General features: G+C 52.6%; 7 protein-coding genes and 1 pseudogene across 12 annotated transcripts; 3 read left to right on the forward strand and 5 right to left on the reverse strand.

Annotated features, from left to right (window-relative positions):
* The first annotated feature begins 4002 nt into the window (after positions 1-4002).
* NR1D1 (nuclear receptor subfamily 1 group D member 1) lies at positions 4003-12280 on the forward strand. The gene is made up of 8 exons (XM_081219129.1): positions 4003-4664; positions 7392-7730; positions 8029-8117; positions 8215-8359; positions 8706-9349; positions 9641-9826; positions 10556-10766; positions 11419-12280. The coding sequence occupies exons 1-8, from the start codon at positions 4634-4636 to the stop codon at positions 11616-11618; spliced, it is 1845 nt and encodes a 614-aa protein (XP_081075255.1). The 5' UTR covers positions 4003-4633; the 3' UTR covers positions 11619-12280.
* Positions 12281-15028: 2748 nt separating this feature from the next.
* On the reverse strand, positions 15029-35735 carry THRA (thyroid hormone receptor alpha). 2 transcript variants are annotated; one of them, XM_081219130.1, is made up of 9 exons: positions 35506-35735; positions 24753-25100; positions 21874-21941; positions 21225-21325; positions 18930-19077; positions 18112-18344; positions 16953-17099; positions 16135-16393; positions 15029-15513 (listed from the first exon to the last, which is right to left on the reverse strand). In XM_081219130.1, exons 2-9 carry the CDS (start codon positions 24803-24805, stop codon positions 15263-15265), a joined length of 1260 nt encoding a protein of 419 aa, XP_081075256.1. In that variant the 5' UTR covers positions 24806-25100; positions 35506-35735; the 3' UTR covers positions 15029-15262. The 2 variants fall into 2 exon arrangements, with proteins under 2 accessions (XP_081075256.1, XP_081075257.1); XM_081219131.1 differs by having other exon boundaries at positions 18112-18317; positions 35506-35733.
* Positions 35736-42535: 6800 nt separating this feature from the next.
* On the forward strand, positions 42536-66966 carry MED24 (mediator complex subunit 24). Of its 4 annotated transcripts, none has more exons than XM_081219126.1 (26): positions 42536-43271; positions 43669-43875; positions 43964-44046; positions 52500-52538; positions 52888-52961; positions 53326-53558; positions 55206-55317; positions 55469-55619; positions 55893-56006; positions 56514-56561; positions 56972-57054; positions 57340-57426; positions 57868-57979; positions 58439-58581; positions 59412-59449; positions 59860-59972; positions 60318-60496; positions 60615-60714; positions 61028-61203; positions 63494-63758; positions 64060-64241; positions 64419-64509; positions 64820-64919; positions 65783-65863; positions 66121-66237; positions 66430-66966. In XM_081219126.1, the coding sequence occupies exons 2-26, from the start codon at positions 43746-43748 to the stop codon at positions 66558-66560; spliced, it is 2982 nt and encodes a 993-aa protein (XP_081075252.1). In that variant the 5' UTR covers positions 42536-43271; positions 43669-43745; the 3' UTR covers positions 66561-66966. The 4 variants fall into 4 exon arrangements, with proteins under 4 accessions (XP_081075252.1, XP_081075251.1, XP_081075253.1 ...); XM_081219125.1 differs by having other exon boundaries at positions 42540-43271; positions 66121-66269; XM_081219127.1 differs by having other exon boundaries at positions 42542-43271; positions 59890-59972; positions 66121-66269.
* Positions 66967-68288: 1322 nt separating this feature from the next.
* On the reverse strand, positions 68289-72379 carry CSF3 (colony stimulating factor 3; the record flags this gene model as incomplete). Its single annotated transcript, XM_081218667.1, has 6 exons — positions 68289-69266; positions 69607-69753; positions 69900-70007; positions 70417-70571; positions 70684-70753; positions 72371-72379. The coding sequence occupies 6 exons, from the start codon at positions 72377-72379 to the stop codon at positions 69102-69104; spliced, it is 654 nt and encodes a 217-aa protein (XP_081074793.1). The 3' UTR covers positions 68289-69101.
* A 4805-nt stretch (positions 72380-77184) lies between these two features.
* On the reverse strand, positions 77185-91449 carry PSMD3 (proteasome 26S subunit, non-ATPase 3). The gene is made up of 12 exons (XM_081218358.1): positions 91060-91449; positions 88276-88466; positions 86279-86416; positions 84912-85048; positions 83778-83968; positions 83500-83603; positions 79809-79923; positions 79585-79704; positions 79339-79442; positions 78903-79058; positions 77832-77882; positions 77185-77646 (listed from the first exon to the last, which is right to left on the reverse strand). The coding sequence occupies exons 1-12, from the start codon at positions 91277-91279 to the stop codon at positions 77569-77571; spliced, it is 1605 nt and encodes a 534-aa protein (XP_081074484.1). The 5' UTR covers positions 91280-91449; the 3' UTR covers positions 77185-77568.
* Positions 91450-94782: 3333 nt separating this feature from the next.
* GSDMA (gasdermin A) lies at positions 94783-113036 on the reverse strand (the record flags this gene model as incomplete). The annotated part of the gene is made up of 10 exons (XM_081218668.1): positions 94783-95025; positions 95543-95616; positions 96565-96679; positions 97152-97300; positions 98176-98208; positions 98720-98746; positions 99136-99183; positions 99698-99794; positions 100606-100759; positions 112828-113036. The coding sequence occupies 10 exons, from the start codon at positions 113034-113036 to the stop codon at positions 94783-94785; spliced, it is 1149 nt and encodes a 382-aa protein (XP_081074794.1).
* An 11495-nt stretch (positions 113037-124531) lies between these two features.
* LRRC3C (leucine rich repeat containing 3C) lies at positions 124532-125338 on the reverse strand (the record flags this gene model as incomplete). Its single annotated transcript, XM_081217971.1, has 1 exon — positions 124532-125338. The coding sequence occupies exon 1, from the start codon at positions 125294-125296 to the stop codon at positions 124532-124534; it is 765 nt and encodes a 254-aa protein (XP_081074097.1). The 5' UTR covers positions 125297-125338.
* A 1856-nt stretch (positions 125339-127194) lies between these two features.
* Positions 127195-129990, forward strand: LOC308607079 (ribose-5-phosphate isomerase-like; annotated as a pseudogene). Its single transcript has 3 exons — positions 127195-127245; positions 128315-128892; positions 129802-129990. The product of its transcript is annotated as a ribose-5-phosphate isomerase-like (transcript).
* Positions 129991-137217: the final 7227 nt, after the last annotated feature.

Genomic DNA, 137217 nt, shown 5'->3' on the forward strand with positions numbered 1-137217 from the left:
AATGTAGGAGTGGGAGAGGGAGGAGTTTAAGGGAAGAAGAAATGAGGGTGGAGTTAGAGGTTCCGGGAAACTAAGGTACTTGTGGAGACAGGAGCAAGGGGTACTTCAGGCTTCCCCTTCGTGGTGACACACCTCATTTCCAGCACCATCGTTGCTTAGGAAACACCAGGATGAGCTTGCAGCTGAGACATTCCACCCAGAGTAATCATTCTCTCAAGCAATTAGAGAAAACCCGCGTGCAGCAACAAAGACCCAACGCAGCCAAAACTAAATAAATTTTAAAAATAAATAAACTAAGAATGAGACTTACAGCATAGGGCTGTCGTGGACATTCAATGAAATAATGTGTGTAACACACTTAGCCCAGTACCTGGCATACAGTTGGTACTTAATACATATTTATTACTTCCTTTCCTTGGAAAAAGGAGTAGTGAGGTAAAGATAGAATCTGAGACAAAACACATCCGTGGAACCCAGGCTTGGATCATACCTCACCCTCCCTTTTTCTATCACCTCCAGAGAAAAAATTAATTCGGACTTTAACCCTCCTACTTAATTCTCCTGAAATTCTCCCCAAGACATCAAAGCTTTTGGTGGGTTAGGGAAAGCTGGCTGGTCTTTCAGAGAACAGAAAAAGGATCTAGGAGGGCTGGGAATGAGTCTCTCCCAGGCACAGGGCTTGCTGCCTGGGTCTGGGGCATTCCCAGCGTTTCTGTCCTGGGTCTGCATCACCTGGGCAGGCAGGTTATTTTCCTGGGGCAGTGGTTCGTTCTGTGAGAAAGGAGCAGGGAAGGAAGGCACCTACTGAAGGCTGACCTGGTTTCCAGCAAGGACCCACCCCAGTCAGTCCGTCAGTCAAGCAGTCAGCCCAAGATTTAGGCCACCCAGGATTTGCACAGGGTGTTGCCTTGTTACCCAGAGCACCCTACTGATGAGGAAAATAGGTCTTGGATCAAACACACACATCCACACACATTCTTGCCATTCACACTTACACACTCACACATGCAGTCTCTCGTTCATAATCCTATGGTCACACTCTGGCCAGAGCTTGGAGCTCTCACTCTCTTCTCTTCCTCTACCCTATCTCTGCTGTCCTCCCCAGACCAAAGAAATTCAAGAGAATTTAAGACATAGTTGGAAACATATACACACACACAGGATTCCATCCGGCCCCTAAATGGTGAGGTCAGTCTAGAATCCCAGACTCTGAGGAATCTCAGCAGACGTGTGGGCAACATGGAGCCAGGTGTGCTTTGCTGTGCTGGGTCTTGGATATGCATCCGTTCCCCATGGTTCTATCTGGGCACTGTTTATTAAGGGTCCAAGTTGTTCTTGGGCTGAATTTCGCTGTGGGAGATATGGTGCGTGAGCATGCACAGGTGTGTGTGTGTATGTGTGTGTGTGTGTGTGTGTGTGTGTGTGTGTAGAGAAGTGAACTGGAATGTCCAGCTGGCAGGAGGGGTGGGAGGCCGTGCTGAGATACACCTGTTGTCTTAGGTCAAGATTGAGGTCATAGAGAGGCCAAAGCTAGATTCTATTCCAGGTCCCCAAAGGCCAGACAACCCAGCCTTTTCTCCCTCCATTTGGTGGCTCTGAGTCCCATAGTCTCTGTCCTTCTCCCAGCAGCTGTTGACAGAGAGGAGCAGGATGGATAGACAGAAGCTTCTGGAGCCAAGGGAGAGTCCTGCCTCGTCATTATTCTGTATCCTTCTCTCCAGTTGTAGAAGGAAGATCCCAAAGTTACTTCTTTGTCAGGGAGCAAAGGAGGGGCCCTATAAGAAGTGCAGAGGAAGGAGGGCCCAGAAGTAACCCCCCTCCTTTGCCTCCTCCCTCCCAGCCTCCGCCTTCGTACCTCACACAGACTGCAAAACAACCCAGCTTCTTGCCAAGAGTCAGGCTGACTGCATTTCAGCTCTGGCTGCCTCTGCTTCCTCCTCCCTCTCACTGGCTGTTAACTCAGGGAGGGAGTCTTGACCCCTGCCCTCCCCGAATTGGGATAAACACCAGTAAGTAGAACAAGGGGTGGGCAGGGTGACCACAGCAGCAAGCAGAACTGTAGTTGCCAAACAGGGCAACTAAAGGGAGTGTGCTGACGGGGGTGCTGGGCTGGTGGGGAGCTAGAGGTCACACCAAGGTCCTTGATTTTGAGTCGAGCCCTGGCAGGTCCCTGGGCTTGGGCTCTGGCCCTGGCCCTGGCTCTGATGGAGACTCAGGAAGGGCGCAGAGAGCATGCAGCACCGGACATGGCAGCTCACCTCCCAGTTTTCCCTCTAGAGCCCAGCAGGAGGAGGGAGAGGGGGTGGAGGCTGAGTTCAGAACCAAGTTTTCCTGAAAAGCCTCTTTCCTTGTTTGCCCTAGCCCCTCCCAGGTCCTCCCACGCTCTGCTGCAGCTTCCCAGCTCTGGGCCAAGGGGCCAGGGCAGGCCAGGGAAGAGCCCACTACCCTCTCTCTCCCACTGTCCTTGGGGGCAAGGGAACAAAACTAAAGCCCAGGCCATTCTAGGGAGCCCATGTGTCTTCCCCTGGGAGTCAGAGGGTCAGCGAGTGGTGAGGCCAGATGCCCAGCCGCCTCCCCTTCAGTCATCTTCACAGTCCTCTCTGCTTACTTCCTCACCACCCAGCTTACTCCTTCCTTGGTGTCCACACGCCTCCTTTTCTTTACTTTTTCGGTAGCTGTTTCCAGGCATCCATCAGTGCTGTCCCAGGAGCTATCTGTGAACAAGTGGAGAAGGGCTTCCTGTGTAGAAAAAAAAAAAAAGACAACACAAAAACCCTCCCTAGGAGCAGTGGGACTGAGGAGGGACTAGCAGGAAGCAGCAGGTGGCCCAGGTTCACTTGGCTGCTTCGAGAGGCTCGCAGCTCTCCCCGCAACCCGAGTCCTCAAACGGAATAGACCTCGGGGAATACCTGGCAGCCCAGTGGTTAGGACTCCCAGCTCTCACTGCTGAAGGCCCGCGTTCAATCCCTGTTTGGGGAATCCCACAAGCCACACAGCGAGGCCAACCCCCCCCCCCAAAACAGGATAGACCTTGACTGGAGACCCTTTTTCGCCAAGGGAGCAGAGTTGCTCCTCTGAAGGGAGATGCTGGCTGTTTCTAACCCCTGTTCAGCGTTCCACTTCCATGGCTGCCCACCTCCTTGATGGTGGTCAAATGAAACTAGCAATGGATGCCTGACCTTGGGCCAATCACTTCTTCTAAGACTCATTTTCCTCGTCAGTAAAGGAGGGAGGGTTAAGATGGCCTTTGTGTTCCCTTCTACCTGAAGCACTGAGGGTGGGGATGGGGGTGTCACTCTGCCCCCAAGCCCCGCCTCACCTCTGGCCCCTTTAGGACTTCAAAGCACTTTCACCACAAGGTTCTCCTCCCTTGTCCTTTTTATTTCCTAGACAAAGGGAAATGACTCACCCCAAAGTCACCTTCAGTGGGTGGGGTGGTGTCATACACGCAAACAGGGAGTCCCCAGGGACATCCTCACCACGCCCCCCCCATGGCAACTCCTTTCCCTAGGGGAGTAGAATGGAACAGGGGCCACATTTCCTTTCCATCTCAGGACTTGGCTCTGCAGCAGAAGTTCAGCTTAAGCTCCTGACCGAGGGGATATTCCTACTTGTCATCTCTCTCGTGTCACCAGTAACCTCAAGGCGAAGTCAGTCCTGCAATCACGTGAAGCCCTCACGTTTGCAAGGTTTGCAGAAAGGGGCTGTTAGCTTTGATCTCCCAGGGAGCGGCCAAGCTTGCCAGCCCCTCCCCAGGAATTCACATGCCTCTGCCATACAGGCTTTCCAAACACGCCACCCTGACACTCAGCGCACTCCACCCCACAAGGCTCTCAGCTCCTCCCCGGTTCCAGCAAGAGCTTTTGCGAGGCAGAAACGGGGAAATATACGCAGTCCGCCCACTTTGCCAATGGACTACATATCCCGACCGCCTTGGCTTTACGCAGGCGCACGGAACTCAACGTGCCTGCTGCTGGAAAAGTGTGTCACTGGGGCACGAGGCGCTCCCTGGGATCACATGGTACCTGCTCCAGTGCCGCGTGCGGCCCGGGAACCCTGGGTTGCTGGCGCCTGCGCAGAGCCCTCTGTCCCAGAGAAAAAGGCTGGGGCAAAAGGCCGCTGAGATTGGCAGAGTGAAATACTGCTGCCGAGGGAACGTAGCAGGGCACACGTCTCGCTTCTTTGCGCCTCGGTGCCCCGTTTCTCCCATCACGTACTTACTTCCTGACTGCAACCTCTCTCCCTCTGGGACTTTTGCACCGGGAGCTCCAGATTCCCTACCCTGCAGCGCTGCGGAGCCTTCAGGCAGTGGCACCCCGGGCACTGCAGAGACCCGACCCTCCTTGCTACCTTCTAGCCAGAACTACTGCAGGCTGATTCCCTCCGCCCCCTTCCCCCACACTCTCTTGCTTTTCCCATGCAAAGCAGACCTCCGTTGCCTCAGCGTCCTACCCTTCTGCAGGGCTGCAGTCGGCCACCCCAAGACCTTGCTGCAGGGTGCCTAGGATCCTTATCGTGAGCTGCGGGGTCCACTCCCCGTCCTCGGTCAGTTCCCAGGGGGCGACAGCGGCAATTGTAATCTCCAGTTTGTGTCAAGGTCCAGTTTGAATGACCGCTGTCAGCTGGTGAAGACATGACGACCCTGGACTCCAACAACAACACAGGTACTAAGATTCCTTTGCTACCATCCTTCTTTCTCTGTCACTGTCTCCTCTCCTCCATCTACGCCTTTGTAAGGAACTTTGTAAGGGACTGGAGACTCCCTCGGCCTGGGGATTTGCTAGCGTGATGGGGGCCATAGGCTGGGATTTCCAGAGCGGGTTGTTCGGCCTGGGAATGCGCCCGGAGGCGCCCCACCATCACCCCTCAGAGCCCCTCTCTTTAGCCTGAAGGACTCGGATCGCGGGGAAGGAGGAAATGGAGAGCGGGTACGTGTGGTGAGATGAACAGTTTACAGGAACTGGGAGTTTTGGAGCAGTGCCCCGAAACGCCCCCATCTGTCCACCCCCTGCAGCTGTGGCATGCCTGGACTTCTCGGAAGGAGGACCCCCTCCTTCCAATCTTCCTCTTCCCTTAGTTCCTGCAGGCTCGAGGGAACTCGAGAAGCAGTGGGGCGATCTGAGTTCCAGGCAGGAGGGGCTGGGGGAATGGGTCGGATCTCACTGGTGAATCCTCAGTAGGGAGCGGCACTTGAGGAGCCCCACGAGTGGTGCCCTGCCCCAGGAAGGACACCCAGAGCGCCCCGGCAGCCCGGAGCGCTCACATGGCTGCGGAGCCGGGCCCACGTGCTGCGTTTGTTTTCATTCTGCAGAAGCCGTGGCCGCCACTCCATTGGTGGTTGCCTCCCGGCCCCGTTACATAATGAGCTCCGCCCCCCGTTGCCCCGGCAACGCGTGTACCCTTCTCTCCTCCCCTTAGTAGTCCTGACCCAGCTGGCGTGAGGGGCCCAGCCCTAGACTGGGACCCCGGACGCCGAGGAGGGGTGGGACGGGGGGCGGGGCTGCTGCTCCCGATTGACGGGAAGCGGAGAGGGCGGAACTTCGGGTTCTGGGGTTCCTCGTTGGGGAGCCACGTGCAAGAGGCACACGTGGAGCCGGGACGTGAGGCCGGCTGAGGGCCCGGCTCCCGCCCCGCCCCGCCGAGATCTGGGTGAAGCTGGGCTGACTCACCGCCCCGCCTGCCTCCTTTTCCTGTCCGCCTGCCCGGCCCCCTCCTCCTTCCCCATAACCAGATGCAGAGTAAGACAGAGCCATCCCTGACCTCTCGTGGCCTCATGTTTACACTCCTCAAGGGGACCTCACATCTAGCCACCCTTCTCCTCACTCTTTTCCTCTTTATTCTCCTTGCACCTACGTCACCGTACTGCCTTTAGACTCAGCTTCTCCACATGACAAATTCTTTCTGTTCCCCAAGCATCTCGTTTCTTAGTCCTGCAAACACTGTCTTACGCCTACTCCCACCAAACAAGAAGCAGTTTGTCTCCTAAGGGCTTCCCGCAAAACAACTACATCCCACAAACATAGCTGAAAGGATATTAAGTCTCTTTCATCTTTTTTTTTTTTTTTTTTTTCCACAGAAAGGGAAACTGGGACCCAGAGAGGGGGTTGATTTCCTCTGGGTCACAAATCAAGTTGGTGGTGATAGATCCAGATCTAAAACTAGATTCTTTTGAGTGTGCCCCACACTTCCAGGTGGAAGTCTCTTCGGATGAGTCTTACTTCTCTTTGGGGGATGGCTGAACTGGGTCAGGTTCATTTACCACCAAATAAATATCCCATTCCCCCACCTCAGCCCTGAAACTGTAGGAGCTGATCTATTGTGCAATTATTTTACAGGGAACTCGGTTCACCCTGACCAACCTTGAGCTATTTTAGGGTTGCTCTGCCCAGCTTAGTGTGTGTCAGTGGGTGAGCAACACATGTGCCTCTGTAGACACAGTGGCATGCCCTGTGTCGGCTCACACGTGTCCTGGGATCCTCCCTCCTCCCACCCCATCCATGGTAGGCCATGCGAGGTACTTGGCAAAGGTGTGGCAGGCAGGTCACCTTCTCCTCCTGCTAATGCAATGGGAACACAGCCACCTGGTTGGCAATATAACTAGAGGGCCAAAGTCCCTGAATGGCCAGAGAGCCAAGGTCATTGTCACCAGGCAGAGAGATCTAGAAGGGGGAATTCCAAAGCCTTAGGCTGGACAGTTTGTCCTTCACTTCCAACTCCTGCAACTCATACTGTTAAGCCCTTCCTGGATGCAGGAATAGAGTCCACTCTGACTCTTGATCTTGGAGGCCAAGGGAACAGTACCTTTGGAGAATACGTCTTCCAGTTTTGAGGGACTGTGATTGTTTTGCCCTTGTAAGACCCGCACTCTCCTCACTGTTGGCTAGCTGCCCCTCAATGGTCTCATCTCTGGAATGGTCTTGGTATTAAAATCAGCAGCTGGTTTTTTTTTTTTTTTCTTTTTTGAAGCCTGGGCATTATGAATGGTTTTCAGCTGCTCATCCCATCCCGAGGTCAGCTGCTGACAATTAAGTCATTAGCTGCGGTTGATATTCTAAAGGAAGGCATCCAGGGTGGGGGGTGGGGGGTTGGTACATATGTGAGATACTCACAGAGCATCACAGAGGTCATGCCTCTAGAGAGGTACCTCACACGCCAGGCAGAAGCTGAATGTACCTGCCAAGAGTTGCGGTGGCTGGTTGGCCATGTCTGGTATGTGTTGGGGAGTTGCTTATTGTGGCTCTTCTGGGGACGCCAAGATTAGGTGTTTCACATGGTTAACTTCTGAGTATCCAACAGTGTTTTGGGAGGCAGGTGAGGGATGGGCAGAGTGGTGACCTAGGACCAAAGATATATGGCGGTTGACACGCCTTTCCCTTGGGTTCTCCTGCCAGGTGGCGTCATCACCTACATCGGCTCCAGCGGCTCCTCCCCAAACCGCACCAGCCCCGAGTCCCTCTACAGTGACAGCTCGAATGGCAGCTTCCAGTCCCTGACCCAAGGCTGTCCCACCTACTTCCCACCATCACCCACTGGCTCCCTCACCCAGGACCCAGCTCGCTCCTTTGGGAGCACTCCACCCAGCTTGGGTGACGATGGTTCCCCTTCTTCTTCATCTTCCTCGTTGTCGTCATCCTCCTCCTTCTATAACGGGAGCCCCCCCAGGGGTCTACAAGTGGCCCTGGAAGACAGCAACCGAGTGTCCCCCAGCAAGAGCACCAGCAACATCACCAGTGAGTAAATTTCCAGCCGATTTGGGGGGAAGGGAAGGTGTCCAGGCTGAGGTGGGGAGTTGACATTCACGTGACACCGTTATTCCCAGGACCTACGCTGGCCTCAGGGATTTCTCCTAGAGTTGCATCAGCTGCTGTCAGCCCTGTCTGCTCATTCGAGTGCCCCCTAGATACTGAAGCTCCTCCTCAGTTTCCCCCCCGCCCCGTCCCCCCGCCCAATCTCCAGCTCAGAAAACCTCCAGCTCTCTGGCCACTCAGAAACCTGCCCTGTTCACCCACTGCCCCTCTCTTCCCGCAGAGCTGAATGGCATGGTGCTACTGTGTAAGGTGTGTGGAGACGTGGCCTCGGGCTTCCACTATGGCGTGCATGCCTGTGAGGGCTGCAAGGTGAGGCAGGGTGGGGGTAGGGGCAGGTGACCCTCTCCCACAGGACACATAGGCCTGGCCTAGACGGAGATGCTCACTAGCTGCCCCTGCTCCACAGGGCTTTTTCCGTCGGAGCATCCAGCAGAACATCCAGTACAAGAGGTGTCTGAAAAATGAGAACTGCTCCATCGTCCGCATCAATCGTAACCGCTGCCAGCAGTGTCGCTTCAAGAAGTGTCTCTCCGTGGGCATGTCTCGAGATGGTGAGGCTGCACCGTGCCCACGAGCTTCCCCTCACCCTCCCCCTTTCTTCCACTCGGAAGCTTCTGAATTAATCCCTCCCTTCAAAAGGCCCAACACTAGGCATCTCATTTGCATAGAGGATGCCCACATTTCATTGGGTCTCAGGTAAACACACACATCTTTCCCATTAGTCCCTCTGGTCACCTCTTACCGTAATTTCTACTTGGAAAACCCCCTCGATGGGTGTGGCCTTGTGGGTTTTATGTGGAACCCCAAGCCCTAAGGGGCTTTCCCTTTCAGGAGGAAGGAAGAGAAGCATGTGAGTGTGTATTAGAACTTCCTGACACTGCTCTCATCCTGTCACAGCTGTGCGTTTTGGGCGCATCCCCAAACGAGAGAAGCAGCGGATGCTGGCTGAGATGCAGAGTGCCATGAACCTGGCCAACAACCAGCTAAGCAGCCAGTGCCCGCTGGAGACCCCGCCCACCCAGCACCCCACCCCAAGCCCCATGGGCCCCTCACCACCCCCAGCCCCTGCCCCCTCACCCTTGGTGGGCTTCTCCCAGTTCCCACAACAGCTGACGCCTCCCCGATCCCCAAGTCCTGAGCCCACAGTGGAGGATGTAATATCCCAGGTAGCCCGGGCCCACCGAGAGATCTTCACCTACGCCCATGACAAGCTGGGCACCTCACCTGGCAACTTAAATGCCAACCATGTCTCGGGCAACCCTCCAGCCACCACCCCACATCACTGGGAAAGTCAGGGCTGCCCGCCTGCCCCCAATGACAACAACATCATGGCCGCCCAGCGTCATAATGAGGCCCTGAACAGTTTACGCCAGGCTCCCTCCTCTTACCCTCCCACCTGGCCCCCTGGCCCTGCCCATCACAGCTGCCACCAGCCAAACAGCAATGGGCACCATCTGTGCCCCACCCACGTGTACCCAGCCCCAGAAGGCGAAGCACCTGCCAACAGTCTGCGGCAGGGCAACTCCAAGAACGTTCTGCTGGTGAGGGCACTGTGGGTGAAGTGGGCAGGGGACTGGGGAGACTGGATTTAGCACAGGGCCGCTGGGTGTGCCTGAAGGCTAGGTGCAGGGAGGATGCTCAGCCCTGCAGGAAGGGCTCTGCCTGGGAATCCCTGAGCTCCACCTGGCACCTGATTGCTACTTTACCTGAAAGACCCATCCTCCAAGGCCACAACTCTAACCCAAGCAGAATCTGGGGCCCAGCACTGCTGGGGAAGCCTACCTGAGGCAGCCTCAGTGATACTCCCCTCCCCAAATTCTTTCCTCTTCCAGGCATGTCCCATGAACATGTACCCGCACGGACGCAGTGGGCGAACTGTGCAGGAGATCTGGGAGGATTTCTCCATGAGCTTCACGCCCGCTGTGAGGGAGGTGGTAGAGTTTGCCAAGCACATCCCTGGCTTCCGTGACCTTTCTCAGCACGACCAGGTCACCCTGCTTAAGGCTGGCACCTTTGAGGTGAGTGACCCTTTGTGCTCCCTGCTCTTGACCTTGGGAAGGATCCAGCAGAAAGGGTGTCTGGGGTGGGCAGGGGCTCTGAAACCTTACTCCTGACATATGAAAGAAAGGGCAGAATCCCTCCCAGTCCTGCCTCCGGACGGCTGGGACTTCTATCGTCTCAGCTGGGGTCTAGTTACATCCCATTTACCCTAAAATAACACTTTAGGGTACAGCGCTATTTCCGTTCTAGGCATGAGCAAATTCACTTTGGTGAAGCGCCTTGCCCAAGGTCACAGGGAGTGACAAGGTTGAGACCCAGATTCAGGCTGGATTCCAAAGCCAGTGGGATGTTCCCCATCCTAACACCTGGCACCCCCCCACCACCATTGCTCACTCAGAAACTAGCCCCAGTCTTGACTGAGAAATCTAAGGCAGCACCAGTAACCCTTTCACAAAACTTTAGGGGAGGGCTTCCCTGGTGGTGCAGTGGTTGAGAGTCCGCCTGCCGATGCACGGGACGCGGGTTCGTGCCCCGGTCCGGGAAGATCCCACATGCCGCGGAGCGGCTGGGCCCGTGAGCCATGGCCGCTGAGCCTGCGCATCCGGAGCCTGTGCTCCGCAACGGGAGAGGCACGCGTACCGCAAAAAAAAAAAGTACCGCAAAAAAAAAAAAAAACCCAAAAAACTTTAGGGGCAACTTGGCAATTGCTCCTCCCATTCCACCCAGGATGACTGTCCCCACTTTAGGTGCTGATGGTACGCTTTGCGTCGCTGTTCAACGTGAAGGACCAGACAGTGATGTTTCTGAGCCGCACCACCTACAGCCTGCAGGAGCTCGGCGCTATGGGCATGGGAGACCTGCTCAACGCCATGTTCGATTTCAGCGAGAAGCTCAGCTCCCTGGCGCTTACCGAGGAGGAGCTGGGCCTCTTCACCGCGGTGGTGCTCGTCTCAGCAGGTAGGTCGGGCTCTCGCCTGAGCCTGACCCCGGGAGGAGGCGGACGCAGTTCGGTTCAACACACCTTTTATGGAGTACCTACTCTAGGCCAGGCCCTGCACCCGGGCACTGGAGATACAGACATGATTCAGACACAGTCTAGCTCAGGAGACAGACTCATGCCCGACTAATTATAAAACAGTGAGATAAGTGTCACAGTAGAAGCATGAACCAAGGGCTTTGGAAGCACACACAACTATTTCTGCCTGGGGAGCTGGGGAAGGAGGTGACACTTGAGTGGGGCCTCAAAGGACAAGTAAAGAGACTGCCAGGCAGAGAGGGGGAAGGGCATCCCAGGCAGAGGGAACTACAGAACAAAACGCAAGGGAGCCTGGGCGTGTTTGGCCTGTTCGGGGGAAGTAGAGCGGCCTGGTGGGGTGGGAGGGGGGCCAGCCCTGCTGAGCCTGGGCTCCCAGGTCGCAGGCACCTCCTGCTCTTGGGTCGGAGGCCTAGGAGAGGGAGTCATGTTCCCCCTCCTCCTCCTTCCCCATCGGCCCTCTGAGGGGCTTCGGGGAGAGGCTGCATGGCCGCCGCCGCGTCCTCGCAGGCCTCCGGGTCCTCCTCGTCCGAGGAGCTCAGGGAGCCTGCCTCACTGCCGTCGTCTTCCCCACAGACCGCTCGGGCATGGAGAATTCCGCTTCGGTGGAGCAGCTCCAGGAGACGCTGCTGCGGGCTCTTCGGGCTCTGGTGCTGAAGAACCGGCCCTCGGAGACTTCCCGCTTCACCAAGCTGCTGCTCAAGCTGCCGGACCTGCGGACCCTGAACAACATGCATTCCGAGAAGCTGCTGTCCTTCCGGGTGGACGCCCAGTGACCCGCCCGGCCGGCCTTCCGCCGCTGCCCCCTTGTACAGAATCGAACTCTGCACTTCTCTCTCCTTTACGAGACGAAAAGGAAAAGCAAACCAGAATCTTATTTATATTGTTATAAAATATTCCAAGATGAGCCTCTGGCCCCCCGAGCCTTCTTGTAAATACCTGCCTCCCTCCCCCATCACTGAACTCCCCTGCCTCCCCCTATTTAAACCACTCTCTCCCCCCTCTGACTCTCTAGCCCCCCGATTTGTTCTATTCCTGTCTCAAATCCAGTAGTTCACAGCTGAGCTGGCTTCTGTGGTGTGTGCTCGTTCTGGGGGGCGGGGCGGAAACGTGGCCAAGGCTGGGGGCACACCTCTCCACCTGGTCAGTTTGTGGGGTGGGTCCTCTGGCCAGCAGATGGGAGGATACAGGGAAACAGCACACAAGTCTAAGGGGGGGGGTGCCCAAGGGGATTATTTTCATCATATATTTATTACATAAATATATAGTAAAATAGACGAGCAACAATTACCATAAAAATATCTTTCTTTAAAATCCTGACCCAGAACACAACGGGGTGAAAAATCGCACATAACAGACATACTGATTGTCAACGTGGGGCAGGAGTAGGAGCCCCCCAAGTCACCCCTACTGGCCCCACCCCTCCCTGGGGAAGGGACCTACCTCCTTCCCTGTTTCTGGCCACAGCCCCCCTCCCCCCACCCCAGCACCAGCTTCTCATACATTCAGTAGCGCCTGCAAGGAAGTGTCCCCCTCCTCCCACCCAGGAGTTCCCAGGGCAGGAATTACTGTCCCCCTTATGGACGGTGTCTGTGTCACACGCCCTGCCCTCTCCCAGCCCTGTAGACCCGCCACCAGGGGAAGGGGTAGGGGCTCCTCCACCCCCACCCTCCCCAAGTCTGAGCAGGGAGGAGGCTGGATGAGGTATGTGTGTTATGAGTGATGGGAGGGGGAATACTGAGATGGAGAGGCGGGTGGTGGGGGCGGGGTAGTGGTCATGGCTCTGGCACCCCCTTGTCCTGGCCTGGCACCCTCCTCCCACCAACACTGCACCTGCTGCCCCACTGTGCCTGCCCTAGTGCCCCGGGCCAATACTGGGGGAGGCATGCTAAGCACCCACATCAAGGCCATCCCCCTCATTAGCACCAATGGCCCCCAGGAGAGGGCCCTGTCCCTCACTTCCAAAGCAGGGACTGGGACAGCTGCCTCTCTAGAGCAGGTGCGTGGCGCTCCTGAGTCCCCCCGGCTCCTCCCCCACCACGTGTACTTGCTCACACATTCACACAGAGAAACGCACACATACACCCCACGTCACTGAGAGTGGGGGGAGGGGGAGGGGTTACGGGGAGGAGTGGGGGATCACAGCTCATATGATTGGGGACGGGGAGGGGGGATTCCCAAGGGCCTGTAAGAGGCCAAGCCTCTTGAAGGCCTTTTCTCCACCATGGGCATGGCTGAGAACAGGAACGGAGGGGTGGACGTGGGGATGGAGGGATGGAGAGACGGCAGACAGGTCAGGAATTCCACTGGGCCCCCAGGGGGTGGGAGGAGGGTACAAGAGGGCTTATCCATGGGACTGGAGTAATACAGGAATCAGTACCCCAGGAGAGAGAGAGGGTAGAGACGGACAAGGACAGCACGGGCAGCCCACGAGCCCAAGGGGGGCTGGGCAGGCACATGCACAGGTGATAGCAGATGCTCTTCTAGGCCCTCCAGCCCTGTCGGAACACCTGAACAGTGGGGGAAGGACATGCCCTGATGGGCAGCATAGCATTGCCTTCCCGTGTGTGTGTGTGTGTGTGTGTGTGTGTGTCTGTGTGTGTCTGTGTGTGTGCGTGTGTGTGAGAAGGGGGCTGTGGCAGGCTGAGGGTCAGGGTGGGGTGGCAGGTTCCCCACTGCTTAAGACATTTTTGCCCCAATAGTGCAAAGCGCAGGAAGCCCTGGCACCCCTCCCCCCGCCCCCTGCCCCATTCCCCATGGCTTCCGGGGGCATCTGTGTCCACCCATCCATCCCTGCCGACATGCAGCCCTGAGCCCAGGGCCCTCTGGTCTGCTCCGTCCCTCCCCCCCTCCCCTCCCCCCACCCTCAGAGGGCTACCTCCTCCCTCCCTCTCTCCCCTGCGGAGTGGGCGATAGCCAAAGGGAGGAGGAGGAGGGCAGCTCACCCAAGTGCAGACCAACAGAGCACTCCTCACCAGGAGGGTGGGAGGTGGCTCAAGCCAAAGTCCCTGAATTAGAGAAAAGAAGAGGGGAAAGGGGTTCCAGGGGCACAGGGGCGGCTGGCCTAAAGAGCTTCAAAGAAAAAAGGAGGAGCACCAACCACCCCCTCCCCCGGGGCTTCGACTAAGTGCCATTTTTCTAAGCACCCCCATTCCGGTGCCTGCCTGCCCAGAGTCTGGGATAGTGCATCGAGTGGAAAGGAGGAGGGCAGGGGTTCGAGAGAGCCCAGCAGACAGATGGCAACAGGAGCCTAAGGGGGTGGAGGCTCTGGGAGAAGCTCACGCACACCCCCCCACCCCAGGGCAGCAGCATCTGGATCGTAGCTAATACTGCAGGATGTGAGGAGGGCGGGACCTTGAGCCACAGTTTTTCCTGTGTGGGTGCCACGATGCGGAAGGAGCTGGTGGGGGGCACAGGGAGAGGCCCCTGGGGCTGGGCACTTGAAAGGGGAGCTGTGCGGGCAGCAGGGCAGGCTGGTGAGGGGCCAGTTGGCATCCAGCATGAGAGGTAGATGGAACTCAGCGGGCACGAGTGGCAGAGAGCAGAGGGAGTACTGGCGCGGGGGTGCCAAAGGGGCACGGGGGGGGCAAGGCAAGGGGGGGTGGCCAGGACCCTGTTGTATTAACTCACAGCTCTGATCGGCAGCCCTACCCCTGGGGACCTGGTGCGGGGGGCAGTTCTCTCTGATTTGGGGGGAGGAGGGGCAGCTCTCAAAGTGCTCGGGGGTTGGGGGGGGTCCTCCCCTCTGGCCAGCCTCAGTTAATAACTTAATATCATCTCTCTATCAATCGCTCGCTCTCTCTTTTTTTCTCTTTTTTTCCTCTGTCTAGTACTTCATTTATCTTCTCTCCGTGCCTGGTTTCCAAAGTGCAGTTAGAATGACTGTAATTTTTAACCTCCAGGGGAGGGGCCAAGCCAAGCCTTTCTTTGCACCCAGGCATCTGGGGAAGCAGAGAGGCCCTTAGCCTGGAGGGGGAACCTAGGCCAAGAGACTGGGCGGGGGGCTCTCTCTTGCGTGTGTGTAGGGGGTGAGTTGAGGGCATCTTCCCCCATCCCACATTCCTCCATCCCCTACGGTCAAGATGGCTTGTCCCCTCTTAGCTCTCCCTCCCTTCTCCTACCTTCTCGGAGGACGGGGTCCTGGGAACTGCAGGACACGGTCCCCCCCGGCCCCGGACCCCCCCGCCTCCCACACTGTCCTTTTCATAGCAAGTTCATTTGTTTGCCCTGCCCCAGGGCTGGAGGTTCTGAGGAGGGACGGGGCAATGCGGGGGGTGTGTGTGCGTGGGGGGAGCTGAATCTATCCAAGGACGAGAGGGAGGAGAGAAGAGGTGTGGGGGTCTCCCTCAGCCCCCAGCTCTGCCCGTTCTCTCCAGGCTCCTCCCCACCAGCTCCGCACACCCTCTGGCCGCCTGAGGCTTTAGACTTCCTGATCCTCAAAGACCTCGAGGAAGAGTGGGGGGAAGAGTTCGGTGGGGCACTCGACTTTCATGTGGAGGAAGCGGCTGGCGTGGCAGGCCCCGATCATGCGGAGGTCAGTCACCTTCATCAGCAGCTTGGGCCAGAAGTGCGGAATGTTGTGTTTGCGGTGGTTGACGTAGTGCTCGAACGCCAGCAGGTACGCCTCCTGACTCTTCTCGATCTTGTCCACACACAGCAGGCCCGAGCGGTCTGCGGGGAAGGAGGGGCAGGCGGGTGAGTGGGCGGAGGGGGGCAGAGGCGGAGAGGCTGGGGGAGAGGGAAGAAAAACACGCTCTGGGCAAGTGGAGGGGCAACCGCAGGGCAGAGGGAGGGGGCCAGGGGGTGGAGGGGCAGGTAAAGGGGACAGAGGGCAAGAGGTGGGCCTGGAAAGAGAGGAGACCTGGAGGCAGGGCAGGACTCGCGGGCAGAGAGATGGGGTGGGGAGAGCGATCCAGAGGGAGTTGGGGGCAAGAAAGGGGGACTGAGAACAGAGGAGGGATGGGGGAGAGGAGGTGGATGGGCACAGAGTAGGGGATGGGGAACCAAGGGGTCTGGGGGAGACAGAGAGCAGCTGGGGGCCGAGAGAACAAATGAAGCCAGGATACGAGTAGAGGAGGGACCGGGAGGTAAGAGATGGGCCTGGATATCAGAATGGAGGGCGGACGGGTGACAGGGCAGGGGACCGGGGACCAAGGGTGGGCCTGGGGACAGAGAGGTAGCTTTGTGGAGCAGAGAGACCATGGGGTTAAAGAAGGAGCGTGACAGGCCCAGGGCCCAGCCAAACTCTGGGCCCCTGGAAGCTCCCGAGCCCTCCCAGCCAGGCCTCGGTACCTGTTGACATTAGCAGCACAGCCTGCAGCAGAGCCACTTCCGTGTCATCCAAGTTAAAGGCAGAGAGTGACTTGCCCAGTTCAAAGATGGCATCGGAGACGACACCCAGGCCGCCATTCTTGAGCTGCTCCCGCTTGACAGCCATCTCCCCGCTCAGTGTCAGGGTGTCGCTCTCGGGGTCATAGCGGACAGCCGCCCGCAGGGACATGATCTCCATGCAGCACCCCTTCAGGAGGATGATCTGGTCTTCGCAAGGCAGCTGCAGAACCACAGGGATGCTCAGCAGGCCCCTCCCCAAAAGCACGCCCTCCCGCGGGTGCCCCCTGGGAGCCGCAAGGCCACCACCGGCCAGGAACGTGTGCTCTGAACAGCTCGCTTGCAATGTGCGATGGATCTGCCCTGTTTCATTAAGCCTCCCAACTATGCCTCTGAGTTAGGTCCCGTCAGTACCTCCACGCCCACCGCAGACGAGCAAAGGGAGGTACAGGGAGTCAGGCCACGTAGGGCAGCCTGTTCCCAGAGTTAGTGCTCTTTAAAGTAAGGAGAACTTCCAGAGTCAGGATGGCTGCGTAGACTTCGGGGTAGACAGGAAGGGACGGGCTGGGGAGGCTGGGCCCGTGGAGCCTGTTGGTTCTTTAGGGATCAGCTCACCCTGTGCGTGTGTGTGCGTGTGTGTGTGTTGGGTGTGTTGACCTACAGGAATTGCTCCCCATCCAGAGAGCTTCAGATGAGCACAAGCTGGGACTGGGTGACCTGGGGAGCAGCCCGAGGTCTCCCTCCAGCGTGGTAACGTGTCTCCCCTCCCATCTGCCACTCACCTCAGAGAACATGGGCAGTTTTTTGGCAAAGTCCACCACGCGGGTGATGGCCGGGGTGATGATCTTGGTAAACTCGCTGAAGGCCTCAAGGTCCACCTTGTCTCCGTCCGGCATGGAGACGATGGGTGACTGGCCAATGTCATCCGGCTAGAGGGAGAGATGGGGGTCAGCTGGGGCTGCAGACCCCTTTCAACCTCTCACCGAGGCTCCCTGCCCACCAGGGGGAGCTCCAAGGCAGCTTGGGGAGGCGGGGCCCCTAGCACCCGGGGACAGCTGTGTCCCAACCCAGGCCTAAAGCTTCTCCCATCTTGGGGCAGAGAATACACCAGCGCCAGAGCTCCAAGTTGGCTAATAATCACAAGGATCATAATAGCAGTAGAGGTAATGTCATAACAATAGAAGCTAGATTTACTGAATATTTAACATGTAACTAGGCATTAAGCCATGTGTTTTACACATACTATCTCATTTAATCCTTCCTCACCACGACTTATCACCATTAGTTGATGTTATACTTATCATCATTCCACAGATGAGGAAACTGAGACAGACTGCAGCTAAGTAATAAGCCCAAGGTCATGTGGCTAGTAAGTGGTAGAACCAGGATTTGAACCCGGGCAGTCTGATCCCCGACAAGTTACACACACACGTGCTTGGTCTCAGAGCCGGTGCTCCTAAGAGCGTACTGTTCCACACGCTGACACACTCCACCAGGAGTTTTCTGCCTTCCCCACCATACACAACCAACTATCCATCTCCTCCCAAGCTGACCATTTACTTGGCACTCAGTTTTGCCAGGGCCTAAAACAATGCCCAGCAACCAAGAGGTACCCCCAAATACTGTTCCATGACTGTGTCCTCACCCTTCCTCCCAGTCACTGTGGGCAGGAAAAAGAGGAGAGCTCACCTCCGTTCACTGGAAATTCGATGAGGAGGGCAAGGCCCTGCCCTCATGGAGCTCCCAGTCAGATGGAAAAGGCAGGACCCTGATAGCAGCGACACATACACAGGTGTATGAATCAGCACTGTCAAGTTGCGGAGACTATCAGCCTTGGGTCAGACTAAACTAAGGTGGCTTTCTAGAGGAGGCAAGACTCTGAGTTCACTCTCCTCTCCTGGCTACCTGGCTGCCGCTCCCCCGCGCTCCCTCTCTCCTTACCAGGAATTTCCGCCTCTGTTTCCAATGGCTGCCCTGGGCATTTGTGCTGCGATGGGCCTCCGTGGCAACGTGGATCAGGTCCCACTCTTCGGGAGTGGGCTCTGGTCGCTGCTGCAGTGATCGGATCATCTCCTCCTTCCGTCGCCGCTCCCGGTTCTGCTCAATCAGCTTGCGTTTGGCCACCCGCTTCGAATCATCTAGAACCACTGTCAACAACAGACAGATGCGATGCCCTTTGCATGGCACACTCCGTAACCCACTCAGAAACTACTCTTCCCAGTAGGCCAAGAGAGGCTAGGTGACTTCCCAAATCACCTAGCAGTCGGATGGCACAACCTGGATCCTGAATGATCACTGGGACCACATCAATGCCAATTTGGGCTGACCCAGAGGAATTCCAGGTTCTGATCTAAAGGGTTTTGGTGAGAGTAGTTACTAGAAGACTGTGCCATCCAATCCCTAGCTAATGAAAAGTGCCCTCTCTCACCCAGAAGTGGGGTGCCTTCTCTAGTAGTCAGAGACACCGTGCTCTGGGGCGGGTACTCAGGACTTATTTCTACCCAGCAACTCTAAGGCCCTGGAGTGGTGAAAGGCAGGTAGGCACTGGGGCCCATGCCCAGAGCCCAGAGAGGGATCCTGTTTCCTTTTCTTCGGGGATGAGGGCAGCAGGGACCAAGATTCTGAACATTCATTCTGCCACCAGCCTGACCCAGACTGTCCCTCTGCCCTGTGGGTACCTGGAAGGGAGCTGCCATGGCTGAACGCACCTCCCCCCCCCTCACAGCTGCCTGGCCCGCTTCCCCAACCCATCCCCTTACAGTCCATGGCCATGCCCACAGCGATGCACTTCTTGAAGCGGCACAGCTGGCACTGATTGCGGGTGATCTTGTCAATGACACAACAGCTGTCATATTTGCACGAGTAGGTGGGGTGGAGGTTCTTCTGGATTGTGCGGCGAAAGAAGCCCTGGAGGTGGGGGAGGGCAGGGAGACGGAGCATGTTGTGATCACAATCCTCCCTTCATGAATCAACCGTGCAGTTCTCTGGGGTGGGGGTGGGGGGCGGGCTGGGGAACTAGTGAGGGAACCTGGCATCCTCTCGACACAGCAAGCCCAGCATCACCGGGCTCTGCCAGGACTTAGAAATACACATCCTCAGCCCCCCAGCTGCCTAGGGACCGGGGTACATGGGTAGTGGTGGTGGCAGAGTTAAGGATGGTGACCACAGTTAGGAGATTTGAGCCTGGGATGGTGTGAGGTGCTAAGAGGCCTGAAGGAATAGCCGCTTTGGACACCAATTAATACCTGATTTTCCATCTTGTTAAACGACTCTAAAAACAACACTGGCCCCAAAACCATTCTCATACATGCTGCCTGTTGCCCATGCAGGTGGAATTCATGAAATGGGGGGCGGGAGGTCAAAAGGTCAAGAAAAGGCATTGGGTATGAACCCTACTAGCATGAAGAGAATATTTTCAATTTTATATAGAGAATTTAGTCTTTGCTTTAAAGGAAAAACCTCAAGACTCAAGATGGCAGTAATAATATGAAGAGCTGATGTCTGTTGCATACTTACTATGTGTCGGGCACTTATAAGCCTTTTATTTCCTGTATCATCACATTTAACACTCATGTCAACCCCATGAGGTAGGAAATGTTATTATCTCCATTTTGCCGACTAAGAAACTGCAGCTTGGAGAGATTAAGTACTTTGCTCAAAGTCATATGGCTAAATGGGCAGCAGAGACTCAGAACTGGACCTGAGGTATAAGACACAAGGTCTGAGCTCTCAGATTTTAGGGTGCAATTAAAATCACCTTGGGTAGCCATCAAAAATACAGACTCTCGGGCTTCCCTGGTGGCACAGTTGTTGTGAGTCCGCCTGCCGATGCAGGGGACACGGGTTCGTGCCCCGGTCCGGGAGGATCCCATGTGCCGCGGAGCAGCTGGGCCCGTGAGCCATGGCCGCTGAGCCTGCACGTCCGGAGCCTGTGCTCCGCAGCGGGAGAGGCCGCGGTGGTGAGAGGCCCGCGTGCCGAAGAAAAAAAAAAAAGAAACAGACTCTTGGGCCTCACGCTAGACCTACAACATCAGGCTCTCTAGGAGTGGGAAGGCATCCCTGTCCTTTCGGGATGCCCTGCTGGGACTCAGATGTCCTTGAGGGTGAGGTTCCTTGTTCTATATTACACTGCTGGCATTGCTTGCAGGAACACTGCTAGGGGACTCTATATCCCTGGTGGTCTTGGTCTGATTGACACCAGGAAAGAGAGGAACCTGAAGCCCTGACATAATTCTTAAAGCTTTCTGTTTCTTGAAAGGTCTTACGTTGTCAGGAAGTGATGATCCTGGGAAAACCATGTAGGCTGAAATGTCCAAAGTGAGATCTAATTAAGCCTCCCCAAGTCATAGACCCCCTCTGCCCAGGGAGACTCTACCATCCTCTTCTCTGGGCTCTGCCATGCCCCCCAGCACTGGTTCTCACCCTTTCAGGTGCAGTGGAAGCAATCCAAGGCAGATTCCACCACAAAACATTCTGATTGAGTAGGACTGGGATGAGGCCTTGGGCTCTGCACTTAACAAGTACTGCAGGTGGTCCAGGAACTACATTTTGAGAAACACTGATGTTGTTTAACTGATGTCAGTCTTTCTCTGGTAGGCTGTGAGCAACTTGAGGGAAGGGCACATACTGCACATCTCACACTTAATACACTGAATGGATGGATGAAAGCAGACATTGACTGAGCGCTTCTTTTGTACTTGGCACTGTTTTAGGTACTCTATGTGCATTATCTCATTTTATTCTTCTAGCAACTCTATGAAGTAGGTAGTATGTTTGTCCCCATTTTATAGATGAAGAAACTGAGGCTCAGAGAGATTAGGCATCCTACCTATGAGTGGCAGAGCAGGGATTATGAATGAACAAATGAATGAACGAATGAATGAATGAATAAGAGAAGAGAAATGAGGATATAACAGGTGGGCTTTAGCTTACATGTTTATAGAGCTGTCTGTTGTGCCAGGTGCTGAGGGACTTAAAGGGAATGTGATGGCGGCGGGGCGGGGGGGAGCGGCGCTCAGGTGGTGGGGGAGGGGCAGGAGCTGGCTGGTCCATACCTTGCAGCCCTCACAAGTGATGCAGCGGTAGTGATAACCGGTTGCCTTGTCCCCACACACGACACACTGCTCGTCTTTGTCCAGGTAACTAGGGATATACCCTGGGAGGGAGGAAGGGAGGCAGGCAGGCAGGCATGGCTTGGGTCCCCAGCAGAGAGGCTCCTACACTTTCTCCATCCCCCAGCTTTTCCGTCCTGGCCCATCCCCTAGCCCAACCTCCCTGAAGGGTTCTCTGTCTCCAGGTATAATCCTGGAGACACATCAGAGGTCACCTTGTCCATCCCCTTCCCTAAGAATACGGAGACTCCAGTTCTTCTGACTGCCCCATTCAGGGCTTTTCTCTTGCTGCATGCCAGGGCAGGGGATACGGGAGAAGGAGAAGCAAATGTCAGAGCAGCTCATCTTGGGGACCTCGGGCAAGGGGGTTATGGGGGAAGGGAAGAGGCCCTTCCTGACCTAATCCATCCTCAAAGGCTGGAGCGTGCCCCACATGACCCCTCTCACCCCAGACAAGTCCATCCCACACTCTCCAGGAGGTTCTCCCCATGGGACACAGGAACTGCTGGTATAGGCGCAGGCCCTGGAAGTGTCCGGGCCTGGCTCTGTCGGGTTGAGGGTGGGAAGGAAGGGAACACGCAGCCAGGCTCACCTGACATGCTGGGTTTCAGGGAACATTGGCCGTTCTTTCTTTTTCGCTTTCCATCTGGTGACCTGGCACTGGATGGGGGCAAAGTGGGCCGAATCAGAGAGCAGTCCTTGGGCAGCCCCCCTTCTCATCCAATAGGCTGAAGTCATCCCCCAGGCCTGACTCCCTCCTTCTTGTGTCCTCATCCTACCTCCCACCCCCAGGTCAACTGACAAAACTGAGAAGGGTCCAGCTATCTGGAAGCTTTGGGGAGAGAGATAAAGGGCTTGGCTGGGGCACAAGCATGTTCTAGGGCCCCAACATACACACACACACACACACACGAGCACGCCCATAATCTATAAGATAGCCACATATTTAAGCCTTCAGTACATGACACATACGCAGAAAGAATCTTTAGGACGTGCTTAAAGCTATATAACCTTTAGAATACACACAAATATGTGCAACATAAGACCAGCACGCACGAACAACTATGCTGCCTTCAGTATAAACCCAAGCACGGTAAATAAGCAGCAGGCTCTACTATCTATATCTATGCAACTTTCAAGGCTTTCTCAAATGTGTTATATGACCTCTAGGATATGCCCACATGTTACACAACCCTCTAGACGGGCACCTAATAATACCATGCCCCTCCCCCCAGTGAACATGTGACTTGATTTCCAGGTCATACACACACGCTAAATAACCACAGTGGGACTTCCCTGGTGGTGCAGTGGTTAGAAGTCCGCCTGCCAACGCAGGGGACACGGGTTCGAGCTCTGGTCCGGGAAGATCTCACATGCCGTGGAGCAACTAAGCCCGTGCACCACAACTACTGAGCCTGCGCTCTAGAGCCCGCGAGCCACAACTACGGAAGCCCGCGTGCCTGCCACAGCTACTGAGCCCACATGCTGCAACTACTGAGCCCGCGTGCTACAACTACTGAAGCCCGCACGCCTAGAGCCCGTGCTCTGCAACAAGAGAAGCCACCGCAATGAGAAGTCCACGCACCGCGACGAAGAGTAGCCCCCGCTCGCCACAACTAGAGAAAGCCCACGTGCAGCAACGAAGACCCAACACCAGCCAAAAATTAAAAAATAAAAATAAAAATAAAATAAATAACCACAGTGGACCACTAGAACCTAGACCCAAGAATATGAAAAAAGGATGGGACTCCCAGAGCCGCCCAGTCCATGGCCTCCCTTTAACAGAGCAGCAAACCTAGGCCCCCCTTATGCCTGGTGACACTGTGGCTGGAGTCAGAGCCAGGACAAGGACGCTGGGCCCCTCCAAGCAAGGTATTATAACCCTCAGCCACTGCACACATATGTTGCCAGCCTCTCCACATACATGTTACATAACCTCGGCACACACAGGTTACATAAGCTTTCTACATGCATGCACGGATTGTATAACCTCCCACACCCACCCTGTGTGTGGCATGTTGCAGGGTCCTCCCCCCACCCCACACCCGCCTGGGGCCTGATGCGGCTCCCAACACACTGACACAGTGACCTTGGCCAGGGTCACAGCCACAGACAACTCTGTGTTCCACACGCCCTGGGGATTACCCCTGTCTGATGTCTACAACAGTTCGAGGGTCGGATCTCCCTCCTGCCTCTGGAGGGGTGGGTGTGGGGGGAACTCCCAGGCCACCTAGGCCCCAGTTGAGCTGGCCGTCTTCAGCAATTAACTAGACTCACAGCCTCTGGGTGCAGTCCCAGGAACAGCCACAAGGTGGCGCAGGGACATGGGGGAGGGGAGGCAGACAGGGGAGGGGCTGCAGTCCTAGGGGACCAGGAACTGGCATTCCCGCCTTTCTCAGAGTTAGCAGCAGACTTTCCCAGATCCACAGAAGTCTGGGCAGGGAGGTACAGAGGCTGTAAGTGAGAGCTACGCAATGACAGGCTAAATCTTTTCCAGAGCCCCCTGGGGTGGGGATTGGCGTGGGGGGGGAATACCCCCACTGCCCTACCCAGCTGCCAGCCCCATCCACTTCCTCTACCCCTCCAGGGACCCAGTCTTGGGCCCCAGGGCTTTGCCGGGCCAGGCCTCCGGCCTCCTGGCTCAGGATCTGGTCTCCTAGGCAACGGCCACACTACTCCCCAGAGCACCCCCTCCCCCACCCTCTCTCTGGCCATAGGCACAGGCTGTACCCAGCTCCCAGGGCACCACGCCAACTGAGACTGAGCTCTGTGCCACTTGGAGCCGACGGGAGAAGCAGAGACCCTCTGGGCTCCTGAAGCACAATGCAGATCATAGGTAACTCATCCCCAGTTGTGTGTGCAGGGCTGATGCCTCCTCCACGTGGGAGCAAAACCTTCATAGCTGGCATTCACTTTCACTTCCTGGGAGGAGCCCCATGGCAATGCCCGCCCTTGCCCATGAACAAGGAAGAGCTTGTGAGGCTCCCAATAGGTTCCAAATATAAGCGTGAGCTGTGACCAACAGCTACTGGTGCACGTGCCCTGAAATGTCATGTCACATGCACCATGGCTTCTGGACCACACGCTGGTGGTCAGAAGTGAACAAGCTGGTAGGGAGAGGAGGGAAATGGCAAGGCTTGGATTCCACATGCTCAGGTGAGGGTGGCTGAGGGGACACTGGGGGGCATTTGAGACCCCCAGCACTGTCAAGGGAGGGGCCACGTGCCTGCTGCCTGTAATTACTCTGCTCTGCATCACCTCCCCTTTCAAAATGGGCATCTTTCCATTGGGGTGCCTAATTCCTTGCCGCATGGGAACATGACCTCATCTCCTGGGCAAAGGTAGGCAGCAGGCTTGTTGGCCTCATGCCCGTCCCCCCAGAGGTGCTTAAAGCTCCACTCTCTCGGGCCCAGCCAGGTGACCCTTCCTGTTGCCTAGGAGTTGGCATGACCTAGTTGCCAGACCCATTACCTGTTCTCCTCTGGGTCTGACCCACACTCCACCTTGCTTGGCTTCTGTTCCATTCACTTTAATTCCATCCAGGATGCCCTCCAGCACGCCAAGAGACTGGGGTGGGCACACTGGCCCCCCCGGCACGCCCACAGGCCGCCCACCCCCCGCCACCCAGGCCCTAGGGCCCAGCACCCATGGTGCCCGCCTCAGCACTTGGCCTTTCACACCATGCCCTGCGCCCCAAGGGGGGCGGGCGGTGAGAGGGGCCAGGGAGTGGCAGGTAGTGGGGTTGGGGGGGAAGCCGGGTCTGTGGGGGGGTCCTGGGCTGGGGGAGTAGCTTCGGAATCTTGTCCTGTCCGGAGGTCCCTGCAGAGAGAGGAAAGAGGCAGGGATAAGGTGGCGCCATGGTGGGGCTAGGTGAATAGGATTCCTTTGGTGCCAACATTTTGGGGCTCATAACGAGATGGTGGTAGTCATGGAGGGCAGGCACAGGGAGAGGACCGGGACAACCCTTCAGATCAACAGACAGCAGGCAAGACTGGAGATCCACATCCTGATCCCCAGACATGGAAAGGGATGGAGGGAAAGAATGAGGTCATCCCTGTACCTTGTCTCAGTTCCTCACATTCAGTCAAGTGCCTGGCACTCAATATGGGTCTATTAACCATCAGCTATTGTTACCACCCCCCAGTTTCCCTAAAACTCATCAGTGTTACAGGGCAAGAGGCCACCAGAGATAGCAGCTTCAGCCCAGGCATGGGGGGTACTGGTGAAGGAAGTATGGTTTGTGGGGGCAGCACGCAGGGATCCTGAATGCCCACATGGGTGCCTTCATGGAGAGGGACATTGCAAATAGGAGGGAGACAACCTCCCCGGCTGCTGGCTCAGTTACGACTCCCCAGTCCCGGCCCCCCAAGGAGCTTCCCATACAAGGTCCCGAATCACACTTCGCAGTCTGAGGACCAGACTTCCCCGTTGGTTTCGCTGAGCTGCCACCCACCAGGACGGCAAGAGGAGGGGAAAGGAAACTAACCCGCGTTAATGGAATAGAGAATATAGGCCCTCCGGTATCAGAACTGCACAGGTGAGGAAACAAAGCCTCAGAAAGCTTGATCACTCACTCGAGTTGGCACAGCTAGTAAGCAGCCTGCCTCCAATGCTTGCCTTGTCCTGCTACCTGGGGGCCAGGGCAGTGCCAACCTGGGCCAACCATTCCCCCCACGCTGCTCCGCTGACCCCAGACTGCAGACCCGAGGCTCCGTGTCTGCACACACAAGGCAGGTGTGGGCACGTGAGAGGGGACAAAAGGTGCAGCTCTCCGCACACAACCTCCATCGAGTGGCTGCTGTACGGGAGCCCTTGCCCCTGGGCCCCCCGGCCCCACCCCCAGAAACTGATAAGGAGCCAGGGTGGGAGGGGAAAGGAGAGATAAGTCAGGCCATTGGGCAGGGTAGGACAGGGCTGGACCACGGGACAGGGCCTCTGCACTCAGGCAAGTCCCCATCCTGGGGAGCAGGGCAGTAGTACTGAAGGGTGGCCTACTCCGCTTTCTTTGCCCCCGCAGACCAGAAATGGGCACTGGGGCTGGACAGGAGACATGGGGTGGAGGGGTGCGAGCAGGGAGCCTTAGCCCAGGGAGCCGTCAAGAAAGTAGGTCAAGTTTTTCTTGGCTTGCGGAGAAATTCCTGTTATAAATTTATAATGGCGTAGCCAGCCCTAAGGGGTGGAGATGGGGGGAGAAGGAGTGGGTGGGGATGCCCAGAGCCCGGGCATAGGGGCCTGCTGCTCTCAGCCAGAGCAGTGAGGGCCTGGGGGCCGAGGCAGGCCTGGGCCTTGGGCTGGACAATAGAGGGCTATTTTCTGTCGCCTCTGTTTCCACTTCTATCTGTGCCCAGTGAAGCTTCCTTGGGTCCGTCTGTCTGCATCTGAATGTCTCTCTCTCTCTCTCTCTCTGGGTCTGGGTGTCTCCCTGTCTCCCCCTCCCCCCAAGACTGTGCCTCGGTGCTTGGCACACCCTGGCTGCGGTGCTGCCCCCGCCCGTCTCCTGCCCACCTGGCATACTGCCACCACTTGTTTACAGAAGCTGGAAAAATCCACTCGCCAGCCTGAGGCCCGAGTGCCCCCAGGGAGGGGAGGAGGCGGGCACAGGAGTGGGCATGCTGAGAGAGGGGCAGCCCTGCGAGCAGGCCCCGGAGGCAGGTGAAGGGAACCGGGGTGTGTGGGAATGGGTATCAGCGGCTACGGGCCAGACCAGGCAGGGAGCACCGATGGCAGCGCATGGCCTGGGCAGCTCCTGCCCCAGGCCATAGCTCTGGAGGACCCCTCCCCCCGACTCCTGCCACTGCCAGTTGCTACAGGGCACACCTGGGGCAGTGCCAACCTAAGCCACCATGTTTATTTTCCCTTCCCCCAACCCAGTCTGGCCTTAACTCCAAATGTGGCTGGGCACTGCCAAGGGCTTGCACGTGCCTGCTGTGGGGGGTGGAGGGAGGAGGCCCCCCACTTTGCCCCACCTCTATGCTGAGCCGAACGGTGCCTGATGCCGCCCAGGCTCCACTGAGCCCCTGGTGGTGGGCAGAGAAGCAAGGTCCTGCCCTCACTGCTTAGGGCACCCTTGCCTGGCACCTAGCAAGAGGCTGGAACCCCTGGGGAGTCCTTGTCGTCTCTCTGGGGACATACCTGGGCCTCTGAGGCGACAGGGCAGGCAGAGGACCCAGCATGCGGGGAGGCACATAGCACACGAGCGTGTGTTAGCTGCGGGCAGAGAAAAGTCAGTGGGCCAGCGGGGCGGGGCAGAGATACCCATGCTGATGGGCAGCCTCTCTCCCCTCCTCCTGGAGTCCTGCTCAATTCCCCCAGTGCCTGCCTGGCACATTCCCTGCAGAGGAAGAGGCTCAGCATCCCCCCAAGAGGCAGAGGGCTGGAGCTATGGGGCTCTGAGACTAGGCTGGACAGCCGGCAGGCAAGGCCCACCTGTTGGCTGGCCTGGCCACCCACTCCCTCTTTGTCAGATAAGAGATGCCTGGTGGCAGTGTGGGCAAGGTGCCTGCGGAGGGGGAAGCATTTCATTAAGCTTAAGTGCTTCTGCAATGGGGGGACTGAGACAAGAGGCCAATGCGGCATCCATGGGCACCATGCCATGTTCCCGCTGCTGGACTGTCCCACTCCGCAGTCCTGTGGACCCAAGGGACTCCCCGGAAGGACTCCTAGGGCTGCCAGAGGGGACTCTCTGCCTCAGAATCCAGCCCCCAATTCTGTACCCACCACTCTCCTGAGTGTCTGCTCTTGGCTTTGGCCCCACCTGTCAGGGCCCGTGAACTTTGTCCTTAATGGTCTAAGGAAAGCCCAGCCCTCCTCCTTGTCAACCACAGAGGGAGAGACGCACATATAGAGAGGGGGGCTGAGAAAATGGGAGAAAGAGAAGAAGCAGAGAGGTGAAAGGGACGATGGGGGAAGAGGGGAGGACGGATGAGGAGACGCAAGAACAAAGAGATGGGCAGGGGTGGGGGTGGAGGCGGGGATGGCAGTGGAGTCAAGGGAGTGGAAGAAAGGCGCAAGGAGATGGGAGTGGAGAGAGCAGGGTGAGGGAGAAAAGAGGGCCGGGAAGGGAAGGAGAGACAAAGGCAGAAAGGTAACAAAGCAAGATGGGGGGGGGTGCTTCACGCCCCGCCTAAGTCCCACCTCATGGAGGCCGGGGGGAGGGGAGAAGAGAAATGGTTTCCACGGTGACAGCTGGTTCTTGGTGGCCTGGCATGTGGGCTATTAATAGTGCTGTGGGGAGATTCACACCTCCCTCTCCCCTTCCCCTTTGCCTGCTGCTAGGGTGGGGGGAGGTACTTCTCCCCCACTCCCAATTATCTGGCACTGACGCCCTGACTCCACACCATGGGGGCCAAGAAGGGTGGCCAGGTGGCCACTGTAGCCCAAACACACACACACACACACACACACACACACACACACACACACGGGCATGCACAGGCACACACAGGCATCTGTGTGCAGACACTGCCGCCTGTGCCAGCGTGGGCTCCCGTGGACAGCCACAAACACCGACAGCCCCGGGGAGTCTGGAGGTGCTGGAGGCTGTGGCAGCGACACAGGCACCCGGGTTGAGGAGAGATGCCTCTCGGGGCCGGGACCCCTTCCCCCTCTCCCAGATCCCCCCCCCGTTCTATTCTCAGGTGTGGACTGGAGGGGACGGCCCCACCCATCTCCCTGTTATCCTAGTGCCAGGAGAGAGAGGAGGAGTGAGGGCGGGGAGGGAGGTACTACTTGGCAGGTGTGACATGGCAGAGGAGTACACAGACAGAGGCACCAGCTTGGCAAGCGCGGCGGGGGGGGGCGGGGGGGCAGGGGGTGAGGCGGCACTCTCCGGTGGGCGCTCGCTGGGCCCCCATGAGATGGGATTCTGGAGCTTAAGGGCAGTGACCCTTACGTCTGATCTCCTAGCCACTGTGGGGCCTTGGAGGCTCGAGGATGGGAGATGGGGTTGGGGGATATAATATAAGGGGGAGATAGGTTACTTAAACAAAAGGATCCTCTCCTCCAAAAGAATATAACAGGAAATTCCCCCCTGCAGGTCACAGACAGAAAGACATAAACAGTAGCCTTGACTTGGGCCAGATGCCCAGTCTTAACATCAAAGACTGTGCTTCCCGCCCAACCCCACCGTAACCTCACCCACCTGCTGCTCTCCTGTCCCTCCTCCCGCCCCAGGCCAGCTCCAGTGTCAGGCATTAAGGTGGGCGCCCACGTCTAGGGCTCACCTCCACACACCCCCACGCCTACTGACGATGGTTGTGCCCACATCCATGCTCAAGAGCTCAGCCCCTTCCCTGTCCACCCACAGAACTTCGTGCCCCCTGCCCCAGCTCCCCCCAGAAATGGACGGGGAGATCCAAATAGCCAAGAAGGCAGAGTTAGGAGCACCCACAAGCTGGGCATACTCTCCCTGCCCTCCCCCCAGCAGCCAGCGGGTAATCGGAGCTGGGAGGTGGGGCAGCTGAAGGCTGGAGGCATGAATGTCACAGGGCCAAGGCGCTCACTGCAGATGGCATCAGGGGCACAGGGCTTGGGGTCCTCCCTTTCCCACTCCCCTCTTCCAAGGAGGAGGCTGCAGAGAGGAGTCTGCAAGCCCTGGGGAGCACGCCCAGGAGGGAAGGGAATGGTGGAGGGGAAAAGAAAAGCAGGGATGTTCTCCCAGGCACCCCAGAGAGGCGGGAGATAGCCCCCACCCAAGCAGAACTGGCCGAGGCGGGGAGGCAGGGGAGAGGGACGAAGAGAGAAGGGGGGAGAGAGAAGCCGGGAGAGGGAGGGAGGCAATGGGGAGAGAGAGAGGGAGGAGGAGAGGGGAGAGAGAGAGAGATTGAAAATTGTGTGTGTGTGTGTGAGAGAGAGAGAGAGAGAGAGAGAGAGAGAGAGAGAGAGAGGGAGAGAGGGAGAGAGGGAGAGAGGGAGAGAGGGAGGGAGGGAGAGAGGGAGGGAGGGAGGGAGGGAGGGAGAGGGAGGGAGGGAGAGGGAGGGAGGGAGAGGGAGAGGGAGGGAGGGAGGGAGGGAGAGAGGGAGAGGGGGAGGGAGAGAGAGAGAGAGAGAGAGAGAGGGAGAGAGAGAGGGAGAGAGAGAGGGAGGAGAACGCATACGAGTGAGCAAGGGAGAGAGAGCAGGCAAGAGAGAGCAAGTAAATGCAGCTGAGTCTCCCGCACACACACGGACACGTGCAGACACACACACTCACCCCGCATGCGCAGAGCCTCGGGTTCTGGGTTCCCATTCCAGCAGATATTCAGAGCCCTCCCCAGCCCACACATGCACAAAACACGCATACATGGATTGCGCGCACAACACACCCACTCACTGATGTGTACAAAGACGCTGATAGCCACCAAAGCCTCAGGTCCCGTTCCCCTTCCCTCGCCCACGCCCCACGAGCCTGGGTAAAAGAGAAAATGAAACAGGCAGCTAAGGCTCTAGGAGCCAAGAGCTCATGTCTTCCTGACAAGAGTAAGAGAGGAGGAAGACGAGGGCTGGGGGCTGGGTCCAATTACGCTGCTCTTTGCCACTGCTGGAGGTGTGCTGTGCTTTTGGCCCTAACCTTTAACCCCAGTCCCCAGTGCTGGGTGCCCACCTCCAAAGCAGGGGACCAAGGATAGCATTTTCTGGGCACCAGTAAGTTCCATGTTGCTCCCCTTGTCTACCCAGAGAACTTCTGACCCCTCCCTCTGGACCACCTCACACAACGGCATGCAAGGGGGAGGTCCCCTTTGGTGCCCCAGCCTCGGCCTGCCAGGGAGGAAGGCAGGCAACACCATATGCCTGAAAACCACATGCTCCCCTCCCTCCACCAGCCCCAGATGCCTCTGTGAGAGACTGAGAACTGTCTCTGGTTCCAACCAGCGTGTGTATCCGCACCCTGGAGCGTTCCAGGCCTTGGGAAGAGAGGAGAATCCACAGGCGTTGTCTGCCGTGCCAGGATGCAATAGCGACTGACCACAGGTGTCACCCCACAGTATGTTATTTACCTTCACTCTGCGTGAGGTGGGCATCATTGTCTCCAGATTATGAAAACCTAGGCCCAGAGTCAGCAACTGGCAAATGGTGAAAACCCAGCCTCCAACTCCCAGCCAGCGCTCTTCCCACCATGGTCACACTTGCCTCCCTCCCCAAGAGGCACAAAAGTCCCCCAAGCACCTTTACAGCCATGAGAACCAGGGTTGAGATTAGCTCCCTACTCCAGAGGCGCCCCAGTGGCCCACCACAAGGCATATCCCCACCACTGTCCTGGGGGAGCTACATAAAAGGGATCTGGGAGAGCCTCTGGAGTAGGCTTATCACCAGACGCACAGAGGAAAGGTGGCAACCCAGGACAGACCCTGGATCTCGAGGTGCCACGCCTAACACCCTCCTCATTCACTGCCACCATCCTCCACACTAATCCCCCCTCCATGCAGGGGTGGGGAATCTGTCAGCCCGGGCTGGGTCCTGGTTGATTGATCAATGGTCGGTAGCTGAGATGCTGGGTCCCCAGGAGAGAGGAAGGGTGCCATACTCTACTCATAAGAAAGGAGCGGGGGTACGGAGAGAGCCTGCTTTCCTTGTTTTTTCTCTCCCCCATTCCCAGTGCTCAGACTTGTCCTAACCAGAGATGCAGTGATGCCCAAACATTCATGCATTTGCCCCTAACTGGGGAGGTGTGTCCCAGGATGAGATATCAAGAGCTCCTTTTAAGAAGGAGCTAAAAGGTGAGGATCAGAGGAGGGCAAGGCAGAGGGGCTCCAGGCTGCACAAACTCATGGGGGAGAGAGAGGGGACATAGAGGATGAGGAGGCTGGAGATTAGGGACCCACTATCCCTACCACCCCCCATCCCCATCCCATTCCTGTGATGTCTAGGAGATCCAGTTCTCCACCAAGCTTCTCCAAGAAGTGACCTACAGACTTCCTCGTTGTAACAGCTAACACATACAGTGCTTGTTATGCACCAGGTACTTGTTAAAGCATTTTACATATTCTGGCTCCTCTAATCCTCAAAAAGCTGAATGAGGTAGGTATTAACATCCTCAATATATATCCCTGCTTTTAACCATTACAGCATATCACCTGCTAGAGGAACAATATCTTGTTCTTTCATCCAGCTATGTGTTCCCTGTGACCCAGCCTCAGTTTCCCTTTCAGTAGCAGCCATGGATTCTCTATGGTAGAATCCCTACCAGTGCCTCCTCATCCATGGTCTAGGCCACAGCTAGAGGGGAGCATGGCCAGAAATGGTAGATGCCCCCTGCTCAAACTCCCTCTCTGGAAGACTTGCCACTCTGGGCCGGAGGGCCAGCCCATGGGAGAGGGCCTCACACAGCCCCACACAAAGTCTGGGCAGCTGTACCCTCAGAACCAGGCTCTGAGGCTGGGCAAAGCAGGCACAGCTGTTGGGCGTCTCTGAGGTGGGTCTCAGCTGCCAGGGGTGTGGAGAAAGGCCACTGTGAGTCCTGCCAAAGACCCAGCTCAGCCGGGTCCTGCCAACTCCTGCCACTGCCCCTGGGGGGCGATTATTTTCCAGCGGGTCAGTGTGGAGGGAGCCCCCTCACCGGCCTGTTTGGGAGCTAGCTAGCCATGGCCTGCACACCCAGGCCTTCCACCCAGCTGGTGTCCCCTGGCTGAGCCTGCCAGCCTGAGAGGTCAGCATGGGCAGTGGCCGACCCCCTTTCCTTCTCCCCCCCACTCCCAGCCCCCCAAACTCGCTGGCCGCAGCTGCAGCACTGAGGAAGCGCAGGATGTCCTGAGCAGCCAGCTGAGCCCCCTGCCCCCCACCCCAACCTCCCGCTGACCCCAGAGGCAGGGCAGGCGGGCCGAGGGGCGGGGTTTGAGTACTAACAACTGGAGAAGAATGAAGAACATCACCACCGGTTCCCAGCTCTGAGAAAGGAGGCTGTGGCAGAAACGGAGACCAGAACAGGGGTCGATGGGGTCAGGGACAGGTGAGAGTTACAGACCAGCAGAGAAACGAGGAGGGAGGAGACACAGCGCAGACAGAGCGTTGGAGCGAAATTCCAAGTCAAAAATACACATCACTCACCCAGACACTCACCAACATACTGCCTCCTACGGGAGGCTTCCAAGTTTAGACAGGAGGGCAGAGGTGGGTAAAGGGGCCAGACTCACGGTGGGAGGCAGGAACTCAGCGGGGGGCCCGTAAGCATCCCCAGGAAGGGCTCAAACAACCCCAGCAGGGGCGGCTAGGTTCCTAATTTGCTTTTGAAGTGGGGATAGAGGCTGCTTCCTAGGAGCCAGGTCTCCCCAAGACCCCCCTCCCCCCAGCAGCCAGGATCATCCCAGCTCCTGAAGTCACTGAACACTGACTGCTTCAGGTCCATGGCTCAGCCCTTAGAACTCCCCGACCCCCTACTCTCTTTGCTCTGAGTTCTCTGTCCCTCAAAAAAGAAGACAGGAGGAAGCTTGAGGGGCAAAGTCTAAGACTGTATGTGCATCTAGGGGTGTGCCTGACTGCACAGCTACACTGTGTGCATCCAGAATTGTAGACCTGTGACTGTGTGGTCCTGAGCCCTGTAAGTGCCGTCTGCACCTGAGTCCCTGGGACTGTGTGCAAATGAGTGTACCTGTGTCCAGAGTTCCCACAGTCAATCAATTAACAAGTGTTTACAGAGTACTTCCCATGCTAGGCTCTGGGTGGGATCCAGAGCAATTCCAGGGATTCTCCCAGGTCTCAAGGAGCTCACCATCTGGGGGAGGGGGGGTATGACAAGCGAAAGAGACGGAAAATATTATCGTGAATGCATGCATTACACCATTATGGGAGCAGGGGTTTTGTGGTCTACAGAACCCCAGAGAGCCACAGTAAGAGTCCAGGAAAATACTTGTTGCTAAGTTGTATCCGTGTGTTGATGTGTAACTGCATTTGCGTTTGACTGAGTGACAGCGACTGTTACGGCAAGGAGATGATGCCTGTGTGACTGGGCTCATGCGAGCACGTGTGTGCCTGTGAGTGACAGGGTCTTTTGTAATGTGCGGCTGTGTGCAATTGCTCTGTGTTCATGCAGGCGTGCGATAGTGACTTTTTCTGTGTGGGTGACAGCATGTCCGTGCGACCCTGTGCATGGGTATGTGCATGAGTTGGTCTCCCTGCTCTTGGTCTCCCGTGGGTGTGTCTCACCCCTCTGAGCTCCCCTGTGCAGCGGCAGCCAGCCTCTTCCCTTGTCCCCATGTGGGTGTGTCCAGCAGCTCCTGTCCTTGAATCCGCCTGGGTGTCCCTGGGTGTGCATGTGGCTGTCTATGTGGGCCTATCTGTGTGTCTGCATGTCATGTTTGCTTCCCCCCTCATCTTGGACAACAGCCCCCTTCATCCCTTCCCCCTCCTGGGGCCAGAGCCAGCACTGAGAGGTGGGCTCCCATCTCACTGACTTTCCTTCTGCGACCTCCACCCCTGGAAACGCGTGGCTCTCTCCATTGCCCCTATCATCCCCCACCCCGCAGGCTTTTCCTTCACACTGGACTAGGGAAGGCCCCAGGCAGAGAAGGGGCACCAGAGACACGTTGCAAGGGGAGGGAAGCGGGTGGCACACACAACACGGGTCCATTCCTCCCTCTCTTCCCTAACCGCCCTAGCCTGCAACTCCCCTAATCATCTAGGAACCCTCAGATACACCCCCCGCCCCGCACACCCCCCCACAACTAGTCGCGTTTTTGCAATTAGGAGTGTTGCAACCAGAGAGCCATGTTCAATTGGGGAGGCGGGTGAAGGCGGGGGGGACTTCCTCCTCCCGGGGCCAGTGCAAGCCCACCCCCCACCCCACTCCTACCGCCCTCCGCAGCTGGAGGCAGCTTTGCAAAGGCCACTCGGCCTCGGCCTGGGAGGCTAGGGGTGGGAGCTGGGGGGGCAGGCCTCCGGCGCACCGTAAACAAACCGCGGCGCGGCGTGGGGGAGCTCCGGCGGCCGGCAGCGGGGCCGGGCCCGGGAATGCGCAGCGGACGGGCCGGACAGAGGCCGGGCGGGCCCTCGAGGGGGAGGCCCGGACGCCATCTCCGCCGGCGAACCCCGGGGCCCACCGACCTCCCAGCAACGCCTCTCTTCCCCAGGGCGTAAGTTGCAAGCTCCCGGCCAGTGACAGGGTCACCGGGGCGTCCGGGAAAGCTGAGGCTGGCAGCGGGTACCCCTCAGGCGCCCCCAGCCCGCCTGGGAGCTGGCCAGAGAGCCCCGCGGCTTTGCATAATCAATCGCGATGCATTTGCATATTAATGCCCCCTCGCTCCCTCCCCCTTACCTCGGCGTGGCGCGCTGGACAGGGCTGGGCAGCGACGCGGGGGTCTCAGCGCCCCGTGCCGGGGGCGTCCATGGGGGGCCGGTGGGGCCCGGGCCGCCCGCCTCCTGCGCCCGGGTGTGAGTGCGAGTGAGCGCGGGGGGGCGGGGGGCGAGTGTGGCGGCCCCGCGGCTCCTCCGGCAGAGGCGGCGGCCGCTCTTGGCTCCTCCCTCCCCCGCCCCGCTCTGGCTGGGGCTCGGGCTCTGCGCGCCCGGCCGGCTCTCGGCTGCTCCCTGCAGGCCGCCTAGCCGCCGCCGCCGCCGCTGCCGCCAGCCCCCGCTTCCCGCCCCCCGCCCCCCGCCGCGCCCCGGGACCCCGGCCAGCCGCCCCTCGGCCGCCTCTGCCCCCGCCCCGCCCGCACTTGCCCGCCCCACTCCAGGCGTCTCCGGCGGGAGTGGTACTTGGTGACATATTTTGGAAGAGATGTCATTTAGAAAATAGCCTTCCCTTGCTGGAAGAATTGCAGGGTTGGGGGAGATGCACCACGGGGATGGAGAAGGGCTTATCGGCGAGCCGCCTGCACCTTAGGAGTGGGGGGGGGTCTAAATACCAAACCCCAGGAGGTTTAGAGTCTGTTTTGAGTTCGGGTCCCTTCTCTGCCAGTAACTCACTGTGTGACCTTGAACAAATCACCACCGCTGTAGGTAGAGCTTCCTCAACCTTAAAATTCGACGATTGTGCACGGTTACCCCTGAGGTCCTTTTAACTTCAATCATCCTGTGTTTTTAATCCTTTTGGAGGTATGCTTCCCCATTACCTCCCTTGCAGGCTCATTTCTAACATCATTACCTGATCCACTGCCTCCTCTTTCAAATGTCACCCTCCTCCAGTATAGGCTTTTTCTATTCACCGTCACCAGTCATTTCCTCAACAATCTGGTCCTCTTGCCGAGCTGGGGAGGGGGTAAGGCTTGCCCTACCCCATCAACTCTCAGCTTCACAGAGGTGGTTTTTCCGCCCATGTTTGCCCCCCCCAATCCAAATGTACAGGGCCAGTCTAAGGAGGAGGGTGTGCTGTGTAAAGATGGATCCCCTTCCCCAAAGGAGAGGACTCCATCATGCCAGCCCCACCCCTCATGCACACACACACACCTGCATTCATGGACATAAAACCAACCCAGTGACGCCAGATCCTTTCATCTCAGGATCTCCCAGCGCCAGGCAGAGCCCTAATTACCCCAGCACCCCCCCGACCCGACCCCTCTGGTTCACCTGCTGTCATTAGCTCAGTTTTTACCATAACCTTACCAAGGCCATAGCCTTCCCACGGCTCCCAGGGCGGGGCCCTGTCTCCACGGTCTGCTCTTGGAGAGGTGTGTGTGTGTGTGTGTGTGTGGATGTGTATGTGTGTGCGTTAAGGGGAGCTGTTCTACCAGTTGCCCAGTTTGTACTGAATCACTTGTCAAAGTCGGGGTTCTGACCACCAGCCTATCTGAATCGGGCTGCCCTTGGTCTTCTTAGTCTCAGCCACCTGCATCCTCAGCTCTGTTGGAGCCACTTCTTTTAGGGGGTATTGGGGTTTGCAATGCATGGGGGAGGGGAGAGTGACTCTCTTGGGACCCCCTGGAATCAAGGGGATGAGAAACGCATGGGATGCAGAGTGGAGTGGTGGTGATGAGGGGTTTGCAGTGGGGGAAGGGAGCCTGCAGTGGGGAATTGGGGCTGCAGCGTGCAGTGTCAGCATGCAGTAAATGAACCTGTGGGTTCAGCCTGGGCTGACGGTGGACATGCAACAGCTGCAATATGGGGCAGGAAGCTGATCACACAGGGTCGGGGCAGCATGCAGGGGGAGGTGCAGTGATGGTGGCTGTCTGCCAATCAATGCCACCTCCTCAGTGATCGGGTTTGGCTGATTGGGTGGGGGGGGGCGCAGGGCAGGGCTGCGGTGTGCAGTGCTTAGGGTGCAGGCTGTACCATGTATGGAGATAGTCCCTTGGGATTGGGCTGCCCAAGGAGTTAGGAGAAAATATCAGTACATAAGATACATTTATGAGATGAGGTACATGTATCCTCTGCATCCATCAGCCAGAAGCGGGAGGCAGTGGAAAAGTCTAGCAGCAATCTGGATTAGGTAGGGCAGGGCGATGGAGTCCAGAGCGAGAAGGTGAAAGTGCTATGGTTTTTGTCTCCCCTCCATTCTGGCTTCCCCACCACATCTTTTTAATGAAAGGCCCTAAAGTTATTGGATGAGGGAGACTTTTTGAAATCCTAGACCCAAAGCCATAGAAAATGAAGTGTCTCCTGATCCATCTTTTTTCCTCAGGGCCAGAGTGAGCACCTTGAACTCAAAGATGAAAGTTCACCATTCTTTTTTTTTTTTTTGCGGTACGCGGGCCTCTCACTGCTGCGGCCTCTCCCGTTGCGGAGCACAGGCTCCGGACACGCAGGCTCAGCGGCCATGGCTCACGGGCCTAGATGCTCGGTGGCACGTGGGATCCTCCCGGACCGGGGCACGAACCCGTGTCCCCTGCATCGGCAGGCGGACTCCCAACCACTGCGCCACCAGGGAAACCCCAAAAGTTCACCATTCTTATCTTCTCCTTACCTCTCTCGCTTTCCTTGGCTCCAGATGTGGGCTGGTAACAGACCTGGGCAAGGACAAAGTGCAGGGCATACTGCCTCCAAAGCAGGCATCTTGCCAGATGCCAGGATCCAGCCCAAGTCTGTGCTTATAGCCCCTGGCCCTGTGTTGCATCACCCCCCTTCCCACCGCACTCACCCTGCCTACCCCTATTTCTTGAAACTTATAGCTCGCCTCATGGTCATTTCATCCCCAACTCATGTTCCCTCCTGGCCATGAAACCTCTACCGGGCTGCTCCTACCATCCCCGCCACCCCTGCTTCAGTGCTGAGTCCAAGGGGAGAACAGAATGGTGGGGCATGAGTGAGGATGGATAGAGAGCCCGCAAGGGGATACATCTGACGGCCCCCTCCCTCTTAGATTTTGGTTGCCAAGGAGGCAGCAAGAACAGCCTGTTCTCTGAGCTCCCATTGGAACAGCTATGCCCAGGCCCCTCCCTCTCTTCCTTCCCTTTCCTTCTCTCCCTCCCAGACTGTTGCTAGGAAGCACCCCAAGATTTCTCAAGGGTCCCACCCCTAGAAACCAGGGGATCCAGATTGCTTTCTGAATAGCTTCCCCAAACGCCAGGAAGCCAAGACCCCACATAGCTTTCTCCACCCCTGCCAAGAAGCCCCAAACAGTTTGGGGGAACAGGGGACAAGCCCTCTGCCAGCCTGTCCTGGAACTAGCTCAGTGGCCTGGGCCTCAGTAATTCCTCTCCCCATCTCATCTTGACCTCCTGGGCTCTGGGTGATGTCAGCAAGTGATGAGGTGTCCAGCAGACACCACTTAACTCTGCAGACACAGCCGCACTTATTGGGGAGTTCTGGAAAGACTCTGGAAAACAGAGGAAACTGAGGTGTCACCAACTAAGAGAACTTAAAACCCAGGTATTTCTCCCTCTTACCAATTTTTTAATCAAGGAAAGGTGGTGGAAATGGAGGAAAGAAAGGGGGGTCAGTTTATGGGAATTGGGGATCAAGTGGCTGGCAGAGATGAGAGACTGGGAAATTAGCAAACAGTTGTCCTGCTAAGAGTAAAGTGGCCACTTAATACCCCCCTATCGACCACATTTGTCCCATCACGTGCCCTGGTTATGGGTCACAAAAAAAGAATCAGCAAAGGGACTCGGGCCTGGCTGAGCCTTGCTTTTGGTATCTGAGGATAGAAGTGGAAAAACAAGCTGACACCTTCTCCAGGTTGTCTTTCAGAGTTTCTCCTACTTTTATTCATTCCTTTGACACTTGTTTTTGAACATTTAATACATGCCAGGTATTGGATCCCCTAAACTTGCCCAGCTTCTGGTTTCTCTGCCATGCGAATCCCTTTCGTCCTGCTTTGCCAGGAGGAGAGAGGAGGGGAGGGGTAGGGGGCAGTCTCCTTTACCTACCACACTGCAGCCCTCCCCCTTCAGTTAAAGGAGAGATGGGACAGGTGGATGTGGAGGCCAAGAGTACACAGTGGCTCTCAGGGCCCGGAGGAAGGAGCAGTCACAGCACTTTTCTTTGCCTCTCACTGTTGTGGCCTCTCCCGTTGTGGAGCACAGGCTCCGGACGCGCAGGCTCAGTGGCCATGGCTCACGGGCCCAGCCGCTCCGCAGCATGTGGGATCTTCCCGGACCGGGGCACGAACCCACGTCCCCTGCATTGGCAGGCAGATTCTTAACCACTGCGCCACCAGGGAAGCCCCCACAGCACTCTTTTCTCCGCGCTGGAGGGTGTGGAGAGAGAAGGCATCCTTCAGGGTGTTAGGGAGGAAACAACTCCAAGGATTGGTTCAAATTCTGCCTTTCACTGTCCTGGCTGGTCTCTTTCTGGACCTTTCCTGGGGGCAGTGGGAAGACAGAGATGGAACTGTGGGCATCCCGGAGCTGTCCCTGGAACCACCTTGTAGCCTTCTCCCCATCTTCCTCTTCCCCAGATAGACAGAGAGCAGGGATTCTGAGGTGGGGACTGGTGGGGGGAGGGAACTGGTTTGGAGCCAGCTGTGTATGAGTGTGTGGGAACAACTCTCTTTCTTTCCCACCCACCTGCTGCCAATTAACTCCCCTTAGTGGGGGGACCCAGGCAAGCATCCAAAGGAGAATGTTCCAGTTAGAGGAGGGAAACGAGTCAGTTACCCTATAGAGAGAAGGGAAGATGAAACTCTTTGTGCGTTGTCTGCTTACCAAGTATTTCAGTGTTTCTGGGTCTAGACTTGCCACTTTTCCTTATACTTCTTTACAGCCTAGGTGAGGAATGTTTCCATGTCCTTGGTTACCAAAACCCCAATTCCTCACAGCCTCTTACCCCACCCCAAGTCCTCACTCTGACCTAGTTCCTTTTCTGCTACTGCTCCAGTGTCGCCATGTCACTCTGCCTGGCTGGCTTCTATCTGCCCCACTTCTCCAGCCAGACCCCTTCCCCAGCCAGACCAGGCAACAAGATGAAGAGCTTGGGGCTCAGGGCTAAGAGAGCAGAAGTGGAGCCCAGTCTGTATCAGTGCTGAGGGAGAAGGAAAGGATAGCCAAGGAAAGTGGAATAAGTAGGAGGGATGTGTGAGAGGGGCTATGTGGGGGGCGGGTTTCCTTCTACACACAAAGGGGGTGTTGGCATCTCTTCTCTCACTCACAGGAGGATTATCGTGGAGTCCTGTCCTCGTGGAGGGCAAGCCAAGAGCTTATGAGTCCTAGGAAGCTATTCTGGTCTGGAGGGAAGCAGTGGTGTACAGAAAGGCTGTCTCTGAAATTGACAGACTAGAGAGTCAGGACAAAGTAGAGAAATTGGAAAGAGCCCTTGCCCAGAACTAAGGAAGCCCTTTTAGGGAATTCCCTGGTGGTCCAGTGGTTAGGACTCCACGCTTTCACTGCCAAGGGCCCAGGTTCAATCCCTGGTTGGGGAACTAAGATCCCACAAGCCATGCGGCACGGCGCCCCCCCAAAAAAAACCATAATAATAATAAGGGAGTTCTTTTACACCCTTAGGAGTCCAGTCCTTGGGGAAACCCTGCCAAGCCAAGAGAAAGGGCTGCTGGTGACAGGTGGTGGATAGGGAAGGCAGACTGTTTCACCACAGAAGCCACCTCCCTGCCACTGTAAAGTGGGGAGGAGGCGCCCCCCTGGAGATCTGCCAGCTTCCGGACAGACGGGGATGATTTGTGTTCAGACTATCACTATCCTCAGGGCCCAAACATTCTCCACTCCCATGTGGACTGGACCAAATACCTACTAAGTCAGGAGCAGTAACAAAGTTGACAGTTTTTCTCCAAGAGGGCAGTTTGGGCTCTGAGGGATGGGGAAGGAGCTGCAGGATCCAGGAATGGGTCAAGGTGGGGAGCCCTAAGCTGCAGTAACAGCAAAGAGATGAGAGGAGGGAAGCAAGCAAAGGTAGAGTGAGGGCCCTGGGAGAAGAAGGGAAGGAGGGACTGCTGAGAAAAGGGTCTGTGGCTGTCTCCAGTGTGTGTGCGTGTGTGTGTGTGTGGCTGGGGGCAGTTTGGAGGTTAAGTGTGAAGAGTCTGGGTTCTCCCTCCTTCCTGCTTTGTAAGCTTTGGCCACACATATTTAGCAGCTGTTTTGTATAAACATTATTCCCCCGTGGTGTCACTCGGGCAGGCACTAAAGGGAGCAGAATGGAAGGGGTTGTGGGTGGGTTATGGGGATGGAGGAAGGCCATAGGCAGTCATGACCTTAGAGGGATGTGATCTGGCTCTCCTCCAGGTGCACTCTCCTCTTCAGAACAGGAGTTCTTGTCTCCTTGTTTAGACTATGCTCCAGATACCCAGGATCCTGTTATTCTCTGCCCTGAGGGTCTCATGTTTGCTTCCAGGGCCTTAGTGGACTGCTCTTCCAGAGTCATCCCTCTGAGAACTGATTTTGCCACTGAAAGGATGACCAAAGAATGGTTATTGGGAAATATGGATGGAGCTTGGACTCATGGATGGGGATATGAGGCTCCTCACAGTATGGGAGATGGGGGGCTGAAAATAAGGGTAGCAGGACACTGGCTGGAGGCTTCCATGTTGTTCTGGTTGTAAACGTTAGCGACGACCTGTCCACGGGACAGGACAGGGATGAGGGCTGTGTGTAGGGAAGCTCAGATGAGGCCCAGATGTTGGAGTCAGAGGTGGGTAGCATTTGCTTTTGGCTTCTCACGGCGGGGAAGGGAGGAAGAAGGGCTAATACCCCAAACACTGGACATAATTATCTACAATATGGTTCCATAGGATAAAGCGAGACATCATATTGTTTTTAATAAACATTTCTTTGAAGAATAGTTTTAGATTTATAGGAAAAAATTTGAAGATAGTAGAGGGTCCTTATGTACCCCCCCGCCTTTAACCTCTTACATTAGTATGGTACATGTTACAATTAATGAACCAATATTGATACATTTTTATTAACGAAAGTCCATGCTTTATTCAGATTGCTTAGTTTTCACCTAATGTTCTTCTGTTTCAGGATCACATCCAGGATACCAAGTTACATTTAGTCATCGTGTCTCCTTAGGCCCTCTTGACTATAACAGTTTCTCAAACTTTCCTTATTTTCTATATCCTAAACCTCAGTTTCCTCCTTACGTCTCCCTGTAGTCAAGCAGTATTCTGGGCCAAGAGATTCTGAGAGGACTTCCAGATTTGGGGGTGAAGTAGTGGGTGAGGTGTGTACAACTGACAGAGACTCAATGTCACTTCTGGAATACAGGTGTGGAAATGAGAAGAACTCAGGTAGATTCAGGGGTTTAGGAGAACAAAAAGAGGCCAGGAAAGAGAAAACCTATTGCTGAACGTATGCCACACCTTTGGTGTGCCTACTAACTACGGGTAATGGAAGGGTGTCGGAAAGCGATTTAAATGCTCGGTCGACAGTGACGTCACTGGACGATGCCTGATAGCGGGAGACCTTTCGAGAGCCTTTCTCCCTAAGCCCCCCGAGTCTTTGCGATGCCTCAGCTCCTAGTAGTCTTTCCCTAAAGGAGAGAAACAATGCGAGCTGACCAGCTTCGTCTCTCGTGTTCCTCGCTTAGCGTCCTCGCTAGCGGAGTCCAAGGAACTACAATTCCCAGAAGACATCGTGGCATGAGCGGTCTCTTGCTGCATACCTACTGGTTCATGTTTGTTACTCCCAGCCAATAGAAAATTAGCTCTTTGATAAGTGCCAAAATGGCGGTACCTAGGATCTAGGACTGGATTATCCGGTAGGCTTAAATTTGGGGAGGTGGTGGATGAAAAGGAAAGAGGGAATTATAGTTTTAGGGTTGGGGAAGGTGGAGGGAATGTGGGGGGGGAATCTGGATTTGGGGTGGTAGTGGCTGAGGGACGCAGCCAGAGCTAAGGGCGTATTTAGGCAACCGGAACTGGCTTAACCCCTTGCTACCCATTTATTCTTCGTATTAAGCCCCTTTGACACCCTCTTCTTAGTGCTCCACTTTAGAGAAAGTTGATTCAGGAGGGAAAAACCTGACAGGATCCCTACTTTGCCCCTTTCTCCTTTTTCCCATTCTAGTTCTGCCTCCCTTTAATCTCTCTGTATCTTCTCCATTCCATTTAACTCTGTGCTGCACCACCCCCCCCGCCCCCCGTTCTTTTCCTCAGGATCCCCTCGCCCCTTCTCTAGCTCGACTTCACCTCAAGGCTGACCGCCACCGGCCCCGCCTCCTCAGAGTAAAATCATGAAGGTGGTGAACCTGAAGCAAGCCATTTTGCAAGCTTGGAAGGAGCGGTGGAGTGACTACCAGTGGGCGATCAACATGAAGAAATTCTTTCCCAAAGGAGCCACCTGGGACATTCTCAACCTAGCAGGTCTCTAGTGAAGTAGGAAGGAAGGATGGGAGGGCTAAACCCAGAAGTGCTGTAACCACTCAGTCTTCCTTTGTTATTCCCCTTGCAGAAGCACTACTGGAGCAGGCCATGATCGGACCTTCCCCCAATCCTCTCATCCTGTCCTACCTGAAGTATGCCATTAGTTCCCAGGTAAACTCTTCCACCTGTGCCAGAGAATGAGGGTTTGAAGGTAGAAGACTTGGAATACAGTTGTCAGCTCACACTCTCTAGGTGAATTTGTTTGAACACATCATTTCTCTGAGCCTCGGTTTTCTTGTGAAACTAATAATACTTCATTGGTTATGATGAATATTACATTAACTTAGTCTATCAGTAAATATTCACAGATGCTTGTATGTGCCAGACGGTGCCATAGGCTCTGGGGATTTAGCTGTGAACAAGGTCTAATCCAAGCACTCAAGGAATATAGTGGGTAATACAGGCATGTAAATAAGCAGTCAGTCACAGGATGGGACTATGATATAGCCTCGGACAGAGTACTATGGGAGTACATAGGAGGGATACCTAATCCAGTCTGAGCAACCGGGTAGGAAGTGATGTTTAAACCAAGACGTGAGTGTTGAGTGGGAGTTAGCCAGGCAGATTGAGGAGCGTGTACAAAGCAGAGAGAAAAGCATATGCAACGGCTGGGAGACAAACATCACATGATGTTTAGGAACGGAAAATAATGTGGTATGGCTAGAGTAGCAGTTTTGGTCTCAGGACATTTTGTATTCTTAAAAATTGAGTCTCCTACAGAGCTTTTGTTTAGGCGTATTAAATCTATTCATATTTACCACTTTAAAAATGAAAGCTGAGAAATGTAAAAACTATGTATTTAAAAATAATAAAAAGTAAACCCATTATATATTAATATAAGTAAGATTTTAATGAAAAATAACCATATTTTACCAAACAAACAAAAAAAATTAGTGAGGAAAGTGGCATCGTTTTACATTTTTGCAAATCTCTTTAATTTGGCTTAATAGAATACAGCTGAATTCTCATAGCTGCTTCTGCATTCAGTTGTTGCAGTAGGCTGTTTCAGCTGAAGTATATGAAGGAAATCTGGCCTCACACATCAGGTATTTAGTTTGAAAAGGGGAGAACACTTTAATAAGCTTTTCAGATAAATGTGGATATTCTTTGACACTTGGCATCAAGTGTCCCCTGCATTGGCAGGCGGATTCTTAACCACTGTGCCACCAGGGAAGCCCTTCATTCTTTTTTTTTAATTGCTGAGTAGTGACTTCCCTGGTGGTCCAGCAGTAAAGAATCCACCTTACAATGTAGGGGACATGGGTTTGATCCCTGTTCAGGGAACTAAGATCCCACAAGCTGCGGGGCAACTAAGCCCGCATGCCACAACTACTGAGCTCGCATGCCTCAACTAGAGAGCCTGCATGCTGCAAACTACAGAGTCCACGGTCTCTGGAACCCGCATGCCACAACTACAGAGCCCACGCGCCCTGGAGCCTGTGTGCCACAACTAAAGAGAAAACCCACACACCGCAACTAGAGAGAAGCCCGCGCACCCGCAACAGAAGATCCTGCATGCCTCAATAAGGATCCCGTGTGCCGCAACTAAGACCCGACGCAGCCAAAAATAAATATAAATAAATAAATAATAAATCTTAAAAAAAAAAAAAAGCTGAGTAGTATTCCTCAGCTGGCTCATAGTTCTTATGCTTCCTTTTTCCTCTTGGCATCAAGTCTGCTTTCTGTGTTGGCACATATTCATCTACCTTGTTCTTTTTTTAAAATAAATTTATTTATTATTTATTAATTTATTTTTGGCTGCGTTGGGTCTTCATTGCTGTGTGCCGGCTTTCTCTAGTTGTGGCTAGTGGGGGCTACTCTTTGTTGCAGTGCACGGGCTTCTCAACTGTGGTGGCTTCTCGTTGTGGAGCATGGGCTCTAGGCTCACGGGCTTCAGTAGTTGTGGTGCGTGGGCTCTAGAGCACAGGCTCAGTAGTTGTGGCACATGGGCTTAGTTGCTCTGCGGCATGTGGAATCTTCCTGGACCAGGGCTCGAACCCATGTCCCCTGCATTGGCAGGTGGATTCTTAACCCCTGTGCCACCAGGGAAGCCCCTACCTTTTTTTTTTTTTTTTTTTTTTGTGGTACGTGGGCCCCTCACTGCTGTGGCCCCTCCTGTTGCGGAGCACAGGCTCCGGACGCACAGGCTCAGCAGCCATGGCTCACGGGCCCAGCCGCTCCGCGGCATGCGGGATCCTCCCAGACCGGGGCACGAATCCGCATCCACTGCATCGGCAGGCAGACTCTCAACCACTGTGCCACCAGGGAAGTCCCTACCTTTTTCTTTTTAACTGCTGCCTAATGTTCCATATGTAGTGTAATTTAAGTTGTTTTAAATTTTTTACTGTTAGAGTCAAGGTTTCACTGAACATTCTTGTACTTGCCTCTGCATATCTGGGACTATTTCCCTAGGATAGATTCCTAGAAATGGAATTGCTGATTTGAAGAGTGCCCACATATTAAATTACAGTAGATCCTGCAGATTGCCCTCAAAAAAAGGATTGTATCAGTTTACACCTGCCCCATAGTTCTTGATAGTATTTCCCCACACCTTTGCCAAGGTTGAATCTTTTAAGATGATTTTCTAGAGAGGCAAAAAATTACAACATGTTATAAGATGTATTTCCATGATTGTGATATTGAGCATATTTTTTCATATGTTTATTGGCTCTCTGTGTATATTGTGTGAATTACTTATGAATATCATTTGCCCATTTTTCTGTCATTAGTTTGTTTTCTTAAATTTTGTAGTAACAGCTTTATTTGAGATATAAATCACATACCATACAGTTTACCCATTTAAGGTGTACAATTCACTGGTTTTTAGTATATTTAGAATTGTGCAACCATCACCACAGTCAATTTAGAACATTTTCATCACTCCAAGAATTCTTACTGATTTTTAAGTCTTTTAGTGTATTCTATCTTGTAATCATTGTCTTTTTTTTATGTTTTAAATTTTCTATCACTTTTTTACTTTATCATTTTATTTTTTTAGCATGCAGAATCTTATTTATTTATTTTGGCTGCACCGTGTGCCTTGCAGGATCTTAGTTACCCAACCAGGCATTGAACCCAGGCCCTCGGCAGTGAAAGCATGGAGTCCTAACCACTGGACTACCAGGGAATTCCCCAGAATTTTATTTTATTATTAATTTTTAAAATATTTATTTATTTGGCTGCATTGGGTCTTAGCTGCGGCACACAGGATCTTCGTTGTGGGCGTGGACTTCTCTCTAGTTCAGGCTCACGGGCTCTAGAGCGCACGGCCTTAGTTGCCCCGTGGTATGTGGGATCTTAGTTCCCCGACCAGGGATCAAACCTGCATCCCCTGCATCGGAAGGCGGATTCTTGACCATTGGACCACCAGGGAGGTCCCTCCCCAGAATTTTAAATATGTATTTGTTGTCAGATTTAACCATTTTTTCCTCTATATGGCTTTTGTCTTGCATAAGGGCTTCCCTGCTCCAAGGATCAAAGTATAGTCTTTAATTTCTGCCAACACTTCACTTTGTTTAATCCATTTAAAACTTATTCTGGTGTGAGGAAGAGATCCAAATTTATTTATTTTTCCAAATAGATGGACAATTGGCTCAACTGCCTTTATTGAATAGGCCATTCTTTGTCATATCTTAAATTCTCTTACAGACTAGGGTCTAATCTATTTCTTGACATTCTAGTATATTTCATTGACATATTTGTCTTTTCTTGTACCAGTACTTTACTGTTTTAATTACTATACCTTTATAGTATGTTTGATATCTTGTTAGGGAAGTGTTCCCTTAGTTGTTTTATTTTTCAAAAATTTCTTGGCTATTTTCAGGCATTTTCTTTTCCAGACAGATTTTAGACTCAACTTAAGTTCCTTAAAAAGGCCTTTTGCATTTTGATTGGGGTTTCCTTGACTTTGTGGATTTGTGGGATTTGTGGATCAATTTTAGAAAGATCACTCTGTTTGCAATTTGAAGAATGAGTTGGAGGGAGGTAAGACAGAAAGCAGGGAGACAGTTTTTCTGTAAAGGACCAGATAGTAAATGCTTTCAGCTTAGCAGACTGTATGGTCTCTGTTAGCAGGCCTATAATGTGTAGGCGATCTAGAAGTAAGTGCACATGGCTGTGTCCTGATGCAGCTTTATTTACAAAAAAGGTGATGAGCCAGATTTAGCTTGTGAGCTGTTGTTTTCCAGCCCCTGATTTCGGCTGTTGCAGTGATTCAGGTAGGAGATGATACTAACATAAACTTGAGAAGCGGCAGCAGAAAAAAAAAGATGAATTCAAGAACAAATTAGGAAGTGGCATGGCGAGGACTTGGTGGTTACCTGGATGAAAGGTGTGAGGGAGAGGGAGACGTCAAGGCCAGTGTCTAGGTGTCTGGTTTGGACATCTGGATGGCTGATGGGATCGTAAGGAGACGGTGGGAGAAGAGCAGGACTGTTGTTAGCATTGCAGGTGAGGGGTGGAGATGCCTTGTTTGATTCTGGCCTTGTTTCGTGGAAAGCGCCTGTGTGGGCTGTCAAAGAGAAGACACTCAGTAGGCAGTAGAACATCGATGTCTGGGACTCAGGAGGAGAGGTCAGGGCTGGAGCTACGGTTTAGGAGTTGTCAGCCGCAGGTGGTAATTGAAGCTATGGGCACGGATGAGATTTACCCAGAGAGAGCGTGCAGACGGAGCAAAGAAGTGACCCAAGCCATGTTTCTAAGGAACCAGTCACATTTAGGGAACACACATAGGAAAAGAATTCCTCATAGGAGTCTGAAAAGAAGGGGCCAATGAGGAGAGAAGGAAGACAAGGGAGTGTGGTATCAAGAAAAGCCCAGGGGGGACTTCCCTGGCAGTCCAGTGGTTAAGACTCCGTGCTTCCAATGCAGGGGCCGGGGTTCGATCCCTGGTGGGGGAACTAAGATTCAGCATGCCTCAAGGCGTGGCCCAAAAAAAGAAAAGCCCAGGGAGGAGAGGACCGAAGGATGAGGAGGTGTTTCCTGGTGTGAGATGCTGCTGAGAGGTCAGCGAGATCAGAACTGAGAAGTGTCCATGGGGTTTAACAAGTTTGTTGATGAGCTTAATGAGAGATTTCATGCGGTGGGAAGGACAGAAGTGATTGGAGTGGGTCGCACTGTGAATGGAAGGTGGGGAGGTGGAGTGCAGAGAACTCCTGTGACGGTGAGGAGAGCGTGGTGGTTAATTGGAAGTATAGGGCCTGCGGGAGTTTCTTTTAAGAAGAGAAGCATCTTGAGATGCGTAGACTGGTGGCAAAGGCAGGAGAGAGGCAGAGGCTGAAGTACCAGTGAGTGAGAAATAAATATATTTGCAAGACCTCCCTGACTTGTAACGTGCTGTATGCAAGATTAGTAATGTATTCTTCCCTCCGAGTCAGGACCTCCATGACTTGTAACGTGCTGTATGCAAAAGTAGTAATGTATTCTTCCCTCCGAGTCAAGAGGCTCTTTGGTCCAGTGCTGTGCGCGTAGAGGGCACTTAGGAGTAGTTGAAGGCGTCGAATATGAAGAAGAGAAGGGAGATTAGAGAGCAGCTGCAGGGTCTCTCTGGGCTGGCCAGGTGGGCCCTGGGCTGCGTCAGTGGGCTCCAGCCTCGGGGGCTGGTGGTAGTTTAGAGCTTCTACGTTGATCGATACAGTAGGACTGAGATAAGTTATAAGTCCTGCTGTGAAAAACAGTTCACCATGTGGAAAGTATTTTTGGTCTTTAGAGTAGGGGGCTTTATTGATACTGTTAGCAGAAATTCACTGAACACAATTCTGAATTTGGAGACGATAAATTCATGGTAACTCACAGCATCCCTTAGAACATACAGAATTGGGGCTTCCTCTTGTGGTAGTTTGGGGTCAGTTTCTAGTGGAAACATCCAGCTCCCCCTTCCGGTTGGTATCCAACAAGGTTCAGTTCACTTCCAAGCTCTTGCTATGGGGACATCAGTTATTAATAAACAAACACTCGCCTGGAATGTTATGGTCATCCTGCCAGGCAGGCTCCCAACTTTCTGGTCCCTGTCAGACACCAGCTAGTGCTTCACAGCATGACCCGCTGAGAGTGGCACTAAACGCTAATTGTGTATTTAAGTCCTCTGTGTGTTTTGTTCCTCTTTATCCAAGAATACTGGTTAAAAAATGTCTGAACAGAGAGCAGCCTGTTCATGTGAGGGAGAAATTATACATGGAAGGCATTGCCAAGCATGTAAAATTTGCCATACTGAGTCATTGAGGGTGACTTAGCTTTCTTCTTCTTTTTTTAAAATTTATTTATTGTTTTTGGCTGCGTTGGGTCTTCGTTGCTGCGCGCGGGCTTTCTCTAGTTGCGGTGAGCGGGGGCTACTCTTCCTTGCGGTGCACGGGCTTCTCATTGCAGTGGCTTCTCCTGCTGCGGAGCACGGGCTCTAGGTGCACAGGCTTCAGTAGTTGTGGCTCGCGGGCGCTAGAGCGTAGGCTCAGTTGTTGTGGTGCACGGGCTTAGTTGCTCCGCAGCATGTGAGATCTTCCTGGACCAGGGCTCGAACCCGTGTCCCCTGCATTGGCAGGTGGATTCTTAACCACTGCGCCACCAGGGAAGCCCTAGGTTTCTTTTTAAATCTTTGGAAATTTCTTTTCCTCTAGTGAAGACAACCTATGAGGCAGGTGATTATCCTGACAGTTTCTGGCATTGTATTCTGCTTTTTATTTTGGTATATTTTGCCACTGATTTTGAGTATAGAGTTGTAACTATTTTCTATAGTATTATTCATGTTTGATCAGCATGCTATAATTATTTTTTTAAAATATGACAACTTAAAAGCTCTCTGTAAGGTTTGATTTCATTCAGGACAGATTATTTCTTTTGAACTACATCTCCAATCTTATAATGGTGATAATAGGTTCTACTAATAGAAATTTGTGTTTAAGGTAAAATTTTTTCAGAATGCTAGTTACTAGAATTCATCAAATCAAAGCAGTCCTACTATGTGGTAGGCCCCAGACTAGGTTCTAGGGAAACATATAAATTTAACACTACTTCTGTCTCAGGGATCTTGCTGTTCAGATGGCATTTTGCAAAATGTGTTTTGCAGATACTAGTTAAGTGAGATTCCTTGGTCAGATAAATTGGAAAAATATTGCTTGCTTCATCTCCAGTGATCTCAGAGAGTCTCATTGTAAACAAGTATATTATTATGGGCAAGAGCAGTCCTATACTAAAGAAATCTCTTTACTAAAAGAACCCTTAAAAAAAGCTCTTTGTACATGTTTATTTCAGGGTTTCTCAAATTCATATCACACAGAAGCTCTGTGTATGTGTGTGCATGTGTAAAAGTTTTTAACATCTTGAGGACCCTTTGGAACAGCATCCCCCAATAGAACTTTCTATAGTGATAAAAATGTTCTATATCTGTGCTGTCCAGTACAGCAGCCACTAGCCCCATGTGGCTGTTGAGCACCTGAAATGTGGTTACTATGACTAAGGAATTGAATTTTTAATGTTATTTAACTTTAGTTTAAACTTAAACAGCCATATGGGGCTAGTGGCTTCCCTGTCGGACAGTGCAGCTTTGGAAGCTACTTTGAGAAATATTGATCAAAAGGTGTGTTTTACTGATTCATTCTACAAACATTAACAAGTTGATGGTGGTCACTGAGTAAAAGCACCCTTGTCTTTTTTTTTTTTTTAACATCTTTATTGGAGTGTAATTGCTTTACAATGGTGTGTTAGTTTCTGCTGTATAACAAAGTGAATCAGCTATATGTATACATATATCCCCATATCTCCTCCCTCTTGCGTCTCCCTCCCACCTTCCCTAAGCACCCTTGTCTTCAAGGAGCTCCTAGTTTGGTGGGGGCAGCAGGTACCCACTGTGTAATGATGGGTCTAAGGGGATTACTTGGAGCACCGAGAAAGGATTTCAGCTTTGGGTGGTGTCCTGGAGGTATCTTAGAGAATGAGTGTGTGTATTGAAATTCCCTTCCTATTTCAAAGTGGAGTTACCACCTATTCATTGCAGGAACAGGTCGTATGTCTCCAGTTCTTGTCCAGATAAAATCACCCTTGGTAGGAGTTGCAGGAGGAGAGTAACATGACCTCACTCATGTCCATTCTTCTGCCCACCAGCAGTCAAACCTTGTACTATACGGTGGACAGTGTGTGGCCCCTTTGAATACCCCCAAATCATCCTCTTTTTTTTTGGCGGTACGCGTGCCTCTCACTGTTGTGGCCCCTCCCTCTACGGAGCACAGGCTCCGGACGCACAGGCTCAGCGGCCATGGCTCACGGGCCCAGCCGCTCCGCGGCATGTGGGATCCTCCCGGACCGGGGCACGAACCCGCGTCCACTGCATCGGCAGGCGGACTCTCAACCACCGCACCACCAGGGAAGCCCCCAAATCATCTTCTTAGTGGGTTTATGCTGGTGCTGTCAATCATAGTTTGATGGAAGCAGGGATGGACACAGTGCCTGGTGTTACGGCCTCTGGGCTTGTGGAAGGCCTCTTGAAGGGGTTGAGATTTTAGGAGCAACTTTAAGTGTCTGTTTTGTTCCTCTCAGACACCAGTTGTCTGAACTTTATCTTTCTTCCTTCCCTCCAGATGGTGTCCTACTCCTCCGTCCTCACAGCTATCAGTAAGGTATGACCATAGCCACTCACAGGCTAGAATGGGGGATGGAGGGACAGAGATACGGTAGTGACAGATGGGGCCCCACCTCCTTGACTGCTCTGATCGAGTGACCTCTGTGGCTGGGCAGGCAGCACAGCATGCCTCTGGCTGGCACGGCTGCCTTCCATTAGAGGGAGGGGGATCCTAGGAAGTGGGCACTGGCCATCAGGAGCGCATTTCCAATGTTGAAAGGCTGCCGAGTCTGAAACCTGGGGTTGGAGGAAAGATGAGCAGGACTCCTGAATGCGCCAGCTGCCTCATGTTTGAGACTGGGGTGTGACTGGGACACCCCGTCGCATCGCCACTGTTCTCTCCACAGTTTGATGACTTTTCCCGGGACCTGTGTGTCCAGGCTTTGCTGGATATCATGGACATGTTTTGTGACCGACTGAGGTAATGGCGGGGATGAGGAGCTCACCGCCTTCCAGCATGATCTTAGCGTAAAGGAGAAGCTCCCGGCATACGGGCTCAGGCCACCTCTGTCGGTTCCCACACTTCTTCCCACCTGCTTGTCTGCACCCGCCCATCCGCATCCTTTTCTACTTACTCCCTTAGGACTAAAGTGCCTCTTCTCTGTTTAGAGTAGCTCATTTGAAATCTTATCCAGTGAAAGCCAGCAGGGCAGTCTTCCCCAGGACTTTGCAAGCTTCCCAACTTTCTTCCCTAGTAAGGGAGCGCCAGGCACTCTGGGGAACACGGGTGTGGGTCGGATTTCAGCCTTTGGATCAAAGACAGAGTTTGCATCCTTTCCCGGTAGCTGTCACGGCAAAGCGGAGGAGTGCATCGGGCTGTGCCGGGCCCTTCTCAGCGCCCTCCACTGGCTGCTGCGCTGCACCGCAGCCTCTGCAGAGCGGCTCCGGGAGGGGCTGGAGGCCGGCACCCCAGCGGCTGGTGAGAAGCAGCTTGCCATGTGCCTGCAGCGCCTGGAGAAGACCCTCAGCAGCACCAAGAACCGGGCCCTGCTCCACATCGCCAAACTAGAGGAGGCCTGTATGTCCCCTGGTTCCCTGAGCCCCACCCGTCACTGCTCCCATAGCCGGTTCTTTAATTGAGAGGGGAGAGGCAGGATGCCATCCCACTTTTTTCCAGGAGGATCTGAAATCATCCCACTTCCTTTTTTTTCTCCCCATAAGCATTGCATACATCCCAGGGACTTGGGCAGGGTGGCACCCGAGCCAATCAACCAACAGGTATTTACTGAGCATTATTGTATGCCCAGCACTGTGCCAGGTGCTGGGGGTGGGGGCGGGGGGCTACCGAACGGGCATGTGGCAGGGTCCCTGCCCTCAACAAGTGTACATGCTAGTGGGGAGCAAGGCTAGTACATAATATACATGGAAAAAACGAGAGGACAAGACAAGCACACCATCCATTCGCTGTGTTTGTCTCCATGTTACTCATCTGAAAGCAAATAACTTTTGTGTTTGAGTGCTGCCTAAAACATCCCTTTAAATGCAGTGCCTGCCTGCTGCCAGGCCTGTTGAGCTATACACCTCTCGACTCAAGTGCAGATATTAAATGTTGGAACCCTCCAGAGCCCGGGATCAGACAGATCACCTGGTGGGAGGGAGACGGGTATTTCTGGACATGGGGCCTGAAGGCCACGGTCTTGCTGATGAGGCTTGGGACTACCTAAGGATCTCTTGTTCTCCTGTAACGAGAATGCTGGAATGGGTGACACCCAGGTCTTTAGGACCTGGTTGAAGACCTTGTTATAGGATTAGTATATTTATTACTTCTCAGAATATGGTTATGGGCTATGAAAAGTCCAGAAAGATGATCACTGTGTAAAAATGGGCTGTGTTGACAGTTTGTCTATTTTGAGCGCTTGACAAATGTTTATTGGCTGAAACATGAATGAATTTTTAACTTAATTTGATTGGATCTCAGGTCTTATCTTTTTGTGTTTTTTTTCCCCTCTGCTACGTGGAGGTTAATGGGCTAGTTGGTGCCGTTATTCATCACTTGACCCTCTGGAAGTGTAACTAGGATAAGTGATTTAGAAGTGCCCAACTCTGTGGTATAGACCATGAGTTCAGGCATTTAGGAGTAAGAGGTCAGTGGGTTGGACCAGTTGGGTAAGTTGTTAAAGGAGCTGGGTCTTGAACATAGACTCGCAGGACAGTGAGAGTGTGAGGGGAGAAGGTGAGTAGGAGGGGCTTTGCAGAGGGGAGGACAGCGAGAGCAAAGGCCCAGACAGGGAGCGGGTGAGCACAGAAGGCTGTTTAGGAATCCAGCTTGGCTGGGGTGGAGAGCGGTGGCCGCTTGCAAGGCTGGCCCACTCTCGAAATGATCTGTGGTCACCTCCCTGTTCTGGCCACTGGACTGCAAGCCCCCTGGGCCTTTCTCTGTCACTGCCTGTCTTCTGCCGTACCTAGTTTCTGAAGTCAGCTGTGGGCGACCCCTAAGGAATCGGGCTTCTGGGAATCGTTTCTAGCGGCTTCATCAGTGGTGCTCACCCCCCTTCTGGAAACAGTGCATGCTGCCCTCAGGCCCCTAGCCTCCAGGCCATCCTCGGGGGAAGCCTCCCTGCGTGGTTTTTGTGGGCCCAGGGGGCGCCAGGTCAAGGCGTTTGGGGCCAGTCTCTCTCTCTCTCTCTGCTCCCCGTGATTCTCTGCGTTTTCTTTTCTCTGCCAGCCTCCTGGACTGCTATCGAGCATTGTCTCTTGAAGCTTGGGGAGACCCTGGCCAACCTCAGCAACCCGCAGCTCCGGAGCCAGGCTGAGCAGTGTGGCGCGCTCATTAGGAGGTACCTGCTCCCAGGGTGATCCGGTGAAGGGAGAGCGGAAAGGCCCGGGTACGGGAGGGAAGACGTGGCCTCGGGCCCTGACCTCTCTGCTCTCACCCCCTCTCTGACTCTCCCTCACCCCCCACACACTGTCCCCTCTGTGTCCCCTCAGCATCCCCACCATGCTGTCTGTGCACTCTGAGCAGCTGCACAAGACTGGCTTCCCCACAGTCCACGCGGTGGTACTGCTTGAGGGCACCATGAACCTGACCGGCGAGACACAGCCGCTGGTGGAGCAGCTGATGATGGTGAAACGCATGCAGGTGGGAGGCCAGGGCTGCTTCTCTGTCCCCGGGGCGGCAGGGAGGATTCTTCTGGTCTTTCAAGGGAGAAATAGGGTTTCTCCTACTTCGTGGTGGAACGTGCATGGTTCTGTCAGGTGGAATGGTTCTGCCGTGTCACCTGCTGTCCCTGGTCCTTGCACAAGAGTCGGGGAGGTGCCTGTGCTGCCGTCCTGTGACCCACTGACCCCCGGGGCTCAGGAGACGGGAGGGGGGTGGGCGCCCTCTTATGCTCTCCCTTGGGTCTTCCCACAGCATATCCCCACCCCGCTCTTTGTCCTGGAGATCTGGAAAGCCTGCTTCGTGGGCCTCATCGAGTCTCCTGAGGGCACGGGGGAGCTCAAGTGGACAGCTTTCACTTTCCTCAAGGTACCTGGGACGTGGGAGCCACAGAGAGCCAGTCTCAGAATGGTTCTCAGGAAGAGCGGAGACACCCTGGCCCTTTGCCCCGCATTTCTCCCCACTGACTTCATGCCCAGCTTGCCAGGTCCCCCAGCACAAGTTGCCCTGATTTTCCCTGAAGGTCCCAGGCTGTTCAGCCTGCTTGGCAGGCCTCTGCCATGTCTTGGCCCACAGGTGCTGGGAGCTTGGTTATCAGCCATGTTGGCACGGGGCAGCTCCAGGAGCCCACTTTCACTTAGAGCATTTCCTTGTTGAGCCACGGCAGTGAGGGGTTCCTGGGCCCTGCAGGCTGAGGGCAGCGGGCGCGTGGGTAGACGTCAGCTTTCTCATTTGGCTCTTCGAGTGCTTTTCACATCCAGGGCAGGAGTGTTCCTGTCTCAACCCAGAGCAGGGGGACGGAAGGGATGCCTTTCGTTCTGGGTGAAAGAGAGAAGAGATTGAGCTTCCTGTTTTTCCCCCTGCCTCACCCTCTAGATTCCACAGGTTTTGGTGAAGTTGAAGAAATACTCCCATGGGGACAAGGTAAGTTAAAGAAATGAGATGGGGAGTTGGCATGGGAACAGGTGAATCCTTGTTACAGCTCTGGAGAAACAAGGGCAAGGGAAGGGTCACTTGGCCCTCCCTGGGCGGTAGTGCGTTCTTGTGCTGGGGAGGGCTGGAAGGGGGGGTTATCCCCTGAGCATCTGTGGGCATCCACGCACAGAAGGCAGCCAGGCTGCTCCGGAGGCAAGGGTGCCCGAGATGACCAGGGCCGAGATGGCAGGGAGCAGTGATGCCCCATACTGTCCTCGTCCAGTCGCTGGAAGCCAGCAGTGGGCACGGCCGACCTGTAGGCTGTTGTACCCAGCAGGGTGCCTTTGTGAGCCCACATCACGGGCCGTGGGTGGAGCGGAGGACCTGGAAGCCAGATGGCAGTTTCTGTCTCTTCGCAGGACTTTACTGAGGATGTCAATTCTGCTTTTGAGTTCCTGCTGAAGCTCACACCCTTGCTGGACAAAGCTGACCAGCGCTGCAAGTATGAGGTCCCCGGCTCACCTCGCTGAACTGGAAGGAGTTACGGCTCTTCCCCTGCTCCTTGTGCCAGATCAGCACCAGGGGACCGGCTCCTTGTTCCTCCCCTCGGCAGGGGCAGGAGGCTGCGGCCCCGTGGTTGCCGAGTGCCCAAGCCCCTCTGCCTTCCCTCAGGCACTCAAAATGTCCTTCACCCTAAAGGAGGGGGGATGTTGGGCAGGGCCTCACGGCTCCCCCTCAGTAACCCCTGCAGTATGCCTAGGCCCCCCATCATCTTTTTCCCTCACAGCTGTGACTGTACAAATTTCCTACTCCAAGAATGTAGCAAGCAGGGGCTTCTGTCTGAAGCCAGTACGAACAACCTCATGGCCAAGCGGTAAGGATGAGCTCCCGGGCTGGCCCAAGGGCCCCTTGACCACCCGCCTCATGTCCAGACTGGGCTGCTGGGTGCCTTTTCCCTCCTGTCGAGAGGGTTTGAGTGTGGGTGACGGGAACCACACCTAGGGTTACCAGGGACAGGAGACACTGATTTCTCCAGACCAGGGTTTTGCACTGTTAGGGCTTTAACTCTCGCCCTCCTTTGTGATCGAAGTAGAAATTGTAAAACTTCCTTCAGTCTTAAATGACTTTCTAAACAGATGTAATGACTAGAGACGATTTGAAGCAATTGCGATACTGGATGCACTTTCATAAGCATCCCCCGAGCCCCCTGGTGCTTATGTGCTTCGCGCCTTCTCTGTGCCTCTGCTTCTGGGCCTGGACTAAGGAGCGTGTCAGGAATTCATCTCTGTTCCCTTACCTTCTCTTGTGGACACAGCAAAGCAGACCGGGAGCACGCACCCCAGCTGAAATCAGATGAAAATGCCAACATCCAGCCCAACCCCGGGCTGATCCTCCGCGCGGAGCCCACCGTCACCAACATCCTCAAAGTGAGTGTGCTGTTCCCTTGCCACCAGGGGCACACCTTCCCTCTTTCCAGTTTCCCTCTTCTTCCAGATAAGTAAATAGGCCACGGACCTCTCTCTCTTCTGGTTACTTTGGAAATAAGAGAAAGGGGGAAGGTGAGGGAAGCGCCCCTGGAAACAAGAGTTTGTTGAGCTTCACTGGTCAGCCAGGCGCTGTGGTGGGTGTGGAAACAGCACTGAATCGCACAGCAGAGACCTCGCCCATCCTGACTCCAGCACCATCGTCCCAGTTTAGTCGAGAGGAATGGATCGGAGAGCAGAGAATTTAAGGAACGGATTTCCAGATTGGAGTCAGATGTCGATTAAATGGCAGGTCCTGGTATCCCGTTTAATGGAGACATGCAGAGAGAGAAACTGTGGCTAGGCTGTATCTGGGGGGGTCTTCAGTGTTCTTCAGGACTTGATTTCCTGTCTTGTCCCCAGACAATGGATGCAGACCACTCCAAGTCCCCGGAGGGGCTGCTAGGAGTCCTGGGCCACATGCTGTCTGGGAAGAGCCTGGACTTGCTGCTGGCTGCTGCTGCGGCCACTGGGAAGCTTAAGTCCTTTGCCCGGAAATTCATCAAGTAAGGAAGCCTGAGCCCCTGACCAGGGTCTGGGAGGCATGTGTGAAGGAGGAGGTGGGGACGTCCCTGGTGGCCCAGTGGCTAAGACTCTGTGCTCCCAATGGAGGGGGCCCAGGTTCGATCCCTTGTCAGGGAACTAGATCACACATGCCACAACTAAGAGTTCACATGCCACAACTAAGAGTTCACATGCTGCAACTAAGAGTTCACATGCCACAACTAAGAGTTCACATGCCACAACTGAAAGATCCCGCATGCTGCAGTGAAGATCCCGTGTGCCGCGACTAAGACCCGGCACAGCCAAATATAAATAAATAAATATTAAAAAGAAAGAAAGCAAAAAACAAAGGAAGAGGTGGCAGAATAAGGGTGAGGCACTGGGGTCTGAGTCTCCCCAGAGATGCCAAGGCAGAGCATCCCAGCTGGAGACCTGAGGGAAGGGCCCATTCTCTGGACAGGAAGTGCCGTTTTCTCTTCAGCTGAGGATGGAGTGGAGGTGTTTGGCAAGGTGACGAGGTGTTGAACAGCAGATGTGAAGGGATTGTGTTCATACCCACTTACTAATAAGGGACTCAAATTCTGCTGACTTTTTGGATTGACCTGGAATTTGATGTATAGAATGTTATTCCATTCAGCGAGCCATTCTCTAGGCCTTGGAAATCTTTTAAAAATAGAAAGAGTTCTTGTTTCTGTAACAATGGTGTTCCTTTTAAGTTGAACCCATAATTCAGGCGCTAGTGACCGCCTCTCTGAGTGGGCGGAGCCCCTGACCCCAGCCGCTGCCCAGCCCTTGCCCTGGTTGATGCGACCTGTCTCCATTCCTTCTGCAGTTTGAACGAATTCACGACACACCGCAGTGAAGAAAGCAGTAAGTCAGCTCCACACACCCCCAGACCCACTGGTGCTGAAGGAGGGGTGTGGAGGCAGAGAACAGGGGAGGGAAGGGGACGCTTTTGCTCATCCTGGGGAGGCTGTGTTCTCCCCCAGGGGTGACTGACTGAAGCTTTTGGGGAGCCTTGAAAGAGGGTCATGCTGGAAAAAGCATTCTTCCCAAACCACCCTTTGTCTCTCTCCATCCCGCATTACGATTTGGTCAGGTGTTGGGGGAAAGGAGGGTTCAGGAGTCTGGTTCCAAGGAAGGGATGATGTTCCAACTGAGACTCAAGAAAAGGATTCTGAGCCTCAGAGCTTTGAAGGAGCCCCTCGGTCCCTGACCTTCCTTGAGGCAGATCCTGAGCCCCTCCCGACCCAGACAAGGCCTTTGGGCCCCTGCCCTAGGCTGGGGGTCAGCCTTTTCATCCTTCACAGCCAAGGCGGCCTCAGTTCGAGCCTTGCTCTTTGACATCTCCTTTCTCATGCTGTGCCACGTGGCCCAGACCTATGGCTCAGAGGTGAGTGACGGGGAGCAGTCACGATTGGGGCACCTGGGACGAAGGGGAAGGTAACAGCCAATAACTCTCCCTGCCTCACACCCCCCCTACCCCACCCCCGTCAATGTCCCAAGCCAGTTAGTTCTCCTGGCTGCAGAAATCAGATGCCCCCGCCCCAAGTCAATAGATGCCCCCTTGTCATGTCCTGAATCCCTCAGTTCCACACCCACCACTAGGTGGCAGCATAGCCCCCGTCTTTCTCCCTCAGACCAATTTGTCCCCAGTTCTTCAGGCTGGGAGCGGGGGAGCCACTGGGCAGGAAACGAGGTGCAGTGTGCTGCACCTCCCCACGCCCTCCTTTCTCAGGTGATCCTGTCCGAGTCAAACACGGGAGGAGAGGTGTTCTTCTTTGAGACCTGGATGCAGACCTGCATGCCCGAGGAGGGAAAAATCCTGAACCCTGACCATCCCTGCTTCCGGCCCGACTCCACCAAAGTGGAGTCCCTGGTGGCTCTGCTCAACAACTCCTCGGAGATAAAGCTGGTGTCAGTGGCCTGGGCGCCCACTCCAAGGGTGGTGGTGCGGGTAGGGCCCAGACCCTCTCCCTCAGCCCGTCCCACGCCCCCCAGTGGTGACTTTTCTCCCATTCCCACCCTCTTGTAGGCAGATGAAGTGGCACGAGGCCTGTCTCAACATTTCGGCGGCCATCTTGGAAATCCTCAATGCCTGGGAGAATGGGGTGCTGGCCTTTGAGTCCATCCAGGTAGCCCCACCATTCCAGCAGCCTTCTCTCTTCCCTGAGACACAGAGGCAGTCTTTGGTAGCTTGTTAGATTTCATAAGAACGAAAAGGCCCTTAATCCAGGAGCCTGCGTGTGGCTCTTGATCTTTCTTGTAGTCATAGTCTTAGCTGCTCCCTCCCCCGCAGGGAACTTGGGGAAAATCAGACTTGTGGTGAAAAGAGGCGTGGAACATGGCCCTGGATCCCACTGCCGCGCTGAGCTGCCCACGGAGGCTGGGGCAAGTGGTGGCCAGGGAAGGGGAGAGGGTGAACCCATCACCCTCCCCCCGCCCCAGAAAATCACCGATAACATCAAGGGGAAGGTGTGCAGCCTGGCAGTGTGTGCTGTGGCCTGGCTTGTGGCCCACGTGCGGATGCTGGGGCTGGACGAGCGTGAGAAGTCGCTGCAGATGATCCGCCAGCTGGCAGGGCCGCTGTACAGCGAGAACACCTTGCAGTTCTACAACGAGAGGTCAGCGGCCCATCCCCTCCCTTCTGGAACTCTGCAGGTCTGTCCTGAGAAGCCAGCGCCTCCAGGAACCTCTCTCTTCCTCTTCTCTTACCTTCCCGAACATGCCGCTCACCTGCTCGCTCTCTTCCTCACTCACTCACGCTCTCAATCACGTCTTCACTCACTGACTCAGCAACGCTTAGTGTGTGTCTCTGTGCCGGGAGTGTTATTATCCAGCACCCGCTATGTGTGCGACAGAGCTACAGACCCCACGTGGCATTGATTCCTGCCCTCAAGGAGCTCGAGTCCTGGGCAGCTGGCTTGCCAGAACGGAATGGTTATCTTAGCTCCGTCATTCTTAAGGAACTGTGAGCCCATCTGTAGATTTTACAGGCCTTGGGCCTGCCCACCCCCTCCCTACCCTGCCCCTTCAGGCCCAGCTATCTTCTGTGCCATTTTCCTGCCTGGGCTTTTCAGGGACTTGGAGGACCTCCCTAGCGACTTCAGCTGTGTTGAGTTCAGTGGTGTTGGTTCATTTGCCCATCCCATAAGCTTTTTAAAAAAATACGGGGGGCTTCCCTGGTGGCGCAGTGGTTGAGAGTCCTCCTGCCGATGCAGGGGACGCGGGTTCGTGCCCCGGTCCGGGAAGATCCCGCGTGCCGCGGAGCGGCTGGGCCCGTGAGCCGTGGCCGCTGAGCCTGCACGTCCGGAGCCTGTGTTCCGCAACGGGAGAGGCCACAACAGTGAGAGGCCCGTGTACCGTAGGGAAAAGAAAAAGAAAAAAAGAAGTTAAAAATACATAACATAAAGTTTACCACCTTAACCAGTTTTTTTTTTTTTTTGCGGTACGTGGGCCTCTCACAGTTGTGGCCTCTCCCGTTGCGGAGCACAGGCTCCGGACGCGCAGGCTCAGCGGCCACGGCTCACGGGCCCAGCCGCTCCGCGGCACGTGGGATCTTCCCGGACCGGGGCACGAACCCGTGTCCCCTGTATCGGCAGGCGGACTCTCAACCACTGCGCCACCAGGGAAGCCCCACCTTAACCATTTTTAAGGGTACAGTTCAGTAGTGTGTTAAGTATATTCACACTGTTGTGAAACAGATATGCAGAACTTTTTCACCTTGTAAATCTGAACCTGGACCCGTTAAACAGCACCCCTTCCTGTCCTTCCCCCAGCCCCTGGCAACCACCATCCTACTTTCTGTTTCTATGAATTTGACTTCTTTAGGTACCCATGTAAGTGGAGTCATGTAGTGTTTGTCTTTTTGTGGCGGGCATATCTCACTTTGTGTAATGTCCCCAAGGTTCAACCATGTCATTGCATGTGTCAGAATTTCCTTCCTTTTTAAGGCTGGATCGTATGTATATACTACATTTTGCTTATCTTTCCCTTGGTTGATGGACACGTGGGTTTCCTTCACTTCTTGGCTTTTGTGAATAGTGCTGCTATGAACGTGGGCATGCACCAAGCGATGAGTTATGAGTGATGACCCACAAGGTAGCCATCAGGGTGTCTTTTAAGAGAAGTGGCAACACTGAGCTGAAATGAGGTTGGGAGCATCGGTAAAATCCCATCTCCTCTATTCCTCCCCTCCCTCATCATCCTCCCCCAAAAGTCATGGACTGTTTTCTGTGACATAATCCATTCTAAGCACCCTGACTCCTACCTGGGAAATCTGTGGCTCCATCAGGCAGGTGGAAATAGTGGCCGTGAAAGTCATAGTGACTTTCCCAGAGCCCCCCAGTGTTCCCCGAACGGTTAGCGCTCAGGCCCAGGCCTGCATTCACTGTCAAAGACTCTTCATGAGAAAATTCCTGGATGTACACTTATATTTGCCCAGCTACCAACAGCCGGGAAAAGTCTTGTGGGGCAGCCCTTGGGCCCCTGTCCTGGAAGTAACAGTTACTTTGGGAGGAGGCCAAGGCTGGGTGGGGAACCCCCACAAGCACTCAGCCTAGACGGAAGTGATTGTATTTATTTATGCCAGAGGATTGTCAGGGCCCAGGCCTGGGGGATGGAGGAAGTTGGAGAGAGAGAGTGAGAGAAAGTATGAATGAATATATTGCTAGAATGACCTGGGGGAGGCAAGTGCCCCCGCCCCCCGTAGGCCGGTCCCGGAGCAGGACTCGTTGGGTCAGGTCTCCTAGGGGTTTGCAACTTCCCCTTGTCTCCTCCCTCAGCATAGAATGGGGCTAATTCCGTAACCCGAGTCCTGGGAAGAGTTGGGCCTGCCTGTTCCTGCCCCCACCCCAGCTATTGAACCTGCTGCTGCCTGAACCACAGGCCCTCCCGCTTCCCTCCCCCCATCAGGGTGGTGATCATGAGCTCCATCCTGGAGCATATGTGTGCGGACGTGCTGCAGCAGACGGCCACACAGATCAAGTTCCCATCCACGGGCATGGACACCATGCCCTACTGGAACCTGCTGCCCCCCAAGCGACCCATCAAGGAGGTGTTGACGGACATATTTGCTAAGGTGCTGGAGAAGGGATGGGTGGACAGTCGCTCCATCCACATCTTTGACACCCTGCTGCACATGGGAGGCGTCTACTGGTTCTGCAACAACCTGATTAAGGTACTGGGGTCTGGGGTCGGGGGTGGGGGTGGGCTGGGGGGAACAGGCGTCCTCAGACCACCGGAGACAGCTGAGAAAACGCCTGACAGGACCAAGCGTGGTCTGGTCCTCTGGCTTCCCAACCCCCAGCCCAGTCGGCTGGGCTTCTCTGCGAGGCCCACTGAATGCAGAGAAGATTCCTTGGACTCCAGAGGCCGGTCCTCGCCTCGGGAGCTCCTGGGGTCTGAAGGGAGTTGCAGGACGTCATTGCCCACGTTGAGGGCCCTCAGCTCCTCGGTCCTCCTCTGCCCCGTCCTTCCAGGAGCTGTTGAAGGAGACGCGGAAGGAGCACACGCTGCGGGCGGTGGAGCTGCTCTATTCCATCTTCTGTCTGGACATGCAGCAAGTGACCCTGGTCCTGCTGGGCCACATCCTGCCTGGCCTGCTCACCGACTCCTCCAAGTGGCACAGCCTCATGGACCCCCCTGGCACTGCTCTCGCCAAGTAGGATTTTGTGGAGAGCCTTAAGTCCCCCCAGCCTGGAGTGGGGCACCCTGCCTGGGCCACCCAGGAAGCTGCGCTGTGGGGAAGCCCTGTCGGGTGGGGCCTGATCAGCATGGGCACAGAAACCGCGTTGGGGCCTCTTTGATTTTACCCCCTTTTCCTGGACCCCTTTGCCAGGCTGGCCGTCTGGTGTGCCCTGAGTTCCTACTCTTCCCACAAGGGGCAGGCGTCCTCCCGCCAAAAGAAGAGGCAGCGCGAAGACATCGAGGTAGGATAGGGGCCCCTTCCCCCGTTCATTGCCCTTGTGCTTGTTCAGCAGATGTTCACTGAGCCTCTTCTGGTAAGAGGCGCCTTCCCGGGCACAGGCAGCCAGGCATGGTCCCTGCCTCTGGGCCACTGTGTCAGGGGTGACTGTGTGGGAGGGTCTCTCCCTAGGGTAGTGGGAGGGGCGAGGAGACGGAAGCTGACCCCCTGGAGATGCTGCCTGCGGCCCATGGGGGCTTGACTCCGAACTGAGCTCCAGGCCTGGAAGATCAGGGGATGCGGCTGTGGGTAACAGTGGCTCTCCTGCCCCCCAGGATTACATCAGCCTCTTCCCCTTGGATGACATGCAGCCCTCGAAGCTGATGCGACTGCTGAGCTCCAACGAGGAAGATGCAAATATCCTCTCGAGTCCCAGTGAGTGTGTGGACAGGGGCCGGGCGGGCTGTCTCCTCTCCCGGGAACTCACTCCTGACAGCTGCTCTGCATCTCGCTGGCTGGTCAGAGAGGCTGTGGGAGGAGTCTGCCCCAGTCTGTCCCCTGCAGCTGCTCTGTTTCCTATCCTCGAGCGACCAAAGGTTGCTGTGGATCACTCCCTCAGGGCTGAGGCTCTTCTGCCCAGATCCCATCCCAGCCCGGGGTGCCTAGTTGACCCTTCCCCACTCCTCATGGCAGTGAGTTCACTGCCTTGGGCACAGTCTGTGCCACCGACTCACGGCTCTGACCTTCCTTCCCCTAGTGCAGGCCCCGAGACCTGGAGCAGGCCTGGGCTGGTACTTGGGACTGCGCCCCACTCCTCCTGCCTGGAGAGCACCCCAACTCCACCTGCTTCCCTAGATGTCATCGCCTCTCCCTGCTAAGGGCTCTACCGTGGCATTTAATTTTTCCTGTTTCCAGAGATTTCTCCTGAGCCTAGAAGTTTCCCTGAGGTCTTTTAGGGACTAGGGGACCAATGGTGTACTTGAACAGAGGAAAGATGCTATGACCTTTGGCTAGTTACTTAGCAAATCTTAGTCTCAGCTTCCTGGTCTGTAAAATGGAGACGTGAGGATTAGCGGTTTCAGCCACATGCAGCCCTCAGATTGGCACCTGGCGGTGCTGACCGGATGGTAGTTCTTCTCTCTTACCTGCTTGTGGGGAAGCCTGTATTTGGGACCCGTGTGACTGGACCCAAGCATCTTCCCCGGCCGGGCCCTCCACCCCCGACAGTGAGGGCTCCCGTGGGCGGCACTTCGGAACGCAGGAGGCCGTTTGCTCAGTGCCCCTCGCTTGCCCCACAGCGGACCGGTCCATGAGCAGCAACCTGTCAGCTTCCCAGCTTCACACGGTTAACATGAGAGACCCGCTGAACCGAGTCCTGGGTGAGGCCTCCCAGCCCCGCTCCCCACCCTCCTCCCCTCTGCCCTCCTTCCCCCCTGATTGCCAGCTCTCCTGTCTCCCCCAGGCCCCTGTCTCGTCCCTCTCTGGCTCGCCCCCAGCTTTCCTTTGTACCTTCTCTTTTTGATGTCCCCATGTGGGGGGACACCCTTAGCACTTCTTTCTTCTCCCAGAATCTGACCTCTTCCCAAACCCTTCTCATGGAGTTCTTCTCCTTCCCCCCGCCACCCTTTCCTCACAGCCAACCTGTTCCTGCTCATTTCCTCCATCCTGGGCTCTCGGACCGCCGGGCCCCACACGCAGTTTGCGCAGTGGTTCATGGAGGGCTGCGTGGACTGCCTGGAACAGGGCGGCCGAGGTAGCATCCTGCAGTTCATGCCCTTTACCACCGTGAGTGCCGCGCCCCGGGCCGCTGGCCCACCCTCCAGCTCAGAGCGGGGCAGCACGTCGCAGGAGAGCTTGGGGTCCGGCGGCCAGGAGGGAGGGCTCCTTCCTCCTGGACGTCACACCCACCATTACCTTGCTGAGCAGCTGTCTGTCTGTCTGACAGGTATCGGAACTGGTGAAGGTGTCAGCCATGTCCAGCCCCAAGGTGGTTCTGGCCATCACGGACCTCAGCCTGCCCCTGGGCCGCCAGGTGGCCGCCAAAGCCATTGCCGCCCTCTGAGGGGCTTGGAGTGACCGCAGGGGCTGGCAGGGAGGGTCCCAGCCCCGGGCGCCTCAGAAAAGGACGTGTGCAAAGATGAGACATCATTGCTCATATCCACATGATGTAACCGCCCTCTGTCGGTTTCCAGATCTTTCCCCTGTTCCTGACTTCTGACCTCTAAGACGGCTCCCAGTTTCTTTCATAATTTCCTTTCCCCCTGCCAGCACCTGATGCGTGTGAGCAGCCTGGTTCCTTGACTCCGGGCGGTCTCACTGCAGCCCTCCCGCCCGACCCCTGTGCGCGCCTCCCCAGGAGTGGATTTACCTCCGGGGAACTTTACAGGTGCAGGGTATGTGTGTATATGTGTATATATGTATATTATCTCTTTTTACACGGGTGTGTTCACCTCGGCTGGCTTGTAAATAAAGACCTCATGGATCCCTCGGTGCCTGTGTCCGAGGGGGTGGGGAACGCTGGCTCCGCCTTGGACCCGTGCAGTCCCTGGTGGAGGAAGCAGGAGGGTGCGCAGAGGAGGGCTGGGCTCAGGGTCCCCCACTCGGTAGGGGCGGGGCGGGGCGGTGGGCGCAGCTTCCCTTCCTCATACCCGCCTGCCGCTTCCCCCCACCTCGCAAAGTCAGACTTACTCTGAAAAGGGAGAGGTTTTGGCTAAAGGCCCCGCTGGTGCTGGGGTAGGGTGTCCTGTTCTGATGTTCCCCAGCCCGGCCAAGCCCCACCCAGAGTCTGACTGGCCCGGAGTTGGATCTTTCCTCTCCAGAAGAGGACGACTGGGGGTATGAGGGGTGAGGGGCTGACGGATGAGGGGGGGACAAAGGCAGGAACTCTGTTTAACCCTCCTTTGCCTGCTTGTCTCCAAGCCCCGTTTCTTCAGGACCCACTGGAGAGGGGGGCCCCTGAGCCGTGCAGCTGGGGGTTCTAGCCCCACTCAGCATGACCCTCCTTCTGAGGAATCAGATGGGGAAGGGAAGTGGGAAGTGACTCAGGAGTTGAGGATGGGAAAGTCTTGGGAGGGGACCTGGGGACTGCTTGGCCGCCTGGATGTCCTTGGTCTGGTGGTGGCAGCCTGGAAGCATATGTGCGTCTTCAGCTGAGAGCACAGAGAGGTTTGTCTTGAACCTGTGCTGTGAAGCGGCCCCTCCGGTCTCCCCAGGTGTGAGCTCAGGCCTCTTCAGCCCGTGAGGCCCGAGACAGGTAGGAAGGCTGCGGGCTCCCCGCCAGATCAGAGGCAGCGCTTGACGAGGGACAGAAGTGCAGAGCCTGGAATGTGGGGTCCAAGCCAAGCTGTCACCTTGACCTCAGCTTCCTAATCTGTAAAAGGCCCTTCATAATTCTATCTTTGTGGGCAGCTGTGAGCATGGATGGGTGAAGGTTTGTGGAAGATGGTGAACTGCAGCCCTCACTTTGGGCCTGTGTCCACCTGTGTCTGGACTGTTGAGCCCCCCAGTCCCCCTCTCCCAACCCTACTCTCTCCTCTCCCGGTACGGGTGACCCATCTACCTTCCGTCCTCCCTGCTAGGCCGTGGCTCCACGAGGGCAGGGACCACGCCCGCCTTGTTCACTGCCGTGTCCTAGCACCCGGCCCAGTGTCTGCACCCAGTGGGTGCACCTCCTCTTCCCCTCCTTCGGGCCTCGCCCTCCATTCAACTCCCCGCCCGCGACCCCTGGCCAGGCACCAGCTGGACGCAAGAAGGAGGAAGGACATTTACTGGAGACAAACACTTTATTATCGTGAAGTTTGGCTACAATGAGAAAGTGGGGGCCGAGGGGGAAGGTGAACAGTCGAGCGTCCCTCTCACACCCCGTCACACGAGCCCCCTCATCTTTTCCCTTCCACATTCCCAGTCCCACCCAGCAAGGCAGAGACATGACTGCCCAGCCTGAAAAGGAGTCAGAATCCCGACCCTGACCCCGGCGGGGTGGGGCAGGCGCCACTAGCCTGATGGTGCCTATAGCGCATCCAGAAAAACAAGAGGCGTCGCTGATGGATGCCTGGGCTCCCCACACAAGGAGTCAAAACGTGCCCGAAAAAAATCTTAAAACGATTCCTCAGCAAATTCGTGGGACCCCAGGGTCAAGCGTCCTGGCTCCGGCTGCCTCTGATGGGCTTCGTGCCCGTAGCAAAGGGGACTCGAGGGAAACAGCCAAGTCAGGCCAGAGCCAGGGGTGCAAGGACCCAGTTGGGGAACACTGCTGTTTAAATATTAAACAGGGCTGTCTCATCTCCCACATGGGAGACTTCCCGATGATTCCAAAGGCCCCGAGGTAGGCACCCTCAGGGTAGGGATTCGCTGTGGCTCTCCGCAGAGCCCACCACGGAGCCAGGCAGGGAGCAGTCACAGGAAGTAATACTTGGTATTTACCAACTCCCTCCCAGTCCAGGGAACGGGAAGACGGGAGTTTTTCTCCCTGCTATAGGCGGGAGAATGAAACTTGGAGGTGGAGGGAAGGATCCAGGAGTCTGGGGCTCCTTTCTGTCTTCCCCATCTTTAAATATTAGGTTTAAATAAGCATAAATATTAAATAGAGATAAATACACTGGATGGGGGGGGCTTTGCTCAGGGCTCGGCCAGGTAGCGCAGGACACGGTACGCGAGCTCCAGGAAGCTCTGCAGCTTGGAAGCAACCAGGACCCCTCCTGCCCGGCGCTGGAAGGCCGAGGTGAAGGTCGGCATGGGGCCCTGGGTGGGCTGCACGGCAGGGGCCACCCCCAGGTCTTCCATCTGTGGGGGAAGATGAGGTCAGCAATCAGGCCCTGCTGAGTGTGTAAGTCAGCACAGGGAGGAAAGACGAAGGGCTGATGGGCTGTGGACGATCCAGGGTCCATGGTGGGGCCAGGACCGAACCCAGGTCTCTTTAAGGTCCAGTGACCCCGCCTCATGCCCTCAACTAGGGGGAATGGGGGAGGGTCCTGGGATGAGGTGGTAGCTTCCTACATCCAGCCCACCGAGAATGTTCCTGCCCCAGCCGTAGAGAACTCCGGGGTCCCCAGGCTGGCAGCACCACCTTTGGGGACCAGCTTGGTCCGGGGCCCTAACGCTTGCTGCTCCCAAAGAGACTCACCTGCAGCCAGATGTTGGTGGCAAAGTCGGTGACGTCCAGCTGCAGTATGTCCAAGGTGGGGGCCAACTCCGGGGAGATCCCCGCCAGGGCCTGCAGGAGGCCCTGGTAGAGGAAGAGGCCGCCATGCAGTTGGCTCAGGCAGCCTGTCTGGGAGATGGGATAGGAAAGTCAGGGGACGCTGCCTGGGCTGCTCCCCTCAGGGCCCCAGCATGGAGCCTGGAGGACTGGGGAGCCTTCCAGGTCATCCTTCCCTGCCCGTCCCCTCATCTCCCTTCTCCCTTCCGGACACTCACCAGCTGCAGGGCCTGGCTGGAGCAGCTACTCAGAGAAGCCTGGGGGATGCCCAGAGAGTGCCCAAGCAGCACCAGCTCTTCAGGGTGGCACAGCTTGTGGGTGGTGCACTGGGGATGGGAAGGATGCTGAGTGAGGGGGCTGGCAGAGCCGGGCGGCTCCTCCTTCCCCAGTGCCCCCATCTCTCCACATCCACATCTTCCCCTCCCTCCACGTCCCGCCAGGCTCCTCAGCCCCGTTCCTCCGTCCAAGCCCCCAGGCAGCCCCTCCCAGCACTGTCCCCTGGAGGTTCTTCCCCCAGTTTTGCACCAGCCGCCCAGGGCTCGGCCTCTCCTAATCTCCTCCCATTTCCCCTGAGTCTCTCCTCTCCCATCCCACATCCCTTCCCCACGGTTCCCCTTGCTTCCCTCTGCTTCTCTCTCTCCCCTCAGCTCTGCCCCGCGCACCTTCTTTCCTCCCTGCCCGACGCTGCAGTATCTCTGTCCCCTCCCTGTCCCTCCGCAGGCTGCCCTCACTCACCAGCCTCTCCTGCAGCTCAGCGCCATCAGCCTGGATTTTCCTCACTTGCTCTAAGCACTTAAGCAGGAAGCTCTGGGGCAGGGAGCTGGCAGGGCCGAGGGATGTGGCTTCTTGCACCGTCCAGAGTGCACTGTGCCAGAGCAGCAGCTGCAGGGCTGGGAGCAGACAGGGGCTCAGGAGACGTGCAGACCTCTCTGGGAGCCCAGGGACCCTGCCCTCTGCCACTCCGACCCCGCAGCTCTCCCCTCCTGGGGCCCGGACACTCACCCATCAGCTTCATGGGGCTCTGGGCAGCAGGTTCAGTCAGGGGTCTGGATGGGTCTGTAGGTTCTGGGTTCTGTCAGGGACCAGGTCCAGGGGCCTTTATACACAAGCCCATGGAGGCCTGGGAGGAAATTACCTGGTGCTGCGACTAACGCTTAGTAATAACTTCCCAAGATTTATGCAAATTTGGTGTCCAGGACAGTGCAGGGGGGTTGGGACAAAAAAAGTGTTTGCGAAAGTTTTGTGAAATTGTGGAATCTCTGATTCTTCTTTGACGTCTTGCCCCCCTCAAACTCCCTTCCTCCCCTCAGCCCCACCCAGGTCTGAATTGCCCCAGAGTGTTTGAACTGAACCGCTGAACAAAAGCTGAGCCAATGATAAAATGATAAAAGCCGGGGAGGCTGGAGTCTGGTTGACCCCAGGGAAGAGGCAAGCCTAGGCCTTGGGGCCCTCCCTCCCGCTCTCTCCTGGCACATCTCCTGGGTCAGCCCCATTTGCCACTCTCCCTTGGGATTCTCAAGCCACCTGGTCCCGAGGCCCCCAATTCTGAGAAGGAAGAAACTAGTTGCCCTATTTCTATCCCCCCCAGTTCCCAGAGGCTGCCTCTCTGAGTGCCCTCTTGAGGGGCCAGAGGCCTGAGATAGGAACATTGGGGTCTTGCCTCCTGTCCCCACCCCACATGTTGAGAGGCATCATCCTGGTTCCTGTCCCGAACTGATTAGCTGGGAACTCCCCAATCCCCCCCATGACTCATTCCTTTAAGCCCCCGGAATCCTGGCAGAGACCAGAGGAAACCGGATGTCTGTGCCGAATGAAGTAAGACCCACTGAGGCTCTCGGTTCAGGTTCACCTGACCTTGTCCTTCCTCCTCACCCCCGCCCGCACTACCCCTCCCCCCTAGTGTCGCAGCGCTTTGGAGTTGAGGGTCTGGGACAGGTGGCTTCCCTGGCCAGGTTCACGGCCAGCGGGCATGAGTGTGCTGCCCTGAGTGGAGAAGCGCTAGGGTGAGAAAGAAGAAACCACCCGGCTTCAAACCCGAGAACCACGTACTGTTAGCGCTGGAAGGGACTTCGGAGTCTGTTCCAACCCTGTGAACAGGGCCAGTGAGGGAAGAGGCTTGCCCAAGGTCAGGGGTAGCAGAGTCAGAGTTATAATCCCGACCTCTGCCTTGGGCCTGAGAGTTTTCCACAGGCCATGGGGGCCTGCCTGGGGAAGTCTGACCAACCGCACCCAAGACTGTCATGTTCTGTCCCAACAGAACGTTGTCCTACCCCAGGACGGGCCACAACAGTCTCTTCGGATGAGGAGTGGGTGTGTCTGACTGGGCCAGGCCATCTCTGGGGCGGGGGTGCCCCCTGGTGGCCACAGCTGGCAGGGCCTTCACCTGCTAATCAATTCCCATCCTGCCTCTGGTCCCTGGTCCTGCCGGACAGCCCTGGCCCCCAGCTCCACCTTAGGCCAGGCAACTGGCCACCATGCTCCTATTAAGCCCAGTTCTGCGCCCACCTCCATGGGAGGAGAGGGGTGGGTTTAACAGAACTGTGGGGGGATGGCAGAGGTTCTCACAAACATGCCTCCTCTCCTTCCCCCTAAGAACCTCCAGAGGACCCAGCCCGCCCCAGATGTTGTGCAGAGCATGCCCTGTACATTGGCAAATGCACTGCTTTCAATAAGCCTATGAGGAAGGTACCAGAACCATTTCCCCTTTTACAGAAGATGAATCTGAACTTGGAGAGGTTGGCTTGCCCAAAATTAGCAGAGCCAAGGTCTGCACTGTGCCAGAGTCTTAAACTCTTAACCATTGAAACTCTTTCATTCATTCATTATTTACATAAAAGTTATTTATTCATTTGGCTGCGTCGGGTCTTAGTTGTGGCACACGAAATCTTCCTTGTGGCACGCGGGGTATTTTGGTGTGGTGTGCGGGCTCTAGAGGGAGAGGGCTGAGTTGCCCCACAGCATGTAGGATCTTAGTTCCCTGACCAGGGATCAAACCCCCGTCCCCTGCATTGGAAGGCGGATCCTTAACCACTGGACCACCAGGGAAGTGCCCACCATTGAATCTCTTGACCAATGTTTGGCCCTCCTCAACCATAACCAGGCCAGCTCTAGACCCAAACTTTAATTTTCACTTACAGTCCAAGTGTGTCAGAGGTTTGGCTCAGAAAATGCTACTTCTAACAAGGGTGGCCAGAATGGTGAAAGGACTTGCGATTATGACTTGAAGAAAACAGGCCATTTTGTCTGGTCAAGAGGAGAGGTTGTTGTGTGGTCTCAAGGGCTAGAAGTGGCACAGGGAGTGGAAGCCCAGCTAGCCAGCTTTCAGCTCAAGGAGAGAGCTTTCTAACCGCCAGAGGTGCTGGAGGATGGGGTGGGCTACTTCCAGAGGAAGTGAACTGCCTGACCAGGGAGGTGTTCTGGCCTCCATTCCATAGAGAGAAAATCCGAACATTGGCTGGCAGTTACCGGACACCTCTTATATGCCAGGCACTTTCCATTACACTTTTGTCTTTCATCCTATCAACCACGTGTGGATTATTCCCATTATAGACAAGGGACAGCCTCAGAGAACCGAAAGGCCCAAGATCACAGAATGAGTCGGGGGCAGGGCAAGGATTTGTGATCAGCCTTCCCAAGCCCCCGTCCTTCCTATTACACTGTCTCCCTGTTCAGAGAGCTGTATGTACTTCTTGGATGATGGCTCAATCCAGACTTCAGCCCCACCCATGAGAGAATAAAGACCGGGCAGAGAGAAAGCCCGGTTACCAGTCCTGACACATGCGGGCTGAGCCAGACTGAAATGATCTGGCAAAGGTCCTGGCTCCAGAGACACCCCACCCCCCCAAGCTGTTATTCATCCTTCCAGCTTCCTAAAGTCTTTCCCAGTTATTTCTCAATGGCCAGAGCGGGTGAGCGGCTTCCACTCCGTTTGCATCTGGAACTGGGCTTGGAGTGGCCTTATAAAGGCTCCGGCGTAATGCCTTTGTTGCAGACTTGGCCTGTGGGCCAAGATAGGTACACCCTGAGTTAAGAATCGGTTTTACATGTTTTAAGTGGTTGGAAAAAAATCAGAAGATTTTTTTTCTTTGGCTGCATTGCGCAGCATGCGAGGTCTTAGTTCCCTGACCAGGGACCTCGCCCCCCTGCAGTGGAAGCACGGAGTCTTAACCACTGGACTGCCAGGGAAGCCCCAAAAGAACATTTTATCACAGGTAAAAATCATGAAAAGCCAGTGTTCATAAATAATTTGTTTACATTTTGTTTATGTAAGGCCCCTTTCAAGAAGGGCGGAAGTGCGTAGTTGTGACAGAGCATATGGCTCACAAGCCTAAAAAACGTACCATCTGGCCCTTTAAGAAAAGTTCGCAAACTAGTACACAGGACATATGTACAAGGGGACATACAGAGATGTCCTCTGCACTGTTGTTTATAACAGTAAACCAATGGCCACCAATAAATTAATAAACAAATAAATTGTGGCCCATTCATACCACATGTGCCTCTCCACCCTTCCACAATAGAAAATCCACGAGGAAAGCAGTTTGTTTTATTCAGTTGTATTCTTAGTCCCTAGAACAGTGCTGGGCATGGGTTTAAACATGATTACATCTCAAAACCCATACTGAGTGAAAGGAACTTACTTTCATGTGACACATCATTTACAAAGATTTAAAAACTCAAGACAATACTATATTTTGTAGTAAAAGTATATAAACATAAACTGGAAGGATACCCACTGAATTCATCAGAGTGGCTGCCTTTAGGGAGGGAGGGAGGAGGCCTGGGGAAGGAAAATGGGCTTTTAACTTATGTGTCATGTTTTATCTTGCATGAAAAAACTTGACACGATAACAAAAGGTTGATATTTATTAAAATTGGGTGGAAAGTACATGGGTGTTTCTTATGTTATTCTTTGTCCTTCTCTGTAGTTTTCTAATTAAAAAACAAACCTGGAAGGTAGAGAACACAGGGAACTCTCCAAGCATAAAGATGACACTGAACTTCTCCAGGAAAAGAAAGCTAAGCCAGTGGCGATGAATTACAAGAAACTTCCAGACCGTGAGCAGACAGAAAAATGGTCTATAGACTCAAGGTGGTTGAGAACCAGGAAATCATGACAAATGACCCCAACTCTGTGTAACAGGATGATAGACTCTCCAATCCATTACCAACCAGGAAAGGGTATGGGGCACTTTGGGCTGGGTGCTGACTTTAAGATGTGTCATTGGGAATAATAATAATTACAACTAATTATCACACACTCAAAAAGAAAGTCATTTTAGAGGTCAGGTAAAGTGGTCATGGGCCAGAAGGACAGCCATGTAGGGACAAAAACCAACCAACCAACAAACCAACCAACCAGATAACAGAGCCACAGACTGAGGCTGGGAGAAGGCTGCACAGCCTACAGAACATGACCTGAACTTGGTATCACGTAGGCCAGTGTTCACATCCCACCTAAGCCTGTCCTCACACCCCGGAAGGGGCACAGAGGGGTGCTCACCGTTAGTCCCCATCCTTCCTGGAAGGGAATTAAAGATCTCCTATTAGGGGCTTTCCTGGTGGTGCAGTGGTTGAGAATCTGCCTGCCAATGGAGGGGACATGGGTTCGAGTCCCGGTCTGGGAAGATCCCACATACCGTGGAGCAACTAGGCCCGTGAGCCACAACTAGTGAGCCTGCGCGTCTGGAGCCTGTGCTCCGCAACAAGAGAGGCCGCGATAGTGAGAGGCCTGCGCACCGCGATGAAGAGTGACCCCCGCTCGCCGCAACTAGAGAAAGCCCTCGCACAGAAACGAAGACCCAACACAGCCAAAAATAAATAAATAAAATTTAAAAAAAGATCTATTAGATTTTTGAATTGATCTGTAAAATGGGGAAAAGATTGAATCCTTTAAAAAAAATAATGGAAAGTTTGGATGCTGGAATAATAACATCTTCCACAAAGATCAAAGGGGGAGCTTGGGAAAAAACGTGCCGTTTCACAAAGCAGAGTTTCAAGAGTTTCACTAGGTACTTCCATGGTGGTGCAGTGGTTTAGAATCTGCCTGCTAATGCAGGGGACATGGGTTTGAGCCCTGGTCCGGGAAGGTCCCACATGCCGCGGAGCAGCTAAGCCCGTGCGCCACAACGACTGAGCCTGCGCTCTAGAGCCCGTGAGCCACAACTATTGAGCCCATGTGCCACAGCTACTGAAGCCCACGCACCTAGAGCCCGTGCTCCGCAACAAGAGAAGCCACCGCAACGAGAAGCCCGCGCACCACAACGAAGAGTAGCCCCGGCTCGCTGCAACTAGAGAAAGCTCGCGCCACAATGAAGACCCAATGCAGCCAAAAAAAAAAAAAAAAAAAAAAAAGTTTCACTACCTGGCAGCAGCTTAAAGGAAGTGGGAAAACCACATCAGGTGACCAAGGCTGCGGTGGGATCAGAAACCAAAGCAAGGCCAGTCTAGAACATGCCTTTGCTCAAGTTAGGGCTATCGGGGTATGAAAATCAGCAGCTGGTGATGCACACATGGTGTACCTTTCCTAACAAACAAGACGTTAACCAGCTCGGCGTGCCAGGTACTGGGCAAGGCCCTGGGGGGACAGAAGTGCCTCACGCGCTTTAAGAAGTTATCATCTAGTTGGGAGGATAAGGCTTTCACAGCGACAACCTCCTAAGAGAATCTGATCATCCAGTGAGTGGTTCAGACGCCAGGGAGTTGAATCACTGTGAGGCAGGATGCCTGGAAGATGTGTGGCAATCAGCAGAGCGAGAGCTGGCCAGGAGAGGGAATGCAGCTGAGGAGAGGCAGAGACCCACGCGGCATCGTTCTGATAGCAGAGCTCGCTCAGCAGGAACGAAGGGCGCGTGTACGGCGACGCCCCAGGTGCCAACCAGAGAGCATCAGTGACGCGAAGGACCCACTGTGGGGAGCGCCGCTGGCAGCGGCTGGGAGACTTACAGAGACCCTGGCAGGTGCATTTTCCCACCACGTGCAGCTGGAGGAGGTGGGCTGGGGGTCCACAGGGAGCCCCTCTCGCCTGACTCCCGCTCTGCTCTCAGGAAGGAGCCCAGCCCCCACTCCCTAAGGCCCACTGGGCAGAACCCTGCTCTCCACCCGCTGCAGCCTTGCTGGAGACCCTCCTCTCCCCTGCGAACCTCACCTGAGGGTCAGACTCGCACCTTGTGTTTGATCCATTGGAAGCCTAGATTCCCAGGTTTGGAGCCAGGAGGTCACTGAGTCTAATCATTTATTTGGCAGATATGGGAAAGGAGCCTGAGAAATTTGGAGAGCTGCCAGTTATTCGAGAGCCAGTTAGCTATGAAAGAGTAAACCCAGGCCCTCTGATCCCAGCCCAGAGTCTCTCCACCCAGCCCTCGGCCTCCTCTTCATCTACAGCTGCTTCGGGTCCTCGGGTCATGCCTGGGGTTAGCACTCCCAGGCCAGAAAAAGATCTGGGCCTGTTAACAGTTGCACATGTGAGAGTGAGATAAGAGTAATTAACTGATGCACAAAGAGTCCTGGAGAACTTTTTATTGTTTAAAAATCACAACTGAAGCTTCAAAAAACATACAACCTAACACGTCCCAATTCCAGTGCCCTCCTCCCTGGAGGAGAGCACAGGGCTAGTCCCTCCCATCCTGCTGCCCACACTGCTAGCCAGGACCCTGCCCTGGGGAGGCTGCCTGCTCGCCCTCCTGCCCACGTGTGCTACGTCACTGGCTGGGGAGGGGCCCTGGGATGAGGTGGGGCTGACTGGCTCCCTGCACGCCTCACCCCCTGCACATATGCAGTCTGTGTGCAGCGTGTGGGAAAAGGGGCCGGTTCCCTGGGCAGGGGACCCCCAACGGGGAAGGATAAAGAGCCAGTCCCCACTCACCCACCCCTCCCCAGCCCCCCAGCTCAAGGAAAGCTGTCATCATCGTCTTCCGCCATCTCCTTGGCAAACTCCAAATCCTGCTGCTCCCGCTCCCGCCGCTCCTGGGGAAAGAGGGGGCGAGGGCCGGGCTGCTGAGGCCAGGTCGGGCTCTCTCACTCCGTCTCCACCCAGGGCCAGAGACTGCCCAAGCTTCGGAGTTGCCCCAGCCCTTCCAGAAACCTCCCCTCTCCCCTTTCTATAGGGAAGTCTGATCTTTCAGTCTTACCCAAAGCACAGGGCAGCTTACCTCCGCAGACTCCAAGTCCTTGTTGTACGATTTGGGAGGAAACCTCATGGCCTGAAGCACAACAGAGAGAGGAACAAGGTGAAGAGGAGGCATCAATGTAACACCCGCTCGTCGTGCTCCCGCGTGCCAGGCGCCAGGGTATGCGTGGGACAGGTGATCACTCCCTAGCTCAGTCCAGTGGGGGAGCCAGGCATGGAGACTAATTCATTACTACAACACCACGGGATAAGTGCTGAAGATGGAGAATTAGGAGAAGCCAGAGGTATAAATGATCGACCCTCTTGATCGGGCCGGGAGAGGGACTGGCAGTGAGAAGGAAGAGGAAGAATGGACGGGCTGTGGGGTGGAGGAAAGGCGCTGCAGGCAGAGGATCCAGGGTGTGAGCGGGCCCGGCCTGAGTTCAGTGGGGCCAACTGGGGTGGAGGGGAGGGGTCGGCGGAGAGGTCCTGGGGGGGCAGGCCAGGGACGCAGGGGACCAGATCACAAAGGGCCTTTCCTGTCTAGCAGAGCACAGCGTTTGCCTGGTTTTAAGTGAAGCTATAGCCCTGGTTTCCTGGGGGAAGAGAGCAGGAAAAAAATCGGCAGCCCAACAGTACCAGCACTTAACCCAGCTCCTGACACAGGGCAAGAGCTTAAGAGCCTTTTGTGGAAGGAGATGGCAGCCCTACCTTTTACACAGTTCAGACTTCGCTAAGTGCCCCCAAGACAGTGATTTCATGTAATCCCGTCAACCCTGCGAAGCAGGCAGGGCAGGTAATACCTCATTATCAGCTTCACAGAAGGAGAAACAGGCTCAGAGAAGGTAAATGACTCAAACTTGGAACCAAATCCAGAACACTGCACTCTGAATCCCTGTCTGATCCTCCCTGGCAACCAGACCCCTGAAGAGCAAAGGGAAGGTGTTGTGGTCCCACAAGCAAAGTCCTTTGCCCCTTCTGGACCCCCAGTGATTTTACAGAGATCGTCTGGGAACTGCGCCCCAAACCAAGCCAGTCTTCCCTGAGGAACCCGTGGGCGTGGAGGGAGGCATGTTGCTGCCCAGCATCGCCTCTGCAGCCCAGGGCTCCGCACCTTGACAGACATGTTGTGAATATCCAGGCAGAAGGAGATGCGCTGGTGGAAGGCGAGCTGGGGCTCACGGGTGGAATAGATGTCAATCATCTCCTTGGACTGGACGTAGCCCTTCTCGTGGTTAATGCTGGCCTCAATGACGCCATCCCGGATGGCCTGCAGGCCCCAAACGGGAGGAAGAGTCACCAGAAAGTCCATCTTCCAAGTCCTAGAACATCTTGTCCCACCTCTTTGTCCTCCTGATCTCTCACACACTCACTTGCGTACACGCACCCTCTCTCTCTCTACGGCAACTTCCTGGCTTCACTGCAAGACGGGCACTCCCTGAAGACTAGGCCACTGCTTTAGCCATTCCCCTCCTTGGTCAACCTCCTCCCACCCCCATCCCTGAAATAAGGCAGCAAGGTGACAACCGCGGTCCCTGAGCCAGGCCCACCTTGGCAACAATGAACTCTGCATCCTCTGGGCTATCCAGCTGCAGCTTCTGGGCGATGTCCGCCAGGGAGATTCGGGAATAGGAGAGGCTGATCATGCGCACACCTGGGAGAGGAAGGTGCGGTGGGGAAGATGGGGTGGGCACAGACCCTTCACCCGCCCGGGCGCCCACAGGGTTGTCCCTGCCCCCGGAGAAGCCCAGTCCGGGTCCTGCTCTGCCAGGGGCCCCTCAGACCCTGCTCCACACCTGTCTTGATGACGTTGTGTCGTAGTCGGATGATGAGGGTGTAGGTCCCATCTGCCTGAAACTTCTCCCCAAACTGATCCAGGACCTGGTTGAACTTGGCCAGGTTTCCCGTCCTGACAGCTGCAGTGGGGAGAGGAGTGGATCAGACGCTGCACAGGGTGCACACAAAAAAGGGGCCACAGTGCCAGGGGTCCAGCAAGCTCTGGGAGGGGACCAGCCCTTACCCTGGGTCAGAAGGAAGTAAGGCATGAGTGAGCGCTTGAGGGACGGTTGACGGAACTGCAGCCGGTCCGGGATCTCCCCCAGCAGCAGCTCCACCACGATCAGAAGCTTGTGCACCTGGCAGAGTGTGACACAGGAACACAGTGGGCAGGGAGCCCCGCCGGGTGGGAGAAGAGAACGAAATGGGGCTTCAACTCAGCCAGACACACAGGGAAAGAGGGAACGTGGCACTGGGACCAGGCCCACAGGGAGAGGGAAAAAATCCTGAAGCTGTGCTGGGCATGGAATTGAAGCTCTGCCTTGGGAGACAGGCCTTGTGAGCTTCTGACCCTTTGGCCACACCAGGCCCTCAGCTGCATTTCATCTGGCCAATCGGTGCACAGCGCCCTGAAACGGCAAAGTTCTAAAGGACAGGCAGATGGGTAGGTTCTATGGCTCAGAAATGGTGAGGAAGTGGGGCCGAGAGGCCCAGGCAGTGGAATGTGAGTCACAGCCGAAGATGCTGGTGGGGAGGTGAACTACGTGTAAAATTAGTTATCTGGGTAGAGCCAGAAGCTCAGGGAAGGGCCTGCAGAACCTCAGCGAGCGAGCCGGCTGGCTGGAAAATGGGGCCCCTCCTCCTCCAAATACCACTGTGGGTACTTCTGAACGGCGCCTCCCGTGGATGCAGCACCGTGCAAGGACGACTACGGTGGAGGGATGATGCCCAGCAGTTACGGAGCCTCCCACCAGGCAGGAGGGACAGGAGCACAGACAGCTAAACCACGTGACAGCAAGTGTCACGATGGAGGCAAGGGGTTAAAACAGGTGGTGGCTGATGGTGCCCACCCCTGGGCAAGGACCCTAAGCTCCTCCACACACACCCACGAGGCTGCCCTGTCCCTTGGCTCTTGGCGTACCCCACGAGTGAGGGCAAAGCCATGCCGACGGCAGAAGTTAACACATGCCTTAAAGATTCTGATGAAGCAGAAAAGGAGGGAGGACGTTTCAGCCCAGGGAACAGGTTGGAGAAGAGGCCGGCATCCTGGAGGGGGTGTGTGTGGGGCCACCTGGAGAGATGAGCGGGGCCCGTCCGGGGACATGCGGTTTTGAATGCCAGGCTGAGTTCTGAGTTTGGAGACAGAACTAGCTAGCCTGTACTTGCCAGCTAGGAAACGCCGAGCAACTGAGTCTTTGGTTTCCACCTCCCTAAAATGGGCATAACAACAACAATACCTGGCTTGCCTACTTCACAAGACTTAGAATACTCTACTGGGCAGGCAATGGGGAGAAATGCGAGCTTCCTGGGCCAGGCAGACGGGCCCGGAGCTCCGCTTAGTTAGGCAGCTGTGCGGAAGCTGGGCTGGTGGAGGGGAGGATGGCCACCAGCAGGGTCAGTGGCTTGAACAAGGGCACTGGTAACATCAGAGAGATCAATACAAAAGCCATGGAGGCAAATCAACAGACGACTCAGCGATGGTGGGGGGCGGGGTGCGGGGGGAGGAGTCCAAGATGGCCCGGAGGCTCCTATCTGGATCAGGAGGGCAGGAGCAAGGACTGGGGAGGGGTGCCCAGAAGGGCCTGTCTGGACAAGCTGAGGCTGAGGAGTCAGGCAGTCTCTACACAGAGATGCGTGGTGGGAAGTCGGATTTGCAGGTCTGGCTTCATGAAAGGGGTCAGAACTTGTATTGTGGGCTGAACTGTGAACCCCCAAATTCATATGCTGAAGCCCTAACCCCCTAGTACCTCAGAATGTGACTGGATTTGGAGATAGAGCCGTTGAAGAGGTAATTAAGGTAAAATGAGGTCATATGAGTGGGCCCTAATTCGATATGACTGGGGTTCTTATAAGAAGGATTAGGATTCAGACGTGCACAGAGGGGAGACCATTTGAAGACGTCAGAAGATGGCCAACTACAAGCAAAAGAGAAGCCCTCGAGGGCTTCCCTGGTGGTGCAGTGGTTGAGAGTCCGCCTGCCGATGCAGGGGACACGGGTTCGTGCCCTGGTCTGGGAAGATCCCACATGCCGCGGAGCGGCTGGGCCTGTGAGCCATGGTCGCTGAGCCTGTGCGTCCGGTGCCTGTGTTACGCAGCGGGACAGGTCACAGCAGTGAGAGGCCCGTGTACCGCAAAAAAAAAAAAAAAGAAGCCCTCGAAAGAACCCGGCCATGCTGACATCCTGATCTTGGACTTCTTGCCTCCAAACCTGTGATGAAATAAATTTCTATTGTTTAAGCCACCCAGTCTTGTAATAGCAACCCGAGCAGATTAAGACAGTTCGTAATGGACTTTGGTGAAGCATCATGGAGGTCACAGCTGAGCCATGAAGGCAAATGAGATCACCCAAGGCGAGAATGTGGATTTTCCACGGATGGATACACTGTCAACATGCTCCGTTTTGGACTCCAAGTTAAATTCGATGTCTCTCTTTATGCTTTCTCACTCTCCCTGTTTCTACTTAACGCTGGCTCCTCCACGTGGGCCCTCGATCCCATTCCTCCCACCTTGTTCAAGGCCTTGGCCCACCGCCCATTTGCTGAAGTCTCTCTGGGTGGCAAGTTCCCCAACTCTGCCCCTTACCCTCTCAGGCAACCCTCCCACCTCCTTCCTGGCTCCCTGGCCAACAGTCTACAGGCCAAAGACCGCACTCCAGCGCCCTCTGATCCTTCTTCCGGCGACCTGGCTCCACCACAGAAAACTGTGAAACCTTATCCATCCATAGCAAAATCTGGTCTGGAAACACTGCTTTACCCCACGAGACCTCTCCCTGGTGCACGACGCAGCCTTTATGTCAATTACCTGTATTTTTAGTGAATTTTCGAAGAAGCCTTAGTGTGTGTCCTACGTTGTAAAAGCAATCTCACATTGTGCAGTGTACCCCATGTGTCGGAAAAGCCATTCCTTTCTATGAAAATTCTACCCATCTTTCAAAACCCAGATCAAATTTAACTATTTAAGATTACTGTTTGACCACAACTGAATCTGCCGTTCTCTGAACTTCTGAACTGAAACAAAAGCAACCTCCCACCACACTGAGCTAGTCACTGCCCGTGCTCACCCTGCTCTCTTTCAAGGGCACTAGGAGGTGGACGTGTTAACGTGAGAGCAGAGGTTTGTAGCTGGGAAAGCTGGGTCCTAATCCTGGCTACCAGGCTCTGTGCCTTTGCACAGGCCCTCAGCCTTCTGAGCCAATGCTCCTGCTCTCTCTCCAAGGGCGAGCACCACCTCTTCTTCTTCTCTTCTATCCCTCATAGTGCCCAGCGTCAAGGTCAGCACTCCAAAAACTACCTGGTGACTGACGGCTTTGCCACGGCCAAGGTTTACCTCCACCTGAGTCAGCCAGCCTTAGGGAGAGCTCTGGGTTCCCTGGCCACAGACAACACTGCTCCCGAAGGGGCATGTGAGGGACCAGGTAAGAGCCTGGGGTTTATCAACACAATCCAGGCCCTCACCTGGAATGACTATAGGGGGGTTCTGGGGAATCAGGAATATTGTAAACCTACGTACCAGGGAGAATACTGGGAACATAAACTGCCAGAGGTGCTGGTAGTGTCTGCCTAACGTGCCCTGAACAGTGTCACGTGCAAACAGACATGCGATGCCACCTTTAGGGTAAGAAGATTAAGGACCTCCTGGGCTCCTCAGATAGGGAAACGGCACTAACATGGTATCAGACAAGTAAGGGGGTCAACAGGGTGAGAACTGCTGCTCACCGTCTGTTTGAAGCCGACAGCTGTGTGCTGAGGGGCCTTGCGAAGGGCATTGGTCATTGTCCTCCGGGCCTCTGAGTACTCCAGCTGGATGGCTTTGATGCGCCCTGGGTGTGGAGAAGAAGAGAACTGATCAAGAGGATGGTGTGATCCAAACTCCGGCCCCCCGCAAACCAGAGTGCCAAATGGGCACTCTTATGCACCAAGGGCACCACTTTCTTAGCAAATTTGCACCGACTGAGCCCGAGACACCTTCCGGCTGGGGGGCGGGCCCTGCTCACCTGTATAGTAGAGGTACCTTGCCCACTCATTGTTGTTGGCCTGCTCGGGGAACACAGACTTGGACACCAGCTTCTCGGCCTGGTCGTACAAGCTGTAGTGCAGGTAGTTCCGCAGCAGGAGGTTCAGCAGTGTGGCCTGCCCGTCCGCGTCATGCCGCAGGGTGGCGGTCCGGAGCCGAGCGTGCAAGAAGCTTCCAGAAGGAAAGAAACGGGAGGTCAAAGCCTTCACATGACAACTCTTCAAGCTGCCTCTGACCGCTCCATTCTCTCTCAATTCCTAAAAAAGTGATTCAAACTGCTTTTCTGGTTATTCACTGAATACTCAACAAATGAAGCACTAGTCCAGGTGCACAAAAGGACAGAACTCTGCTCAGGGGACCTGCATTCTAGTGGGGGGAGACAGACAGCCATCACGATGAGTAAGCGTACCGTGACAGCCATCACGATGAATAAGCGTACCATGCAGCTCAACGGTAGGTGGTGGGGTGACGTCGAAATCAGGGTAAGTGCGACGGGAACCGCAGGAGGAGAGGAGGATGGGGTTGCACCTTTAAATAGCCCAGTCAGCGTAGGACTCACTGAGAAGGTAACAGCTAAGCAGAGGCTTGAAGGAGGCAGGGAGGAGAGCGTTCTCGGCCGAGGGAAGAGTGCGCTGGCGTGCCCGCGATGGAGCGAGGCGGCCAGCGTCGGGGGAGCAGTGGAAATAAAGTCAAGGAGGCAGGAACGGGGGCCAGACCCCGTGGGGCCTTATAAGCTTACATCGTGAGGGCTTTGGCTTTTCCCTGAGGGAAACGGGGAGCCACTGCAGGTTTCAAGCAGAGGAGTGAAAGGTTTTCCAGCCTGAACCTGCTTGTACCTCTGACCCACTAACGAGTCCTCCCCTGACGTGTGGTGAAGGGAAGAGCCTGGGAGACAGGACTTAACAAGCCACTGGTCGTCTCCGTTTCCTCATCTAGTCTCAGCCTCGCTCTCAAACCCTCGCACAGCTCAGGGCGTGTTAACTATTACCCCCACTTCCTGCTGGGCACGTTACATCTCCCAGCCCACGGCCCCCTGCAAGTCCACAGCTCTGTGGTAGCACCTGACCATGTCTCTGACCCCACGGGCCACAGGCCAGCCCGCCGGCCACAGTACCTGCGCACCACATCCAGCTTGTCCAGGAACTCATAGACCCGGGCATGGTAATAGTAACACTTTGCGGCCACAAGGTCCAGGGCCCGGCGGTTCTGAGTGCTGATCTTCTGCATTAGGTCATCAGAGATCTTCTGTGCCTGGGGAGGCAGCCAAAAGAGAATCAAGCGTCAGTGTTTCACAAAGTTAAACACGGAGCCAGCAATTCCCCTCCTAGGCATACATCCAAGAGAACTGGAAACATACGTTCACATAAAAGCTTGCACACGAACATTCATATCAGCATTATTCACAATAACCAAAACGTGGAAACAACCCAAGTGCCCATCACCCAATGAATGGATAAACAAAATGTGGTATATCTATATGATGGAATTTTACTCAGCCACAAAAAGAACAGAGTACAGATATATGCCACAACATGGACAAACTTAGAAAACATCATGCTACAGAAAAAAGCCAGACACAAAAGGCACATATTATATAATTCCATTTAGATAAAATGCCCAGAATAGGAAAATCCACGGGACACAAAATATTAATAGATGACTGGGCTGCGGTGAGGGAAGAACAGGGAGTGACTACAGATAGGTACGGCGCGTTTTGGTGGGGGCAGTGATTAAACTGGTCTGGAATTCGATAGTGAGGGCGGTTGCACAACCTTGTGAATATACCAAAAACCACTGAGTTGTACACTTTCAAGGGAGGGAATTATTTCTAAAAACCAACCAAACAAAAGCCAACCAGTGGTACAGCAAGGAAAAAACAAAACAGAGGACTGAGGAGACCCGTCATTTTTTGGGCGTGCTCTTGGGACAGTAGCTAAGCCTGACAAAGGAGCTGGCCCCGGTTGGAAGGCGTGGTGGAAGAGTGGTATCCAAAATGGAGTCTTCCAGTTTCATAATAATAGCTACCATTTATTAAAATGTTGTGAATGCTTACACGTGCAGATCATTGTGCTAAGTACTTTTAAAAGATATTATTTTATTTAATACAAACAATAATCTTTTAAGGTGGGCAGTGTGTCTCATTTTACACACAGCTAGGAGAAATTAATTTGCCTAAGGTACAAATGGGATTTGAACCCAGGTATTTCCGTCTCCAGATCTACTCTTCTCAAAAGCATCCACCATACTGGGATCGCGCCACAGACGGGTACAGAGTGACCACTGCCAGCCCTTTCCCAGAGCCTGAGCAGGAGCTGAGGGGTCTTCCCCGGATGCGGGGCGGGGTGCATTCCCACACGGGGGAAGAGCCTGGGGGACAGTTAATAACCCAGCGATTGTCTATTTCTTCACTAGAGGCACTCTCCCCCACTAAGCCCACACCCCGCCTGGGGCGCGTCAGTCACTCGCACCGGCCCTGGCTACCTCTTTGTAGCTCTTGCTGTTCATCAGGAAGATGACCACGAGGAGCTGGAGGTAGGCTTCCACTTCGGGCAGGAGGGGAGCCGACGCAGCTTTTCCTGTTCGGGGACGGAACTGCAAATCGGCTTCTGTGTCCATGGGCTGGAGAGGACATGAGTTACCGTGGAAGAGCTCAGTCAGATCAGTCAACCAAGAATTTATTAAGCACTTACTATGTATTTCAACAAATATTTAATAAGTGTCTACTACACGCCAAGATTTTTCTAGGTGCTGGGGATACAGAAATAAAGATGACAGTCTCTTTCTGAAGGCAGTCAAGGAGGCTGGCAATACAATAAATTCAGAAAAGGGTTACAGGAGTGTAACATCCTTACAGAGTATAATGTGGACCGAAAGGATGACGTAAGGACCCCTCAGAGAGCCTATAGTCTAAGTCGAGATTAAACCACCATACCTGGAACCACTGCGAATTCTATCAGGCAGGGTTAATAAAGGGATACAATTCTAGAGATGAGATCAAGAATAATGAGACAGGGTGTTCCCTGGTGGTCTAGTGGTTGGGATTCTGGGCTTTCACTGCCGTGGCCTGGGTTCAGTCCCCGGTTGGGGAACTGAGTCCTGCAAGTCGTGCGGCGTGGCCAAAATTAAAAAAAAAAAAAAAAAAGAATAATGAAACAAACAAAAAAAATTTTTTTTTGGTGGGAACAAAGGAATTTTGGGGGAAACTGACATATACATAGTACTTACCTTCAGATCTAGTCACCAAAACTGGAATAATGTGTAATAGATCAAAAGACGATCATGGTGGGTTACTTTAGAGATGTAAAGGTTAAAAAACATTCCAGGTGGGGTTGGGAGAGGGTGCTTTTCCTTTTTCCCAGACAGTAAAGTCTTCACTGTCCACCTCAAGGATTCTTTGAGTTTTTACATCTATGAAACAGACTGTAAGCATCCAGGATTTTAGGGAGATAAAGGTGGCTGAAGGGCCAGTGAGGTTGGAGAGGGGGCAGGACCCAAACTGTATCATGGATGATAAGGGGAGTTTTACAGCCAGAAAGGAAAAGGAGACGTTCCTCCTGGCACGGAGACCGCAACCACCAGCAAACTAACTTCATCAACATGCGCTCTGTGCCGCACCCTGTTCTAAGAGCTTTCCCCCTCCTCCTCGCCCCCCCAAATCTGTTCATCACATTTACCAAGAGAAGAAAATGAGGCCCAAGGAGGTTAGGTCATTTGCCCAAGTCCCACAGATACCAAATGGTAGCGTTTGGATTCAAATTCAACACCCCCTCCAAAATCTGTGCTCTCAACCACTGTTCTTTTGTTCCTTTTTTTCTTGCTTTTTTTTTTTTTGGCCGGACCACGCGGCACGTGGGATCTGTGGGATCTTAGTGCCCCAATCAGGGATGGAAGCGAGGAATCTTAACCACTGGACCCGCCAGGGAAGTCCCTTAACCACTGTTCTATACATCCATCATGGTGAAGCTTTGGAGGCAAAAAGGCGGTGGAATAGGCCCCCTGTTGGGGGTGCTGGGAAATGAGTGTGGCTGGAAGGGTCCTGATTCCTGGCTCTTCTTCCTGACTCAGAAGAATGACTCTAGGCTTCCCTGGTGGTGCAGTGGTTGAGAGTCCGCCTGCTGATGCAGGGGACGCGGGTTCGTGCCCCGGTCCGGGAAGATCCCACATGCCATGGAGCGGCTGGGCCCGTGAACCATGGCCGCTGAGCTTGCGCGTCCGGAGCCTGTGCTCCGCAACGGGAGAGACCACAGCAGTGAGAGGCCTGCGTACCGCAAAAAAAAAAAAAAAAAAGAATGACTCTACAGGGCAGAAGGACGGTCGCCTTGTTAGAGGGCAAATGAGTATCAAGAGGGGCTGTCTTGCTTCATGACTCTGCTATGGCAGGTAACAAGACAGGTCTCCAGGATGGGAAACAGTTACACAGGGTGGAATGTGTGTGTCAAGCCAAGCCTGCACCCTTCACGCTGGCCTGACTCACTTACCTCTTCCAGGAAGGGTAGCAAGAAGTCTCGAGTGGCATTGTTGGAGGTGAAAAAGCCATGCACAGCCTTGTACAGAACGTAGTGGTTGAGGCGGCGTGATGTGGAAGGCAGCATCCGCAGGGCCCGCAGCACGAACCGAGGCTCCTTGCCTGAGACTGCCTTCTCCAGCTGTTTCACGTGCTCCTTGATGTCTGTGGAGGACGAGGGGAGAAAAATGTTAATTCCAACTCCTACTCCCCCCACCCCCCGGCCACTCCAGCCCAGCAGTCCTAGGGAGCCTCTTACAAATGGCAGGATGTGGCCAATCACCGCTTTTGCCCTAAGAGCAATAGTTATGGATGCCATACATTGATTTTAAGACATAACCAAGAGACAAAGAAAAATAAAGCCGGGGTAGGGCAAGGAGTAGAGGGTGACAGAAAAAAGAAAAAAACAATGAAAACCAAAAACACATGGAGATTTAGCATATCTTCAAATAGGAAGAGACGTCTCAAATCCTTCTGAGAACCGTAAACAGAAGAAAAATTATCTGCAACACATGTGACCAGAGATTCATATTCCTTTTCTACAAGGAGCTTGTATAAAGGATTACAATAAATAAACATGGGGCTTCCCTGGTGGCGCGGTGGTTGGGAGTCCGCCTGCCGATGCAGGGGACACGGGTTTGTGCCCTGGTCTGGAAAGATCCCACATGCCGCAGAGCGGCTGGACCCATGAGCCATGGCCGCTGAGCCTGCGCATCCGGAGCCTGTGCTCCGCAACAGAAGAGGTCACGGTAGTGAGAGGCCCGCTTACAGCAAAAAAAAATAAAAATAAAATAAATAAATAAATAAATAAAAATGAACATGAACGGACAATACAAAAAGAGGAACGACAAATAACAGACGTGAAAAGTATATTTCACTAGTATTCAAATAACCGCAAGGGAAAACATTTTTCAATTACCATTCTAGTGGTATTTAAAAATGATAACATAGAGTACAGGGGTGAGCAAGACACTCTGCTCGTATAATGTATATCAGTTCAGTTTTTCTGGACAGTATCTACCAAAAACCTTAAAAACAAACGTAAATACCCTTTCAATTCAGGGATATCTAATGAAGAAATAATTATAGAGGTAGATCAAAAACTTGGAAACAGAGATGACGGCTGCAAAGCTATTTGTAACAGAGAAAAATAGAAACAACTTAAATATCCAGAAATAAGGGAATGCAATCAATTGGTAGTTTCTCAGTTACCTTTGTATTTTTAGCATCGGGTGCCGGGGTCACATTAACGATATAATAGTAATAACAGCTAATATTTATGGAGGATTTTACTATGTTTTCATCATGTATTAGGCACAGTTGTAAACATTTTAATCTTCACAACAACCCAATTAAGTAGGTACTATTACTTTCATTTATAGAGATAAGGAAACTAATCCCAGAGCGTACATTCTTAGCCATTATATCAGTTATTCAATAAATGTCTCTGGAATACATTGAATGCTTTATGGACATGTTACATGAAAACACACAAAATCATCTGTATTTAGTTATGCCTTGTTCCAAACTGTATACATAAACTTGATCTCAATTATGGGAGAGTAGCTCAAAAATTCCGAGGAAATAATGTTAACCACGGTTGGTTTTTTTTTTCCCCCTGCTACTTTAGACCTCTCATATTAAAACGTTTATAAGAAACATATGTATATACCCAGTAGGTAATGCTGAATGGCACCTTTGCCACTGGTTGACTATCGTTATTTTATGTAAAAGGATCTTTATTAGATACTGAGCCTGCTATCCAACTTCAGAGTAGAAGCTGAGGCAGTCAACACTATTACAGCCTCAAAGCACCACCCAGGAGCCTAACTTTGCTTATTTCAATGTTTCCGAGCTAGTTTCTCGTGCAGTTAAGTAGAGAGAAAACCCGATAAACAGTCCGGTCCTACGTGATCCAGAACCAGAAAAGAGCACCAGGGTCACAGTGGGAAGCTCTCACTCTACCCACTCCAAATGTGGACAGGATGCTCTAAGCAGGAAAAGTGAAATATGAACTTGGAGGAACAAGAGGATGATGGGAAACAGGGAACAGGCACCTAGGAGAAAAGAAATGGGAGTGGTATATAGTTTACGTGGAAGGTGAACATGAGGAACTCAAACAAACATCCGACACCTAAAAAGGTGAAGTGTGTAATGTGTTTAAACTCTTTAGAAACAGAGTAGGAGTAAGGGCTTGCAGGGAAAGAAAAAGAGCAATGGGATCGTTTGGGCACCTCAAGTACAGCAACAAGGAAGCAAGATACTAGGGAGAAAGGGCTCTTTGAGGGGAGTTTGCTAAAGGTAGTTAAGACAACAGAAACCATTCTTAAAATGCAGGGGCCAGTATTTGGCGTCATTCTGACCCCTTTCAAACATAAATACAGACACTGGTTTTTAGAGAGATCAATCGTGCACTGGGGTCACTAGAATCAGTCCGGTGGGATGTAAATAGAGTAATAAGGTGAAAGGAGAGAACTCAGAAGAGAAAGTCTATGGGCCCAGTGAGACCTGCTTCTAGATGCAATCCCCGGTGCGGGGTGGGGGGTGCGAAGGGAGGAGGCCTGAGCCTAGAGAGAATGTTCAGTTATCCGGGCTGGGGTCGGGAGTGTCACGGTAGTGGGGGCAGGCATTTGGGGGTGATCCCAAGGAACCCTCAAGTCAAGGTGGTGGAGGCTGCGCTGGGATCCCAAGGAGAGGGTGGATCACCACGGCGCTGTCACCCGTGATAATGGCACGTCCCCGGCCCGGGCTGTCTTACCCTCCAAGGTGACGGTGTCCAGCTCTCGTTGGGAGTGCTCAGCCGCCGCAGCCGCCGCCTTGCCATCGGTTTCGCCAGTTGATCCGCCACCCGCCGCCGCCTCCTCTTTCATCTCCACATCCTGGGGCGCCGGGGGCGGCGGGGGTTCTTGTTCCCCTCCGCCGGGCGGCGGCTTCGCCTTGTCCGCGCCGCGGCGCCGCGCCGAGCCCTCCTGCTTCATGGCGCCCGGGGTCGCGGCCTAGTCCGGGGACCGAGGCCGGGGCCTCGCGTGAACCCTCGCACCGGAGACCAGGAACCGAGCCGGGCCTGCACACCAGCGCGGACTCGCGTCGGGCCGCACGATGACGGAGCACCTGCAAACCCCTTCCCGGCGCTGGGCCTTCTGGGAAACGCCAGGCCGGGCTGGCCGATGGCCGAGTCATCAAAGGGGAAAAAAAGTCAACCGCCGAGGTGCAGGATGGAGGCGGATCTTCGCAGAAAGAGCGGGGAGGAGCCTTTATGAGTTTGCGGGGCTTGCTTTGGAGGGCTCCAGTGTGTTGATTTTTTTTCTTGCGCCTCTCGGGTGCATTTCCGTATATGTCCACAAGAGGTCACCTCAGGCTCCAACTGGGTTACCGCGGACTCTAAGAGCACCCCACCCCGCGTGGAGTGGGTAGGGCCTATCGGAACGCAGGGCGTGATGACGCCACGAGTTGCTGGGCGGGTTTCGTGCCTAAACTCGCTCAATTTGCGCCCGGCAAGGGGTCACTTTTGATATCCACGAGGCTGGTCTTCAACCGCCGCCCAAAGGGATGTGGAGCTAGGTTGTTGGGCTTAAAATAAAACCAAACTGAAGACAAGGAGGAACCCTATGGGATTCAGACTTCCTTGTCCGAGTTTAGCTCGTGCTGAAAATAAGGCATAAAATCTCTGCAGCCTGGGAGTGCGGATGGGGGCAGAGTGCATTTGTGTGTGATTACTTAAGTTTAATAAAATTTAGGGGTCCACTCTGTGAGGCCCAGGGCTAGCACATTCAGGGGGAGGGGTGGTAAAAAAAAAACAGCGCCAGAATGTAGTCTGCTGGAAGCTTTGCTCTGGGCTGCTGTGTATTGTGAGGCCGGAGGAAAGAGAGAGGCTTCAGGGGGTACGTTGAGGCGCCTCTATGCATCCAGACAGACACTGTAGTGAAATGGGGGAACAGAATAATAGTACACCTAAGGAGCACCTAAGAATCCTCCAAGGGAAGGAAATTGGACCTGAAACCCTGTCCACTTATTTTTCATAGGAATCCTCCAGCGATTCTGCAGGAGGAGGATACAGGTTCCAATTTCTTAAGACACAAAACAAAAACTCCCTTCCTATCTTGGAACTTTTATCTCTTCCATAAATGGAAGTTTTAAGTTTTAGACCAGGTCAGACCCTGCAAGACAACCTAGCCCTGTTGTAAGGTCCTAGAGGGCAGAGAATATGTTTCGGCTATATTCTCCTTTATAGTTATACAGAGAGAGGGTATTCTTTGTATTCCTCCTTTTACACTATTGCAGCGAATAGCTCCTTGCACTAAACAGCCACTTGCTCAATGGAAAAGTGTATGCTCCAGTTTTAGGGAAAAATGCCTGACCAATTCCTCCCTAACTGTCCCCCTGCCCCCTAGGACTGGGAGAAGGATAACAGGACTTTTGAATCATCACTGGAATAAACTCATGAAAATCTCTTCTTTGTAACACCATATCTATAACTGAAGGTGGGCATGAGAATGGTAAAGGAAGAAAACTGACAGGTTTTGTTGTTCATCTTTATGAGGTTACCCTTCTGGATAGTTAGGGTGTTAGCTCACTTCATTGTTAAGTTTACATCACAAGGGAAAAACAATCAAGTCAGCAGATAACTACCCAGTATGTCCTTGAGCAATATAGCGAGGCCTTGGAAGATGCCCCAGAATGGGCGAGGATGGCTTAATGCAAAGCTTTTGTCAATGGGTCATGAATTCTTGGTGAGTGAGGGAAGTAGCCTGGGTAGGGGGTGGCTAAGAAGGGGGAGAGTCTGACTCCTGGGGCCAAAAACCTTGCAGAAATTATTCCACCCATAAAACTATTCTATAAGAGATTGGTGAAAGATGTTAAAACCCAGCTTTAGGCAGAGGAGGCTGGTATGGACCCAGCAGTTTTATGAGACTGAATGTCTGTATTAGCCCTTCCACATGCCAAACCTACCCACATGACAACCACGCTAATTGAGGGCAGAAGAAGGAAAGGTGAAATGAGAAGATAATATCACACTTTCTTTTTTTTTGTTTTTGTTTTTGCTGTATGTGGGCCTCTCACTGTTGTGGCCTCTCCCGTTGTGGAGCACAGGCTCCGGACGCACAGGCTCAGCGGCCATGGCTCACGGGCCCAGCCACTCCGCGGCATGTGGGATCTTCCCGGACTGGGGCACGAACCCGTGTCCCCTGCATCGGCAGGCGGACTCTCAACCACTGCGCCACCAGGGAAGTCCCACACTTTCTTTTTTAAAGTTTTGCATCAGTCTAATTCTTGGGTACCGTTTATTTATTTATTTTTACTTATCTGCGTTTTTAAAGAAATGTTATTATTATTCTTTTGGCCGCGCCGCACAGCCTGTGGGATCTTAGCTCGAACCCGGGCCCCCTGCATTGGGAGCGTGGAGTCTTACCCACTGGACCACCAGGGAAGTCCCATCTTCTGACTTTAGAATCTAGACTCCATATTCCACACCCTCACAGTTCTTCTCTGAGCACTTGCCAGTTGGTCTGAGGACCACATGACATATTCATGTACATATAATCTATACGTAGTATGATAATGTTTTTTTTTTTTTTCTGGCACAAATTAAGAATTTCCTTAGGTGGGGCTTCCCTGGTGGCGCAGTGGTTGAGAGTCCGCCTGCCAATGCAGGGGACATAGGTTCGTGTCCCGGTCCGGGAAGATCCCACATGCCGTGGAGCGGCTGGGCCAGTGAGCCATGGCCGCTGAGCCTGCACTTCCAGAGCCTGTGCTCTGCAACGGGAGAGGCCACAACAGTGAGAGGCCCGCGTACCGCAAAAAAAAAAAAAAAAAAAAAAAAAAAAATTTCCTTAGGATAGGTTCTTCAAAGAAAAACACCAAAAGGCATTTCACCCAAGATGAAATAATACTTTTTTCATCAATTCCAGTAAAGCTTGATTTTTGGAATCATAAGCGGTAGGGGTTTTACCCAGATGATGCACTGGAAGATCTACAACTGGATAAACCATTTCCTGAGCTGAGAGAACATTTTCAGTCTTATGATTTGGATCATATGGGGGGAAAAACGTCCATAGCCACACTCCATAGATTATAATCATCACTAAATATTTAGCACAGTGGAACAGTGAAACAAATGGATGAACACCTAAAATGTATAAAGAAAAAGAGGTCTTCAGATATTTGATTAGATAGGGGGTTCTAAAGGGGTAGGGGTTGGGCTAGGAAACTATTTAATTTCGGTTTTGCTGAAATGGTTCATAGTTTTAAAAGTTTGAGTGTTTCCACTTTTAGAGGATTTAAGCATCGGCAGATGGGTTGTGGAGCCATGGGGCAGGGGGATATACAGAGTTGGACAAATGGAAATTGATTATCTTGGGTAATCAGCTAAGGTTTCCATCATCCTCAGCCTGCTGGCTCCGAAATGCCCTTGCATGTCGGGACAGGACACAATAAAGTAGGGAAGGCCTTAGGAAAGCAGGAAGCCAATGGAAAAGGCAAGTTAGGAGGCCTTGGTCAGTAGCTGCAGGAGGGAGAGGCCAGCATAAAGGGCACAGAGGCGGGGAAGGGTGTCTGCGTCCCATGTGTACTGGGGGCCCGATCTCTGCACTTCCAGGCCACTCAGCCCCACTAGGGCCTCTGTGAGGGTCAGTTCCTCTTCCCCAAGAGAGGAAAGCAGCTCAGGTTGCAGGGGGAAAACACCCTCTTTATCCTGGAGGAAATTCTGTTCCATTGTGCTCTCCACCTGGAAGGAACCAAAGTAGTAGGAAAAGAAAGAACTAGAAAGCTCTCTTCCTTTTTCCTAACTCAAAAAAACCATGAAAAGGGCTACCGTTCTTTTACTATAACCCCCTTTGTTACATTACATGACAACTCTGTCTGGGCCTTTTAGTAACCCTGCATGATGAGCGGCAATTTGTTTTTAGCCCCTTTTGACAGAGGAGTGAATTGAGGCACACTTAGAGACATTAAGATTTGCTCACATCCCTTGGCTAGGAATAAACCAAGTCAGAGTTTTCTGTCTCTTCTCCTAGGATCAGGTTGAAAAACCCAGATAGTTGCCCCAAAGTGCACTCTTCTCCCTCTAGTTGTGAAATAGCAAACAGGAAGAAACATGGAGAGAAATGAGAAGTGGGCATGAGCTCCTGGGATAAGACAGAGACCCTGGAGGATAGTTCTGTCATTAGGCGAAATTGTATCTTTCCACTGGTTCTAGCTGACTCCCTCGCAAACTCTCCCCGACATCTGCCATTTTTTCTCACCAGCTTTAGCTGCAAAGGTAAGATCTTTTTCTCCATGGATTGTGCCAGCAGCTTCTGTTGGGCTTCACTTAACTCTGGAGAAGAAAAGCAGAGAAAGAGATGTGTGGGTGCAAAGGGGACTACAGGCTCCCAGGGGGTGTATTTCCAGAATGTCGGCATCCATTGATTCATACATTCATCCAAGGTTGAATGCCTGCTCTAGGCCAGGCACCTTTGCTGGATGTGTTAGGTAAAAATCATCCTCTCTTCACTCAAGGAACTTGCAGTCTAGTGGAGAAGACAAAGTAACATGCAATTATAATCAGGCTGTTACAGGAGTCATAGCTGAGGGTCTACTTTGGTCTTGGTGTTTGAGGGCAGGCTTCTTGAAGGAACAAACACCTCAGCTTACACGTGAAGGTCCAGAGAGTTTTTCAAGGTGGGGGAATGTTTCTTGCAGAGGGAAGAAGAGAATTCAGGGGCAAGATCAGAAGATGTTATCCTCAAATTAAAGCTAAGAGATAGCGATATAAAAGTGATGAGCTTAGCTATATGTAGAAGTTTTAAATATATGGCTGATAAAACTAGGGTTATTTCCCAACCTCTGTTAGCAAGACTAGGCTATGATGACCAAGTGAATCCTTAGGAATGAAACCAATTTTTTCTTTTTTTTTTTTTTGTGGTACGCGGGCCTCTCACTGTTGTGGCCTCTCCCGTTGCGGAGCACAGGCTCCGGACGCACAGGCTCAGCGGCCATGGCTCACGGGCCCAGCCGCTCCGTGGCATGTGGGATCCTCCCGGACCGGGGCACGAACCTGTGTCCCCTGCATCAGCAGGCGGACTCTCAACCACTGCGCCACCAGGGAAGCCCAAAACCAATTTTTGAAAATGTAGATATAAACTACTTAACTGTAGTATAATTTGCTTGACATTTACTTACTTACTCATTCATTCATTCATTCATTTATTCATCTGGAAATTCATTTAGTGACTCATCCTACTACTGAATAGGTATATAAATGAAGACCTCACTCCCCACTTACCTGTTAGAGCTCCAAGGAAATAGAGGACGGCACCTATAGCCTCCTTTGAGAGTAGGACATCTTTTGGGAGTGCCTCCAGGGTTACTTCATGTCCTTTGTCTAGAGCTCCTTCAAGCTGTGGGGAAAGTTGGGTGGGTGACTATTTAAGATAACACAGTTAAAGGGCATAGTGCCTGGCACATAGCATTCCCTTGAGATGTGTTAACTATCTCCATCTCCTCGTTTCTTTTTCAAGGTATCAAGCCCTGAAAAGTATTGGACTCCTGGGTTCCTTGGTGTCTGAGCCCTGGACTCTGGAAAGGAAAGGTCCAGCCCCCTTCCAACGGAGCAGGGAGCCTACCCTCTGTTCATGAGGAGGGAGCATGTGCTTTGGGGGAATCTGCACTGTTTGCCCTTCTCCAGAGGGACACAGGGAGCAGTGGCGACCCTGGCAGCCTGGGGAACACTTGACCACCCTTGGGGAAGGCGTCCACTGTTGATTCCTCTAGCCACTTCCCACCTGCTGCCAGACCCATCAGATCGCCACACACACCTCCACCCAAAGCCTTCCTTCTTCTGCATCTCCCACCCTTCCCTTGGGTCCTCACCATGAGCTGCTCCAGGTCTTCCAGCTCCTTTTTCTTCCCTAAGAGTTTGCTGAGGGAGCTGAGCAGGGAGCTCTTCCCTTCTGGGCTCAGCCTCTCCACTTCCGGGGTCTCCCTTTTTTTTTTTTTTTTTGCGGTACGCGGGCCTCTCACTGTTGTGGCCTCTCCCGTTGCGGAGCACAGGCTCCCGACGCGCAGGCTCAGCGGCCATGGTTCACGGGCCCAGCCGCTCCGCGGCATGTGGGATCTTCCCAGACCGGGGCACGAACCTGTGTCCTCTGCATCGGCAGGTGGACTCCCAACCACTGCGCCACCAGGGAAGCCCCCGGGTCTCCTTTTAAACCTCTTCTTTTAGGGTCTTGAAGTCCTCATGTACCTCCCATGTGGGGACAGTAGATGTGGTACACTCCCCATCAGGTCAGTCGGTGCTCTCCCTGCAGGCTTCCTTCACTCAGCCCTGCTCAGGCCCCAGGCTCTGATGCCCCCCGGGCTTTGCTCTCCTCTCTTTTTGCTTGACCAAGGAACACAGTTATGAAGTCATCCCCCAGCCTTGACTTGAGGTGTTGGGGGTGGGGTGGCGGGAGGGGGTGGGCCAGGACCCACATTATCATCCAAGACAGGTTTTCATTCTCCCTGAGATCCCAGGCCCCATCCTGGATCAGTAGACAATTGACCTCCCTTTCTCTAAGACCCCAGCTAAGAGTTGATAAGGAAGGTCTATTTTCCCTTCTCAAGAGTTAGCTGACAAAGAAGAAGAATTTCGGTGACTGAGTAAAGACCAGGAGGGGACTGACCCAAAGAGCAGTGGGTCTAAATCCGGGGATGTGGGTGGATTAAAGATAGCTTGAACCTTGGCCTGTCCCTCTAGCAGCCTGGCATCCTAGGAATATGTCCAGCCTGCTTTGGAAAGAGTGGCTTCCTGGAAGTGGCTGCAACCCCCAGCAACTGGGACTCAGCACGTGTCTTCCCGTCCCTTCACCCCAAGGTTACTTCCACTGCCTTCCTGCCAAAGTCTAGGGAGAAACACAAAATTCCTTACCAACATCAGATGCCTGGATAACTGAGGGGAAAAACAAAACAAAACAAAACCATTTAGAATGCAATCCTCCAAACCGGTAGCCGTACCCAGGGGATGAGACCTGAATGAGGAAATATATCCTGTCTCCTGGGACATCCCAGCCACCTTAAGGATGCTCCTGCTCCATTCGTGGAAGGTAGGACTGGAGCAGCACAGACGCTAATGCATTGTGAAAAGGGGCACCTGGATTAAGCTGGCATCACTGTGACTCAGCAGCTCCCACCCCGGGCGCTGGGTGGCATAGGACAGGTTATAGTTACTAAGGCCTTGAGGACAGAAGTTGGAGGCATCAGACCATCTGGGCATCTTGTCCAAAGACTTTCCCCTTCCACTGCTTTTCCCTAAGCTGTTGGAATTCCTGCCACATTTCAGAGACGGTAGTTGGCTGAGATCTGCTCTGCCCTGTTCCTTGTCAGTCCCAGAGAGAAGGGAAGACAAAGATGGGAGTTTTAAAATTCTGTCAAGAAAGGTGCAGTGAAATGACAGGAAACACAGGTGAGCTTCTCCTCTTCTGGCTCTTCTGAAGACAAACATTGCACATATGTCAGCATAAAACCTCTTTGTGCCTTTTTATCTAGAGCAGTTGTCAAGGCAGCTTTATCAGTGATCTTTATAAAAACACAGAGCTCATCCGCCCCCGCAATTTGGGAACACACACTGTCTCCAGTATTTCTGCTTCTGATGGTGCCTTCCGGTCTCTTTCTGTTTCTCTGTCTCTCATGGGCAAATGTCTGTGCCTCTATATGCCTTTCCGAAAGTTGAGGATAGATATCTTTCGGGCCTTGGGAAACAAAACCAGGGGACTCCTTGGGGGATTATGGTATACCCTATTAGAGGGTGCAGGATTTCAGCAGGTAACGTCAGGGGTAGGGAGAAAGATGTGGGGAGCTGGGAAGCAATTTCACTCACCTCCGGGAGGGAAGGTTTGCATGTCATCATTGCAGATGGGTGGAATATCTGTAAGGAACAAGAGAGGGGAGGGCAGTGGGACTCTTAACAGCCGTCCCAAATTTTCTTCTCTGCTCTCAAGCCCATGGGCTCTGCTAAGGGCTAGGACCCTGCCCTCGAATGCCTCACCTAATCCCCTGCTCCGCCTCTATGGCTGGAAGTCATCATTTCTTCCTCTCTAAATCCTTTCCTATGATACCACTCTTTTCTACCTTGCATTCTAGTGCTGGTGTCTGTGTGCCTGTTTCCTCCAGTGGCCCCCGACTTCTTGAGAGCAGAGGCTGTGCTCATTCATCCCTGTACTCCCTTCCCCCATCTACACAGGGCCTCGCACTCAGGAGATGCTCAGAACCCAGGTGTTCCTCACTCCCTCTCCAGAGCAGCCTCTGCAGTTGTGTCTCTGTCGGTTGGACCACAATACAATACACTCCTTTACTCCTTTCCTGGCGTTGCCACGGGAGGGGACCAGGATGCCTTAGGAGTGGTGCGGGTAATTCTTGTCTTGAGGGGAGAATGTGCTCACCCCACTCATCTTTGCCTTTGACCATCAGCTGTCTCACTCGAAATGCCAGGACGCAGCCCTTGGGGATGGTAACAGCCTCCTTGTGGTTTATGGATCCCTAGAAGTAGACAATGAGGATTTGTGACTCTGCAGAGATCCTAAGTATGAGACATTGGGAGTGAGGGGTGGGGGACCAGTGGAGGGCCAGGCCCGAGAGCCTTTGGGGAGATCAGAAGTTGGGAACCCTTCAGCGGTGTCCCTGATCGCCTTTCCACCTGGTGGGGTGAGCTTCAGAGCTCTTCTGCTCATTTCCGCTGATCAACCCTTTAACGATCTCTTTCTCTCTTCCTGGTTCAGGCACATGAAGGAACTGGGCTCCATCACCTGCCTGTGCATCCCTGTCCCACTTTAGAGCTTCCATCCAGGCCCTGGTTCCTTCTTCCTCTTTGCCATCTGTCCCATGCTCACCTCCTTTGGGAAGCCTTCCATGATTACTCCCTACTCCCGGTTCCCACTCATCCCCTGAATATTTATACAGTGTAGATATAGGTATGTAGAGAACTACTTATTTACATTGAATTTTCTGGCCTTTAACCTCTGTGTCTCCTGCATGAGACGGAGAACTTTCTGACAACAAGGATGCCTTTCCTATAGATTGGGAGCATCGTGAGGGAAAATCCACAACTAAGAGTGTCCCCTTCTCAGGTAGCTCCCCGTGGCATCTGGCACAGGACTCTACCCAGCTGGGCACCACTGACCATGGGGATGATTTGTTTCTGGCCAACTGGGGTCTGGACGTTGAAGAGAATGGGGAGGAAGTGGGTCCTTTTCGGTATCCTGAGGGGGCACTGATCGGGTTAAGTGATGCAGCCTCTGAGGGTAAACTGAATATGTGTGTGTGTGTGTGTGTGTGTGTGTGTGTATCTAACCTGTAGCCCCAGCGGGGCGAAGAATGGGAGGGAGGAGCCTTGCCAGCTCTTGCCAGTCACCTCCTGGGCGGTCTGTACCACCTCCACCTCCACGTACAGGTTCTCTCCTCGCCCTCGCATCTCCTCCAGGAATGGGCGCTCTGCTGCCAGCTTCCTGTGGCAGGAGAAACATCAGGGAACCGTCCGGAGCTTTTACTCATCTGGGCCCTCCCCTTCTTTTTTTTTTTTAAATAAATTTATTTATTTATTTACTTATATTTTTGGCTGCATTGGGTCTTCATTGCTGCGTGCACGTTTTCTCTAGTTGCGGCGAGTGGGCTTCTCATTGCAGTGACTTCTCTTGTTGCAGAACGCGGGCTCTAGGCGTGTGGGCTTCAGTAGCTGTGGCGCACAGGCTTAGTTGCTCTACGGTATGTGGGATCTTCCCGGACCAGGGATCGAACCCGTGTCCCTTGCATTGACAGGCGGATTCTTAACCACTGCGCCACCAGCTAAGTCATTCCTGTAGTTTAAATCTTTAAGTTGCTGACCACCACATACATATCTTCACCTTGACTCCTCTCCTGAGCTCCAGGTCCTCATTTCCAGCTACTTTTAACATTGTTAAAAATTGAGATATAATTGACATATAATATTGTACTACTTTTAGGTATACAGCATAATGATTTTTCTTTCTTTTTTTTTGGCCGCATATTGAACCTGTGCCCCCTGCATTGGAAGCACAAAGTCTTAACCACTGTACCACCAAAGCTACAATGTAATGATTTGATATATGTATATATGGGAAAATGATTGGGAATTCCCCGGTTGTCCAGTGGTTAGGACTTGGTGCTTTTTTTTTGCTTTTTTTTTATACAGCAGGTTCTTATTAGTCATCCATTTTATACACATCAGTGTATACATGTCAATCCCAATCGCCCAATTCATCACACCACCAACCCCACCCCCCCGCGGTTTTCCCCCCTTGGTGTCCATACGTTTGTTCTCTACATCTGTGACTCAACTTCTGCCCTGCAAACCGGTTCATCTGTACCATTTTTCTAGGTTCCACATACATGCGGTAATATACGATATTTGTTTTTCTCTTTCTGACTTACTTCACTCTGTATGACAGTCTCTAGATTCATCCACGTCTCAACAAATGACCCAATTTCGTTCCTTTTTATGGCTGAGTAATATTCCATTGTACACATGTGCCACATCTTCTTTATCCATTCATCTGTCGATGGGCATTTAGGTTGCTTCCATGACCTGGCTATTGTAAATAGTGCTGCAATGAACACTGGGGGCATGTATCTTTTTGAATTATGGTTTTCTCTAGGTATATGCCCAGTAGTGGGATTGCTGGATCATATGGTAGCTCTATTTTTAGTTTTTTAAGGAACCTCCATACTGTCCTCCATAGTGGCTGTATCAATTTACATTCCCACCAATAGTGCAAGAGGGTTCCCTTTTCTCCACACCCTCTCCAGCATTTGTTGTTTGTAGATTTTCTGATGACGCCCATTCTAACTGGTGTGAGGTGATACCTCATTGTAGTTTTGACTTGCATTTCTCTAATAATTAGTGATGTTGAGCAGCTTTTCATGTGCTTCTTGGCCATCTGTATGCCTTCTTTGGAGAAATGTCTATTTAGGTCTTCTGCCCATTTTTGAATTGGGTTGTTTGTTTCTTTAATATTGAGCTGCATGAGCTGCTTATATATTTTGGAGATTAATCCTTTGTCCGTTGATTCGTTTTCAAATATTTTCTCCCATTCTGAGGGTTGTCTTTTCGTCTTGTTTATGGTTTCCTTTGCTGTGCAAAAGCTTTGAAGTTTCATTAGGTCCCATTTGTTTGTTTTTGTTTTTATTTCCATTACTCTAGGAGGTGGATCAAAAAAAGATCTTGCTGTGATTTATGCCAAAGAGTGTTCTTCCTATGTTTTCCTCTAAGAGTTTTATAGTGTCCGGTCTTACATTTAGGGTTCTAATCCATTTTGAGTTTATTTTTGTGTATGGTGTTAGGGAGTGTTCTAATTTCATTCTTTTATGTAGCTGTCCAGGTTTCCCAGCACCACTTATTGAAGAGACTGTCTTTTCTCCATTGTATATCCTTGCCTCCTTTGTCATAGATTAGTTGACCATAGGTGTGTGGGATTACCTCTGGGCTTTCTATCTTGTTACATTGATCTATGTTTCTGTTTTTGTTCCAGTACCATATTGTCTTGATTACTGTAGCTTTGTAGTATAATATGAAGTCAGGGAGTCTGATTCCTCCAGCTCCGTTTTTTTTCCCTCAGGACTGCTTTGGCTATTCGGGGTCTTTTGTGTCTCCATACAAAGTTTAAGATTTTTTGTTCTAGTTCTGTAAAAAATGCAATTGGTAATTTGATAGGGGTTGCATTGAATCTGTAGATTGCTTTGGGTAGTATAGTCATTTTCACAATATTGATTCTTCCAAGCCAAGAACATGGTATTTCTCTCCATCTGTTGGTATCCTCTTTAATTTCTTTCATCAGTGTCTTATAGTTTTCTGCATACAGGTCTTTTGTCTTCCTAGGTAGGTTTATTCCTAGGTATTTTATTCTTTTTGTTGCAGTGGTAAGTGGGAGTGTTTTCTTAATTTCTCTTTCAGATTTTTCGTCATTAGTGTATAGGAATGCAAGAGATTTCTGTGCATAAATTTTGTATCCTGCTACTTTACCAAATTCATTAACTAGCTCTAGTAGTTTTCTGGTAGCATCTTTAGGATTCTCTATGTATAGTATCATGTCATCTGCAAACAATGACAGTTTTACTTCTTCTTTTCTGATTTGGATTCATTCTATTTCTTTTTCTTCTCTGATTGCTGTGGCTAAAACTTCCAAAACTACATTGAATAATAGTGGCGAGAGTGGGCAACCTTGTCTTCTTCCTGATCTTATAGGAAATGCTTTCAGTTTTTCACCATTGAGAATGATGTTTGCTGTGGGTTTGTCATATATGGCCTTTATTATGGTGACGTAGTTTCCCTCTATGCCCACTTTCTGGAGAGTTTTTATCATAAATGGGTGTTGAATTTTGTCAAAAGCTTTTTCTGCATCTATTGAGATGATCATATGGTTTTTATTCTTCAATTTGTTAATATGGTGTATCACACTGATTGATTTGCGTATATTGAAGAATCCTTGTATCCCTGGGATAAATCCCACTGATCATGGTTCATGATCCTTTTAATGTGCTGTTGGATTCTGTTTGCTAGTATTTTGTTGAGGATTTTTGCATCTATATTCATCAGTGATATTGGTCCGTAATTTTCTTTTTTTGTAGTATCTTTGGTTTTGGTATCAGGTTGATGGTGGCCTCATAGAATGAGTTTGGGAGTGTTCCTTCCTCTGCAATTTTTTGGAAGAGTTTGAGAAGGATGGGTGTTAGCTCTTCTCTAAATGTTTGATAGAATTCACCTGTAAAGCCATCTCGTCCTGAACTTTTGTTGTTGGAAGATTTTTAATCACAGTTTCAATGTCATTACTTGTGATTGGTCTGTTCATATTTTCTATTTCTTCCTGGTTCAGTCTTGGAAGGTTATACCTTTCTAAGAATTTGTCCATTTCTTCCAGGTTGCCCATTTTATTGGCATAGAGTTGCTTGTAGTAGTCTCTTAGGATGCTTTGTATTCCTGCAGTGTCTGTTGTAACTTCTCCTTTTTCATTTCTAATTTTATTGATTTGAGTCCTCTCCCTCTTTTTCTTGATGAGTCTGGTTAATGGTTTATCAATTTTGTTTATCTTCTCAAAGAACCAGCTTTTAGTTTTATTGATCTTTGCTATTGTTTTCCTTGTTTCTATTTCATTTTTTTCTGCTCTGATCTTTATGATTTCTTTCCTTCTGCTAACTTTGGGTTTTGTTTGTTCTTCTTTCTCTAGTTCCTTCAGGAGTAAGGTTAGATTGTTTATTTGAGATATTTCTTGTTTCTTGAGGTAGGCTTGTATAGGTATAAACTTCCCTCTTAAAACTGCTTTTGCTGCATCCCGTAGGTTTTGGATCGTCGTGTTTTCATTGTCATTTGTCTCTAGGTATTTTTCGATTTCCTCTTTGATATCTTCAGTGATCTCTTGGTTATTTAGTAACGTATTGTTTAGCCTCCATGTGTTTGTGTTTTTTACATTTTTCCCCCCTATAATTGATTTCTAATCTCATAGCGTTGTGGTCAGAAAAGTTGCTTGATATGATTTCAATTTTCTTAAATTTACTGAGGCTTGATTTGTGACCCAAGATGTGATCTATCCTGGAGAATGTTCCATGCACACTTGAGAAGAAAGTGTAATCTGCTGTTTTTGGATGGAATGTCCTATAAATATCAACTAAATCTATCTGATCTATTGTGTCATTTAAAGCTTCTCTTTCCTTATTTATTTTCATTTTGGATGACCTGTCCATTGGTGTAAGTGAGGTGTTAAAATCCCCCACTATTATTGTGTTACTGTCGATTTCCTCTTTTATAGCTGTTAGCAGTTGCCTTATGTATTGATGTGCCCCTATGTTGGGTGCATATATATTTATAATTGTTATATCTTCTTCTTGGATTGATCCCTTGATCATTATGTAGTGTCCTTCCTTGTCTCTTGTAACATTCTTTATTTTAAAGTCTATTTTATCTGATATGAGTATTTGCTACTCCAGCTTTCTTTTGATTCCCATTTGCATGGAATATCTTTTTCCATCCCCTCACTTTCAGTCTGTATGTGTCTCTAGGTCTGAAGTGGGTCTCTTGTAGACAGCATATATATGGGTCTTGTTTTTCTATCCATTCAGCAAGCCTGTGTCTTTTGGTTAGAGCATTTAATCCATTCACGTTTAAGGTAATTATTGATATGTACGTTCCTATGACCGTTTTCTTAATTGTTTTGGGTTTCTTTCTGTAGGTCTTTTTCTTCTCTTGTGTTTCCCACTTAGAGAAGTTCCTTTAGCATTTGCTGTAGAGCTGGTTTGGTGGTGCTGAATTCTCTTAGCTTTTGCTTGTCTGTAAAGCTTTTGATTTTTCCATCGAATCTGAATGAGATCCTTGCTGGGTAGAGTAATCTTGGTTGTAGGTTCTTCCCTTTCATCACTTTAAGTACATCATGCCACTCCCTTCTGGCTTGTAGAGTTTCTGCTGAGAAATCTGCTGTTAACCTTATGGGAGTTCCCTTGTATGTTATTTGTCGTTTTCCCCTTGCTGCTTTCAATAAGCTTTCTTTGTCTTTAATTTTTGCCAGTTTGATTACTATGTGTCTCGGCATGTTTCCCCTTGGGTTTATCCTGTATGGGACTTGCTGCTCTTCCTGGACTTGGGTGGCTATTTCCTTTCCCATGTTAGGGACGTTTTTTGACTATAATCTCTTCAAATATTTTCTCTGGTCCTTTCTCTCTCTCTTCTCCTTCTGGGACCCCTATAATGTGAATGTTGTTGCACTTAATGTGGTCCCAGAGGTCTCTTAGGCTGTCTTCATTTCTTTTCATTCTTTTTTCTTTATTCTGTTCCGCAGCAGTGAATTCCACCATTCTGTCTTCCAGGTCACTTATCCGTTCTCCTGCCTCAGTTATTCTGCTATTGATTCCTTCTAGTGTAGTTTTCATTTCAGTTATTGTATTGTTCATCTCTGTTTGTTTGTTCTTTAATTCTTCTAGGTCTTTGTTAAACATTTCTTGCATCTTCTCGATCTTTGCCTCCATTCTTTTTCTGAGGTCCTGGATCATCTTCACTATCATTATTCTGAATTCTTTTTCTGGAAGGTTGCCAATCTCCATTTCATTTAGTTGTTTTTCTGGGGTTTTATCTTGTTCCTTCATCTGGTACCTAGCCCTCTGCCTTTTCATCTTGTCTATCTTTCTGTGAATGTGGTTTTTGTTCCACAGGCTGCAGGATTGTAGTTCTTCTTGCTTCTGCTGTCTGCCCTCTGGTGGATGTGGCTATCTAAGAGGCTTGTGCAAGTTTCCTGATGGGAGGGACTGGTGATGGGTAGAGCTGGCTTTTGCTCTGGTGGGCAGAGCTCAATAAAACTTTAATCCACTTGACTGTTCATGGGTGGGGCTGGGTTCCCTCCCTGTTGGTTGTTTGGCTCAAGGCAACCCAACACTGGAGCTTACCTGGGCTCTTTGGTGGGTCTAATGGTGGACTCTGGGAGGGCTCACGCCAAGGAGTACTTCCCGGAACTTTTGCTGCCAGTGTCCTTGTCCCCATGGTGAGCCACAGCCACCCCCCACCTCTGCAGGACACCCTCCAACACTAGCAGGTAGGTCTGGTTCAGTCTCCCCTGGGGTCACTGCTCCTTCCCCTAGGTCCCAATGTGCACACTACTTTGTATGTGCCCTCCAACAGTGGAGTCTCTGTTTCCCCCAGTCCTGTCAAAGTCCTGCAATCAAATCCCACTAGCCTTCAAAATCTGACTCTCTAGGAATTCCTCCTCCCGTTGCTGGACCCCCAGGTTGGGAAGCCTGACATGGGGCTCAGAACCTTCACTCCAGTGGGTGGACTTCTGTGGTATAAGTGTTCTCCAGTCTGTGAGTCACCCACCCAGCAGTTATGGGATTTGATTTTACTGTGATTGCGCCCCTCCTACCGTCTCATTGTGGCTTCTCCTTTGTCTTTGGATGTGGGGTATCTTTTTTGGTGAGTTCCAGTGTCCTCCTGTCGATGATTGTCCAGCACCTAGTTCGTATTCTCACAAGAGAGAGTGAGAGCATGTCCTTCTACTCCACCATCTTGGTTCACGGCTCTCTTATTATTATTTTTTTAATTGAAGTATAGTTTTTTAAACATTTTATTGAAGTATAGTTGATTTATTGGGTTGGCCAAAAAGTTCCTTTGTTTTTAAAGTAAAACTAAAAGACACATTTTTCATTTTCACCAAGAACTTTATTGAACAACGTACTCACTGATTTGTTCCACTATCTTCTGCCATTTTTCAGGTAACTTCATAATTCCATCTTCTCAAAACTTTTTATCTTTTTTTTTTTTTTTTTTTTTTTTTTGCGGTACGCGGGCCTCTCACTGTTGTGGCCTCTCCCGTTGCAGAGCACAGGCTCCGGACGCACAGGCTCAGCGGCCATGGCTCACGGGCCTAGCCGCTCCGCAGCATGTGGGATCTTCCCAGACCGGGGCACGAACCCGTGTCCCCTGCATGGGCAGGCGGACTCTCAACCACTGCGCCACCAGGGAAGCCCAACTTTTTATCTTTTTGAACAAAGAACTATTCCCAGGTGCCTTTTACAGTCTTCCAGGGAATTGAAATTTTTTCCCTTTAAGAGAATTTTGTAAAGACTGAGAGAAATGGAAATACAAAGATGCAATGTCTGGTGAATACCGTGGATGAATCAGAACTTCCAGGCAAGCTGTAACAGTTTTTGCCTGGTCATCAAAGAAACATGAGGTTTTGCATTATACTGATGGAAGATTATGCATTTTCTGTTGACTAATTCTGGACACTTTTCGAGTGCTGCTTTCATTTGGTCTAATTGGGAGCAGTACTTGTTGGAATTAATCGTTTGGTTTTCTGGAAGGAGCTCATAATAGAGGACTCCCTTCCAATCCCACTATATATATACCACATTCACCTTCTTTGGATGAAGACCGGTCTTTGGTGTGGTTGGTGGTGGTTCATTTCGCTTGCCCCACAATCTCTTCCATTCCACATTATTGTACAGTATCCACTTTTCATCTCCCGTCACAATTTGTTTTAAAAACAGAATGTTTTTGTTACATTTAAGTAGAGAATCACATGAGGAAATAGGGTCATGAAGGTTTTTTTCGCTTAACTTACGTGGAACCCAAACATCAAAGTGATTAACATAACCAAGCTGGTGCAAATGACTTTCAACACTTGATTTGGGTATTTTGAATATGTCGGCCACCTCCCACGTGTTATAACGTTGACTGTTCTCAGTTAATGCTTCGATTTGATTGCTATCAACTTCAACTGGTCTGCCTGACCTTGGAGCACTGTCCAGAAGAAATTTCCAGCACGAAATTTCGCAAACCACTTTTGATACGTTCGATCAGTCACAGCACCTTGTCCATACACTGCACAAATCTTTTTTGCATTTCAGTTGTTTTTACCTTTCTTGAAATAATAAAGCATAATATGCAGAAAATGTTGCTTTTTTTCCTTCCATCTTCAGTATTAAAATGGCCACACAAAAATTCACCAATTTTGGACTTCCCTGATGGCACAGTGATTAAGAATCTGCCTGCCAATGCAGGGGACACAGGTTCGAGCCCTGCTGGGAAGATCCCACATGCCGCGGAGCAACTAAGCCCGTGCGCCACGACTACTGAACCTGCGCTCTAGAGCCTGCGAGCCACAACTACTGAGCCTAAGTATCACAACTACTGAAGCCCGGGTGCCTAGAGCCCGTGCTCCACAAGAGAAGCCCCCACTCGCCACGACTAGAGAAAGCCCACACACAGCAACGAAGACCCAATGCGCCATAAACAAGTAAATAATTTTAAAAATTCACCAATTTTGATGTTTTTTTTAAATGCACGCTGATACAACAGCTGTCACAATACATCTAACAAAGTTGTTTTGAATGAAGTTAAAGACAGCTAAGCACTACTAGAGCCATCTTACAGAAAAAATCAAATGATCTTTTTGGCCAACCCAATACAATGTTGTGTTGGTTTCAGGTGTACAGCAAAGTGATTCAGTTATACATATATGTACATATTCTTTTTCATATTCTTTTCCATTATGGTTTATTATAGGATATTGAATATAGTTCCCCGTGCTATACAGTAAGACCTTGTTGTTTATGTATTTTATATATAGTAGTTTGTATCTGCTAATCCCAAACTCCTAATTTACCCTTCCCTACCAGGGTCTTGCTCTTATCTGAAATCCCTGCCTGGATGGAATTTTAAAGGGGACTTTATACACATGGCAGATCTCTAGATGACAAACCAAGACATTTACAAGCAAGGCTCCTGTGGTGTTGGGATATGTGTCTGCACATCTGTATGTATAACCTGAATACCACTGAGCCTTCATACACTCACCTTTAGGGTCTCCTCAGTATCATCCATCACAAATGAAATGTGACCTTGAAGGCTATGAACAGTAAGTTAGGAACTTCTTTTTTTTGGCGGCACCGCGCAGCATGCGGGATCTTAATTCCCCAACCAGGGATCAAAACCGTGCCCCACTGCGTTGGAAGCGCGGACTCAACAACTGGACCGCCAGGGAAGTCCCAAGGTCTTTACTGGAGATTTTCTTGAGGGGCTGGTGGTGAATGGGGGAGATTAGACCACATAACACTCAGCGAAAGTCCTAAAAACTTGACTGTTCCTCCTCTGTCCCCAAAGTCTCATTCAATATGACAGCTGCTCCCAAATCTCTCTCCCCTGTCTTGAAACAAAACAAGACTTTGCCCCTGCTGGGCCTCTGGTCCCTGCCCCCATCTTTTGGTTCACTTCCCTTCCCATTCACCCTGGGCTCGTCTTGTGCAGCTACCTAATACCTCCTCCCTCGACAGCTCTAACCATTACCTTAAACAAACATCCCTTCTTAGGCGGTGGGACGGGAGCTTGGGCGTGGGGGAAGGCTGCCATTAGTCATGCGGTTCCTGTCACAATTGCACATCTATGCAGAAATGTGGTCCTGGGTTGTGCAGTCTCCCATCCTTTAATCAGCTCCAGAGAAGGCGGCTCCACTTCCCACCCTCTTCCCAGCCCACCGTTGCCTCAGCCAGACTTTTGGGAGTTTCTTCCTCGTGTCTATCTTCCTCCCACTGACTGCAAGCCAAGGTTTCCAGTTCAGCTCATCCTCCAAAGACTTGGAGAAGAGTGATTTCAAGAAGTCACACCTGGGACTTACCTGGTGGTCCACTGGTTAAGAATCCGCCTTCCAACACAGGGGATGAGGGCTTCATCCCTGGTCAGGGACATAAGATGCCACATGCCATGGGGCAACGAAGCCTGAGTGCCACAACTACTGAGCTCAGGCGCCTCAACGAGAGAGCCCGAGTGCCGCAACAAAAAGATCCTGTGTTCTGCAACTAAGACCCGACACAGGGGCTTCCCTGATGGCGCAGTGGTTAAGAGTCTGGCCGGACATGGGTTCGAGCCCTGGTCCGGGAAGATCCCACGTGCCACGGAGCAACTAAGCCCGTGCGCCACAACTACTGAGCCTGAGCTCTAGAGCCCGCGTGCCCAGAGCCCGTGCTCCACAACAAGAGAAGCCACCACAATGAGAAGCCCGCACACCGCAACGAAGAGTAGCTCCTGCTTGCTGAAATTAGAGAAAGCCTGCGTGCAGTAACAAAGACCCAATGCAGCCAAAAAAAAAAAAAAAAAAAGTTTATTTATTTATTTTAAAAAAAGACCCAACACAGCCAAGAATAAATAAATAAATATTAAAAAAAATAAGTCACACCTGTTTCTGCTCTTCCTGAGGACCCAGAAAGTCCATCAAGCCAGCTTTCTCTCCTCTGACCTAGAAATCTTGCCTCTTTATTTCTCTTGCCCTCCTTTATTCCCTCTGAACTCTACCAGGCCTGTCCTTATTCTCCTTGTCCTGCTCCCATCCCACCTTCACCCCATCACACCATTCCCCCAACTGCATGATGGTGTTCCAAGCAGGAGCCTTTGAGGGTTCAAGGTGCAGAGAAGAAATGAGGGCTTGTGAGGTCATCAGGTTGGAAGGTCTTGTGCTTTTGGAATAAAAACATCCATGCCAGGCTTGTCCCAGTGCTGTTCCTCCCACCCAGCATATCCTGTCTTTTTGTCACCCTCTACCCCATTCAGCACCAGCTCCTCAAGAAAACCTCCAGTAAAGTCCTTAGGGATAAGCCACAGAATCACTTTAGGGTCCAGAAGCTTCTTTTCCTCAGAGTCCTTGTTTATGTTCAGGGAAATCTGGGACACAATTCAAATTGTGCTGGAGGAAATTTAAGTTGGATTAATGTGTAAGTACTCTTTACGTCAATTAATAGTGATTTATTGAAACAGGAGCCTGGGTAGTGCATGGTGCTGATGCAGGCAACAGGCTTTGCTCTGTATCTCCCTCTGGTGGTCAGTTAAGGGAGGTAATCATCCCCGAGGTTTGCTCCAATCTTGTGATTTGTGTGTGGTTGCTAGGAGATGGGGGTCTGGTAAGGGAATCGACTTAGGGGAGGAAGCCCCAGCCACCTGTTCTCTAAGACCCTGACCCACAGAGTACACTGCAGACTCTGAAGACAGACACAGACATTGGGACGGGGCATTATTTACTTACCCATTTTCTTCTTTATTCTCCTTTTTTTTTATATATAGTTTTTTTCTTCTTTTGGGGGGTGGGGTGGGTCTTCCTTTTGTTGTAGATTTTATTTTACTTTATTTTTTGGCCACGCTGCGTGGCATGTGTTGTCCTAGTTCCCCAACCAGGCATCGAACCTGTGCCCCCTGCATTTGAAGTGTGGACTCTTAACCACTGGACCGCCAGGGAAGTCCTTCTTTATTATTCTTAATTTTCTCCTCAGGAAGGGGCCAAAGAGGAAGGAGAGAGGGGTAGGCTACTGAAGTTCAGGAGGGTGGAAGGCACTGATCCTGGCAAGAATGGGAAGAAGCTGACACCCTGGGAGTTATGAGGGCAGGAAGGAGCTTAAGGAACGTGCCTGTAGCAGACAGAGCCAATTTGTAGGGTGTGGGAAGCCTGGAGCACTTGGGGGAAGGGACCCCCTGCACAGACATACTCCCGGACCTTTGTTGAGTAAAAAGAGGTGGATTAGCTAGGGATGAAGACAGGCTGGAGTGGTGGAGAAGCAGGAAGAATGTGCAGTGAGGGCGTTGCGTTTTATATTTCTCATGGGGGACTTCCCTGGCAGTCCAGTGGTTAAGATTCTGCGCTTCCACAGCAGGGAGAGTGGGTTCGATCCCTGGTCGGGGAACTAAGATCCCCCATGTGAGGCCAAAAAAAAAATTATATCTCTCATGGGAGGTTGGAAGTTTTGGGGTGCAGACTGCCGATTGTGAGCTATACTTCCATAAATAAACTATACTTCTTTTCTGAATGGAGTAAAAATAAGACTCTTTTCTTATCCCCTCAAAAAATGTTCTTCCCAAATTCTCAAATCCGCTTTAGAGCCTAAGACATCTCCAAAATCCTGGCTGGGCAGACACTGGTCAGTGGCTTGTGACACTTACTCAAAGTTGTGCTGAATCACTGAAGAAGTACGTCAAACTCAAGGTCAAACTACAAGGTGCCAGCCCTCGCTGCCCCCAGCCCTCTGCTGCCAGGCACCCTACTCGTAGTCAGGCTGAAGATGCAGCTGTGCCAGGTGCTGGAGCTCCTGCCCACTCACAGCTGATGAAAGAGAAGCTTTCCTCCTCAGCTGTGACTGCCAGGCCCTCGTGATGGGACAAAGGTCCCAGATCCTTGTGGAAGAGACTGGGTCCCAGATGGAGCCTTTGAAGCTCTGCTTCCAGGAGAACTTGGAGTCGAAGCTCCTCTCCATTTCACCAACTCCCCCAGGCCTGCACAAAGCCCCACTCTGTTTTCCCCAGTTCTGGTTGGGGAAAGCCAGGTGTTGTTGGCCACACCTGAAATATGGCGAGGATGACATGGAGGGCGCAGAATGTTGACAAGGCATTGGGGTCCCGGGTATAATGGTGTCCATCTCCTTGTATGTCAAGGCTGCAGAGTCCGACTAGGGCTGGGTGACCTTCAGCTCCTCACCCTAAAAGCCCCTGAGCAGCTTGAAGTGAAGACAGAAGAGCACTGCATCCCCCTGGAAAAATTTGGTCCAGGATGGTCACCACCTGCACAGTAGAGAATAAACATCACAAGATGCTTTGCATTTGGGGACCTACCAACTTCAGAGGTGGTCTGCAGTAAAATTTTATTTTATTTTAAAATTATTTATTTATTTATTTAGGCCGTGCCAGGTCTTAGTTGCGGCACGTGGGATCTTTTTTTGTTCTTGTTTTTTAAAAAATTTATTTATTTATTTATTTATTTATTTATTTATGGCTGTGTTGGGTCTTCGTTTCTGTGCGAGGGCTTTCTCTAGTTACGGCGAGCAGGGGCCACTCTTCATCGCGGTGCGCGGGCCTCTCACTGTCGCGGCCTCTCTTGGTGCGGAGCACAGGCTCCAGACGCGCAGGCTCCGTAGTTGTGGCTCATAGACCTAGTTGCTCCGCGGCATGTGGGATCTTCCCAGACCAGGGCTCGAACCCGTGTCCCCTGCATTGGCAGGCAGATTCTCAACCACTGCGCCACCAGGGAAGCCCCCACGTGGGATCTTTGTTGCTGCATGCGGGCTTCTTAGTTGCAGCGTGCATGTGGGATCTAGTTCCCCAACCAGGGATGGAACACAGGTGCCCTGCATTGAGAGCATGGAGTCTTACCCACTGGACCACCAGGGAAGTCCCTGAAGTAAAATTTTAAATTTCAGCCCCTGCCCCCATCCTTGACCCCTTCTGCCCATTAGTGCTAGAGCAGAGGAAAAATAGGCATGGGTTAAGAATTTGGAAACCTGAGTTCTGTAGAGGGCTCTGCCAAGAGCCTGCTGTGTGGCCCTGAAGTACCTTGTGCTCTTTGGTCCAGAGTGCTCATCAGTGAGAGGTGGGGTGGAGCTGGATGCGCTCCCACATCGTTTCTAGTGTTCAATTTTACCCTAGTTGTCAAGCCTGACACCCATCTTGCGACCCTCAGATCCTCATCAGCTCTGTCTGTTGGGGAAGGAACTTTCTCCATGGACATGGCTAGTAGCCGCTGTTGCTCTGTGCTCAGCTCTGCAGAGGGTAAAGGAGTGGAGACCACGTGAGGGACAGGGGCACAGTCTCTCCCTCTGGTGGGCAGTGGATTGTAAGGCAGCTCTGGTAGTTGGGGTGTGTGTGTGTGTGTGTGTGTGTGTGTGTGTGTGTGTGTGTTGGGGGGCAGCAGATTCAACCCCCTCCAGGAGAGGATAAGAGAAGATTCCTAGGAGGATACATTCCCCTTTCTTTTAGGAAAAATGGGTGGGTGGATGGGGTAGAAGGGCTTGCACGTCCTGCCTTTTCCTCGGAGGTGACACCTGGGTTTGGACCCTGAGACACTCTGCTTTGTAGCTTGGTACCACAGCTGGCTTGATGGAACCTATGCAGTTGCACTGGGTCTCATGCTTGGTTTAACACTCTGCTGTTGTCATCTTGAATATTTCTTAATACATTTTTAACAAGGAGCCCTGTATTTTTCATTTTGCGGTGGGACTCGTAAATTATGTTGCAGGTCCTTCTTGGTACCATTGGGCCCAACCCAGTAGGTCCATCAGTCACATCAGAGACTGACCCCATCCCCACTCCCGACCCTCATCACTCAGAACTTCCAGCACGTAGAGGATGTATCCAGCCAGTATGGAACTGAGTTTGCTAGAAGTCTCCTGTAGTCATTCGAGGGCTGAGTAACGGGCCCGCCCCCCGGACTCCCAGAACCTCTGGCTTGTTAAGATCCAGGGCCCCATCCACCTGGCAGAGAGATGGGAAGTGATCAGCTAGATACTCCTGCAGTTAGTGAGACAGAGAGCTCCATGAGGGAGAGGGAGCAGGTCTCCCCACTCAGCGTGAGGATTCCCTCAGGGCAGGAGCCTAGTCTCTCCGTTAGCATAAAGAATCCTCCCTCGATTGGACTTGCTGGCTGAGATCTCCCTGGAGGAGGCCAGTCACGCCCCATCCAACTTGCATCTGGCCCCTGCAACCCGTAGCCCCGCCCCAGGCCGCCCACACCCGCCCCCAGCCATATTAAGCCCCTCCCCTCGCTCCCATAGTCCCGCCTTCACCATCCGGCCCCGCCCCCGCGGCAGACAGTCTAGCCATCACCAGTTTAGTCCCGCCCCCAGAGATCCCCACCAGACGTTTAAGCCCCGACTCTCGCCCCCTCAGTCCTGCAGTCACCACTCCAGCGTGCTCCGGAACTCCCTCATCACCCCGCCCCCAGCCTCCCGCAATCCCGCCCACTCCGTCCCGGCCCCGCCCCCAGGCGCCCCGGCCCCGCCCCCGCCGCGTCCCAGAGCTCCTGCAGCCTCCGCTCCTGGCCCAGCAGCGCCAATCCGCCAATCTTTCCCTCAGCCCGGCTGTCTGCTGTTCCGGGTCAGGCCCTTCAGCACCAGGAGCTCCTCCTCCACCTAAGCCTGTAGCTCCCGAAACCTCGTGGGCTCCTGGGGGACCGGCTCAGGCCCAGACAGAGCTATGAGGACAGTGGTGACTAGGACCCTACCTCGCTCCGTCTGCCTTCACATAACTTCACCCAGAGGGTCCCTCCCCCCACCCCCAGGCACAGAGGCCCCCTTCTGAGGCTTGGTGTCCTGTGTCTCCCTCAAGTACCCCTCCCCAGGGAAAGAGGATCAGGGCAGGGTCTGGTGTGGGGTGACGGGGGAGCTCAGCTCCTTACAGTATTTTTTGATGGACGTTGAGGACCCTGCAGAGGAGAAAGGGACTGCACGGGTGACTGTGACCGAAGAAGGAGGACTGAGAGCCCTAAAGGAAGAGGCGTCCTCCTGACCGCCGGTGCAGCCCTGGGTGGGTTCAGCCTCATCCTGCCTAGAAGAGCCTGGTGGAGCCTGGGGCAGGGGGAGGATGCACTTAAAGGCCCAGGAAACCCGTGGCTGGGATGCCTGTCATCAATGCATCCTGAGAGACCCCTCTGCATCCCACCCACCACCACCCCAGGGTTTTGAGAAAGGGTTCTGGGCTTGAATTCCTCACTTGATCGGTTTCTTTCCTTTGCTGGAGAAGGGGGACCTTTGTGTCCCTCTCGCCTTCTGAGACTTTGTCCACCCTTCCCCAGCCCCCATCACATTATGGGATGTGGAGGGAAGAAGAGTCCTTCAGCTTCTCTCACCTTCGGAGGGGAACAGCTTCAGGTTCTGGTCCCTGAATGGGAGGATGTGTGTGAGGGCTCAGAAATGGGGCACTGGCTGTCACTGACTCCCTGCTCCTCCTTGCCTTTCCTGGCCAGCTCGCCTCATCACACATACCCACGTAGTGTGGTCTCCGAGAGGGGAGGAGTGGTGAGAGGTGTATGCTTTAGGGAGCTGCACAGAAAGGGTTGGAAGGGCCTGAGGCAGGGGCTGGGGTCATCAGTTGGTTTGGGGGGCAGAGCCTAAAGAGGAATGGAAGACCCCCAGCACCCAGATTTCAGCCCTGAGACTGGGGGACCAGCCCTGGGCTGTCTGCCACCCCTCCTGTCCTTCACATTCACCCAGCTTCCACCCAGGGCACCCCCCTGCTCTACCCAGTGACTACTGCTTGGGGTAGGCTGATGGTGGTGCTGGGACTGAGAGAGCCCTGGGGAAAGACAGGCCGTCAAGGGGCAGGTGGTGGTGGGGGAAGATGGAAGAGAAATGAAGAGAGGGGAACTCGGCAGAGAGAGGTGAGAACTCTGGCAGGGGCTGGAGCTGTGAGGGGAAAGCACCGGCTGGAGTCTCAAAGCCTGGGTTTTGCTCACAGATTGCCCACTGAGTAGCTGGTGAGCCAATGGACTTTTCCGAGGTAGTTTCCTAAACATGTGAGATGGGGATTGCAATAGCAAGTAGCCTACCTATCTCATGTGAAATAATAGATGGAAAAGTCCTTAGAAAAGAGAAGGGCGGTATTATAAAAGATGAAGACGCCATTATTAGGGGAACTGGATGAGAAGCAGATCTGGACGGGAGAGAGGTACATTAGGATGCCCTAATGATGGGCAAGGATGCAGGGGAGATTCAAGGGCTGTGGCAGGGAAGGAGTGGGGGCAAGCGTGTGTATGGATGGGGTGGGGCATGGGAAGCATCTTGGAGGTTCCCAACTCTGAATCCAGCAGCAGTGAGGAAGGGGATGGAATGGCCCCTCCAGTCTTGCTCCCCTCCTCCAGGGTGGCTTCCCTCAGCATCTCACAGCATCGGTTGCCATGTACAGACAGGTTTTCCCCATGCTCCTCAAGCTTCTTAGCTTCTTGTGCTGCGGAGGTGGAGCTGGCTCTGAGTGGGTGGGGCTCTCTTCTGATCCATGTCCAGCTCCCTCAGTGGCACCCCTAAGTCTACCCTTCCCTCAGCCCATTCCTTTGGAAGGAAGCGTGTGTGTGTGTGTGTGTGTGTGTGTGTGTGTGTGTATCTCAGAGGGACAGGGGACCTGTGGGTTCTAGTCTTGCTTCTTCCCTGACTCCCTGTGTGATCTTGGACAACCCACCATCCCTCTCTGGGCCTTTTTGTAAAGTAAAGATCCCTGCCAGCTCTGATAGCCTGAACCCCTCTGGGCGGGGGCTTGCCCCTTGTTGCCAGCCCCCTTGGCTGGCCTGGCATCCTCAACCTGCCTCCCCACCTCACTCAGCAGTTCACCCCTTCTTAGGTTTTCCAGATCATTCACAATGCTGAGGTTTTGGATGTCCATGGAATTTTGACATTTGCTGCTGACTGTGACAGAGATATTCACCAGGAGCCCTGCGACTGCAGTCTTGGTGATCTTGGAGTCTTTTCTTTGTTCTCCAGGACAGACACCATGCCATTGTGCTTGTTCCCATACATCCTTTGAGAGAACCTTCCCTGATGGCTTGACTCTGCATGATAAATTGCCCTGACCCCTAAAATGAATGAAAATTGAGTGCTGACTTCAGACATTAGTTTTAGTGTGAGGACTTGAGTTTTTGTTTTTGTTTTGCGGTACGCTGTCCTCTCATTGTTGTGGCCTCTCCCGTTGCGGAGCACAGGCTCCGGACGTGCAGCCTCAGCGACCATGGCTCACGGGCCCAGCCGCTCCGCGGCACGTGGGATCCTCCCGGACCGGGGCACGAGCCTGCGTCCCCTTCATCGGCAGGCGGACTCTCAACCACTGCGCCACCAGGGAAGCCCTTTTGATTTTTTTTTAAACATTCTAAAAGAGGAAGAGAGTAATCATCTTAACTGCAGAAATGAGTATTGTGACTGGGAGGAGATAAGCTGGATTTTCCAGGGACCTAGGCAGGTGTGTGGGTGTGGTGGTGATTGTGGGACATTAATCGGGGACAGAGAGACAAGAACAGAGAAGGGCCATGATGTGCTGAATCAGGTGCTGGAGAGCCATCTTCACCCATTCAAAGGGCTGTCGTTTCCAGGAGAGACTGGGCTGCTCTGCACAGCCTCAGGGCAGATCTTGGTCCCGTGGAGGAAGGAACAAGGAGGCAGCCCTGGTAGAACAAGCATTTTTCCAGTAGTCGTTCTGCATTATTTACTTCTGCCCTGATAGGAGGGAAACTTTCTCAAATGCATCACCGGCTCCCTGTCCCTGAAAGTGGACACTCCAAGATTTGACCTTTTTTGCAGGTAACTCAAAGTCAGTGAGATTAATATTATGCATTTTGCCAACATCCATAGGCCCCTTAGAGGCGGGGAGAATAATTTGTCCACACAGGGTCATTTAGAAGACACTACATGTAAATTGGTGCAACCACTATGGAAAACAGTACGGAGTTCCTCAAAAAACTAAAAATAGAGTTGCCATATGATCCTGCAATCCCACTCCTGGGCATATACCTGAAGAAAACTGTAATTTGAAGAGATACATGAACCCCAATGTTTATTGCAGCACTATTTACAATAGCCAAGACATGGAAACAACCTCAATGTCCATCAATAGATGAATGGCTAAAGAAGATGTGGTACATATATACAGTGGAATAGTACTCGGCCATAAAAAAGAATGAAATGAAATAATGCCATTTGCTGCAAAATGGATGGACCTAGAGATTATTGTACTAAGTCAGAAAGAGAAAGACAAATATCATATGATATCACTTATATGTGGAATCTAAAATATGACACAAATGAACTTATCTCCAAAACAAAAACAGACTCACAGACATAGAGAACAGACTTGTGGTTGCCAAGGAGGAGGAGGGGTGGGGGAGAGATGCATCAGGAGTTTGGGATTAGCAGATGCAAACTATTATATATAAAATAGATAAACAACTTACTGTATAGCACAGGAAACTATATTCAGTATCCTGTAATAAACCATGATGGCAAAGAATATGGAAAACAATGTAGGTACTTCCTTGGTGGTCCAGTGGCTAAGACTCCATGCTCCAAATGCAGGGGGCCTGGCTTTCATCCCTGGTCAGCGAACTAGATCTTACATGCCGCAACTAAGTTTGCATGCCACAACTAAAGATCCTGCATGCTGCAACTAAAAAGATCCCGTGTGCTGCAACTAAGACCCAGCACAGCCAAATAAATAAGTAAATAAATATTTAAAAACGAAAAAGAATGTATATACATGTATAACTGAATCACTTTGCTGTATACCAGAAACTATCAAAACATTGTAAGTCAACTATACTTCAATAAAATAAATTTTAAAAAAGAAGACATTACAGGGCCCTACTGCATTGCTTTTTTTGTGTGTGTGTGGTACGCGGGCCTCTCACTGTTGTGGCCTCTCCCGTTACGGAGCACTGAGCTCAGGCTCAGTGGCCATGGCTCACGGGCCCAGCCGCTCTGCAGCATGTGGGATCCTCCCAGACCGGGGTACGAACCCGTGTCCCCTGCGTTGGCAGGCGGACTCTCAACCACTGCGCCACCAGGGAAGCCCTGCATTGCTTTTTGAGTTCTTAAAAATACTTATAGTAATGTCTCTCCCTGCTGTCAGGCTGTTGATACACCCTGCTGTTATTCTATCTGTAGTGAACTTTTTTCCTACTTCAAATATACTGCTTCTAACCTGTTGCATCAAGGAAACAATAGTTCCAAAATTATTAGAACTCTGTGTAAAATACGATTGAAAGAAATAGGCAAAATAAATGGGTTCTGAGTGAGTGCTCCTGTGAACAAAGTACCTGAGCCTTTGCTTTAGATGCCCCTTCTGGGCTCACGTGGCCCCTGCGCACACCTCTGTCGCCCGGGCTGTCATCACTAACTGCCAGGTCTTCCAAGGATGGGCACCACAATTTCCTCATCTTTGAACCTGCAGCGCCTGGTATGTAGTAGTAACTCAATAAATGTTTGTTGAACGAGCCAGTGGACTTGTGGTGGCATCCGCTTTGGCAGCTCAGACGCCTAGCTCTGTCTGCTTGGTTTTCTGCCTTCCTGGTTTGGGAAATCATGCCTTACAGGCAACCGAGGTTGCTGATAACAGGGCCCCAGAGAAACGAGGGGAAACGGTTTTTGGTTGGGACTCCTCATAGTCTAATGGGGGAGGTACTTGGAAGAAGCTGCCCGGGTTCTCCTGGTTTTGATACTGACACCCCTCTTTCAGGGTTGCACTTGGAATGTCTGCAAAGGAGCCCAGGACAGGAAGGGTGGGGCACTGCTTCTTAACTGCCTCCCTCAGCTCCCTTGTACTCGGTTTGTTCTCTCTCCACTTCCTTTAGTAGATAACTAGGCTTTGTAGGTGCTTCAGTCTCTGTGTCTGGGGCATGTCTTGGTCTCACCAGTATCAGAGTTCCCCAAAGACAAAGGACCCTCTTTCTTCCATTAGTCTGGGGGTTCCCTGAGAGATAGGGTCATAGCTCTCCTCCTCAGACTGGGGCTCCCTGAGGGCAGCATCTGCTTTCTCTGCTGCTCCAGAAGCTGGTGGTGGAAGGGCTGAGTGAGGGACTCTCCTCTCCTCCCACCCCCACCCACAGACCACCGGCTCCAGGGTGCTGCCCATGGATGACAAGCCGGGATCTGCCTTCCTGGGTTCTTGCATCAGAGCTGGACCAGGCATGTTGCTGGGCTCTCTTGGTAGCTGGCAGCCTTTTTTTTTTTTTTTGGCTGTGTTGGGTCTTCGTTGCTGCGCACGGGCTTTCTCTAGTTGCCACGAGCGGGGGCTACGCTTCGTTGCGGTGCGCGGGCTTCTCATTGCAGTGGCTTCTCTCGTGGCAGAGCACGGGCTCTAGGCGCATGGGCTTCAGTAGTTGTAGCACGCGGGCTCAGTAGTTGTGGCCCATGGGCTCTAGAGCACAGGCTCAGTAGTTGTGGCTCACAGGCTCTAGAGCACAGGCTCAGTAGTTGTGGCGCATGGGCTTAGCTGCTCCGCGTCATGTGGGATCTTCCCGGACCAGGGCTCGAACCCGTGTCTCCTGCATTGGCAGGCGGATTCCAGCACATCCCGATGGGAGAGGTTGGTCTTGACATAACATGTCCCCCCTTCCTCTGTACCAGGCAGAGGGGCCAGAAGCAGGCAACAAAAACGAGGCCATCCAGCTGCCTTGCCAGGGCCCACGTGGCGTCTCGGAACACTGGTCCTATGATCACTGGTCTCCGGCAGAGATAAGGATGGGGCTGAAACCACTTATGCCACCCCTTCCTGCCTGCCCAGAGAACAAGCACAACCCAGAGGCCAGGGTGCTGATGGTTCAGTAACTGTTGTCCTAGCAGGAGCTTCTCTGAGTCTGTGGTGGCCCCACTTTGCCCAGTCTCCTGTGATGGGCTGAGCCGAAGTTACTGCGTTGGACACCCCCTTCGCACCAAGTTCTGCCTCAGAGACCCCAACTGGCTCGGGTGAAGAGGTCTCTCCCTGGGGAGGAGAGCCAGTGAAGCACCTGTCTGCCACCTCCCCACCCTGCCCACCCCCATCTTCTGCCCCACGTGTCCTCCCTCTCCTTTCCCTCCTGTCCTAGCTCCAGAGAGGGAAAGAAATTTGAGCCAGAGGAGAGCCATAATGTAACTGGTGGGATGTTTATTATCCAGGGCTCCAGGCCCCCTCCTGATCTGGGCTCCAAGCAAAGCTTCCCTCCCTGGATCCTTTCCCATCCTGAACTTACCTCTGAGCATTGGGGTTAGGGGTGACGGTAGGGGAACCCACTCTCTGCAGACCTTAGAGATGCTATCTCCACTGCTCAGGATGACAGGGAGTTGAATGAGCCTCCAGGAATGGGCATCAACGATAGGGACACGGGGCCCCACCCGACCCCCACCCTCCCACCCCGATGGATCTCCACAATCTATTTCCCAGAACCTAGGGAGATGAGTCCCAGCCTGATTCCAGAAGGGGGTGGGTGAGCAGAGTGGGACAGATTCTGAGAGTGGCAGGGGAGGGAGAGATGGAGGGTCTGATAGGGATGGGGCCAGGATTCTAAGGCCCAGGCCAGGATGTGGCTGGGTGGACGGTCAAAGGTACAGCCTGAAACTTCCCACATCCAAGTTCTTTACTCCATCCCTGAGCACCTCTGGAAATGAGGGAGGCCCGTGTCTCCTGAGAAGAGAAGATGGGGGGCTGTCCCATGTTCTTCTGAGATGAGTCAAGTTGAGGATTCCTGGATGAGGTGAGGAAGCTCAGCGTTGGAGTGGTGGGAAGAGCCTCAGGGATCGAGAGGGGAGGGGCCAGGGCTGGAAAGGAGGCAGGGAAGTCAGGATGGGTCGGAGGGACGAGGGGGGGGTGACGGATTCCTCTTTGCCACTCCTTGAGTGGCCTCCTAGTCTGCCCCAGGCTCTGCCATAAGTTGGGTGGAACCCTGGTTCAGTGGTTCTTATCTTCAGTTTCTACTAGGGTTCCCGAGAGCTTTCCCAAAGCTGAAACTAGGCTGTTTCCTCCATGGAAGCCACATGATGAATCACCCTCACAGGGGCAAGGGACAGGGAGTGTTGGCCCCTTTGTGTCCCTTGAAAAGCCTATTTGGTGATAGGGATGTCTCATATGGCCCCCTCCTTCAGCCAACCTGGTCTCTGCCCAGGAATTCTGTTACTAACTTTGGGCACATCTAGTTTCTCCCTACCCCCTGCTCAGACTCCCGCTGAGAACAGGAACAGACTGCTCAGAGAGTCCCCGCTCCCTCTTCCTGTGCTTCCCGGGCACCCCGAGCAGCCTGGAGGCGGATGCCTGGGCTTTGCCTCCTTCCCTCCTCCCTTGTTGTCTTCCCTCCATGTCCCCTCCCACTCCCCATCCTTCTTCCATTCCATCATCATTAATGCATAGGCCCTGGCATGCCTGGCAGACAGACTCTGGTGTCAGGAGCTGGGAGGTAGCATGGGAGAGAGGAGCTGGCACCCAGCCCAGCGGGAGCACCCGCACCAAAGGGGTGGTGGAGGTAGCGGAGAAGATCTCAACACCCTCCCACGCCTCACTGCGGGGCCACATGTGTTCAATAAACTGAATGATAAGAAAGAGATCGGGGCATTAATAAAGGGGCTTTATTGAATTGTCCAGTGACGTTCTGGGGATGGGAAACCTCCCCACCTCCCTTCCAGCTCTCTAGTGACTCATCCCCAGCTCAGGCAGAGCAGAAACTTCTTCTCCCCTAAGGGAAAGTGTTCAGGAAGCCCTTCTGGGTAAAAAGGAGAGAGCAGAGAGATAGGGAATCTCTGGAAAAGGAAGCAGGGAACCCTACGCCAGGGGGTCACAATAGAAGGTACAGGGAGAGGAGCCTGGGGCCGTGAGAGAGGCAAGAAGCATGGGGCAGGGGGCGGGGAGGGGGGCTTTTCGGCAGAGGCAGCGGGAGAAGAGAGGAAGAGCCCATGGGGTCCTTTCTGACCTCACTGCCAGCCTGGTCCCACCATCCCCTCGCCCCTCTACGCGCCCTCTTCTCCAGCCCCCAGATATGTCTTGCCGCTGCCCAGACATTCCAAGTTGTTTTACATCTTCTTCATCTTGGTCCACCAGCTTTCAGCTGGGGGCCTTTCTCTTCTGCCCAAAGCCCCCCTCATTCTTGCACAGTCAGTTCAAACATCCATATAGCACAGGCTTTGAGGTCACCTCCGCCACGCTCTCTAGCTGCCTGCTCCTACCTCCAAGTTGGCATACGTGACCGTCTACCTTCATTCTCTGTTCTGGGGTCCCCCCATCACTGTGGACTCAGAAGCTCTGGGTCTCTGAGTCTCTGAGTCTAGCACAATCCAGACCCAGAGTCAGCATCAAAACTCCCAGGCACCAAAGATGGTGTTGGTGGAGTGAGAGAGATCAGGTGTTTTGGGGAGACAGAGGAGGAAGGAGGTGGAATTGGGGGATGGGAAGGGGCTGCAGAGGAGGCAGAAGGGGTCGGAGGAGAGGAGAGGGCGTAGGAGCAGGGGTGTGGGGTGCAGGGCCGGAGGAGTAGCCCTGGTCATCAGACCGCTGTGCTGAGGGTAGAGGAGTCCTCAGAGTGCACAGGTAGCGCGGGGGCCCGCTTGAGGGGACGTCGGGTCCCATCCCGGTTCTGCCACACGTACTGGGCCAGATAAGCCACCACCAGCACCAGCCAGCCCCCCATGGTGACCAGCAGGGCCACGTCGGTGCTGTGCCGGGCCCCGCCCCGCCCCGTCCCACACAGCTCTTCCTCCCCGACCAGCGGCAGGAACTCCTGCCCCACGAGGTCTGATCGGGCTCCCGGGCCACAGACGATGCCCGTCCCAGTGCCTGGTGCCAGCCTCACCTGCCGAAGCACCTCCTGGAGGGCACAGTCGCAGCGCCACGGGTTGGCAGACAGGTTCACTTGGATCTGCAGCCCCACAAAGGCCTCCACGGGCACCGAGGCCAGCTGGTTGGCAGAGAGGTCAAGGTGGCGCAGCGTGCCCTCCAGGCCCTGGAAAGCGGCCCCTGAGAGGTGGGCAAGGACATTATGGGATAGATCCAGCTCCTCCAGGACAGACAGGTGCTGGAAGGCCCCAGCCGGTACGGACGCCAGCCAGTTGGCATCCAGGTAGAGCTTGCGGGTGTCGTTAGGGATGCCGGTGGGCACAGCCCTCAGGCCTGCCTGGCTGCAGCGGAATGTCAGCTCCCCAGCTTCTTCTGCCACGTAGCAGCCCTGGGGAGCCAGCCGGGGGCTGGGCACAGTACCCCCTGTGCCTATCACCAGCAGCAGGGACAGGAGGTGACCAGCTGGTGGGAGCATGGCCACAGATTGGCATAGTCCTGGAGTGGAGTAGGATCTGGGGAAGAAAAAACCCCATAAATGAAGAATGGGTCAAGAGAATTCCATTCCCACGGCCAGCATTCTCTTCCTGAAGTCCCCCTGTGGATTCCTTTTGGGCCGGGGCCTCTCCTTTGGGAGCTCTCTCAGGCCTGGGTGGTTTTTTTGCTTCTTTGGGGTCCAAGACTCCTTATTGGGCCCTTTGGGTAGAGGGTCCCCTGGGCCTGAGACTCTTCTAGAGTCTCTTTGATTCTGGAAGGCTAATCTATGAAGTCTCTTGGTCCAGAGCCCTATTGGTCGTTCTGGGTCTGGGGGCTTCTCAGTGTCTGCTTCTGCTCATGTATTGATTTCCTTCATTGGAATACAGGCTTTTCCTGCCAGCCTACCTGGATGGCTGCCAGGTAGGCCAGGTAGGCACCAGAGGGCCCGATCAGCAACAGGGCTTTGCAGCATCCAGCTAGGCTAGGTGATTCAGGCCCCGGCTCCTGTACCCGGTCACCCTTTCTCCCGGAACGTCAGCCCCCCGCCCATCCCGGCTTTCTCCTCTCCGTCCCACTCTTCCTCCCTGTCCTCTCCTTCCTCCTCCCAGCCTCTCACCCCTGTTGGTGGGAGAGCCTTCTCCTGTGCTGCCGTCCCCCCGGAAGTAGCCTCCCTGCTGCTCGGCTCTGGAGACCCGCTTCCTCCTCCAGAAGCCTTGCACGCTTGCTTGTAGCTGCTGGAAGTTGGGGGCTGGGGCCCAAGAGTGTTGGGTTTCCTGGCATGTGACTCCAGGCCCCAGGTGTCAGATACCTGAGCCATGGCCTGGCCAGGCGATGCCAAGAGAGGGCAGATCCCAGACCCTGATGAACTCTGCCTTGGGAAGACTGGGCCCCAATTCCATTCCCTGCCTCAGGTTCCCCTTCCAAGGCCTTGACATACTATCCTCCATCCTTCCTCTCCCAGCCGGGGCTGAAACTCGGCCTCTTAGAACCTCTACCCTGTGCCCAGAGCCTGGCTGAGCAGAAGGATCCCTGCTTGGCAGGCCTGGGGTGCAGAACTGGGGTGGGCCCCCTCTCACATCCACGGTCCCCTGAGCTCATCTCCCTTCAGCTCCATACTCCCCTTCTGCCCTCCTACCGTGCACCTTCTTCCATGGTGAACAAACTTTCCTCAGCCTTTTCCTTGGGAAACTTGTCTCTCTCTCTGCAGAGGACCTCATCTCCTGGCTCCTCACAGGGTGCCCGATCTCCTTGCCTGGCAGGGGGCACTGCCTTAGTTCTCTGCACTGTTGGTAGACGGCCCCTCAAGGAGTTGGAAGGGGTTCTTCAAGGTTTCTGAAGTCCAATACGGTCATCTACAAGTTTTCACGCTGATTTTCTGTTCTGGATTGGAGCTGACTCAGATTCTCTTACGTTTGCTGGGGCCTTGAGCTCCCAAGTTGGTACTGTTAACTCTCCTTCAGGCCCGGGAGCCAAGGAGGGCTTGTACGACTTATTCCCCAGGGCCTTTTGAGCCCTACCATCATTTGCAGCCATGCCACCCCATCACACCACCCTTTCTTTTTTTTTTTTTTTTTGGTACGCGGGCCTCTCACTGTTGTGGCCTCTCCCGTTGCGGAGCACAGGCTCCGGACGCGCAGGCCCAGCAGCCATGGCTCACAGGCCCAGCCGCTCCGCGGCATGCGGGATCTTCCCAGACCGGGGCACGAACCCGTGTCCCCTGCATCGGCAGGTGGACTCTCAACCACTGTGCCACCAGGGAAGCCCAACACCACCCTTTCTTAATGTAAAGGAAGGGAACAGAAGACTGGGTGTCACAGAGATTTGCACAAAGGAGACTGAGGTCATACGCTGTGGAGACCTTTCTGAGAAGGAGAACCTTGCTGGATTTTGTAAGAGACTATGGGTGACCAGGATCGGACAAGAAGTGAGGGCCCAGTGCAAAATGAAAATGTGGGGCGCCTTTGTTCAAAACTGTTAAGAATTTCAAGACGACAACAACAAACAGCACATCGTAAAACCAGGTGCAGGGCCCTTCTGAATGCAGGGTGTGAGGCCCTGTGGGACTGCACAGGTTGCAGGCTGCTGAAGCTGGCCCTGTAGGTGACCTTTGAACGAGCAATTTCAGATGCGAGATGGAAGCCAGAATCAGAGGGTAGGATACTGGATGATGTTATCTCTGGGCATGTATTTACCACTGACTCATTCTGGTGACATCAACAGGGTCATTTCTCAGACTCCCGTTTGTCCAAGGAATCAGATAAGACACATTTTTTACACCTGGGCAGGAGAAGTGAACATTTTGTCTGTGGTTGCTTGTTAGTTAGGCCAGGCACTCTGCCACTGAATACTTGGGAGTCCATTTTGGGATTGGGCCTGAATGCAGAAGAGGAAGCACATGGAAGCCTACCCCTCCCACTGCTCTCCCGTCATACTGGGCAGGGGCTTTAACTAAGGCACAAGAGGTGAGTTATCTCCTTCTCCGACTAGGCCAGCTACCAGGAAAGAGTGGGACTGGGGTGTCCAGCACAGCAGCTGCTGGAGAAGTAGGAAGTCTGCTCACCTAGGAGGGTCCAGCTGGCTCATGGACGTGGTCCACTGAGGGTGGTTAAGTGCAGCACTCAGTAGAGAAGGGAGAACAGAGAGGAGGGAGGAACCACACTCAGGACGGTGCACGGTGCAGACTGGGGGTTGACAGGGTTGGAGCAGAAGTTCTTCCCTGCCATTCATTCACTCATCCATTCGTTCAGTGAGGGTTTCCCGTGAGCCCCATGTTATAAGTCGTACTGCGCTCGAGATTCAGCCCCTGTTCTGAGGGTCTCAGATGGCTGTGGTTAACCCAGTGGATCACCCAGTTTGCACATTAGAATCACTTGGGGGAGCTTCTAAAATTAGTTATGCTTGGGTTTACCTGGACCAATTTAGTTAAAATCTCTGTGGATGGGGTCTAGGCGCTGGTGTATGTTAAAAAGCTCCCCAGGTATTTCTAATGTGCAGCCTGAGTTAAGAACTGCTGGTCTAGACAAGTACTGGCAGCGGGGATGCTAACAGCATCTGCCTGGCCCCCTCCATCATGTCCAAGGCTGAAGAGGCCAAGAAGCTGTCAGGCCGCGCAGCGGTGGAGAACCATGTGAAGAATAACCAAGTGCTGGAAATTGGGAGTGGTTCTACAGTTGTCCACGCTGTGCAGCAAATAGCTGAAAGGGTGAAACAAGAGACTCTGAACCCCGTCTGTATTCCCACTTCCTTCCAGGCCCGTCAGCTCATCCTGCAGTATGGCTGAACTCTCGGTGACCTGGTCCGACACCCAGAGACTGACCTCACCGTCGATGATGCTGATGAGGAAGATGTTGATCTCAATCTCATCAAGGGCAGTAGAGGCTGCCTGACTCAGGAGAAAATTGTGGCTAGCAATGCCAGTTGCTTCATCGTGATCACCGATTTCAGGAAAGATTCAAAGAACCTCAGGGAATCAGTGGCACAAGGGGAACGCCCATCAAGGTCATCCTGATGGCCTATGTCCCAGTGAGCCGAGCTGTGACCCAGAAGTTTGGGGGCATGATTGAACTTCGAATGGCCATCAACAAGGCAGATCCCTTGGTGATGGATAACAGTGAATCCCCTACATGCGAATGAGTTCCGTTCTGAGTACTCATTCATATGTCCAATTTGTTCATAAGTCCAACAAAGTTAGCCTAGGTACCAATTAACACAATCGGCTATATAGTACTGTATTGTAATAGGTTTATAATCCTTTCATATAAATAATACATAAAAAACAAACACAAAAATTAAAGAAAACATTTTTAATCTTACAGTACAGTACCTTGAAAAGTACAGTAGTACAGTACAACAGCTGGCATACAGGGGCTGCATCGAGTGAACAGGCGAGAAGAGTTACTGACTGGAGGAGGGGGAGAGGAGGTGGGAAACGGTAGAGCTGAAGGGTCGTCAGCAGTAGGAGACGGAGGGTAAGCTGCCATTTCTCTCATGCCTGATGTCGATGGCACAGGTTCTGGTTCCTTGCTGGATTCAATTCTATCTACCCTCTTGAAAAAATGATCCAGTGACGTCTGGGTAGCAGCTCTTTTTTCCTCATCATAGATGACACGGTAGCAGTGGCTTGCATCCTGAACGGCAGCTGCAACCTTCGTGAACCTTTCTACGTTCGCGTCCTGTGCTTCAAAAACTAACAGTGCCTCCTTAAAGAGAGAAAATCCCCTTGTCATTTCTTGCATCCTGAATCTCTTCGGTTCTTTAGTTACTTCTTCCTCTTGTCTCTCTTTGTCCTTTCTCTGGGCCTCCAATTCCACCAGGTCTTCATTAGTAAGACCTCCTCATGTTGCATAGCAACAGTACTGTACAGTAAAGTACACAAAAGTACAACAACTTGCTGAGGATGCACACATGTGACAACGTACGCCAGACACATGAACTAACTTGCGTGATTGGACATGTGAATGCACGTTCGCATCTTTGAAAGTTCGCAACTTGAAGGTTCGTATGTAGGGGACTTACTGTAATGGGAATTTTATCCTGGACTGGAAGTTTGACGGGGTCCACAAATGGAGTGAAGTGAACACGGCTATCAAAATGATCCCAGGTGTGGTGGACACGGGCCTGTTCATCAGCATGGCGGAGAGGGTCTACTTCGGGATGCAGGATGGCTTGGTGAACATGAGGGAGAAGGCTTTCTAAAGGAGCCCTGCAGGAGCGGAGTGTGTTCCCCTCACGTCCCCAGCCCACTGCCGAGGCGGACATGCCTCTCCAGGAGCCTTTGCCTTAATGTATCTGTGCCATGTAGACAGCTTGGCAGGGTGGGGAGTTGAGGGTTAAATCCTGTCCTCTGACTTATTGTTATTAAATGTCTTTTTAAAAAAGAGAAATACAAACATATATATTTTTGTTGTTAAAAATACTCAGTTTTTTTTAATAAAGTAGAGCTTGATTTCATGTTGTATATGAACCATTTACCAAAAGAAAGGAGGACTGTCTTTTAAACTTTTAACTTGAGGCTGCTGGTTAAGCTTCTGAATGTTGGGTTTGCTGAGAGATGTAAATCAAACTTTTCTTTAAACTGGTGAAATGAAGGACGCAGCCAGCAGTGATTCCCTGATGCCTTACTGGAAACACTGGATTTGTTTACTTTTCTGCCACACTGTTTCGTTTTCAGTTTTTGTTGCGATTACGCACAACATGCAGTTACATGTTTTAAGATGTGAATTACAAAAGTCTGGTGAGTGTAGTGGTGTGGCACTTGTGATGCAGAGTGTGTAAAAAAATCGAGGGAGAATGTGGGAGCTCTTTTGCTGAGATGAGGAGGTTCGTTCAGACCCCTCTTGTTGGAAGCCATTGGCCAGAAATATTTGCCAGTGCTGCCAACCAACTGCTGTAAGCAACCTTTCAAAGACTGTGTTTTTGTTGTTAATATTTTTTTCGTTCCCTTATTACTCAGCCATAGAAAGGAACGAAGTTGGGTCATTTGTAGTGATGTGGACGAATCTAGAGTCTGTCATACAGAGTGCAGTAAGTCAGAAAGAGAAAAACAAATATCGTATATTAACGCATATATGTGGAACCTAGAAAAATGGTACCGATGAACTTATTTGCGGGGCAGGAAAAGAGATGCAGATGTAGAGAATGGACTTGTGGACACAGGGGGTGATGGTGAGGGTGGGATGAATTGAGAGAGTAGCATTGACATATATATACTACCATGTGTAAAATAGATAGCTAGTGGGAAGCTGCTGTATAGCACAGGGAGCTCAGCTCGATGTTCTGTGATGACCTAGAGGGGTGGGGTGGGAGGAGGGAGGTCCAAGAGGGAGGGGATATATATATATATATACATATAGCTGATTCACTTTGTTCTACAGCAGAAACTAACACAACATTGTAAAGCAATTATACTCCAATAAAAAAATAAAATAAAATACTTTTTTCGTTCCTTTATTGTTAGTTGCATGGCATCAGAAGTTGTTACCTCTTTATGTTGTTGGAGGGCTGAAATAAAACAGCATGGTGCCATTTTGAAAGAAAAAAATAAAAAAGAACTTCCAGTCTAGTGGGAGACATGGACGTGTGGACACACGTCTGCACAGTGCCTTTAATGTGAAGTCTGCCAGAACCAATGTGTGAAGCCCAGAGCTGTGAAGCCCAGAGAGAGGTTAAGTCACTGTGGCAGAATCTGCTGGTGTTGTCGGGGGTGGGTGGTGGGGGGCGACATTTTTACCTCTACCCAGTTAGGGCTTTTCAGGTGGGCCTGGGAATTAAAACATATTAAAAACATATTAAAACATATTAAACCATAAAACAGATGAACAGTAGAAAAGCGTACACATTTATATGTCTTGGAGGGGGAGGGATAAATTGGGGATTTGGGATTAACAGATACACACTACTATGTACAAAAAAGATAAACAACAAGGTCCTACTGTAAAGTCCTACTGTGTGTGTAATTGATTCACTTTGCTGTGCACCTGAAATGCTGTAAATCAACTTGACTTCAATGGGACTTCCCTGGCGGTCCAGTGGTTAGGACTCTGCATTTCCACTGCAGGGGGCCCGGGTTCCATCCCTGGTCGGGGAACTCAGATCCTGCAAGGTGTGTGGCGTGGCCAAAAAAAAAAAAAATCAACTATACTTCAATTAAAAATTTTTTTTTAAAATTTATATTAATGGCACGGGAGCCCTCATAAGGAAATGAAGACCTAGGGAATGGTAAAGCATTAATACTTTTACACTAGGTTGAAAAAAGAGCAGTGATTGTAGCGAAGTGACTAAAATATATGGGGAGCTTAAAGGAAGGGAAAAACTATTTTAACAAGGCCTGTTTGTACAGAATTCTCTTGGCTTTGATTCTCCATTGAAGAATGTTTCTTTTCTCCCCATACAGGGAGGGCATCTTTCACATGGGGGTTTGGTCTCCTGTTTTCTGGAAGAAAAGGGGTGATTAGAATGCTCTTCTTGCATCTGCTCAAAATAATCCTTAAGCCCAAGTGGCATATTTTGAGGTGGTGTACTTTTCTTTTTATAATTTTATTTTACTTTTGGCTGCGTTGGGTCTTCGTTGCTGCACGTGGGCTTTTCTCTATTTACGGCAAGCGGGGGCTACTCTTTGTTGCTGAGTGTGGGCTTGCCACTGCAGTGGCTTTTCTTGTTGTGGAGCACGGGCTCTAGATGCGGCTTGCAGTAGTTGTAGCGCACGGGTTTAGTTGCTCCGCGGGGTGTGGGGTCTTCCCCGACCAGGGCTCGAACCCGTGTCCCCTGCATTGTCAGGCGGCTTCTTAACCACTGTGCCGCCAGGGAAGCCCCTAGGGTGGTGTATTCTGCCACCCTTCAGTATCCATTCCTAAGCTCCTTCCTTGATAACACACACTGTTTTGGGAGTAGCAGTGTGCTCCGTCCCTCATGACAGAGCTGATTGGTCCTCTCAGTTTGTCAGAAATCTCGTCCACTTTCCCAGCCACCTTGGCAGCTGGGCGTGGTCCACTGTGGTCAATGACGTCTAAACAGAAGTCTGATAGAGGGGTTTCTAGGACAGCCTTTGATTTGCTCATAAAAGAGGATGGTTTGGGCCCTCCCCTTCTCCGTACAGCTTTCTTCAGGCTTTGAACATGAAGGGTCAACTACAGTCTTTTGTGACCTTGAGGCAGCAAAGCCGAAAGGAAAGGTGAACAGTATCACTGAGACACTGGCCTGGATATTGCTGAGCCGCTCCACCGACACAGGCAACCGCCTACCTCTGGACTCACTATGTGAGGAAAATAATCTCCTGCTTCATTCAGTGCTTCTCAACTTGGCCGCACATTCGAATATGGGAGGTTTTGAAAATTACAGATGCCTGGCTCCACCTCAGAGATTCTGATTAAATTGATCTGGCATGTGTACAGTGATGGGACTTTTTAAAGATCCTTAAGAGATTCTGATGGCAACCTAGGGTCACAAAAATTCCTTTGCTTGGGTTTTCTGTTGCTTTTAACTGAGAGCATTCCTACCTGATACACTAACTTTTCCAGGGTATTAGGGAAGGCTTTACCAAGGAGTAGCGTTTGAGCTGGGTCTTTAAGGCTCAGTTCATCAGGTGAAGCAGCAGAGTATGTGCAGGGTCAAGGGAGCATGAGAAGGCTTGGCTTCTCCTAGACAGTAGAGCAGAAGGGGTGGTGTCAAAGGCTGCAGTTAAAGTGGAAAGGGACCAATCCCTGTGGTCTTATACACCATGTAAGATTTAGGACTTGGTTCCATGGCTGATGGATTGAAGGGTTTTTTTTTAAATAAATTTATTTATTTATTTATTTATTTTTGGCTGCATTGGGTCTTTGTTGCTGCGTGCAGGCTTCTCACTGCAGTGGCTTCTCCTGTTGTGGAGCATGGGCTCTGCGCCACCAGGGAAGCCCGATGGAAGAGTTTTAAAATTACCTTTGATATTTGGATCATGTTGCTGGCTGTGTGGGGGATGTACTGGTGGAAGAGAGACCAGTTACTGCAACAGTCCAGGTGGGAGGTGATGAGGGCCTGGGTAGACGCCAGAGCATGGGACTGAAGGAGCTATGCCTGGAGGAGCCCAAGATCATCAGACGTTTGTGCCACTGGGCACATCCCTTCCTAATTCCCTTGGGCCTTCGATTCTCTGGACCTCATGGCCTCTGAGATCCCTGCCAGCCTGATGTTCAGTGTTTCTATGATGGTGGGACAGGGAAGAGGCTGAGGCATGTCAGGGCCTGGAAAGTAGGTCCTTCAGGCCCCCACCCTGGGCGGACTGAGTCACAACTCCTTCCTCCAAGGGGAGTAACTCCATGCCCCAAAGATGTGACTTTGGAAGGAAGTTCAGCAGGCTTCTAGGACCCTATCTGCCTGATGTTGGAAGCTCCCAGATCCAGCATGGTTAGAGGGGGGTCAAAAGGAAAGCAGGAGAGCTGGCTACTTTACCCATCATGTCAGCCAGGGACCCATCTAACGCCAGTCTCCTAGGCAGTGTGGGCTGGAGGGCAGCAAAGGCCTCTGCCATTCCTGTTCCTTGTGGAAACTGACAAGGGTGTATACACCTCTTGCTCCCATCCTCCGATGTACTCTCTCATTTGTTCAACACACACCTCCTGGGCTTCTTAGGCATTGGGGATGCAGAGAGAAGTAGAACAGCCCCAAGACAATGGTGAAGATGGATGTGAGCACAAACACAGCCCCCTGATAGCCTAGGGGTGGGCTCTAGTTGAGGTACTTGCAGGCATCAGAGGAGCCTAGAGGAGAAGCAGTGGATTCTGTTTGGACAGTTGGGGAAGGTTTCACAGAGAAGGTGACAGGTGAGGGGTGGCCTTGCGGGACAAGTAGGAGTCTACCAGATGGACAAAGGCATTGTAGGCTGAGACAAGAGCAAGAAAGAGTAAGGTGTGTTCTGAGACTGGTTAGGGGCTTGGTGTGACTGTAGTTTGGGATGTATGGGTCTATTACCTCCCTCAGCTAATGTTTACTGAAGACTCAGTATATGCAGGAAATGCAGATATGAGTAAGAAATATGAAGCAAGCAGCCTCCAGGGGAAGCGGACGTGTAACAGGTAACTTAAATACAGCACCCTCAGTGTAGGAGAGAAGTCTTTTTTTTAAAAATATTATTTATTTATTTACTTACTTATTTTTAAATTTTTGACTGGGTTGGGTCTTCGTTTCTGTACGAGGGCTTTCTCTAGTTGTGGCAAGTGGGGGCCACTCTTCATCGCGGTGTGCGGGCCTCTCACTATCGCGGCCTCTTGTTACGGAGCACAGGCTCCAGACGCGCAGGCTCAGTAGTTGTGGCTCACGGGCCCAGTTGCTCCGCGGCATGTGGGATCCTCCCAGACCAAGGCTTGAACCCGTGTCCCCTGCATTAGCAGGCAGATTCTCGACCACTGCGCCACCAGGGAAGCCCAGGAGAGAAGTCTTTACAAGGCACCTGTGGAAACATGAGGGACACATGGTTGGAGGAGTGTTTGTGTCCAGGATTGAGTTTTGGGAGAAATGCCACTCCTAGTTGTGTGACCCACGGCAAAATATTTAAACTCACTGTACGGCAGTTTCCTCATTTGTAAAGTGGAGATAATAAAAATACCTACTTTGCAGGGGCGTTTTAAAGATTAAGAGAGCTTACATATGTAAAAGCCTTTGCCCAGTGCCTGGAACACAGCAAACGCTAATAATGTTGGCTGTGATTGTCCCTGAAGGAGGAGCTGTGTTAGGAAGAGGAGGAAGCTGATCCGGGGCAGTGACCGCCCAGAATTTCTAAAGAGGTGGGGCCTGCTAGGGGTAGTAATGCGACTGGAAGGATGCGAGGGGAGCTTTTCCTGAAGCTACTGTTTTTATATCCATTGCCCTTTTGATCTGTAAGATTTACAGTTTTCTAAACTGTTTTTATTTCATGAGAGAAAATCTCAATTGTCTGTATCCGAGGATATGCAGATTGAGGGGTCCCTAAAGAACAGCCTGCTCTTGGTTCCCAGAGGGAGGTTCTGGTTCTCTGGCCTTCGCTCTGGCCCTGGAGGCCCTGGCAGGCTTGGCTCTTTCCCTCTGCGGCCCAAAATAGCTAAACACAGGGCTGGGCGAGGGGAGGAGAGTGGAGTGCCCACTGGCAATGCTGCCCATCCCGGCACCTCCTCCTGTTTCTCATCAGCTTGGTAGCTCTCACTCAGTACTCTCTGCTCAGCATCACTGCCCCCTCCCTTCCGCTGCCACTACATGCCCAGGGTACCCCCACCCAAATAAAAGCAACTGCCAATGAAATAAACAGCTCCTTGCTTCCTCGCACTTGCTCTGGGTGTGACCTCAAAACCTCCCCTTCGGGAAGGGGGGAGGTGAGGTGGGGGGAGCCGGAGGGCAGGGTAGGAGTGAATTGGAGCGGAGTAGGAGGTGGTAAGAATGGAGGGGTGCCATTCATTCCCCCAGGGGTCAGAAGAAGGGGGTCTGTTTCTTGAGGCCCCACCTCCTCACTTCCCACCACTACCATCACCCCAGGAATGTACTCCCAGCTTATTACCCTGCCCGTGTTTGCTATCTTGGCCCACACAGTGTATCTATGGCAAGCAGAGGCCACACCACCCTGCCAGATGGAAATACCCCAAGGCTGGGAACACGTCTACTTGAGCACACTAAGGAGCTCCCAGAGGGCAGGGAGAGCCTGCAAAGTTGACTCACTCTGTTTTAAAAACACAAACAGTTTTCATAAAAAATTTAAAACGAATAATCTCACATTACACAAAGTTTGAAACTAGAGAATGAAAAAGATCACTCCCAACCCCTCCATCCTAACACAAGATCTGTTTTTATTTTATTGAATTTCCACAGCCTAGTAAAGTAGATGCTCAAATATCACTCAAATGTGGAACAGATTAACAAAAGTTGATACATATATAGAGTACTCACTATGTGCCAGGAAGTGTTCTAAATGCTTCACACTTAATGACCCATTTAATCTTCACAACAACATGAGGTGGGTATCACCATGATCATCAATATCCTCCATTTTTAGGAACTGCAGCACAGAGAGGTTCAGTGACTTGCCTAAGGTCACACAGCTGGTAACTACAGGAGTTGGGAGTTGAACCCTGGCAGTCTGGGGCCAGGATCTTACCAGTGTTACTCTATTTTGTCTCATCATAATTGTTAATGCATATGCAGGTTTATAAAAGCTTATTATGGACAATTTCAAACACAAAAAAGCAGAGAAAATAATATAAGGAATCTCATGTTCCCCTCCCCCAGTTTCAATAATTATCACCTCATGGCCCAACTTGTTTCTTTTATTCCCTTCTCCCATCCCCAGCCCATATTATTTTGAAGCAAATCCAGTCATCATATCATTTCATCCACACGTATTTTAGTATTTATCTCCAAAAGATAAGGAGGTTTTTAAATTAATTAATTAATTAATTATATTATTATTATTATTATTATTTTTTT

The sequence above is a fragment of the Mesoplodon bidens genome (genome assembly GCF_964165515.1).
Source record: "Mesoplodon bidens genome assembly, chromosome: 19".
NCBI lineage: Eukaryota > Metazoa > Chordata > Mammalia > Artiodactyla > Ziphiidae > Mesoplodon > Mesoplodon bidens.

Bases quoted from the DNA above. Each gene is read 5' to 3' on its own strand.
- PSMD3 (XM_081218358.1), bottom strand. From the start codon at position 91,279: ATGAAGCAGGAGGGCTCGGCGCGGCGCCGCGGCGCGGACAAGGCGAAG. The intron at 83,604-83,777 runs GTGAGCAGGGCC...CTCCACACCCAG, and splicing joins AAGGTACCTCTACTATACAG to GGCGCATCAAAGCCATCCAG. The intron at 79,705-79,808 runs GTAAGGGCTGGT...TCCCCACTGCAG, and splicing joins TTACTTCCTTCTGACCCAGG to CTGTCAGGACGGGAAACCTG.
- NR1D1 (XM_081219129.1), top strand. From the start codon at position 4,634: ATGACGACCCTGGACTCCAACAACAACACAG. The intron at 4,665-7,391 runs GTACTAAGATTC...TTCTCCTGCCAG, and splicing joins GGACTCCAACAACAACACAG to GTGGCGTCATCACCTACATC. The intron at 7,731-8,028 runs GTGAGTAAATTT...CTCTTCCCGCAG, and splicing joins GAGCACCAGCAACATCACCA to AGCTGAATGGCATGGTGCTA.
- MED24 (XM_081219128.1), top strand. From the start codon at position 43,746: ATGAAGGTGGTGAACCTGAAGCAAGCCATTTTGCAAGCTTGGAAGGAG. The intron at 55,620-55,892 runs GTGGGAGGCCAG...GTCTTCCCACAG, and splicing joins TGATGGTGAAACGCATGCAG to CATATCCCCACCCCGCTCTT. The intron at 58,582-59,411 runs GTAAGGAAGCCT...TTCCTTCTGCAG, and splicing joins TTTGCCCGGAAATTCATCAA to TTTGAACGAATTCACGACAC.
- THRA (XM_081219130.1), bottom strand. From the start codon at position 24,805: ATGGAACAGAAGCCAAGCAAGGTGGAGTGTGGGTCAGACCCAGAGGAG. The intron at 21,942-24,752 runs GTAATGGGTCTG...GCCCCCATCCAG, and splicing joins TCAGACCCAGAGGAGAACAG to TGCCAGGTCACCAGATGGAA. The intron at 19,078-21,224 runs GTATGGACCAGC...CCCCACCTCCAG, and splicing joins TCACTTGTGAGGGCTGCAAG to GGCTTCTTTCGCCGCACAAT.